The 143,672-nt window shown below is 45.8% G+C and overlaps 1 protein-coding gene across 1 annotated transcript; it reads right to left on the reverse strand.

Moving 5' to 3' along the window:
- Window positions 1-60,809: 60,809 nt before the first annotated feature.
- On the reverse strand, window positions 60,810-106,193 carry LOC137359388 (uncharacterized protein MAL13P1.336-like). The gene is made up of 15 exons (XM_068025371.1): window positions 105,980-106,193; window positions 105,388-105,556; window positions 80,428-80,541; window positions 77,870-78,032; window positions 77,301-77,598; window positions 75,465-75,558; window positions 73,322-73,484; window positions 72,765-73,050; window positions 71,280-71,540; window positions 69,444-69,537; window positions 67,301-67,463; window positions 66,813-67,029; window positions 66,447-66,707; window positions 61,417-61,532; window positions 60,810-60,908 (listed from the first exon to the last, which is right to left on the reverse strand). Exons 1-15 carry the CDS (start codon window positions 106,191-106,193, stop codon window positions 60,810-60,812), a joined length of 2,712 nt encoding a protein of 903 aa, XP_067881472.1.
- Window positions 106,194-143,672: the final 37,479 nt, after the last annotated feature.

Raw genomic sequence — 143,672 nt, forward strand, 5'->3', positions numbered from 1 at the left:
TTGGCTTTTCTCTCCTGACATTGTTATTGAATTTGCTGTTATTTATCTCTCCTGCAGAGGGAGTTGTTGAATTTGTTGCTGTTTTTCCCTTGCAGATGTTGAATTTTTTGGTGTTTTTCTCTCTCCAAGATTGTTGTTGAATTTGTTGGAGTTTTTCTGTTGCTGAAGTTGTTGTTGAATTTGTTGGTGCTTTTACTCTTGTAGAAGTTGTTGGATTTTTTGGAGTTCTTACTCTTGCTGAAGTTGTTCTTGAACTTATTGGTGTTTTTCTCTTGCTGAAGTTGTAGTTGGATTTGTCAGTGTTTTTCTCTTGCTGAAGTTGTAGTTGGATTTGTCAGTGTTTTTATGTTGCTGAAGTTGTTATTGAATTTGTCGGTGTATTTTTCTCCTGCAGAAGTTGTTGTTGAATTTGTTGGTGTTTTTCACTTGCTGAAGTTGTTGTTGGATTTGTTGGAGTTCTTACACTTTCTGAAGTTGTTGTTGGATTTGTTGGTGTATTTTTCTCCTGCAGAAGTTGTTGTTGGATTTTTTGGTGTTTCTTACTCCTGAGATTGTTGTTGAATTTGTTGGTGTTTTCCTACTGCTGAAGTTGTTGTTGAACTTATTGGTGTTTTTCTCTTGCTGAAGTTGTAGTTGGATTTGTTGGAGTATTTACTCTTGCTGTTTTTGTTGTTGGATTTGTTGGTGTTTTTCTACTGCTGAAGTTGTTTTTGAATTTGTTGGTGTTTCGCCCTTGTAGATGTTGTTGAATTTGTCAGTGTTTTTCTCTTGCTGAAGTTGCTGTTGAATTTGTTGGTGCTTTTCTCTTGAAGTTGTTGTTGAATTTGTTGGTGTTTGTTACCCTGCAGAGTTTGTTGTTGAATTTTCTGGTGTTTTTTTCTCCTGCAAAGGTTGTTGTTGCATTTTTTGGTGCTTTTCCCTGGCTGATGTTGTTGAATTTGTTGGTGCTTTTCTATTCCCAAGGTTGTTGTTGAATTTGTTGGTATTTTTCTCTTGAAGTTGGTGTTGAATTTGTCAGTATTTTTCTCTTGCTGAAGTTGTTGTTGAATTTGTCAGTGTTTTTCATTTGAAGTTGTTGTTGAATTTGTTGGTGTTTTTCTCTTGCTGAAGTTGCTGTTGAATTTGTTGGTGCTTTTCTCTTGAAGTTGTTGTTGAATTTGTTGGTGTTTGTTACCCTGCAGAGTTTGTTGTTGAATTTTCTCGTGTTTTTTTCTCCTGCAAAGGTTGTTGTTGCATTTTTTGGTGCTTTTCCCTGGCCGATGTTGTTGAATTTGTTGGTGCTTTTCTATCCCCAAGGTTGTTGTTGAATTTGTTGGTATTTTTCTCTTGAAGTTGGTGTTGAATTTGTCAGTGTTTTTCATTTGAAGTTGTTGTTTAATTTGTTGGTGTTTTTCTCTTGCTGAAGTTGTTGTTGAATTTGTCGGTGTTTTTCTCTGGCTGAAGTTGTTGAATTCGTCGGTGTTTCTTGCTCAAGTTGGTGAATATGTCAGTGTTTCTCTCTTGCTGAAGTTGTTGTTGAATTTTTTGGTGTCTTTTCTTGCTGAGGTTTTTGTTGAATTTGTCGGTTTTTCTCGCTGAAGTTGGTGAATTTGTCAGTGTTTCTCTCTTGCTGAATTTGTTGTTGAATTTGTTGGTGTTTTTCCCTTACTGAAGTTGTTGAATTTCTTGGTGCTTTTCTCTTGAAGTTGTTGTTGAATTTGTTGGTGTTTTTCCCTTGCTGAAGTTGTTGTTGAATTTGTTGGTGTATTTTTCTCCTGCAGAAGTTGCTGTTGAATTTGTCGGTGTTTCTTGCTGAAGTTGGTGAATTTGTCAGTGTTTCTCTCTTGCTGAATTTGTTGTTGAATTTGTTGGTGTTTTTCCCTTACTGAAGTTGTTGAATTTCTTGGTGCTTTTCTCTTGAAGTTGTTGTTGAATTTGTTGGTGTTTTTCCCTTGCTGAAGTTGTTGAATTTGTTGGTGTTTTTTTCTTGAAGTTGGTGTTGAATTTGTCGGTGTTTTTCTCTTGCTGAAGTTGGTGTTTAAATTGTCCGTGTTTTTCTCTTGCTGAAGTTGTTGTTGAATTTGTCAGTGTTTTCATTTGAAGTTGTTCTTGAATTTGTTGGTGTTTTTCTCTTGCTGAAGTTGTTGTTGAATTTGTTGGTGTTTTTCTCTGGCTGAAGTTGTTGAATTTGTCCGTGTTTCTTGCTGAAGCTGTTGAATTTGTCAGTGTTTCTCTCTTGAAGTTGTTGTTGAATTTGTTGGTGTCTTATCTTGCTGAGGTTTTTGTTGAATTTGTCGGTTTTTCTCTTGAAGTTGTTGTTGAATTTGTTGGTGTGTCTCCTGCTGAAGACTTTGTGGAATTTGTCAGTGTTTCTCTTGAAGTTGTTGTTGAATTTGTCAGTGTTTTCCTCTTGCTGAAGTTGTTGTTGAATTTGTTGGTGTTTTTTCTTGCTGAAGTTGTTGTTGAATTTGTTGGTGTATTTTTCTCCTGCAGAAGTTGCTGTTGAATTTGTCGGTGTTTCTTGCTGAAGTTGGTGAATTTGTCAGTGTTTCTCTCTTGCTGAATTTGTTGTTGAATTTGTTGGTGTTTTTCCCTTACTGAAGTTGTTGAATTTCTTGGTGCTTTTCTCTTGAAGTTGTTGTTGAATTTGTCGGTGTTTTTCCCTTGCTGAAGTTGTTGAATTTGTTGGTGTTTTTCTCTTGAAGTTGGTGTTGAATTTGTCGGTGTTTTTCTCTTGCTGAAGTTGGTGTTTAAATTGTCCGTGTTTTTCTCTTGCTGAAGTTGTTGTTGAATTTGTCAGTGTTTTCATTTGAAGTTGTTCTTGAACTTGTTGGTGTTTCTCTCTTGCTGAAGTTGTTGTTGAATTTGTCCGTGTTTCTTGCTGAAGCTGTTGAATTTGTCAGTGTTTCTCTCTTGAAGTTGTTGTTGAATTTGTTGGTGTCTTATCTTGCTGAGGTTTTTGTTGAATTTGTCGGTTTTTCTCTTGAAGTTGTTGTTGAATTTGTTGGTGTGTCTCCTGCTGAAGACTTTGTGGAATTTGTCAGTGTTTCTCTTGAAGTTGTTGTTGAATTTGTCAGTGTTTTCCTCTTGCTGAAGTTGTTGTTGAATTTGTTGGTGTATTTGTCTCCTGCAGAGGTTGTTGTTGAATTTGTTGGTATTTTTCTCCTGCTGAAGTTATTGTTGAATTTGTCAGTATTTTTCTCTTGAAGCTGTTGTTGAATTTGTTGGTGTTTTTCTCACTGAAGTTGTTGAGTTTGTAGGTGTTCCTCTTGCTGAAGTTGTTCTTGAATTTGTTGGGGTTTTGCTGAAGTTGTTGCATTTGTCGGTGTTTTTCTCTTGAAGTTGTTGTTGAATTTGTTGGTGTTTGTCTCTTGTTGAATTTGTTGGTGTTTTTCTCAGGCTGAAGTTGTTGTTGAATTGTCGGTGTTTCTTGCTGAAGTTATTGAATTTGTTGGTATTTATCTCTTGCTGAAGTTGTTGTTGAATTTGTTGGTGTTTTTTCTTGCTGAGATTTTTGTTGAATTTGTTGGTGTTTTTCTCTGGCTGAAGTTGTTGAATTTGGCAGTGTTTTTCTCTTGCTGAAGTTGATGTTGAATTTGTCAGTGTTTTTCTCTTGAAGTTGTTGTTGAATTTGTTGGTGTTTTTCCCTTACTGAAGTTGTTGTTGAACTTGTTGGTTTTTTTCTCTTGCTGAAGTTGTTGTTGAATTTGTTGGTGTTTTTCTCGCTGAAGTTGTTGTTGAATTTGTTGGTGTGTCTCCTGCTGAAGACTTTGTGGAATTTGTCAGTGTTTCTCTTGAAGTTGTTGTTGAATTTGTCAGTGTTTTCCTCTTGCTGAAGTTGTTGTTGAATTTGTTGGTGTATTTGTCTCCTGCAGAGGTTGTTGTTGAATTTGTTGGTATTTTTCTCCTGCTGAAGTTATTGTTGAATTTGTCAGTATTTTTCTCTTGAAGCTGTTGTTGAATTTGTTGGTGTTTTTCTCACTGAAGTTGTTGAGTTTGTAGGTGTTCCTCTTGCTGAAGTTGTTCTTGAATTTGTTGGGGTTTTGCTGAAGTTGTTGTTGAATTTGTTGGTGTTTTCCCCCTGAAGTTGTTGCATTTGTCGGTGTTTTTCTCTTGAAGTTGTTGTTGAATTTGTTGGTGTTTGTCTCTTGTTGAATTTGTTGGTGTTTTTCTCAGGCTGAAGTTGTTGTTGAATTGTCGGTGTTTCTTGCTGAAGTTATTGAATTTGTTGGTATTTATCTCTTGCTGAAGTTGTTGTTGAATTTGTTGGTGTTTTTTCTTGCTGAGATTTTTGTTGAATTTGTTGGTGTTTTTCTCTGGCTGAAGTTGTTGAATTTGGCAGTGTTTTTCTCTTGCTGAAGTTGATGTTGAATTTGTCAGTGTTTTTCTCTTGAAGTTGTTGTTGAATTTGTTGGTGTTTTTCCCTTACTGAAGTTGTTGTTGAACTTGTTGGTTTTTTTCTCTTGCTGAAGTTGTTGTTGAATTTGTTGGTGTTTTTCTCGCTGAAGTTGTTGTTGAATTGTTTGGTGTTTCTTACTCCTGAGATGGTTGTTGAATTTGTTGGTGTTTTTCTCTTGCTGAAGTTGTAGTTGAATTTGTCGGTGTTTGTCTCTTGCTGAAGTTGTTGTTGAATTTGTTGGTGTTTTTCTCTGGCTGAAGTTGTTGAAATTGGCAATGTTTTTCTCTTGCTGAAGTTGTTGCTGAATTTGTCAGTGTTTCTTGCTGAATTTGTTGAATTTGTTGGTGTTTCTTGCTGAAGTTGTTGAATTTGTCAGTGTTTCTCTCTTGCTGAAGTTGTTGTTGAATTTATTGGTGTTTTTTCTTGCTGAGGTTTTTGTTGAATTTATCTGTGTTTTTCTCTTGAAGTTGTTGTTGAATTTGTTGGTGTTTCTCTTGCTGAAGTTGTTGCTGAATTTGTCAGTGTTTCTTGCTGAATTTGTTGAATTTGTTGGTGTTTTGCTGAAGTTGTTGTTGAATTTGTCAGTGTTTTTCCCTTGAAGTTATTGTTTAATTTTTTGGTGCTTCTTACTCCTGAGATTGTTGTTGAATTTGTTGGTGTTTTTCTCTTGCTGAAGTCGTTGAACTTGTTGGTTTTTTTCTCTTGCTGAAGTTGTTGTTGAATTTGTTGGTGTTTTTCTCGCTGAAGTTGTTGTTGAATTGTTTGGTGTTTCTTACTCCTGAGATGGTTGTTGAATTTGTTGGTGTTTTTCTCTTGCTGAAGTCGTTGATGAATTTTTTGGTGTTTTTCTCTTGCTGAAGTTGTAGTTGAATTTGTCAGTGTTTTTCCCTTGAAGTTGTTGTTGAATTTTTTGGTTTTTCTTACTCCTGAGATTGTTGTTGAATTTGTTGGTGTTTTTCTCTTGCTGTAGTCGTTGTTGAATTTGTCGGTGTTTGTCTCTTGCTGAAGTTGTTGTTGAATTTGTTGGTGTTTTTCTCTGGCTGAAGTTGTTGAAATTGGCAGTGTTTTTCTCTTGCTGAAGTTGTTGCTGAATTTGTCAGTGTTTCTTGCTGAATTTGTTGAATTTGTTGGTGTTTCTCCCGCTGAAGTTGTTGTTGAATTTGTCGGTGTTTCTTGCTGAAGTTGTTGAATTTGTCAGTGTTTCTCTCTTGCTGAAGTTGTTGTTGAATTTATTGGTGTTTTTTCTTGCTGAGGTTTTTGTTGAATTTATCTGTGTTTTTCTCTTGAAGTTGTTGTTGAATTTGTTGGTGTTTCTCTTGCTGAAGTTGTTGCTGAATTTGTCAGTGTTTCTTGCTGAATTTGTTGGTGTTTTGCTGAAGTTGTTGTTGAATTTGTCAGTGTTTTTCCCTTGAAGTTGTTGTTGAATTTTTTGGTGTTTCTTACTCCTGAGATTGTTGTTGAATTTGTTGGTGTTTTTCTCTTGCTGAAGTCGTTGAATTTGTTGGTGTTTTTCTCTGGCTGAAGTTGTTGAATTTGGCAGTGTTTTTCTCTTGCTGAAGTTGATGTTGAATTTGTCAGTGTTTTTCTCTTGAAGTTGTTGTTGAATTTGTTGGTGTTTTTGCCTTACTGAAGTTGTTGTTGAACTTGTTGGGTTTTTTCTCTTGTTGAAGTTGTTGTTGAATTTGTTGGTGTTTTTCTCACTGAAGTTGTTGAGTTTGTTGGTGTTCCTCTTGCTGAAGTTGTTGTTGAATTTTTTGGTGTTTCTTACTCCTGAGATGGTTGTTGAATTTGTTGGTGTTTTTCTCTTGCTGAAGTTGTTGCTGAATTTGTCAGTGTTTCTTGCTGAAGTTGTTGAATTTGTTATGTTTCTCTCTTGCTGAAGTTGTTGTTGAATTTATTGGTGTTTTTTCTTGCTGAGGTTTTTGTTGAATTTATCTGTGTTTTTCTCTTGAAGTTGTTGTTGAATTTGTTGGTGTTTCTCTTGCTGAAGTTGTTGTGGAATTTGTTGGTGTATTTTTCTCCTGCAGAAGTTGCTGTTGAATTTGTTGATGCTTTTCTCTTGAAGTTGTTGAATTTTTTGTTGTTTTTTTCTACTGCAGAGGTTGTTGTTGAATTTGTTGGTGTTTTTCTCCTGCTGAAGTTGTTGCTGAATTTGTTGGTGTTTTTCTTTTGCTGAAGTTGTTGAATTCGGCAGTGTTTTTCTCTTGCTGAAATTGTTGTTGCATTTGTCGTTGTTTCTTGCTGAAGTTGTTGAATTTGGCACTGTTTTTCTCTTGCTGAAGTTGTTGTTGAATTTGTTGGTGTGTCTCCTGCTGAAGTTGTTGTTAAATTTGTTGGTGTTTTTCTCCTGCTGAAGTTGTTGTTGAATTTGTTGCAAATGCCTGCTCGGGTCTGCAATCCCTTCCATTTTTTCCCGCGCCCGACCCAACCACCAGAAGATTCAGTTAACCTGGCTTCCGTTTTTCACTTTGTTGCTGATCTGCACTAGCTTATAATAACTGTAACAAAACCACCTTTCTTGTCCAAAAATTAAATGAACATTGGAGCCACTTGCCTGTGATGGAGCCTGCCTGACCCGGCCCAACACAAGCCCGAATGCCGGACCCGGAACTGCAACCCGACCCGACCCGACCCAAAGCTAACACAATTCGTCGGGTCCCATCGGGTTCGGGTCGGGTAACTGGCCTTTATTTGTAGGTGTTTATTTCTCCTGCTGAGGTTGTTGTTGTATTTGTTTGGTAAACACCATCAAATTCAACAACAACTTCAGCAGGAGAGAAGCAGCAACAAATCCAACAACAACCTCAGCAGGAGAAAACCCACCAACATATTCAACAACAACCTCAGGAGATAAACCACCAACAAATTCAACAACAACTTTAGCAGGAGAAAACCACCAACAAATTCAACAACAACTTTAACAGGAGCATGGCTCCAACAAATTCAACAACTTCAACAGGAGAAAAACACTAACAATTTCAACAACTTCAGCAACAGATTGACAAGGACCAGACCAGAACTGAGAGGGTTTATAACGATGGGGAAAAATTAAACAGACTGGGGCTCTTTTCTCCAGAATAGAGGAAGCTGAGGGTTGACCTGACAGAGGGCTTGAAGATTACCAAAGGGGGTTTCGATCAGGTAGACGTAGATATGTTTCCACTCGCGGGTGTGACCAGAACTAGGGGGACTAGTCAATATAAGACAGTCGCTGATAAATCCGATCGGGAATTCTGGAGAAACATCTTTACGTGGAGAGTGGGGTGAATGTGGAACTCACTAGCACGGGGAGTGGGATGAGGCGAATCGTGGAGATGTATTTAATGGGGGAGGGGGAGGGAAGCTGGATAAAGACATGAGGGAGAGAGGAACAGGAGGAGATGTGGATGGGGTGAGATGAAGAGAGGGGTGGGAGGAGGCTCGTTTGGAGCACAAACACCAGCATGAATGCATCGGGTCGAATGGCCTGTTCCTGCACTGTAAATTCTCTGCAGTTCGAGCGAGGGGCAGGAACACCAACACTGTGGGAATAATCAGTGGAGTTGGGGGACTGACTCCTGGGTGAGGGAGGGAACCGGGATCAATGAACAGGTTACAGAAATAGGGAGGGTTGAGGTCCTGGATGTTTTTGTGGTCTTTCGATGCAGGGAATCGATGACTCGGTACCAATAACTATTTATTATTCTTTACAACTAACAGGACTTCATTACTCCTCTCCCATTACCCCATTTCCCCCTCCCCCATTCCTGTAATGTGCTGACCAGAACTGTACACAGTTATTTACTCTAACTGTGGCCTCATTAGTGTTTCAAACAGCTCGAGAAAAACCTCCCTGCTCTTCTATTCTATACATCGGACAATAAAGGTAAGTGTCCTGCAAGCCGCCTCACACACCATATCCATCTGTCCTGCCAGCCTCAGGAATCCGTGGACTCTCACTCCAAGGTCACTCTGTTCACGGACCGAGAGATAATGTTGGAGAGAGAGAGATTGTTAGGTTACATTGAATGAGCAAATGTAAAAATGTAATCATTGGACATTTCTGTATACATAGACATACGAGAGAGAGGCATGGAGTGTGAAACATCAGGGCAGAGGGAGAAATATAGATGGAGAGAGCATGACAGAGAGAAAGGGAGTGATAGGCGTGGGTAGAGAGATCATCTCTACCTTTGGGCGGCACAGTGGCGCAGTGGTTAGCACTGCAGCCTCACAGCTCCAGGGACCCGGGTTCGATTCTGGGTACTGCCTGTGTGGAGTTTGCAAGTTCTCCCTGTGTCTGCGTGGGTTTTCTCCGGGTGCTCCGGTTTCCTCCCACAAGCCAAAAGACTTGCAGGTTGATAGGTAAATTGGCCATTATAAATTATCACTAGTATCGGTAGGTGGTCGGGAAATATAGGGACAGGTGGGGATGTTTGGTAGGAATATGGGATTAGTGTAGGATTAGTATAAATGGGTGGTTGATGGTCGGCACAGACTCGGTGGGCCGAAGGGCCTGTTTCAGTGCTGTATCTCTAATCTAATCTCCAGCAATCTCTCCCTGGTAATCTCTCTCCATCTCTATCTATCTATCTCTTCCCCTCTGTTCTACTCTCTCCATCCCTTTTTCCCCTTGTCTATCTCTCCCCTTCCCTCTTAATCTCGAACTCCCTGTGTACACTCTCGAGAGCAGAGTTGTCCAACCTTTTCAAATGGTGGTGGGACGAGCCTCATTACAATTTTTGTCTTACATGGGGAGCAGGTGAGACAATTTCAGAGAGATAAAGGTATTAACATTGTATCTTGCTATTAATCAAAGCAACAACTAATGGGGATTTTTGTGAAGAAGCTCCAAATGAGAAGATTAATTTATTGACGTACTTTCTCGTCACTATGTGGACACTGATTTAGTGAGATGCCTGGCAATTTGTTGCTTGCACAAGATGTCAATGTTTGTGTGCACGCTTTTTGCAGTGATGCAGAGTATTCCAGATAGATGCCCATCTGTCAGGAGTGATGTTGATCACTCTCTATCCCTTTCTCTGTGTTCCCCCCTCCCTATGTTGTTCTCCTCCCCTCTGTGTTTTCCTCACTGTCTGTGTACCCCCTTTCTCTTTCAGTCCCCCCTCTCTGCTGTGCAATCTCTCTTCCCCATTTTCTTCTCGCACTTTTCTCCCCCTTCTCTCTCTCTCCTCTCTCTGTTCTTCCGTCTACCCCTCTCTTTCTCCCCTCCCCTCTCTCATTCTGTTCCACCCTCTTTCTCTCTCCCCCCCTCACCTCTCTCTCCCCACCCACCCACCCTCCGCTGTTTCTCTCTCTGCCCCTTTCTCTCTCTCTCCCCATCCCCCCACCCATCAGGCAAACTCCCCACCTGCCAAGACTGAGGCCACATGAACATTAAACCTATACAGCTCCATCATAACCTCCCTGCTCTTAGATTCTATGCCTCAGCTAATAAAGGCAAGTATCCCATCTGCCTTCCTAACCACCTTATCTACCTGTGCTGTTGCCTTCAGTGATCAATGGACAAGTACACCAAGGTCCCTCTGACCCTCTGTACATCCAACGGTCCAACCACCCATTGTATATTCCCTTGCCTTGTCAGTCCTCCCAAAATGCATCACCTCACACTTCTCAGGATTAAATTCCATTTGCCACTGCTCCGCCCATCTTACCAGCCCATCTATATCGTCCTGTAATCTAAGGCTTTCCTCCTCACTATTTACGACACCACCAATTTTCGTGTCATCTGCAAACTTACTGATCATACCTCCTCGGTTCACATCTAAATCGTTAATGTACACTACAAACAGCAAGGGGCCCAGCACCGATCCCTGTGGTACACCACTGGTCACAGGCTTCCACTCGCAAAAACAACCCTCGACCATCACCCTCTGCCTCCTGCCACTAAGCCAATTTTGGATCTAATTTGCCAAATTGCCCTGGATCCCGTGGGCTCTTACCACCTTAACCAATCTCCCAAATGGGACCTTATCAAAAGCCTTACTGAAGTCCATGTAGACTACATCAACTGCTTTACCCTCATCTACACAACTAGTCACCTCCTCGAAAAATTCAATCAAGTTAGTTAGACACGATCCCCCCCTGACAAAGCCATGCTGACTATCCCTGATTAATCCCTGCCTCTCCAAGTGGAGATTAATCCTGTCTCAGAATTTTTCCCAATGATTTCCCTACCACTGATGTTAGACTCACCGGCCTACAATTACCTGGTTTATCCCTGCTACCCTTCTTGAATTATGGTACCACATTCACTGTCGTCTAGTCCTCTGGTACCTCTCCTGTGGCCAGAGAGGATTTGAAAATTTGTGTCAGAGCCCCTGCAATTTCCTCCCTTGCCTCACATAACAGCCTGGGATACATCTCATCTGGGCCTGGGGATTTATCCACTTTTAAGCCCGCTAAGACCACTAATACCTCCTCCCTTTCAATGCTAATATGTTCAAGTATATCACAATCCCCCTCCTTGAACCCCACACCGACATCGTCCTTCTCCATAGTAAACACAGTCACATGACTGGCTGTCTACGGAGATTTGAATTTCCAACAAAGGATTCAAACTAACAAAAGCTCCTGGTTTGATAAGACCTCTCTCCTGTCTGTCCTCATCTCACTCTCACCTGCATCGGAAACCACTGAAAACACGTAAACTCAAAGAGAGAAAAAGTCTCCTACGTGAACAAGGTTTAAGAAGAATAGTGGGCCCCAATGAAACGCAAGACCATATCTTCAATCAAGGACTACAGAGAGCTCGAGAAACAGTAACAAGATATTGCCTCAAACTGTTCTATTTATATTTTCTTCTCTTTTCTGTCCCTATTTGCATGTGTGTATTGCATGTGCATGCTAGCGTGGGGCGCTTCATATATCCGTAGGCGTTAACCGTATTAGAGTTTATGTTTAAGGTTTAGCAAATTTCATCTTTCTTCTTTAAAGCAAAGGCTTTGCTTTGCCTTATAATTGGAAAGCTGTGAACAAGGATTCACAAAGGGGGAGCTCAAACCACAGTGTGTTAAAAATAGAACCCTGTTACAGTCAGACCAGGTAAAGATAGTAACAGACCCCAAGACACATTTCTCACCTGGTTGTAACACCCCTGCTCTCTTCCCCCTGCTTTCTCTCCCCCCCCATCTCTCTCTCTCTCTGCCCCCTCTCTCTCTCCTGCCATCCCTTATCTCTCTTTCTTCCTTCTGTTCACCTCTCTCTCTCAACCTATCTCTCTCTCTTACCCCCTCTTTCTTCCCCCCACTCTCTCCCCTCCACTCTCTTACCCACTCCCCGTGCTCTGTCCTCCTCCCCTCAGTCTGCCCCCTGCCCGCTCTCTCCCCACCACCCCCAGCTCCCTCTCTCTCTGCCCCCTCTCTCCCTCTCCTCCCCTCCCCCTCCCTTATCTCTCTTTCTTCCTTCTGTCCGCCCCTCTATCTCCCTCTCTCTCAATCTATCTCTCTCTCTTACCCCTTCTCTCTAACCCCCCACACTCTCTCACCCACTCCCCGAACTCTCTCCTCCTCCCCTCTGTCTCTCCCCCTCTGTCTGTCCCCCTGCCCGCTCTCTCTCTGACAGTTACAGAGAGCGGGAGGGCTCAGCACAGAAGCCTAAGATTCCAACTGGAACCATAGTTGGGGTTTCTGCTTGGTCAGTTACGTGTGAATTAGCAGCAGGGGGAGGCCATTTTCCGGCGGGCTTTTTAAAGAATCCGCCGGAAAACCCCGAAATTGTACGAAGTTCGGAAGCCGCTAATCCCGATGTCAGCAGCTGTCAGCTGTGAAACTGACAGCGTGATTTTTTTTTTATGTCGGTCCAGGAGAAGCCGCCAGTGGGAAATTTCTCATCTCTGATATACATCTGCGGACCGGAACCTGGTGGAGAGTGTACATAGAGAGACCTCCCGCTCACTGAAATAACCTTTCTGCAGTTTTGTTTCCAGGTAAGATCATTAAAAAGAAGTGACTATCACAGCAAAAGAATATTGTCCGTTATCCCTCAAGGGGGCTGGAATAGAAAGCGATGGATGTTGTGTTACTGTTGTATGAAGCCCTGATTAGACCCCGTCTGGAGTAACTGTGTTCAGTTCTGTGCACCAAACCTCAGGAAGGATATCTCAGCTTCGGAGGAGGGTTCAATTCGGTTCACAGTGAGAGAGTTCCCTCCCAGGAATAAAAACCCCGGATTTCCATGATCAGATAGGAAAACAATTCCGGCAAAATCAATAAACGTCTTGAGACAGTCAATCTCAGGATTCATCAATGTATTGAGCAGACAGAACACGCAATAAAACGTTAAACGCGCACTTTACAATCGGATTTACAAGCACGCCGGATTTTCGGGAGTCGGACCTGTTAAAGCCCCTCGGCGATCCCTTTCCAAGCAGCGACTCTCCTTGTCTGAATGTCTGTCAATGGAAGCTGCACAGCCAAGCTCACTCCTTGCTGATGTTTTTCCATTGTTACACTCCAGAGCTGTCACCAATGGGACTTTCCATGACACTTCAACTGATTGACCCTGAGCGAAGGTGCAAACATTCCCTCTTCCCTGCCTCAGGAGTACAATTCCGTGTAAGGAGAGGCGGAGAGATTGAGGGAGGAAATTGCCGAGCTCAACACCAAGGCAGCTTTGAAGTCTGGCCACCAATGGAGGAGTGATTAAAATTGGGGGGGTGGGGGATACACAAGAGGGCGGAATTGGACGCATGCAGAAGATCGCAGAGTCTTGTAGGGGCTGGAGGAGGCGACAGAGATAGGGAGGGTGGGGCGAGGACACGGAGGGATTTGAGAACAAGTCTGAGGATGTTAATAATGGGAAATTGGAGGAGCAGGGAGTCTGTGAATGGCAGCACGTCCAGGGGTGATGGGTAAACAAGGCTGGGCGTGAGTTAAGATACCAGCAGCAAACGTTTGCATGAGTATGACATCAGGAAGTGTGAAAGATGTGAGGTCGGCCAGGAGAGCATTGGAATCGTCCAGTCCGGAGGTAACAAAGGCAGGGATGAGGGTTTCAGCAGCCGATGAGCTGAGGCAGGGGCGGAGTCGAGTGATGTTACGGAGGTGGAAAGGGACAGTCTTGGCGATGGAGCGGATATGTGGTCGGAAACTCATCTCGGGGCTCAAACACAACAGCAAAGGCTGCAAAGTGTCTGGATCAGTTGTAAACAGGTACCGGAGATGGTGTCGGTGGTCTGAGAATGGTGTTTGTGTCGGGGACCACTGACGATGGCTTCAGTCATCCCAGTATTTAGTGGGAGGAAATATCTGCTGATCCAGTACTGGATGTTGGACACGCAGTGTGACAGAGCAGAGACAGAGGTTCTCCTTCGACAAGGACTAACTGTTGTCAGTGCCCCTGTTCTCAGTGCTGACAGCTCCCTGAAGCTTAGGGACCTGTACTCAATGGTAGATCTTTAATGAAACTCCCTCATTCAACATGAGATCGCTTCATCCTGGAAGGGACCAGAGCTGTCGGGTCAGTCTGGGCTCAGCTGACCAATGGTCACTATATAAAGAATGGGATTTCACTTCTCTATTTAACAAAGCGATTGCTTAAAGCTCCCACACCCCAGCGGTAGAAAGACACACCAATAGCAGTATAACATTAGCAGACTTCTAGTCGGAGATTAACCCTTTGCTGACAGTTTGCGTGGGTTAAACAAGGTGAAGGGAAGATGGTGCGGTTGTCGAGCGAGGCTGTCAAACACACAGAGACTGAATCACGCGTGTCGGGGACTCGCTGACCGACCGATCTCCTTCACACTTCCACAGGCTCACTAGCCGAGCACTCAACATCTTCCGGATCCAATTCGATCTTCGTGTTTGGGCACTGGTCCCGGAACATCTGGTTCATCTACATCAGACAGGAGAAAGGAGAGTGTTACTGCAAGAGGGAGGAGTAAATGGAGAGAGAGAGAGAGAGAGAGACAGAGAGAGAGAGAGAGAGAGAGAGAGACAGAGAGAGACAGAGAGAGAGACAGAGAGAGAGAGATACACAGAGAGACAGAGAGAGAGAGACAGAGACAAAGAGAGAGAGAGACAGAGACAAAGAGAGAGAGAGACAGAGAGAGAGAGAGACAGAGAGAGACAGACAGAGAGACAAAGAGAGAGACAGAGAGACTGAGAGAGAGAGACAGAGAGAGAGAGACAGAGAGAGAGAGACAGAGAGAGAGAGAAATAATGAGAGAGAAATAGAGAGAAAGAGTGAGAGAAAGACAGAGAGAGAGAAGGGGAGAAAGAGAGAGACAGAGACAGATAGAGAGAGACACAGAGAGAGAGATACACAGAGAGACAGAGAGAGACAGGGAGAGAGAGAGACTGAGAGAGACAGACAGAGAGAGACAGAGAGATAGAAAGAGACAGAGTGACAGAGACAAAAAAAGAGACAGAGAGAGAGAGAGAGACAGGGCGAGATAGAGACAGACAGAGAGACATAGAGAGGGACAGAGAGCGAGAGAGGAGAGAGGGAGAGACAGACAAAGTGAGAAAGTCAGAGAGAGACAGAAACAGAGAGAGGGAGACAGTGAGAAAGACAGTGAGGGGGAGACAGAGAGTGAAACAGAGAGATAAACAGAGAGAGAGAGAGAGACAGAGAGAGATAGAGAGGGAGATGGAGAGAGAGACTGAGACAGAGAGAGCAGAGAGAGAGACAGTGAGAAAGACACAGAGAGACAAACAGAGAGACAGACAGAGACAGAGAGAGGGAGAGAGAGAGAATGAGAGGAAGAGAAAGAGGAAGGATAGACAAGGGAGAGAGAGAGGCAGAGAGACCGATGGAGACATAGAGCAACAGAGAAGGAGTGTGGTGGAGAGACAGAGACAGAAGCAGAGAAAGAGAGAGAGAGAGAGTGGGAGAGAGAGCAAGAGTGTATCAGAGTGAGGGAGAGACAGAGAGGCAGACAGAGAGATAAAGAGAGGGACAGAGAGTGAGAGAGACAGACAGAGTGAGAAAGTCTGAGAGAGACAGACAGTGAGAAAGACAGAGAGAGGTGGAGACAGAGAGAGAAACAGAGAGAGAGAGAGAGACAGAGTGAGAAAGACAGACAGAGAGAGAAAGAGAATGAAAGAGGAAGACAGAGAGAGAGAAAGGGAGAGAGAGGCAGAGACAGAGAGAGACAGAGAGAGACAGAGGGAGAGTGGTGGAGAGAGAGAGACACGGAGGCAGAGAAAGAGAGAGAGACAGTGGGAGAGAGAGCAAGAGGTCATCAGAGTGAGGGAGAGACAAAGAGGCAGACAGAAAAAGAGACAAAGAAAGAGAGAGACAGAGTGGGTGAGAGAGGCAGAGAAGGAAATAGAGTTAGAGTGACGGACTGAGAGAGATAGAGAATGGGGAGAGTGAGAGAGATCAGACAGTGGCAACTGTACCATCAGGAGGCCATTCAGCCCCTCTCACCCCTGTTACACAGTAACAGGAAGAGGCCCATTCAGCCCCTCTCACCCCTGTTACACAGTAACAGGAGGAGGCCCATTCAGCCCCTCTCACCCTTGTTACACAGGAACAGGAGGAGCCCCATTCAGCCCCTCTCGAGCCTGTTACACAGGAACAGGAGGAGCCCCATTCAGCCCCTCTCACCCCTGTTACACAGTAACAGGAGGAGGCCCATGCAGCCCCTATCGAGCCTGTTACACAGGAACAGGAGGAGGCCCATTCAGCCTCTCTCACCCCTGTTACACAGGAACAGGAGGACGCCCATTCAGCCCCTCTCACCCCTGTTACACAGGAACAGGAGGAGCCCCATTCAGCCTCTCTCGAGCCTGTTACACAGGAACAGGAGGAGGTCCATTCAGCCCCTCTCGAGCCTGTTACACAGGAACAGGAGGAGGCCCATGCAGCCCCTATCGAGCCTGTTACACAGGAACAGGAGGAGGCCCATTCAGCCCCTCTCGAGCCTGTTACACAGGAACAGGAGGAGGCCCATTCAGCTCCTCTCACCCCAGTCATACAGGAACAGGAGGAGGCCCATTCAGCCCCTCTCCAGCCTGTTACACAGGAACAGGAGGAGGCCCATTCAGCCTCTCTCGAGCCTGTTACACAGGAACAGGAGGAGGCCCATTCAGCCCCTATCGAGCCTGTTACACAGGAATAGGAGGAGGCCCATTCAGACCCTATCGAGCCTGTTACACAGGAATAGGAGGAGGCCCATTCAGCCCCTCTCACCCCTGTCACACAGGAACAGGAGGAGGCCCATTCAGCCCCTCTCGAGCAGTTCTATCTCTCTGCTCCATGAATGGGTTGATCTGGGTGACAGGAAGTTAAGCAGAGGGGGAATTAGAGCTGTTTAAATCTCTGAGCTGGAACTCCCATTCAGTGAATACAGACAGTGAGAGGGAGGATCTGTTGTCTCCCGTGTTTCTCCTCAGTACAATACAGTCTCTCACCCTCTCCACAACGATTCTCTTTGCAGTTTCATCATCCAGATCAGTCATTGAAGTGATCTTCACATTAATCCTCTTGTATTGAGTCTCTAAACACAACAGTCACAACATCAACAGGTTAAATACACCCAGAGTTCAGCACAGGGCACGGGACGTGTTTCAAACTATCTCTCCTCTCTAATTCAAACTCTCTTTCCTCCACTTTATCATCCACTCATTTGTTCATCTGTCTCTGTTATTCTCTCTCTATCTCAACCTGTCTTGTCTCTAATCTCCCCTCCCTGTGTTATCATCCTCTATCCTGTACTCTCTTCTCTGCTGCCCCCTTGTACCATCTCCCCAGATCATTTGCATTCAGTGTTTACTCCGGTCTCACTCCCCTTTTCCCTGTCTCTGTCTATCTCTCTCTCTCTCTGATGCTCTCTGTCTGTCTGACAAAGACAAAGACAGAGAGACAGACAGAAAGACATGGAATGTCTGAGAGAGAGACAGACAGACAGAGAGCGATGGACAGATAGACAGAGACAGATAGAGAGACAGAGAGAGTCAAAGACAAAGACATAGAGAGATAGACAGAGAGAGAACATCACAGAGAGAGTGAGATGAAAGAGGGAGCTGGAGAAACGGAGAGCCACAGAGAAGGAGAGAGGCAGTTACAGAAATGAAATATATTTATATATGAGGGTGAAAGACAGATAAAGGAGAAACAGAGAGAGACAGAGATAAAACTGAGTTTCTGAGAGGGATGTGAGATAGAAGCTCAAAGATATTTCTGACGGAGGAGGATTTACATCCCTGTGTTTTCCCAATGATTCCACTCACACTGAACACAAGTGACTGCAACTCCTGTCCGACAGCACAGACAAGACAGAGAGAGGGAGAGAGAGTGAGAACGATGGGTTTTCCTACACAGAACGATCACACAGCTGTTTGGAGACACTCTGTCCTGATATATTTGTGCCAAACTGAGACAGGAGGAGGGATTTAATATTCCTGAAATGTTCTCACCGTCATCAGAAACAGGCTGGGAGTCGGGATGTTCCTCAGGAGTAGACGGAGACCCCGAGTCTGAGAGGATCAAATGAAGACAAGAGGAATTTCACTGGGATTCGGAATGCTGGATGAGTGGACGGAACTGTTTTCACACAGAACCTCCTCTCGTATGTAATCTCACTCCCTCTACACACTGAATCAATGTGTACCAGCCTTTACCGAGGGGAGACACCAGACATCATCGGCTGCAGAATCAGTTACTACTCCGAAAGGAAAAATAAAAACTAACAGAGAAAACTCGGCAGATTATCAAAGTGATCGGCAAAAGGAGAGGGGGAAAGCGGAGTGAGAGAACAAGAGAGAACAGGAGGGAGATAGAAAAGGAGGGAGGGCGACAGGAGTGAGAGGGAAATGAGTGAGGGAGATCTGGAGTGAGTGAGAGCAAGAGAGAGAAAAGAAAACAGCACTGTAATGTTCCCCTTAATCAATCCTGATACCCCTCCTCCTTTCCTTCCTTCCCTCTCTTTCCTGAAAACCTTGTAGTCAGGAACATTCACTACCCAGTCCTGCCCCTCTTAGAGCCAGGACTCTGTTATTGCCACAACATCATATTTCCACATGGCTATCTGCACCTGCAGCTCAACAAACTCATTCACCACTCTCTGCACATTCATATACACACATTAAACTGAATTTACAGCTTCTCACCTTCCCTCTTACACTGTCCCTTTCTAGAACGTTACTCTTTTCTACTCCAGTGTTATCTCTCCCTCCTAATTCTCTGTGCGTCTGTGTTTTACTCTGTAATATTGCTCGGTCCCCTATTTTTCCTGATGTATATTAATGACAGAGACTTGGGCGGACAGGGCACAATTTCAAAATTTGCAGATGACACAAAACCTGGAAGTGTTGTGAACAGTGAGGAGGATAGTGATAGATGTCAGGAGGTCATAGACAGGCTGGTGGGATGGGCAGACAAGTGGCAGATGAAATTTAACGCAGGGAATTGTGAAGTGATTCATTTTGGTCGGACGAACGAGGAGAGGCAATATAAAAAAAAAGGATGCAATTCTGGAGAAGGTGCAGGGGCAGAGGGACCTGGGGGTAAATGTGCACAAATATTAAGAGGAGATTTGATCGAGGTGTTCAAAATCACGAGGGATATGGACAGAGTAGACAGGGAGAAACTGTTCCCATTGGTGGGAGGATCCAGAACCAGAGGACACCGGTTTTAGGTGAGTGGTAAAATTAGCAACAGAGACAGGAAAACCTTTCCACACAGCGAGTGGTTAGGATCTGGAATGCACTGTCTGAGAGTGTGCTGGAGGCAGGTTCAATTGAGGCTTTCAAAAGGGAATTGGATAATTATCATCGGAGAAATAATCTGCAAGGATACGGGGAAATGGCAGGAGTGGGAGTAGGTGAGTTGCCTTTGCAGAGAGCTGGGATGCAGATGATGGGTTCAATGGCCTCTTTCTGTGCTGTAACCAGTCTCTGATTCTATGATTCTGCAATGATAACCCCACAAGGCAGATACCTGAGCTTCCAGAGCCCGCTGGGATAGAGGATGGACCCTCAGTGGATTCTCCAGTCGATTGTTCCTCGGATTCCTGAGTTTGGGAAGTCACGGGTTCTGTAATAAAGGGAGTGAGACATTGCAGAGTGAGACATGGAGAAAACCACACCAGTTCAACAGGATGGTACCAGTGTCAGGAGAATGTCAGATAGCAGTCTTTATAAAACCATAATCTTCCATCCTGTTCACGACATGACTGTATCACACTCCCCTCAGTCCCTGCACCACACTCCCCTCAGTCCCTGCACCACACTCCCCTCAGTCCCTGCATGCCACTCCCCTCAGTCGCTGCATCCCTCAGCCCCTGCGTCCCACTCCCCTCAGCCCCTGCGTCCCACTCCCCTCAGCCGCTGCGTCCCACTCCCCTCAGCCGCTGCGTCCCACTCCCCTCAGCCGCTGCGTCCCACTCCCCTCAGTCTCTGCGTCCCACTCCCCTCAGTCTCTGCGTCCCACTCCCCTCAGTCTCTGCGTCCCACTCCCCTCAGTCTCTGCATCAGACTCCCCTCAGTCTCTGCATCAGACTCCCCTCAGTCTCTGCATCAGACTCCCCTCAGTCGCTGTATCACACTCCCCTCAGTCGCCAGATCCCACTCCCCTCAGTCGCCATATCCCACTGCCCTCAGTCGCCATATCCCACTGCCCTCAGTCGCCATATCCCACTGCCCTCAGTCGCTCTATCCCACTGCCCTCAGTCGCTCTATCCCACTGCCCTCAGTCACTCTATCCCACTGCCCTCAGTCACTCTATCCCACTGCCCTCTGTCACTATATCCCACTGCCCTCTGTCACTATATCCCACTGCCCTCTGTCACTGTCTCCCACTGCCCTCTGTCACTGTCTCCCACTGCCCTCAGTCACTACATCCCACTGCCCTCAGTCACTGTAACCCACTGCCCTCAGTCACTATATCCCACTGCCCTCAGTCACTATATCCCACTGCCCTCTGTCACTGTATCCCACTGCCCTCAGTCACTGTATCCCACTGCCCTCAGTCACTGTATCCCGCAGCCCTCAGTCACTGTATCCCGCAGCCCTCAGTCACTCTATCCCGCAGCCCTCAGTCACTCTATCCCGCAGCCCTCAGTCACTCTATCCCGCAGCCCTCAGTCACTCTATCCCGCAGCCCTCAGTCACTCTATCCCGCAGCCCTCAGTCACTCTATCCCGCAGCCCTCAGTCACTCTATCCCGCAGCCCTCAGTCACTCTATCCCGCAGCCCTCAGTCACTCTATCCCGCAGCCCTCAGTCACTCTATCCCGCAGCCCTCAGTCACTCTATCCCGCAGCCCTCTGTCACTATATCCCACTGCCCTCAGTCACTCTACCCCACTGCCCTCAGTCACTCTACCCCACTGCCCTCTATCATTGCCCCACATTCCATCAGTAAGAGACTGATGGGTCTCTGGGACTGAGCACTTCATGCATCACAGTCTGTGTGTATATAATATGATTCCAGTTTATTTGGGTCAGATCTGTTCTCACTCTATTGAGATTGGTTCTCCCTCAATGAATTTTCTTTCCTCCGGATTTCTCTTTGTCCGTTTCCATTACCAACCTAAACCACATGATACAATGGTCACTGTCCCCTAAATGTTCCCCGAATGACCCTTAATTCACTTGTCCAACCGCATTCCCCAGAACCAGATCCAGCAATGCCTCCTTCCTCGTTGGACTGGAAACAAACTGACGAAGGAAATTCTCCTGAACACACTCGAGAAACTCTTGTCCCTCTCTGCCCTTCACACTATTACTATCCCAGTCTATATTCGGATAATTAAATCCCACCCTTATATCTGCTCTAACTCTTGTACCTCTCAGTTAGCTCCTTGCAAATCTGTTCCTCTATATCTTTCCCACTAGTTGTTGGCCTATCGAACACACCCAGCAATGTCATGGTATTTCTTTATTTGTTTCACTCTAATCTGATGGATTCTCTCCTTGGTTCCTCTCCGACATCATCCCTTTCCAGCACTCCAATGTTCCCCTTAATCAATACTGATACCCCTCCTCCTTTCCTTCCTCCCCTCTCTTTCCTGAACACCTTGTAGTCAGGAATATTCACTACCCAGTCCTGCCCCTCTTCGAGCCAGGACTCTGTTATTGACACAACATCATATCTCCACATGGTTATCTGCACCTGCAGCTCAACAACCTTATTTACCACTCTCCGTGCATTCATATCTTCACACATTAAACTGAATTTACAGCTTATCACCTTCCCTCTTACACTGACACCATCTAATACATTACTCTTTTCTACTCTGGTGCTATCAGTTCCTCGTAATTCTCTGTATATTTATGTTTTACTCTGTAATATTGCTCGGACCCCTGTTTTTCTTGATGTATATTCATGATCTTCAATTGGATATACAGGGGAGAATTTCAAAATTTGCAGATGACACAAAACCTGGAAGTACTGTGAACTGTGAGGAGGTTAGTGATAGACATCAGGAGGACATAGAGAGGCTGGTGGGATTGTTGGACAGGCGGAAGATGAAATTTAATGCTGAAAAGGGTGAAGTGACTCATTTTGGTAGAAAGAGCGAGGAGATGTAACATAAATTAAAGGGTACAATTATAAAGTGGGTGCAGGAGCAGAGGGAGCTGGGGGTAGATGTGCACAAATCACTGATAGTTGCCGGGAAGGTGAGAAAGTGGTTAATATAACATACGGGATCCTGGGAATTATAAACTGGGGCACAGTCAGTGCGTCACACTCCCCTCAGTCAGTGCATCACACTCCCCTCAGTCAGTGCACCACACTCCCCTCAGTCAGTGCATCACACTCCCCTCAGTAAGTGCATCACACTCCTCTCAGTCAGTGCATCACACTCCCCTCAGTCAGTGTATCACACTCCCCTCAGTCAGTGCATCACACTCCCCTCAGTCAGTGCATCACACTCCTCTCAGTCAGTGCATCACACTCCCCTCAGTCACTGCATCACACTCCCCTCAGTCAGTGCATCACACTCCCCTCAGTCACTGCATCACACTCCCCTCAGTCAGTGCATCACACTCCCCTCAGTCAGTGCATCACACTCCCCTCAGTCAGTGCATCACACTCCCCTCAGTCACTGCATCACACTCCCCTCAGTCACTGCATCACACTCCCCTCAGTCAGTGTATCACACTCCCCTCAGTCAGTGCATCACACTCCTCTCAGTCAATGTATCACACTCCCCTCAGTCAGAGCATCACACTCCTCTCATTCAGTGCATCACACTCCCCTCAGTCACTGCATCACACTCCCCTCAGTCACTGCATCACACTCCTCTCAGTCAGTGCATCACACTCCCCTCAGTCACTGCATCACACTCCCCTCAGTCAGTGCATCACACTCCCCTCAGTCAGTGCATCACACTCCCCTCAGTCAGTGCATCACACTCCTCTCAGTCACTGTATCCAGGACTCTTCAATATTGCTCGGACCATTGACATAGATTTGGATGTGGAGGGCACATTTTCAAAATTTGCAGCTGACTCAAAACTTGTGAATTATGAGAATAGTGAAAAGGATGTAGACAGACAGGTGGAAATGTTCCGACAGGTGGAAACTGAATCCGAATGCAGAAAAGTGAGGAGAGACTCAACTTGACAGAAAGAAACTGTTCCCATTGACGGGAGGATCCAGAACCAGAAGACACTGATTTAAGGTGGTTGGGAACAGAAAAAAGGCAACACGAGGGAAAATCTATTCACACAGCGAGAGGTTAGTGTCTGGAATGCTCTGTCTGAGAGTGTGCTGGAGGCAGGTTCAATTGAAGATTTCCACAAAGAACTGGATAATTCTGTGCTGTAACCAGTCTCTGATTCTGCGATGATAACCCCACAAGGCAGATACCTGAGCTTCCAGAGCCCGCTGGGATAGAGGATGGACCCTCAGTGGATTCTCCAGTCGGTTGTTCGTCGGATTCCTGAGTTTGGGAAGTCACAGGTTCTGTAATAAAGGGAGGGAGACATTGCAGAGTGAGACAGGGAGAAAAACACAACAGGTCAACAGGATGGTACTAGTGTCAGGAGAATGTCACAGAGCAGTCTTTATAAAACCATAATCTTCCATCCTGTTCACTACATTACTGTCTTCCGCTCCCCTCAGTCGCTGAATCCCGCTCCCCTCCGTCGCTGAATCCCGCTCCCCTCTGTCGCTGCATCCTGCTCCCCTCCGTCGCTGCATCCCGCTACACAAGGGAATGTGAGAAAGTGGTAAATATAACATTGGGAATTTCAGGAATTATAAACTGGGGCACAGGGGACAAGAATCAAGGAAGATATGTTAAACTGTATTAAACACCAGTTCAGCGTCAACTAGAGTATTGTGTCAAGTTCCAGGCACCTCACGGTAGGAAAGGATGTTAAGGGATTCGAGAAAGTACAGAAAGGATTTCCGAGAATGATTCTCGGGATGAGGGATTTCAGATACGTGGGTAGATTGGAGAAGCTGGGGTTGTTCTCCCTAGAGAAGAGAAGATTAAGAGGAGATTTGATCGAGGTGTTTAAAATCACGAGGGATCTGGACAGAGTAGACAGGGAGAAACTGTTCCCATTGGTGGGAGGATCCAGAACCAGAGGACACCAGTTTTAGGTGAGTGGTAAAAGTAGCAAAAGAGACAGGAAAACTTTTTCACACAACGAGAGGTTAGGATCCGGAATGCACTGTCTCAGAGTGTGCAGGAGGCAGATTCAATTGAGGCTTTCAAAAGGGAATTGGAATATTATCCTGAAAGAAAGCAACTACAGGGTGATGGGGAAATAGCTGGGCAGTGGGAGTAGGTGAGTAGCTCTTATCGGTAGCCAGTACAGGTACAATGGGCTGAATGGCCCCCTTCTGTGCTGTAACCAGTCTCTGATTCTATGATGCAATGATAACCCCACAAGGCAGATACCTGAGCTTCCAGAGCCCGCTGGGATAGAGGATGGACCCTCAGTGGATTCTCCAGTAGATTGTTCCTCGTATTCCTGAGTTTGTGAAGTCACAGGTTCTGTAATAAAGGGACGGAGACATTGCAGAGTGAGACAGGGAGATAAACACAACAGGTCAACAGGATGGTACTAGTGTCAGGAGAATGTCAGATAGCAGTCTTTATAAAACCATAAACTTCCATCCTTTTCACTACATTACTGTCTCCCGCTCCCCTCGGTCACCGAATGACACCCCCCTCGGTCTCCGCCCCGCAACCCCCTCGGTGTCTGCCCCGCAAGCCCCTCGGTCTGCGCCCCGCCACCCCAATGGTCTCCTCCCCGCAACCCCCTCGGTCTCTGCCACCCACTCCTCTCGGTCACAGTATCACACTCCCCTCAGTCTCTGTATCACACCTCCCTCAGTCTCCGTATCACACCTCCCTCAGTCTCCGTATCCCAGTCACCGTGTCACACTCCACCCCCCAGCCTCTGCGCCACACTCCCCTCAGGCTCTGCGTTTCACTCCCCTCAGTCACTGCATCATACTCCCCTCAGTCACTGCATCACACCTCCCTCAGTCTCTGTATCACACCTCCCTCAGTCTCCGTATCACACCTCCCTCAGTCACCGTGTCACACCTCCCTCAGTCACCGTATCACACTCCACGCCCCAGCCTCTGCGTCACACTCCCCTCAGTTTCTACTTCTCACTCCCCTCAGTCACTGCATCGCACTCCCCTCAGTCACTGTATCCCACTCCCCTCAAACACTGTATCCCACTCCCCTCAAACACTGTATCCCACTCCCCTCAAACACTGTCTACCAGACTCTTCAATATTGCTTGGACCATTGTTTTCTTGATATGCCTTCATGACATAGATTTGGATGTGTCGGGCACATTTTCAAAATTTGCAGATGACTCAAAAGTTGTGAATTATGAGGAGAATAGTGATAGACGTCAAAAGGATGTAGACAGACAGGTGGAAATGTTCCGACAGGTGGAAACTGAATCCGAATGCAGAAAAGAGAGGAGAGACTCAACTTGACAGTAAGAAACTGTTCCCATTGGCGGGAGGTTCCAGAACCAGAAGACACTGATTTAAGGTGGTTGGGAACAGAAGAAAGGCAACACGAGGGAAGACCTATTCACACAGCGAGAGGTTAGGGTCTGGAATGCACTGTCTGAGAGTGTGCTGGAGGCAGGTTCAATTGAAGATTTCCACAAAGAACTGGTTAATTGTCTGAACAGGAATATCTGCAGGATTATGGGGAAATGGTTGGGGAATGGGAGTAGGTGAATGGCTCATGCAGAGAGCCAGTACAAATATAGAGGGCTGAATGGTCTCCTTCTGTGCTGTAACCAATTCGATGATTCTGTAATGATAACCCTACAAGGCAGATACCTGAGCTTCCAGAGCCCGCTGGGATAGAGGATGGACCCTCAGTGGATTCTCCAGTCGATTGTTCCTCGGATTCCTGAGTTTGGGAAGTCACGGGTTCTGTAATAAAGGGAGGGAGATATTGCAGAGTGAGACATGGAGAAAAACACAACAGGTCAACAGGATGGTACTAGTGTCAGGAGAATGTCAGATAGCAGTCTTTAGAAAACCATAATCTTCCATCCTGTTCACTACATTACTGTATCACACTCCCCTCAGTCGCTGTATCACGCTCCCCTCAGTCGCTGTATCACACTCCCCTCAGTCGCTGTATCACACTCCCCTCAGTCGCTGAGTCACACTCCCCTCAGTCACTGTATCACACTCCCCTCAGTCGCTGTATCACACTCCCCTCAGTCGCTGTATCACGCTCCCCTCAGTCACTGTATCACGCTCCCCTCAGTCACTGTATCACACTCCCCTCAGTCGCTGAGTCACACTCCCCTCAGTCACTGTATCACACTCCCCTCAGTCGCTGTATCATATTCCCCTCAGTCGCTGTATCACACTCCCCTCAGTCGCTGAGTCACACTCCCCTCAGTCGCTGTGTCACACTCCCCTCAGTCGCTGTGTCACACTCCCCTCAGTCGCTGTGTCACACTCCCCTCAGTCTCTGTATCACACTCCCCTCAGTCTCTGTATCACACTCCCCTCAGTCTCTGTATCGCACTCCCCTCAGTCTCTGTATCGCACTCCCCTCAGTCTCTGTATCGCACTCCCCTCAGTCTCTGTATCGCACTCCCCTCAGTCTCTGTATCGCACTCCCCTCAGTCTCTGTATCGCACTCCCCTCAGTCTCTGTATCGCACTCCCCTCAGTCTCTGTATCGCACTCCCTCAGTCTCTGTATCGCACTCCCTCAGTCTCTGTATCGCACTCCCTCAGTCTCTGTATCGCACTCCCTCAGTCACTGTATCAAACACCCCTCAGTCACTGTATCACACTCCCCTCAGTCACTGTATCGCACTCCCCTCAGTCACTGTATCGCACTCCCTCAGTCACTGTATCACACTCCCCTCAGTCACTGTATCACATTCCCCTCAGTCACTGTATCACACTCCCTCAGTCACTGTATCCCACTCCCCTCAGTCACTACATCCCACTCCCCTCAGTCACAACACCCCACTCTCCTCAGTCACTACATCCCACACCCTCAATAAGAGACTGGATGATCTCTCGGACTGATCTTTTATGGTATCACATTGTGTAGAGTATATCTGTTTATAATGGACCCCACAAGGGTGACACCTGATGTTCCAGACACCACTGGGGGAGACGATGATCCGCCGGTGGATTCTCGAGTTGATTCTTCCTCGGGTTCCTCAGTTGCAGCTGTCTCTGGATCTGTAATAAAGGAAGAAGGCAGAGTGGAGAAAACCCGAAGAGATCGTACGTTTTGTACTGGAGTCCAGTGTCAGACTCTCATCTTTATCAAACTCTCGAGCATCCAATCCTACTCCTCGTGACACAGAACATCCCAGAATCACCCTCCTGGGTCATAGAGAAACAGCAATGTACCTGTACAATACGCAGCACAATAGTGTAATGGTTTCAACTCATAAACGAAATAACTGTTGCAGTTTTTGATCTTTATCTCATGGACCCAGTGACAGGGTTTTCCATCCCAGTGTAAACAAACTGTCCTGGTTACTTCCCCCTGTCCCACGGTGGGATGGGAACCTGAAATTAGAGTTTATAAATATTGAAGACTGTAACCCATGTGAACAGTGCTGGACAGTGAATGTAAATCTGATATTATAAAGGCTGAAATTACCCTGTAACCAGCCAGTGACACGTGTGGAGCAGTGATAATCTCCGATATCAGTCTCCGGAATCTTCCATCCACCAGAACTGAAACAACAATCACAGAGTCATCCCCTGAATTGCAACCATCCGTACCAGCACTTCCAATCTGTCTTCCTTTTCCCCTAATCGACTTTTCTCCTACCCCACACCCCGCTCAGTGCTGATAGGGCCCTCGACCCTGCCGGTTTCATTTCCCCTACTTCAGCCTTCACACCCTCCCCTCCCACTCAGATACCGCTTGTCTTATTTTGGATCTAGTATTATTCAGCGAGAAAGGGCTAATTAATTGTCACATTATAAAGGCGCCTCCAGGGAAGAGTGATCATAATAAGTGGGAACTTTACATTATGCTTGAAAGTGATGTCCGTCAATCCGAGATCAGGGTCTTACATATAAGCGAAGGAAACTATAAAGGCATGTGGGGCAAATTGGTTGTGGTAGATTGGGAAACCTAATTAAAAGTCATGATGGTAGACAGGCAATGGATTGCATTTAAAGAATTAACATCTCGTTTACAACACATCTGCATGCGTCTGAGTTTCACAAAACACAGCAGGAAAGCTTATCCAATCATGGCTAAGAGGAGAAGTTAAAGATTGCATTAATCATAAAATCACAGAATTGTTACAGCACAGAAGGAGGCCATTTGGCCCATCATTTCCCCACCAGTTCTCCGAAAGAGTAATTCCCTCAGTTCCATTGTCCTGCCTTCTTCCCATAACCCTGAGTATTATTCCTTTTCATATAACTGTCTAATTCCCATGTGAACGTTTCAATTGAACCTGCCTCCACCACGTTCTCGGGCAGCACATTCCGGACCTCACCCTCTCGCTGCGTGAAAAAATTTTTCCTCATTGCACTTTTGCTTCTCTTACCAAACACTTTAAATCTGTGCCCTCTCCTTCTCCATCCTTTCCCGAGTGGGAACAGTTTCTCCCTATCTACTCTGTCCAGACCCCTCATGATTTTGAACGCCTCGATCAAATCACCTCCCAGCCTTCTCTTCTCCAAGGATAACATTCCTAACTTCTCCAATCTACCTCCAGAACTAAAATTCCTCATCACTGGAACCAGCCTCGTGAATATTTTCTGTACTCTCTCCAAAGTCCTCACATCTTTCCTCAAGTGGGGCTCCCAGAATTGGACGCAATACTCCAACTGAGGCCGAACTAATGTCTTCTTTAAGTTCAACTTGATCAAAGGAAGATGCGTATAAAGTTGCCCAAAAGAAGGAACAATCCTGAGGATTGGGAGCATTTTAGAATTCAGCAAAGGAGGACCAAGAAACTGATAAAGAAAGGGAAAATTTAATCTGAATGTGAACTACCGAGGAACATAAAATCAGACTGTAAAGCCTTCTAGAGATATGTAAAAAGGAAAAGATTAGCAAAGACAAATGTGGGTCCATTACAGGCAGAGACAGGAGAATTTAGAATGGGGAATAAGGAAGTGGCAGAGATAATAATCAAATAATCTGTGTCGATCTTCACGGACGAAGATACAAAGAACCTCCAAGGAACGCTAGAGAAGCAAGGGACAAGCGAGAATGAAGAACTGGAAGAAATTGATATTATAAAGAAAAGTACTGCTGGAGAAATTAATGGGACTGAAAGTTGGTAGATTTCCTGGACCTGATGATCTACATCCCAGAGTGTTGAAAGAGGTGGCTGTAGAGATAGTTGATGGATTGCTGATCAACTTCCAACGTTCCATAGATTCTAGAATGCTTCCTGCAGATTGGAAGGTAGCAAATGTAATCCCACTATTTAAGGAAGGAGGGAGAAAGAAGACAGGAATCTTCAGACCTGTTAACCTGACATCAATACCAGGGAGAATGCTGGAATCTATTATAAAGGGTGTGATAAGTGGACACTTAGAAAATAAGGGTAGGTTTGAGAAGAGACAACATGGATTGAGGAAAGGGAAATCATGTTTGACAAACCGATTCGAGATTTTTGAGGATACAACTAGCAGAATCGACATTCCCCACTATCCCGGGTATCTCCCTTTACTCTCTGTCCCTGTTCTATATTCCCTTCTATCCCGGGTATCTCCCTTCACTCTTTGTCCTTGTTCTATATTACACTCTATCCCGGGTATCTCCCTTCACTCTTTGTCCTTGTTCTATATTCCCCTCTATCCTGGGTGTCTCCCTTTACTGTCTGTCCTCGTTCAATATTCCCCTCTATCCTGGGTGTCTCCCTTTACTCTCTGCCCCTGTCCTAGATTCCACTCTATCCCATGTATCTCCCTTTACTCTTTGTCCTTGTTCTATATTCCCCTCTATCCCGGGAGTCTCCCTTTACTCTCTGTCCTCTTTCAATATTCCACTCTATCCCGGGTATCTCCCTTCACTCTCTGTCCCTGTTCTATATTCCCCTCTAACCCATAAATCTCCCTTTATTCTCCCGATATCGCTCTGCAGATTCCAGTTTGTCCCCTTTCCCTGTATCCACTCCCTGTCCCGTTGCTTGGACAGATGCTCCCAGTCTCCCTGTTGTTCCTGTTCCTACAGTCACACTTTGTCCCCTTTTGTACATTTATTCCTCCCTCACTGTGTAGCTGGCCTGAAATTTTCCCTTTACATTACCTGTTAAATCTGTACCATCCATAGTGAAGATGGTCATCACAGTTCACCTGATTGGACTGCTGATCCTGTATACATTCTTTGTTTCTCCAGGGCTGGTCCAGGACTGTGTGATTTACACACGGGTCAGTGAGTGCAGAGTCAGTGACTGAGTGACAGAAAGATGTTTAATGTTAATATAAAGTACAGTTAATGTTCCACTGCGGCTTGTACCCACCCCACATAACAATAACCTCAGTTTCAGTGACTTTCACTTTGTGTTTCACATCCTTTATTCACTGTGTCCCTCACAATTAGGAGGGGAGCGAGTAAACTGTCTCATTTCTGTGGGTGACACGGGACATCCCAGAATCACCCATCTGCACCATATACAAACAGCAATCTACCTGTACAATAAGTAGCGTTACAGACAGGTGGAGGCTTCAACTCATAAACAAAATAACTGCTGCAGTTTTTGATCTTTATTTCCTGGGTCCAGCGGCAGCGATTTCCAATCCAGTTAAAACAAACTGTCCTCGTTACTTCCCCCTGTCCCACACTGGGATGGGAACCTGAAATGAGAGTTTATAAATATTGAAGAATGTAACTGATGTGAACAGTGCTGGACAGTGAATGTAAATCTGATATTATAAAGGCTGAAATTACCCTGTAACCAGCCTGGAAACTGTGTGGAGCAGTGATACGGTGGGACAGCAGTCTCCGGAATCTTCCATCCACCAGAACTGAAACAACAATCACAGAGTCAGTCCTTGAACTGACGGTATCTATTAACTGTTAGACAGACTGGTACCAGCAGGAAGTACCAGAAACTAGGGAAATCCCTAACTCACCTGGTCTCCATTCTATATTCCCCTCTATCCCGGGTATCTCCCTTTACTCTCTGTCCCATTCTATATTCCCCTCTATCCTGGATATCTCCCTTTTCTCTCTGTCCCCATTCTATTCTCCCTCTATCCCGGGTATCCCCCTTTACTCTCTGTCCCCATTCTATATTCCCCTCTACCCCGGTTATCTCCCTTTATTCTCCCTTTACCTCTCTGTAGATGCCTGTTCTTGCCCTTTCCCTGCATCCACTCTCTGTCCCATTGTTCTGACTGATAGTCCCAGTCTCCCAAAACTTCCTCTTCCTACTGCTGTGACGGAGGTGGGAGGAGTGCACTGTTCATTCAGTCCCACTTCTCCAGAGGTTACAACATATATTTAAACTTTCCGCAATCTCCAGAGGAAGCCTTGACGAGAATTCATGGAAGACCTGTCAGTTTTTAAAATATAGATTCTCAAGTTATAACAAGCAATGGAAACCCAGGTAATACTACACTCACACTTTGTTCTGTTTTGTACATCCACTCCTCCCTCATTTATTTGTTTATCTGAAATTGCCCATTTACATTACCTTTTAAATCTGTACCATCCTTGAACAAGATTCCTATCGCACTTCACCTGACCGGAGCACTCAGTCTCAGTACAATCGATGCTCCTCCAGGGCTGGTCCAGGACTGTGTGAGTTACACACGGGTCAGTGAGTGCAGAGTATGTGACTGAGTGACAGAAAGATGTTTAATGTTAAGATAAAATACGGTTAATGTTACACAGCGGCTTGCAGCCTCCTGAAATACCAATGATCTCAGTTTCACTCTCCGCCCTGGAAGAAAATCCCCTGGATTAAAGCTGGAAATTTTCCTCCTTCTCCAAAGCAGGTTTCCATTAGTCTCCCAGCTCATCCTCCCCCTCTAACCCACTGCTCACAGACAGTCCTCCCTATTCTTGATTAACAATAGCTCTCAGGAAACAGAACGCAGTAAATATCTCAGCTTCACTTTGTCCCAATAGAAAAGCTGCAAATGTTCAGTGAGAGATATCACGGGGTTTCTCAATCCACGAGTGAACACTGAGTACAGACAGTGAGAGACTCTCGATGGTCAGTGTGAGATATCATGGGGTATCTCAGTCCCCAGGTGAACATTGAGTACAGACAGTGAGAGACACTCGATGGTCACTGAGAGATATCATGGGGTATCTCAGTCCCCAGGTGAACACTGAGTACAGACAGTGAGAGACACTCGATGGTCAGTGAGAGATATCATGGGGTATCTCAGTCCCCAGGTGAACACTGAGCACAGACAGTGAGAGACACTCGATGGTCAGTGTGAGATATCATGGGGTATCTCAGTCCCCAGGTGAACACTGAGTACAGACAGTGAGAGACACTCGATGGTCAGTGAGAGATATCAGGGGGTATCTCAGTCCCCAGGTGAACACTGAGTACAGACAGTGAGAGACACTCGATGGTCAGTGTGAGATATCATGGGGTATCTCAGTCCCCAGGTGAACACTGAGTACAGACAGTGAGAGACACTCGATGGTCAGTGTGAGATATCATGGGGTATCTCAGTCCCCAGGTGGAGTTCGATGCGGAATAACATTCTGTTACTGCACAGTCATTGACAGAGCAATAAATTAAATATTGAATATAACAACTTGACTGCTTAATAAATATTAAAGATTACACAACACATTATGTAAATTGAGTGATAAATTCACCAATGTATTCGTTGTGTATACGGTTGGAAATATTACACTGGAGATATTATACAGGAACTGAATGGAAACTTGGTTTTCTGGCAGTGGGAAATATAAACTAACACATGACTGTAAATCATAATTTAACAATACAAATCTCTAAATATCGGGATCACATTAGAAACTTAAATATAGCTCTATAATGGAGGCAAACTTTAAATGTACCAGTATTTACAGAACCAGTCAATTTGTATAAATAAAAGCAATGATTTCACAGTATCTGGGAGAGAGATCAGTAATATTAATCAATAATACAAGTAGTTAATACATGCAGGATTCACAGCAGAGAAATAGGCCATTCGGCCCCTCTGCTCCCTGCCTCCTCCCACCCTATCAGCAATACCTCGATCAGATTTCCCCCCTCAGTCTGAACTTTCATGGAGAAATGAGCCCCAACTTGTTCAATATTTTCAGCTAAGTTAAAACCACTGAGATCTTCAATCTTGCTTGTGATACCTTCTGCACAGTCTCCAGTGTCTCTGTATCTTTTTTGTAATATAGAGACCAGAACTCTGCTCAGTATTCACACAATAACCATCACAGACACATACATTGTTCACTCTGATTAGTAATGATCAGTATAAATAATAGGAAAGTAATTATTTAAATATAAATTCCATGTGTGAACCTCTCCAACCGGTTTTCAACCCTGAAACAGCCCTGATCGAAGTCACAAATATCAAGAAACTGTGGGAGGTTTTTGTCCCCAAAGACTTTAGGTAAACGCGGTGAAGTTTGTCCAGAATGTAAATGACTCACTCAGGGAACACAGGATCAGCAGCAGAGTCCTCATCTCACTGGGTGATATTCTGGAAAGGGAAATGCAGAGTTAGTGTTAGAGAGAGTTAAGGGAATGGAGAATCAGAGGGAAATTTAAATAGTGAGTGGGGGAGAGGGATCAGAGGGTTTATCTGTTTATACTCAGTCAACTCTCACTCTCTCCCCCACACACAGACTCTTACAGACAGAGGTGAGCTCTCCCTCCCTCCCTCACTGGGATTCTACAGACAGAGGTGAGCTCGAACTCTCTCCCTCAGAGACCCCTCCAGAGAGAGGTGAGCTCTCCCTCCCTCCCTCACTGGGATACTACAGAGAGAGGTGAGCTCTCCCTCCCTCCCTCACTGGGATACTACAGAGAGAGGTGAGCTCTCCCTCCCTCCCTCACTGGGATACTACAGACAGAGGTGAGCTCCACCTCTCTCCCTCAGAGACTCCTCCAGACAGAGGTGAGCTCTCCCTCCTTAAATGTCCTTGAGAGAAACCAATTCCTTGACTCCAGTCCTTCCCTGCTTCTCTGTCCCAATCCCCCCAGTGATTAAACCATGTGTGTTTTACAGACCTGCCGTCTCTCTCCTCCAGGTCCCTCTCCAGTCTCCCTGTATAGACACCCTTCTAATAATCAGGTCCATTACTGAGCCCTGTATGGGGTCAGGACAGGCAGGACCCACACCCCCTGAGTCAACACCTAGCTAGTGACAATCTCCTGAGTTAATTCTAACAGTCTGCCCGTACCCAACTGCTTACCAGAGTCTCCAAAGGAGGTGTCACTGGGTGGGAGATGCAGTGTGTTCAGTTCCAGTTGCTTCCTCCTCAGTCTCGGCTCCAATCTGCTGTGAACAGTGTCAGTCTCAGTGACAGCTCCAACTCCTACATCCACCACAGCGGATTGACGTGTGACCGACGGCAGTGCTGGTTGGCTGAAACACTTATCATTTCATCAATGATGTGCAATGTGGTGTAAGCCATGCAAATGAAAGGTGTTCAATGACAGGACTAGTGAGGAACAAACAAGAAAACATCTCTCCTGGGTGCTTGGTAACCAGCTGGGTGTTGGTGCTGTAACATGACCTGTATTCAGCTGCCCAGTATGAAGGGTGTAGGGGAGACTGGAACTGGGGGAGGGTCTGAGCATGTTCTGGACAGTATTGGACAATGGGTTGTAATATGTGTGAAATTGATCAGTGTTGATGCTCAGAGGGGTCCGGGTGCTCCTTGTACACAGAAAGCCAGCACACAGGTACAGTGGGCAATTAGGAAGGCCAATGGCCTGTTGGCCTTCATTGCAATGGGGCTGACGTTCAAGAGATAGAAGCCTTGGAACAATTGCACAGGAGTTTGGTGAGACCGCACCTTGCCCAGTTTCAGTCTCCTTATGGTTGGCCTGGGGATTTATGCAGCCAAGATTCCCACCATTGGTTCCGGGGGATGAGAGAGGCATCTAGGATAAGAGATTGTGTGGATCGGGCCTGTACTCTGTGGAGGTTGGAAGAGTGAGAGATGATCTCAGTAAAAGCTCTCAGATTCGATGGGGGTTGGACAGGGTCAAAGCTGTTTGTCCTGGCTGAAACATCCAGAACCGGGAGGGCGGGAGGGGTGGATATTCTCTGGATAATCCCCAATAATTTCAGGCTGAATTGAGGAGCTGTTTCTTCACTCAGAGGGCAGTGAGTCTTTGGAATTCTCTAGCCCAGACGGCTGTGGATGCCCAATCGCTGAGTATACTCAAGGCTGAGACCAATAGATCTTTGGTGAGTCCATAGTGTGGGAGAGTGGAACTGAAGCCAAAGATCAGCCATGATCTTGTTGAATGGCGGAGCAGGCTTGAGGTGCCCTCTGGCCTACTCCTGCTTGCATTTCGGTCTCAAATTGCCGATTCTAACACTGGGATACAAGGAAGTTCTTCCAACCCACTGCGCATCCATCGTTCATTCTGAGGCTGCCTGATGTGGGCGTGTCCCTGTGACCAACAGATTTGAAAGTTGCACGCTGTGCTCAGAGGCCAGACAATGAGAGCCTTGACAAAGTCTGAGGTTGTCGTGTTTTGCAGTGACTGAGGACATTGCACTGCCCATATCGGAGGCACAGATCTCCCAAAGACTGCAAACCGAGCAAGTTATGCAAACAAGACCTAGGAGACAGAGAGTTTGTGTAACATAGGGACAGGAGCAGGAAATTCAGTCCCTCAAACCTGCTCCACCATTCAGCTCCACCCTGGCTCATCTGTACCTAAACTCCATTGAGCTGCCTTTGTATTGTAACACGCTTGTACATTTCAATCATACACAGTTAAACTGGTAGCTTTAGTCCCAGCCTGATGTATAATCACCCTCTTTATTTCCCATCCTCAAAGTTAACTTAGTGACCATTGTGATCCTGTCTCGGGGAAAGTGCGGTCTCTCCAAATGTGTCACTGACTACCTGGTGACCATGGCAGCGGTGGATCTACTGGTCATTGTCATCGATCTGATACTGAGGCACATTCCGATTCACTATATAATGGAGTTTCTTACCTTGCTTTTGATCCCCGTGTGTAATATTCACACCGTCCTGCTTTACGCAGCCACAGGCTGTTCTGTCTGGTTCACCGTCACTTTCACCTTCAATCGATTTGCGGCCATTTGTTGCCAGAAGTTGAAAATAAAATATCACACTGACAAAACGGCGGCTGTGGTTCTCAGAACAGTGACTGTACTGAGTTTTCTAAAGAACATTTTCTGGTATTTTATACACACGGATTATTATTAGGTTCAGAATTTCTCCTGGTTTTGTCTTGTAACAGTCGATGCTCAGAAGTCACCGCTATGGGTGACAATCGAATTCCTTCATTATATTCTAACCCCAGGGGTCCCATTTGTTCTGTGGTTACAAGGGCAGGTGAGAGGCTGGGAATCCTGAGGTGAGTAACTCACCTCCTGACTCCACAAAGGCTGTTCACCATCTGCAAGGCACAAGTCAGGAGTGTGATGGAATACTCTCCACTTGCCTGGATGGGTGCAGCTCCAACAACACTCAAGAAGCTCGATACCATCCAGGACAAAGCAGCCCGCTTGATTGGCACCCCATCTACAAACATTCACTCCCTCCACCACCGACACACAGTGGCAGCAGTGTGTACCATCTACAAGATGCACTGCAGCAACACACCAAGGCTCCTTTGACAGCACCTTCCAAACCGTGACCTCTACCACCTAGAAGGTCAAGGGCAGCAGACACAATGGGAACACCACCACCTGCAAATTCCCCTCCAGATTTTCACACTGCATAGTGAGATGTGGGGTCAGTTGTACACCCAGAGTGAGGAGTGAGGGACTGGAGTCAGGTGTACACCCAGGGCGAGTCGAGAGGGACTGGAGTAAGGTGTACACCCAGGGCGAATAGTGAGGGACTGGAGTCAGGTGTACAACCAGGTCGAGTAGTGAGGGACTAGAGTCAGGTGTACACCCAGGTCGAATAGTGAGGGACAGGAATCAGGTGTACACCCAGGGCGAATAGTGAGGGACTGGAGTCAGGTGTCCAACCAGGTCGAGTAGTGAGGGACTGGAGTCAGGTGTACATCCAGGTCGAGTAGTGAGGGACTGGAGTCAGGTGTACACGCAGGGCGAGTAGAGAGGGACAGGAGTCAGGTGTACACCCAGGTCGAGTAGTGAGGGACTGGAGTCAGGTGTACACCCAGTTCGAGGAGTGAGGGACTGGATTCAGGTTTCCACCCAGATTGAGCAGTGAGGGACTGGAGTCAGGTGTACACCCAGGTCGAGTAGACAGGGACTGGAGTCAGGCGTACACCCAGTTCGAGTAGTGAGGGACTGGATTCAGATGTCGGACCGTGCTCAAGGATGTGTAAATATTTTGTATTCTCACCGGTAATTTATTCCTCAAATCAATGGGAGTCACAACACTGAATGTCAGATGTCAGACATTTATTAAACAATCATTCATTAAACAAACAGAAAATCCAAAGTTTCCAGCAAAACCCACTGAGTTTTAACCTGAGAATTAAAACGTGTTACAGCCAGCAGATCAGTATACAGATTGGACAGATCTTAACCAGGTTCCAGTCTGTCTGTCCCAACTCCCACTTTTTATATCTTTTCCTTCCCCCTCTACATCACAATTTGTCTCTGTATCCTCCTCCGTCCCCGACAACCCTCCCTATCTCTGTAACCTCCTCCGTCCCCGACAACCCTCCCTATCTCTGTAACCTCCTCCGTCCCCGAGAAGCCTCCCTATCTCTGTAACCTCCTCCGTCCCCGAAAACCCTCCCTATCTCTGTAAGGTCCACCGTCCCCGAATACCCTCCCTATCTCTGTAACCTCCTCCAGCCCCTACAACACTCCCTATCTCTGTAACCTCCTCCGTCCCCGACAACCCTCCCTATCTCTGTGACCTCCTCCAGCCCCTACAACCCTCCCTATCTCTGTAACCTCCTCCGTCCCCGACAACCCTCCCTATCTCTGTGACCTCCTCCGTCCCCGACAACCCTCTCTATCTCTGTAACCTCCTCCGTCCCCTGCAACCCTCCCTATCTCTGTAACCTCCTCCATCCCTACAACCCTCCCTAACTCTGTAACTTCCTCCGTCCCCGACAACCCTCCCTATCTCTGTAAACTCCTCCGTCCCCAACAACCCTCCCTATCTCTGTAACCTCCCCCGTTCCCGACAACCCTCCCTATCTCTGTAACCTCCTCCAGCCCCTACAACTCTCCCTATCTCGATAACCTCCTCCGTCCCCCACAAGCCTCCCTAACTCTGTCACCTCCTCCGTCCCCCACAACCCTCCCTATCTCTGTAAGCTCCTCCGTCCCCTACAACCCTCCCTAACTCTGTAACCTCCTCCATCCCCTACAACTCTCCCTATCTCTGTAACCTCCTCCGTCCCCTACAACCGTCCCTATCTCTGTAACCTCCTCCGTCCCCTACAACCCTCCCTATCTATGTAACCTCCTCCGTCCCCAACAACCCTCCCTGTCTCTGTAACCTCCTTCGTCCTGTACAACTCTCCCTATGTCTGTAACCGATTCCGTCCCCTACAACCCTCCCTATCTCTGTAACCTCCTCCGTACCGTACAACCCTCCCTATCCCTGTAACCTACTCCATCCCCTACAACTCTCCCTATCTCTGTAACCTCCTCCGTCCTGTACAACCCTCCCTATCTCTGTAACCTCTTCCATCCCCTGCAACTCTCCCTATCTCTGTAACCTCCTCCGTCCTGTACAACTCTCCCTAAATCTGTAACCTCCTCCATCCCCTACAACCCTCCCTAACTCTGTAACCTCCTCCGTCCCCTACAACCCTCCCTAACTCTGTAACCTCCTCCATCCCCGACAACTCTGCCTACCTCTGAATCCTCCTCCAGCGCCTTCAACCCTCCCTATCTCTGTACCCTCATCACGCCTTGCAACTCTCCGATAACTCTGTACTCCTCTAATTTAAAAAAAAGCTCTTTTTAAACCCCTATTTAAATCCCCCTTTACAACCCCTTACAAATAAAATCTCTGCAGTAAATCAATACACCCTGTTAAAACAGTTACTAAACACCTCAAACAGCTTTTAATAAACCGAGTTTGAAACCCTTTTAAACACATTTAAAACCCGCTTATATGTCCTTCTAAAACCCTTAAAAATCCCTAAATAAAGCACTTTAAACTATTTCAAAACAACATCATAAACCATTTCAACAGCTTTAAGACAATAAAATAAATGATTTTAAACTTCTTCAGAACTCGATTCCAAACCTTTTCTGAACAGCTGTGAAACCCTTTATAATCCCATTTAAAAATATCTTTAAAAGCACGATAGAAACTACTTTTAAACACCTTTAATATCCCTTTAGAAACCCATTTCAATAACTTTTGAAGCCCTTTATAAACCCCTTTTAAAACATTTTACAAAACTCATTGTGAACACACACACAGACACACACACACAAACACAGACACATACAGACAAACACACACAAACAAACACAGACAAACACACACACAAACACAGACGCATACAGATAAACACAGACAAACACACACACAAACACAGACGCATACAGATAAACACAGACAAACACACACACAAACACAGACACATACAGATGAACACATACGAACACACACAGACACAAACACACAGACACAAACTGACAGAAACACATCAGCCCAGATCGGGTTGTAATCCACCCGCTGACAATCCCGGATCGTCCGGCTCATTTCCTTTTCTTCTTCCCAACGTTATCCAGCTCCCCACCTCCAGGCGTCAGCCGCACTTTCTTTCACGGGAGATGGTCTCTTTGCATGTCCTCGACCTGGGAATGGATGGGAATCACCTGGTGAGGAGTCAGCTACGAAAGGGAGGGATCGCAGTTATACCGCAACTCACCGCGGGCTCTCAGGAAACATCAGCGAGACCCTAACAGCAGCGGGGAATCTCCTTCACACCAAGGGGAGTCTCCTCCCCTTAACACCAGGTTACTGACTGCTCATTGAACATCTGAGGAATCCCTTTCCCAGCAGTTCAATCAAACATTTTCCATCGATTGAGGAAGGGAATGCCCATCACTAACCACTTCTCAATGCCAACTGCCAATGGGCAGTTAATGCCAACCAGAAATGGGTAAGCAATGGGAATTAGGAATCCTGACTGGGGAGGATTTCTGAATGCTAACTAGCGATGGTTATTCAATGCTAACTAGGAGTGGTTAATCAGTATTAACCAGGGATGATCTATTAAGGCTGACCAGGCCTGGTTACTCAATGCCAGCCTTGCCCAGCGATCCCGGCGCTCGGAGAATGACTGGGGAATAAATCCCTCACCTGCCGGAAATAGGCTTCCTTTTCCTCGGGAGTCTCCGGTTTCCTTTCCCCGACGTACATCACCTGGAAATCGACACTGAGCTTCTCACAGTCCTCCTCCGACAAGTCCAGCATCACTGCAACATGGAGAGGGGCAAAGTTTTCAGACGCCAGCCGACCCCAAACACACCATCACCACCCCCCGCCCCGAGTAGAGTTAGAGGCCAGAATGCCAACAGGGTATGGTTTGGTGGGTAGGGAGAGGTGAGAGGAGGGGGCAAGCTCTGGGGTAGCAGAGCAATCGACGGGTTCTTCGACACTGGGAGCTGCACAATCCGAGGCAGACAGCCCATGACCAATCGCTGTCACTGAATGCCCTCCCGCAGCTCCTCGCTGAGTGTCGAGGAGGCTGCCCCACACCTCCAGCCTCACAGTGCAATGGGGAGGGGGCAAGAAATTGGGTCACACCCCATGGCGAAGGCATCCAAACACCGGGAGCCAATGGAAAGATAGTTTAAGGGGAGTGGGTTTCCCAGTTCATATTGGGGAGAGATTTGCCCTGTTAACTTGCTCTGAGAAAGCCAATTAAAAAGCAGGATATTTGGGAGGTTCCAAGCAGGAAATGATCCCGGATTATATCAGGGACTGAGGGTTCCGGGGCTCGGACCCTGGATGATTCTGATTGGATGTTTCCTACCACCAGCTGATGGATACCTGGCCTGGAATGTCCCGCCTCTGAGGGTTTGCAGTCAGCGCCTGGTGCTGGTCCAGGACTTGTCCTCCTCCCGGGACCTGCAATGAAAAATCAGTCTCATGGGAACTGGAGGTTGGAGGAACAGCCCTGGGGAATGAGTGGTTCCTCCTGCTCTGTCTGGGCTCCTCACAGCACCGGGTCGGGCATTTAACTGCTGGGCACAGATGCAAGAGACAATGCAGGACTGAAGAAGTGAGAGACAGAGAGAGTGAGAGAGAGAAAGGGGAGAGGGAGAGAGACAGATGGAAACACAGAGACGGAGAGACACTGACAGTGTGAGAGATAGGGAATCAGAGGGAGAATCATGGAGGAAACAGAGAGAGAGGAAGAGGGAGAGAGATAGATGGAAATGCAGAGACGGAGAGACACTGACAGTGTGAGAGACAGAGAGTGAGAGAGAGAGAGAGAGAAACACAGAAAGAGAGGGAGAGAGCAAAAACAGAGAGAAGCACAGAGAGATAAATTGACAGAGACATGGAGAGAGGTAGGGAGAGAAAGTGATAGAGAGAGAGACAGGCAGAGAGAAATAAACCGAGTCAGAGTTCAGTTCAATTTCTCAATATTGATATCAAAGACAGTTTCCATCAGAATTCCAGGCTCACACTCTGTCTGGAGTCAGTCATTGTGAAACTATCCCATCAGAAAGTAAGAACATCCCAAACTTTTGATGTAGGTTTACTGGAACTTAGCTCAATGTAAATATCTTTTGTGTAATTTCAGGTGCTGTAAATCTCAATTCAAACAGAGCAATGGGCTTCATTTCGAGTGGAATTGAATTCAAAGGCGGAGACATTACATTAAACATCACTAGAATCTCGGTTCGAGCACACTCGGAGCACTGCACACAGTTCCGGTCTCCATACCCCTCAGTTAGACCACACTCGGAGCACTGTGCACAGTTCCGGTCTCCATACCCCTCAGTTAGACCACACTCGGAGCACTGCACACAGTTCCAGTCTCCATATCCCTCAGTTAGACCACACTCGGTGCACTGCATACAGTTCCAGTCTCCATATCCCTCAGTTAGACCACACTCGGAGCACTGTGCACAGTTCCGGTCTCCATACCCCTCAGTTAGACCACACTCGGAGCACTGCACACAGTTCCAGTCTCCATATCCCTCAGTTAGACCACACTCGGAGCACTGCACACAGTTCCAGTCTCCATATCCCTCAGTTAGACCACACTCGGAGAACTGCACACAGTTCCAGTCTCCATACCCCTCAGTTAGACCACACTCGGAGCACTGCACACAGTTCCGGTCTCCATATCCCTCAGATAGACCACACTCGGAGCACTTCACACAGTTCCAGTCTCCATATCCCTCAGTTAGACCACACTCGGAGCACTGCACACAGTTCCAATCTCCATATCCCTCAGTTAGACCCCACTGGGAGCACTGCACACAGTTCCAGTCTCCATATCCCTCAGTTAGACCACACTCGGAGCACTTCACACAGTTCCAGTCTCCATATCCCTCAGTTAGACCACACTCGGAGCACTGCACACAGTTCCAATCTCCATGTCCCTCAGTTAGACCACACTCGGAGCACTGCACACAGTTCCAGTCTCCATATCCCTCAGTTAGACCACACTCGGAGCACTGCACACAGTTCCAGTCTCCATATCCCTCAGTTAGACCACACTGGGAGCACTGCACACAGTTCCAATCTCCATATCCCTCAGTTAGACCACACTGGGAGCACTGCACACAGTTCCAGTCTCCATATCCCTCAGTTAGACCACACTCGGAGCACTTCACACAGTTCCAGTCTCCATATCCCTCAGTTAGACCACACTCGGAGCACTGCACACAGTTCCAGTCTCCATATCCCTCAGTTAGACCACACTCGGAGCACTGCACACAGTTCCAGTCTCCATATCCCTCTGTTAGACCACACTGGGAGCACTGTACACAGTTCCGCTCTCCATATCCCTCAGTTAGACCACATTCGGAGCATTGCACACAGTTCCGCTCTCCATATCCCTCAGTTAGACCACACTTGGGGAGGTGAGTCAGGGTAGGAGGATGATTGTGTGGAATATAAACACCAGTGTGGACAAGTTGGGCTCATTCTCCTGCTCCTGTTCTGTAAATTCCACATCCACAATTCAGCTCCACAGTGTTAGACTCAGATCCTCCTGGTATCACAGACTCTCTCCCCCTCCAACACCCCGCCTGTGTTATGCCCCCTTACTAGAAGGACACAGAGTTCCCCACTGCTGACAGCTCGATCACAAGCCCTGACTGCCCAGGCTGTTCTGAACTGGTAAATCAGAGGAAGATTGGAGAGGGTCGGAGGCAGCCTGTCCTCGGAGGAAGATCACAGTTGAGACTGAGCGAGTCTCAGGGAGTGAGTGTGTTTCAGGAGTCACATTGGGTGAAAGGTCTGATTGACACTGGTTCAGCCCCAGCTGGAGTATTGTGGTGGAGGCAGATTCAATCGAGGATTCAGAATGAAATTCGATGAATTTCTGGAGGGTAAACACGTTTTCAGGGCTGTGGGGAAAGGGCGGGGAAGTGCAACTACTGACATTGGTCTTTCAGAGTGCTGGTATTAACTCAATGGGCCGAATGGTCTCCGTCTGTGCTCTAACTGTCCTATAATTCTATGATCGAACCCCACAAGACGGATACTTGAGTAGGACGATACTCCTGGGGTAGAGGAAGATTTCCCCACGGATTCTGCAACTGATTGTTTCTCGGTTCCCCGAGTTGTGGAAATCTCCAGATCGGGAAGAAAGGAGATGAAACACGGGTGAGTGCAGGAGTGAGAGAAAATTTCAACTGGTCACACAGTACAGGAATAATGGGCTGAAGGGCCTCATTCCATGCTGTAACCAGTCTCTGATTCTATGATTCCATGATGATAACCCCACAAGGCAGATACCTGATGCTCCAGACACCACTGGGGTAGACGATGATCCGCCGGTGGATTCTCGAGTTGATTCTTCCTCGGGTTCCTCAGTTACAGCTGTCTCTGGATCTGCAATAAAGGAAGAGGGCAGAGTGGAGAAAACCCGAAGAGATTGTACATTTTGTACTGGAGTCCAGTCAGTGTCAGACTCTCATCTTTATCAAACCCTCGAGCATCCAATCCTACTCCCCGTGACACAGAACATCCCAGAATCACCCTCCTGGGTCATAGAGAAACAGCAATGTACCTGTACAATACGCAGCACAAAAGGGTAATGGCTTCAACTCATAAACGAAATAACTGTTGCAGTTTTTGATCTTTATCTCATGGACCCTGTGACAGCGATTTCCTCTCCAGTTAAAACAAACTGTCCTCGTTACTTCCCCCTGTCCCACGCTGGGATGGGAACCTGAAATGAGAGTTTATAAATATTGAAGACTGTAACCCATGTGAACAGTGCTGGACAGTGAATGTAAATCTGATATTATAAAGGCTGAAATTACCCTGTAACCAGCCTGTGGCAACTGTGGAGCAGTGATACGGTGGGACAACAGTCTCCGGAATCTTCCATCCACCAGAACTGAAACAACAAACACAGAGTCAGTCCCTGAATTGTAACCATCCATGGTAAATCCCCTGGACCTGATGATCTACATCCCAGAGTGTTGAAAGAGGTGGCTGTAGAGATAGTTGATGCATTGGTGATCATCTTTCAAAATTCGACAGATTCTGGAATGCTTCCTGCAGTTTGGAAGGCAGCAAATGTGATCGCACTATTTAAGGAAGGAGGGAGAGAGGAACCAGGGAATTACAGACCCGTTCGCCTGACATCAGTACCAGGGAAAATGCTGGAATCGATTATAAAGGATGTGATAAGTAGACACTGAGAAAATAATGATAGGTTTGGGAAGATTCAACATGGATTTATGAAAGAGAAATCATGTCTGACAAACTTGTAGAGATTTTGGAGGATGTAACTAACAGAATAGATGAGGGGGAACTGGTGGATGTGGTATATTTAGATTTACAGAAGGCTTTCGATCATGTCCCACACAAGAGGCTAACAACCAAAATTAGAGCACATGGGACTGGGGTAATGTACTGGCGTGGATTGAGAATTGGTTAACGGACAGAAAACGTTAAAATAAACGGTTCATTTTCAGGTTGGCAGGCGGTGACAAGTGGGGAACCGCAAGGATCCGTGCTTGGGCCACAGCCCTTAGCAATGTATATCAAAGATTTATAATCACCTCTAACCCTGGTATCTCCCTTTCCTCTCTGTCCCCGTTCTCTATTCTCTGCTATACTGACCATATCCCTCATTCTCCCTGTTTCTCTCTGCAGTCTCTGGTTCGTCTCCTTTCTCAGTCTCCCTGCAGTTCCTGTTCCTGCACTCACACATTGTTCTCTTTTTTGCACTTACTCCTCCTTCACTGAGAGGTTTATCTGAAATTGTCCCTTTGTGTTACCTTTTAAATCTGTACCATCCATAGTGAAGGTTCCTGTCACACTTCCACTGGCCGGAGCACTCAGTCCCAGTACAATCGATGCTCCTCCAGGGCTGGTCCAGGACTGTGTGATTTACACACGGGTCAGTGAGTGTCGAGTCTGTGACTGAGTGACAGAAAGATTTTTCGTGTTAATATAAAGTATGGTTAATGTTGAACAGCATCTTGATCCCTCCCGAAATACCAATAATCCCAGTTTCACTCTCCTCCATGGTAAAAAATCCCCCGGATTAAAGACGGAACATTTCCTCCTTCTCTAAACCAGGTTTCCATCTGTCACCCAGCTCAGCCACCCCATCTAACTCACTGCTCACTGACAGTCCTCCCTATTCTAGATTAACCATCAGCTCTCAGGTAGCAGAAAACAGTAAAGATCGCAACTTCACTTCATCTCAATAGAAAAGCTGCACATGTTCAGTGTAAGATATCATGGGGAATCTCAGTCCCCGGGTGAACACTGAGTACAGACAGTGAGAGACACTCGATGGTCAGTGTGAGAAATCATGGGGTATCTCAGTCCCTAGGTGAACACTGAGTACAGACAGTGAGAGACACTCGATGGTCAATGTGAGATATCATGGCGTATCTCAGTCCCCGGGTGAACACTGAGTACAGATAGTGAGGAACACTCGATGGTCAGTGTGAGATATCATGGGGTATCTCAGTCCCCAGGTGAACACTGAGTACAGACAGTGAGGGACACTCGATGGTCAGTGTGAGATATCATGGGGTATCTCAATCCCCTGGTGAACACTGAGTACAGACAGTGAGAGACACTCGATGGTTAGTGAGAGATATCATGGGGTATCTCAGTCCCCAGGTGAACACTGAGTACAGACAGTGAGAGACACTCGATGGTCAGTGTGTGATATTATGGGGTATCTCAGTCCCCAGGTGAACACTGAGTACAGACAGTGAGAGACACTCAATGGTCAGTGTGTGATATCATGGGGTATCTCAGACCCCAGGTGAACACTGAGTACAGACAGTGAGAAACACTCGATGGTCAGTGTGAGATATCATGGGGTATTTCAGTCCCCAGGTGAACACTGAGTACAGACAATGAGAGACACTCGATGGTCAGTGTGATATATCATGGGGTATCTCAGTCCCCAGGTGAACACTGAGTACAGACCGTGAGAGACACGCGATGGTCAGTGTGAGATATCATGGGGTATCTCAGTCCCCAGGTGAACACTGAGTACAGACAGTGAGAGACACTCGTTGGTCAGTGAGATATATCATGGGGTATCTCAGTCCCCAGGTGAACACTGAGTACAGACAATGAGAGACACTCGATGGTCAGTGTGATATATCATGGGGTATCTCAGTCCCCAGGTGAACACTGAGTACAGACAGTGAGAGACACTCGATGGTCAGTGTGATATATCATGGGGTATCTCAGTCCCCAGGTGAACACTGAGTACAGACAGTGAGAGACACTCGATGGTCAGTGAGATATATCATGGGGTATCTCAGTCCCCAGGTGAACACTGAGTACAGACAGTGAGAGACACTCGATGGTCAGTGAGAGATATCATGGGGTATCTTTGTCCCACAAAACATACTGGCCCCTGGGGAGAGAGCCTGTTGTGCCCAGGTCTACACTTGGGGTCTAACACCATCCATGGGCACTGCCAGGAAGGGAGTGACTGGTCAACACGGACAGCAGAGTCTGGTTCAGTTCCCTGGAGTTTCAGTGACGTTCACTTTGTGTTTCACATCCTTTATTCACTGTGTCCCTGACAATAAGGAGGGAAGCGAGTAAACTGTCTCATTTCTGTGGGTGACCACGGGACATCCCAGAATCACCCATCTGCACCATATACAAACAGCAATCTACCTGTACAATAAACAGCATTAGGGACGGGTGGAGGCTTCAACTCATAAACAAAATAACTGTTGCAGTTTTTGATCTTTATTTCCTGGGTCCAGTGGCAGCGATTTCCAATCCAGTTAAAACAAACTGTCCTCGTTACTTCCCCCTGTCCCACACTGGGATGGGAACCTGAAATGAGAGTTTATAAATATTGAAGAATGTAACTGATGTGAACAGTGCTGGACAGTGAATGTAAATCTGATATTATAAAGGCTGAAATTACCCTGTAACCAGCCTGGAAACAGTGTGGAGCAGTGATACTGTGGGACAGCAGTCTCCGGAATCTTCCATCCACCAGAACTGAAACAATAATCACAGAGTCAGTCCCTGAACTGATGGTAAATATTAACCGTTAGAGAAACTGTTAGCGCCAGAGATTACCAGAACTAGGGGAAATCCCTTACTCACCCTGTCCCCGTTCTATATTCCCTCTATCCTCACTATCTCCCTTTACTCTCTGTCCCTATTCTATACTCCCTCAATCCTGAGTGTCCCTCTTTGGTCTCTGACCCTATTCTCCATCCCCTCTTTCCCAGTTATTTCCCTTTATTCTCCCTATGCCTCTCTGTAGATGTCTGTTATTACCCTTTCCCTGTATCCACTCTCTGTCCCATTGCCCTGACTGATAATCCCAGTCTCCCAAAACTTCCTCTTCCTACTGTTGTGACCCAGGTGGGAGAAGTGCACTGTTAATTCAGTCCCATTTCTCCACAGGTCACAACTTATATTTAAACTTTCCCACTTATGAAACAACCAATCAGATACTCTTTTTGTCCCCAGGATAAAACACAGCTTCCAGTTTTCTTTCATAAAGAACTAAATGATCCATTTATCATTGACCAATAATGAACCAGATACGCAAATTGAAATATTAAAGGTCCTTATTTTTTTCCTTGCCTTCACACATACACTCACATACACAACTGGTTAACCGGTGGGGAAAAGGTTTTTGTTTACAGCTGTTACAAAGAAACAGCAAGAGTTAAGTAACTGCATTTCAGCTTAAACGTAGGTGTGGAAAGAAGTGATCTGTTTTTGGTGATGTCTCCCAAAGGCGAATAGCTGGCTGCCACTAGCAATCCTCCTTGAACAGTACTTTTCAGGTGTTGTTGATGAACAGTCTGGGTAGGCTTTCAAAGATATTCAGCGGAGAAGGCCTCACACCGGTCTTACATCAGATGTACAGCGGCAAAGGTTACAATTCAAACACATTCGATGCAAAGTTCCTTCAAAGATGCAAGGTTTCTGCAAACATTCAGGATTTCTTCAAATGCAGGAGACAACAGTAAAACATGATATAGGATTTACTTTTCAAGAGAGAAAGGTGGGCTGGCTCGATGTTCTGCTCCCCTGGCAGGATAATAATAGACACCAACTGCCCTTGGCAAAACATACACTGGCTTTTTAACAGTTAAAACGAAACAAAATACATTTCCAGAGGCAAGTCTAATGAAAGCCATAAATCCTGACTTGTTAAATACCTCTTCAGGAAAAGGCCCTGCTGTGTTTACTTGAAATCATGTGCCTTCCAATATAAACTTGTTTACTGCTCAACCTTCTGTTGGCTTTCCTTTTACAAAAACACCCGAGTTCATCAATCTCCAGATGAGAGCATGACCAGAATTCATAGAAGCCTTGTCAGCTTTTAAAATACAGATTCTCAAGTTTTAACAAACAATGGAAATCCATGTAACACTGCACTCACACTTGGTTCTGTTTTGTACATCCACTCCTCCCTCATTTATTCGTTTTTCAGAAATTGCCCCTTTACATTACCTGTGAAATCTGTACCATCCTTGAAGAAGATTCCAATCACTCATCACCTGGCTGGAGCACTCATTCGCAGTACAATCGATGCTCCTCCAGGGCTGGTCCAGGACTTTGTGATTCACACACGGGTCAGTGAGTGCCGAGTCTGTGACTGTGTGACACAAAGATGTTTAGTGTTAACATAAAGGACAGCTGATGTTACACAGTGGCCTGTACCCTCCCGCAGTAACAATAACCACAGTTTCACTCTCCGCCCTGGAGGAAAATCCCCCGGATTAAAGCTGGAAAATTTACTCCTTCTCTAAACCAGGTTTCCATCTGTCTCCCAGCTCAGCCTCCCCCTCTTACTCACTGCTCACAGACAGTCCTCCCTATTCTAGATTAACCATCAGCTCTCATGTTACAGAAAGCAGTAAATATATCAGCTTCACTTCATCCCAATAGAAAAGCTGCACATGTTCAGTGAGAGAGATCATGGGGCATCTCAGTCCCTGTGTCAACACGGAGTACAGACAGTGAGGGACACTCGATGGTCAGTGTGAGATATCATGAGATATCATGGGTTATCTCAGTCCCCAGGTGAACACTGATTCCAGACAGTGAGAGACACTCGATGGTCAGTGTGTGATATCATGGGGTATCTCAGTCTCCAGGTGAACACTGAGTACAGACAGTGAGAGACACTCGATGGTCAGTGTGAGATATCATGGGGTATCTCAGTCTCCAGGTGAACACTGAGTACAGACAATGAGAGACGCACTCGATGGTCAGTGTGAGATGTCATGGGGTATCTCAGTCCCCAGGTGAACACTGAGTACAGACAGTTAGAGACACTCAATGGTCAGTGTGTGATATCATGGGGTATCTCAGTCTCCAGGTGAACACTGAGTACAGACAGTTAGAGACACTCGATAGTCAGTGTGTGATATCATGGGGTATCTCAGTCCCCAGGTGAACACTTAGCACAGACAGTGAGAGACACTCGATTTTCAGTGTGTGATATCATGGGGTATCTCAGTCCCCAGGTGAACAGTGAGTACAGACAGCGAGAGACACTCGATGCTCTGTGTGTGATATCATGGTGTGTCTCAGTCCCCAGGTGAACACTGAGTACAGACAGTGAGAGACACGCGATGGTCAGTGTGAGATATCATGGGGTATCTCAGTCCCCAGGTGAACACTGAGTACAGACAGTGAGAGACACTCGATGGTCAGTGTGTGATATCATGGGGTATCTCAGTCCACAGGTGAACACTGAGTAAAGACGGTGAGAGACACTTGATGGTCAGTGTGATATATCATGGGGTATCTCAGTTCCCGGGTGAACATTGAGTACAGACAGTGAGGGACACTCGATGGTCAGTGTGAGATATCCTGGGGTATCTCAGTCCTCTGGTGAACATTAAGTACAGACAGTGAGGGACACACGATGGTCAGTGGGAGATATCATGGGGTATCTCAGTCCCCAGGTGAACACTGAGTACAGACAGTGAGAGACACTCGATGGTCAGTGTGAGATATCATGGGGTACCTCAGTCCCCAGGCGAACACTGAGTAAAGACGGTGAGAGACACTCGATGGTCAGTGTGATATATCATGGGGTATCTCAGTCCCCGGGTGAACATTGAGTACAGACAGTGAGGGACACTCGATGGTCAGTGTGAGATATCCTGGGGTATCTCAGTCCCCAGGTGAACACTGAGTACAGACGTGAGAGACACTCGATGGTCAGTGTGTTAAATCATGGGGTATCTCTGTTCCCTGGTGAACACTGAGTACAGACAGCGAGAGACACTCGATGGTCAGTGTGTTATATCACGGGGTATCTCAGGCCTCAGGTGAACACTGAATACGGACAGTGAGAGACACTCGATGGTCAGTGTGAAATATCATGTGGTATCTCAGTCTCTGGGTGAACACTGAGGACAGACAGTGAGGGACATTCGAAGGTCAGTGTGAGATATCATGGGGTATCTCAGTCTCCGGGTGAACATTGAGTGCAGACAGTGAGGGACATTCGAAGGTCAGTGTGAGATATCATGGGGTATCTCAGTCCCCAGGTGAACACTGAGTACAGACAGTGAGGGGCACTTGATGTTCAGTGTGTGATATCATGGGGTATCTCAGTCCCCAGGTGAACACTGAGTACAGACAGTGAGAGACACTCGATGGTCAATGTGAGATATCATGGGGTATCTCAGTCTCCAGGCGAACACTTACAGACAGTGAGAGACACTCGATGGTCAGTGTGAGATATCATGGGGTATCTCAGTCTCCGGGTGAACACTAAGGACAGACAGTGAGAGACACTCGATGGTCAATGTGAGATATCATGGGGTATCTCAGTCTCCAGGCGAACACTGAGTACAGACAGTGAGAGACACTCGATGGTTAGTGTGAGATATCATGGGGTATCTCAGTCCCCAGGTGAACATTGAGTACAGACAGTGAGAGACACTCGATGGTCAGTGTGAGATATCATGTGGTATCTCAGTCCCCGGGTGAACATTGAGTACAGACAGTGAGAGACACTCGATGGTCAGTGTGAGATATCATGTGGTATCTCAGTCCCCAGGTGAACCCTGATGCAGACAGTGAGAGACACTCGATGGTCAGTGTGAGATTTCATGGGGTATCTCAGTCTCCGGGTGAACACTGAGTACAGACAGTGAGAGGCACTCGATGGTCAGTGTGAGATATCATGTGGTATCTCAGTCCCCAGGTGAACCCTGATGCAGACAGTGAGAGACACTCGATGGTCAGTGTGAGATTTCATGGGGTATCTCAGTCTCCGGGTGAACACTGAGTACAGACAGTGAGAGGCACTCGATGGTCAGTGTGAGATATCATGGGGTATCTCAATCTCCAGGTGAACACTGAGTACAGACTTTTTTTTAATTTCCAAAGTATACTTTGTTCATAAAAATCTGTAAAAATTACATTGCCAGACAGTTTCAAAACAGCACCAAAAAATACAAACATTGCAAGGGAGATCAGTTTCCTTCAATACTGTCATGAGTTTCTTCCAACCCTTCTGTTTCACAATTGTCAGGTCAATTACAGTTTTACATTTACAGCAATTGAGAATATTAACAATACGGTTCGAGGGGTTTCCCATGGATCCAGCCCCTCAGTTCAGCTTAGTGGGGGGAACCTTACACTGTGGGTTTCCCCATTGAGCCTTTGCTGCAGCAGCCCCAAGCTTTAGTGCGTCCCTCAGCGCGTAGTCCTGGGGAGCTTGGAATGTGCCATGCTGCAACATTCGGTGGTGGACAAATGTTTGCACTGGAAGACCAGCAAGTTTTGGGCAGAGACAGTGAAAGACACTTGATGGTCAGTGTGAGATATCACGGGGTATTTTTGTCCCCATGTGAACACTGAGTACAGACAGTGAGGGACACTTGATGGTCAGTGTGAGATATCATGGGGTATCTCAGTCTCCGGGTGAACATTGAGTACAGACAGTGAGAGACACTCGATGGTCAGTGTGAGATATCATGGGGTATCTCAGTCACTGGTGGAGTTCGATACGGAATAACAATCTGTTACTGCACAGTCATTGACAGAGCAATAAATTAAATATTAAATATAATAAATTGGATGCTTAATAAAGAAACTCATTTTAAGAATGTATTATGCAAACTGAGTGATTCATTCACTAATGTATTCGTTGTGTATACGGTTGGAAATATTACACTGGAGATATTATACAGGAACTGAATGGAAACTTGGTTTTCAGGCAATGGGAAATATAAACTAACACATGACTATAAATCATAATTTAACTGTACAAATCTCTAAATATCGGGATCACATTAGAAACTTAAATATAGCTCTATAATGGAGGAAAACTTTAAATGTACCATTATTTACAGAACCAGTGAATTTGTATAAATAAACGCAATGATTTTACAGTATCTGGGAGAGAGATCAGTAAAATTAATCAATAATACAAGTAGTTAATACATGTTGGATTCACAGCAGAGAAACAGGCCATTCGGCCCCTCTGCTCCCTGCCTCCTCCCACCCTATCAGCAATACCTCGATCAGATTTCCCCCCTCAGTCTGAACTTTCATGGAGGAATGAGCCCCAACTTGTTCAATATTTTCAGCTAAGTTAAAACCACTGAGATCTTCAATCTTGCTTGCGATACCTTCTGCACAGTCTCCAGTGTCTCTGTATCTTTTTTGTAATATAGAGACCAGAACTCTGCTCAGTATTCACACAATAACCATCACAGACACATATATTGTTCACTCTGATTAGTAATGATCAGTATAAATAATAGGAAAGTAATTATTTAAATATAAACTCCATGTGTGAACCTCTCCAACCGGTTTTCAACCCTGAAACCGCCCTGATCGAAGTCACAAATAACAAGAAACTGTGGGAGGTTTTTGTCCCCAAAGACTTTAGGTAAACGAGGTGGAATTTGTCCAGAATGTAAATGACTCACTCAGGGAACACAGAATCAGCAGCAGAGTCCTCATCTCACTGGGTGATATTCTGGAAAGGGAAATGCAGAGTTAGTGTTAGAGAGAGTTAATGGAATGGGGAATCAGAGGGAAATTTAAATCGTGAGTGGGGGGAGAGGGATCAGAGGGTTTATCTGTTTATACTCAGTCAACTCACCCTCTCTCCCTCATTGAGACTGTTGCAGACAGAGGTGAGCTCTCCCTCTCTCCCTCACTGAGTCAGCAACAGACAGAGGTGAGCTCTCCCTCTCTCCCTCAGTGAGTCCCGACAGACAGAGGTGAGCTCTCCCTCTCTCCCTCACTGAGTCAGCTACAGACAGAGGTGAGCTCTCTCTCTCCTTGCATGTCCTTTATAAACACCAATTCCTTGACTCCAATCCTTCCCTGTTTCTCTGTTCCATTTCCAATCCCCCCTCCCCCAGTGATGAAACCGTGTGTGTTTTACAGACCTGCCATCTCTCCCCTCCACGTCCCTCTCCAGTCTCCCTGTATAGACACCCTTCTAATAATCAGGTCCATTACTGAGCCCTGTATGGGGTCAGGACAGGCAGGACCCACACCCCCTGAGTCAACACCTAGCAAGTGACAATCTCCTGAGTTAATTCTAACAGTCTGCCCATACCCGACTGCTTACCAGAGTCTCCAAAGGAGGTGTCACTGGGTGGGAGATGCAGTCTGTTCAGTTCCAGCTGCTTCCTCCTCAGTCTCGGCTCCAATCTGCTGTGAACAGTGTCAGTCTCAGTGACAGCTCCAACTCCTACATCCACCACAGCGGATTGACGTGTGACCGACGGCAGTGCTGGTTGGCTGCAACACTTATTATCTCATCAATGATGTGCAATCTGGCATAATCCATGCAAATGAAAGGTGTTCAATGACAGGACCAGTGAGGAACAAACAAGGAAACATCTCTCCTGGGTGCTTGGTAACCAGCTGGGTGTTGGTGCTGTAACATGACCTGTATTCAGCTGCCCAGTATGAAGGGTGTAGGGGAGACTGGAACTGAGGGAGGGTCTGAGCATGTTCTGGTCAGTATTGGACAGTGGGTTGTAATATGTGTGAAATTGCTCAGTGTTGATGCTCAGAGAGGTTCGGATGCTCCTTGTACACAGAAAGCCAGCACACAGGTACAGTGGGCAATTCGGAAGGCCAATGGCCTGTTGGCCTTTATTGCAATGGGGCTGAAGTTCAAGAGATAGAAGCCTTGGAACAATTGCACAGGACTTTGGTGAGACCGCACCTTGCCCAGTTTCAGTCTCCTTCTGGTTATCTTGGGGATTTATACAGCCAAGATTCCCAACATTGGTTCCAGGGCATGAGAGAGGCATCTTGGATAAGAGATTGAGTGGATCGGGCCTGTACTCTGTGGAGGTTGGAAGAGTGAGAGATGATCTCAGTAAAAGCTCTCAGATTCGAAGTGGGTTGATGAGGGTCAAAGCTGTTTTTCCCGACTGAAAAATCTGGAACACAGCAGGGAAATATTCTCCCGATAATCCCCGAAAATTTCAGGCCGAGTTGAGGAGCAGTTTCTTCAATCCGCGAGCTGTGAGTCTTTAGAATTCTCTCGCCCAGAGAGCTGTGGATGCCCAATCGCTGAGTTTACCCAAGGCTGAGACCGATAGATTTTTGGTGAGTCCATAATGTGGGAGAGTGGAACTGAAGCCAAAGACCAGCCATGATCTTGTTGAATGGCGGAGCAGGCTTGAGGGGCCCTCTGGCCGACTCCTGATTGCATTTCGCTCTCAAATTGCTGATTCTAACACTGGGATACAAGGAAGTTCTTCCAACCCACTGTGCATCCATCGGCCATTCTGAGGCTGCCTGATGTGGGCGCGGTCCCTGTGACCAACAGATTTGAAAGTTGCACCCTGTACATCAGAGGCGAGACAATGAGAGCCTTGACAAAGTCTGAGGTTGTCGTGTTTTGCAGTGACTGAGGACATTGCACTGCCCATATCGGAGGCAAAGATCTCCCAAAGACCGCAACTGAGCAAATTATGCAAACAAGACCTAAGAGACAGAGAGTTTGTGTAACATAGGGACAGGAGCAGGAAATTCAGTCCCTCAAACCTGCTCCACCATTCAGCTCCACCCTGGCTCATCTGTACCTGAACTCCATTGAGCTGCCTTTGTATTGTAACACGCTTGTACATTTCAATCATACACAGTTAAACTGGTAGCTTTAGTCCCAGCCTGATGTATAATCACCCTCTTTATTTCCCATCCTCACAGTTAACTTAGTGACCATTGTGATCCTGTCTCGGGGAAAGTGCGGTCCCTGCAAATGTGTGACTGACTACCTGGTGACCATGGCAGCGGTGGATCTACTGGTCATTGTCATCGATCTGATACTGAGGCACATTCCGATTCACTATATGATGGAGTTTCTTAACTTGCTTTTGATCCCCGTGTGTAATATTCACACCGTCCTGCTTTACACAGACACAGGCTGTTCTATCTGGTTCACCGTCACTTTCACCTTCGATCGATTTGCGGCCATTTGTTACCAGAAGTTGAAAATAAAATATCACACTGACAAAACGGCGGCTGTGGTTCTCAGAACAGTGACTGTATTGAGTTTTCTGAAGAACATTTTCTGGTATTTTATGTGCACGGATCATTATTGGTTTCAGAATTTCCTCTGGTTTTGTCTTGTAACAGTCGATGCTCAGAAGTCACCGCTATGGGTGACAATCGAATTCCTTCATTATATTCTAACCCCAGGGGTCCCATTTGTTCTGTGGTTACAAGGGCAGGTGAGAGGCTGGGAATCCTGAGGTGAGTAACTCACCTCCTGACTCCACAAAGGCTGTCCACCATCTGCAAGGCACAAGTCAGGAGTGTGATGGAATAATCTCCACTTGCCTGGATGGGTGCAGCTCCAACAACCCTCAAGAAGCTCGACACCATCCAGGACAAAGCAGCCCGCTTGATTGGCACCCCATCCACAAACATTCACTCCCTCCACCACCGACACACAGTGGCAGCAGTGTGTACCATCTACAAGATGCACTGCAGCAACACACCAAGGCTCCTTTGACAGCACCTTCCAAACCCGTGACCTCTACCACCTAGAAGGTCAAGGGCAGCAGACACAATGGGAACACCACCACCTGCAAATTCCCCTTCAGATTGTAACATTGCATAGTGAGATGTGGGATCAGGTGTACACTCAGATTGAGTAGTGAGGGACTGGAGTCAGGTGTACACCCAGATTGAGTAGTGAAGGACTGGAGCCAGGTGTACACCCAGGTCGAGCAGTGAGGGACTGGATTCAGGTGTACACCCAGGTCGAGTAGAGAGGGACTGGAGTCAGGTGTACACCCAGGTCGAGTAGTGAGGGACTGGATTCAGGTGTACACCCAGGTGGAGTAGTGAGGGACTGGAGTCAGGTGTACACCCAGGTCGAGTAGTGAGAGACTGGAGTCAGGTGTACACCCAGGTCGAGTAGAGAGGGACTGGATTCAGGTGTACACCCAGGTCGAGTAGTGAGGGACTGGATTCAGGTGTACGCCCAGGTCGAGCAGTGAGGGACTGGATTCAGGTGTACACCCAGTTCGAGTAGTGAGGGACTGGAGTCTGGTGTACACCCATTTCGAGTAGTGAGGGACTGGATTCAGGTGTACACCCAGGCCGTGTAGTGAGGGACTGGAGTCAGGTGTACACCCAGGTCGAGTAGAGAGGGACTGGAGTCAGGTGTGCACCCAGGTCGAGTGGTGAGGGATTGCAGTCAGGTGTACATCCAGTTTGAGTAGTGAGGGACTGGAGTCAGGTGTACACCCAGGCCGATTAGTGAGGGACTGGAGTCAGGTGTACACCCAAGTCGAGTAGAGAGGGACTGGAGTCAGGTGTGCACCCAAGTCGAGTAGTGAGGGACTGGATTCAGGTGTACACTCAGGTCGAGTAGTGAGGGACTGGAGTCAGGTGCACACCCAGGTCGAGTAGTGAGCGACTGGAGTCAGGTGTGCACCCAGGTCGAGTAGTGAGAGACTGGAGTCAGGTGTACACCCAGGTCGAGTAATGAGGGACTGGAGTCAGGTTTGCACCCAGGTCGGGTAGTGAGAGACTGGAGTCAGGTGTACACCCAGTTCGAGTAGAGCGGGACTGGAGTCAGGTGTACAACCAGTTCGAGTAGTGAGGGACTGGAGTCAGGTGTACACCCAGTTCGGGTCGTGAGGGACTGAAGTCAGGTGTACACCCAGTTCGAGTAGCGAGGGACTGGAGTCAGGTGTACACCCAGTTCGAGTCGTGAGGGACTGGTGTCAGGTGCACATCCAGTTCGAGTAGTGAGGGACTGGAGTCAGGTGTGCACCCAAGCCGAGTAGTGAGGGACTAGATTCAGGTGTGCACCCAGGTCGAGTAGTGAGGGACTGAAGTCAGGTGCACACCCAGTTTGAGTAGTGAGGGGCTGAAGTCTGGTGTACACCCAGTTCGAGTAGTGAGGGACTGGAATCAGGTGTACACCCAGTTCGAGTAGTGAGGGACTGGATTCAGGTGTCCACCCAGTTCGAGTAGTGAGGGAGTGGAGTCAGGTGTACATCCAGTTCGAGTAGTGATGGACTGGAGTCAGGTGTCCACCCAGTTCGAGTAGTGAGGGAGTGGAGTCAGGCGTGCACACAGGTCGATTAGTGAGGGACTGGAGTCAGGTGTACACCCAGTTCGAGTAGTGAGGGACTGGTGTCAGGTGTACACCCAGTTCGAGTAGTGAGAGACTGGAGTCAGGTGTACACCCAGTTCGAGTAGTGAGGGACTGGATTCAGGTGTACACCCAGGTCGAGTGTTGAGGGACTGGAGTCAGGTGTACACCCAGTTCGAGTGTTGAGGGACTGGAGTCAGGTGTACACCCAGGTCGAGTAGTGAGGGACTGGAGTCAGGTGTACACCCAGTTCGAGTAGTGAGGGACTGGATTCAGATGTCGGACCGTGCTCAAGGATGTGTAAATATTTTGTATTCTCACCGGTAATTTATTCCTCAAATCAATGGGAGTCACAACACTGAATGTCAGATGTCAGACATTTATTAAACAATCATTCATTAAACAAACAGAAAATCCAAAGTTACCAGCAAAACCCACTGAGTTTTAACCTGAGAATTAAAACGTGTTACAGCCAGCAGATCAGTATACAGATTGGACAGATCTTAACCAGGTTCCAGTCTGTCTGTCCCAACTCCCACTTTTTATATCTTTTCCTTCCCCCTCTACATCACAATTTGTCTCTGTGACCTCCTCCGTCCCCGACAACCCTCCCTATCTCTGTAACCTCCTCCGTCCCCTACAACCCTCCCTAACTCTGTAACCTCCTCCGTCACCGACAACCCTCCCTATCTCTGTAACCTCCTCCGTCACCGACAACCCTCCCTATCTCTGTAACCTCCTCCGTCCCAGACAACCCTCCCTATCTCTGTAACCTCCTCCGTCCCCTAGAACCCTCCCGATCTCTGTAACCTCCTCCGTCCCCGACAACCCTCCCTATCTCTGTAACCTCCTCCGTCACCGACAACCCTCCCTATCTCTGTAACCTCCTCCGTCCCGGACAACCCTCCCTATCTCTGTAACCTCCTCCGTCCCCCAGAACCCTCCCTATCTCTGTAACCTCCTCCAGCCCCTACAACACTCTCTATCTCTGTAACCTCCTCCAGCCCCTACAACCCTCCCTATCTCTGTAACCTCCTCCAGCCCCTACAACACTCTCTATCTCTGTCACCTCCTCCAGCCCCTACAACCCTCCCTATCTCTGTAACCTCCTCCGTCCCCGACAACCCTCCCTATCTCTGTAGCCTCCTCCGTCCCCTAGAACCCTCCCGATCTCTGTAACCTCCTCCGTCCCCGACAACCCTCCCTATCTCTGTAGCCTCCTCCGTCCCCGACAACCCTCCCTATCTCTGTAACCTCCTCCGTCCCCGACAACTCTCCCTATCTCTGTAACCTCTTCCAGCCCCTACAACCCTCCCTATTTCTGAAACCTCCTCCGTCCCTTACAACCCTCCCTATGTCTGTAACCTCCTCCGTCCCCTCCAACCCTCCCTATCTCTGTAACCTCCTCCGTCCCCTCCGATCCTCCCTATCTCTGTAACCTCCTCCGTCCCCTCCGATCCTCCCTATCTCTGCAACCTCCTCCAGCCCCCTACAACCCTCCCGATCTCTGTAACCTCCTCCAGCCCCGACAACCCTCCCTATCTCTGTTACCTCCTCCGTCCCCGACAACCCTCCCTATCTCTGTAACATCCCCCGTTCCCGACAACCCTCCCTATCTCTGTAACCTCCTCCAGCCCCGACAACTCTCTGTATCTCGATAACCTCCTCCGTCCCCCACAACCCTCCCTAACTCTGTCACCTCCTCCGTCCCCCACAATCCTCCCTATCTCTGTAAGCTCCTCCGTCCGCTACAACCCTCCCTAACTCTGTAACCTCCTCCATCCCCTACAACTCTCCCTATCTCTGTAACCTCCTCCGTCCCCTACAACCGTCCCTATCTCTGTAACCTCCTCCGTCCTCTACAACCGTCCCTATCTCTGTAAACTCCTCCGTCCCCGACAACCCTCCCTAACTCTGTAACCTCCTCCATCCCCTACAACTCTGCCTAACTCTGAATCCGCCTCCAGCCCCTTCAACCCTCCCTATCTCTGTACCCTCATCACGCCTTGCAACTCTCCGATAACTCTGTACTCCTCCAATTTAAAAAAAAAGCTCTTTTTAAACCCCTATTTAAATCCCCCTTTACAACCCCTTACAAATAAAATCTCTGCAGTAAATCAATACACCCTGTTAAAACAGTTACTAAACACCTCAAACAGCTTTTAATAAACCGTGTTTGAAACCCTTTTAAACACATTTAAAACCCGCTTATATGTCCTTCTAAAAGCCTTAAAAATCCCTAAATAAAGCAGTTTAAACTATTTCAAAACAACATCAAAAACCATTTAAACAGCTTGAAGACAATAAAATAAACGATTTTAAACTTCTTCAGAACTCGATTGCAAACCTTTTCTGAACAGCTGTGAAACCCTTTATAAACCCATTTAAAATTATCTTTAAAAGCACGATAGAAACTACTTTTAAACACCTTTAATATCCCTTTAGAAACACTTTTGAAGCCCTTCATAAATCCCCTTTAAAACATCTTACAAAACTCATTTTGAACACACACACAGACACATACAGATAAACACACACAAACACACACACACGAACACACACAGACAAACACACCAAACACAGACACGTACAGATAAACACACACGAACACACACAGACACAAACACACAGACACAAACAGACACATCAGCCCAGATCGGGTTGTAATCCACCCGCAGACAATCCCGGATCGTCCGGCTCATTTCCTTCTCTTCTTCCCAACGTTATCCGGCTCCCCACCTCCAGACGTCAGCCGCACTTTCTTGCACGGGAGATGGTCTCTTCGCATGTCCTCTCCCTGGGAATGGATGGGAATCACCCGGTGAGGAGTCAGCTACGATAGGGAGGGATCGCAGTTATACCGCAACTCACCGCGGGCTCTCAGGAAACATCAGCGAGACCCTAACACCAGGGGGGAATCTCCTTCACACCAAGGGGAGTCTCCTCCCCTTAACACCAGGTTACTGGCTGTTCATTGAACATCTGAGGAATCCCTTTCCCAGCAGTTCAATCAAACATTTTCCATCGATTGAGGAAGGGAATGCCCATCACTGACCACTTCTCAAAGCCAACTGCCGATGGGCAGTTAATGCCACCCAGAAATGGGTAAGCACTGGGAATTAGGAATCCTGACTGGGGATGATTTCTGAATGCTAACTAGCGATGGTTATTCAATGCTAACTAGGAGTGGTTAATCAGTATTAACCAGGGATGATCTATTAAGGCTGACCAGGCCTGGTTACTCAATGCCAGCCTTGCCCAGCGATCCCGGCGCTCTGAGAATGACTGGGGAATAAATCCCCCACCTGCCGGAAATAGGCTTCCTTTTCCTCGGGAGTCTCCGGTTTCCTTTCCCCGACGTACATCACCTGGAAATCGACACTGAGCTTCTCACAGTCCTCCTCCGACAAGTCCAGCATCACTGCAACATGGAGAGGGGCAAATTTTTCAGATGCCAACCGAACCCAAACACACATTCACCCCCCCGCCCCGAGCAGAGTTAGAGGCCAGAATGCCAACCAGGTATGGTTTGGTGTGTTGGGAGAGGGGAGAGGAGGGGGCAAGCTCGGGGGTGGCAGAGCAATCGAGGGGCTCTTCGACACTGGAAGCTGCACAATCTGAGGCAGACAGCCCATGGCCAATCGCTGTCACTGAATGCCCTCCCCCAGCAAACCACCCCCACCCCCTCACCCCGCCGCTGAGGTTCCAGGTGGCTGCTCCACTCCTTCAGCCTCACAGGGCAATGGGGAGGGGACAAGAAATGGGTCATACCCTATGGGTATGGCACTCAAACACCGAGAGCCAATAGAAAGGCAGTTTAAGGGGAGTGGGTTTTCCAGTTCATGTTGGGGAGAGATTTTCAGGATTATAAAGCAGGATATTTGGGAGGTTCCCAACAGGAAATTTTCCCAGAATAAGTCAGGGACTGAGGGTTCCGGGGCTGGGGCCCGAGAAGATTCCGATTGGATGTTTCCTGCCACCAGTTGATGGATACCTGGCCTGGAATGTCCCGTCTCTGAGAGTTTACAGTCAGCGCCTGGTGCTGGTCCAGGACTTGTCCTCCTCCCGGGACCTGCAATGAAAAATCAGTCTCATGGGAATAGGAGGATGGAGGAACAGCCCTGGGGAATGAGTGGCTCCTCCTGCTCTGTCTGGGCTCCTTACAGCACAGGGTCGGGCATTTAACTGCTGGGAACAGATGCAAGAGACAATGCAGGATTGAAGAAGTGAGAGAGAGAGAGTGAGAGAGAGTGCGAGAGAGAAAGGGGAGAGGGAGAGAGATAGATGGAAACACTGAGACGGAAAGACGCTGACAGTGTGAGAGATAGGGAATCAGAGAGAGAGAGAAAGAGAGAGAGAAAGAGAGAGAGAGGAAGAGGGAGAGAGAGAAAACAGAGCAAAACATCGAGATAAATTTAAAGAGAAATGGAGATAGATTGGGAGAAAAAGTGAGAGAGAGAGAGAGAGAGAGAGAGGGATAGAGAGAGAGAGTGAGACAGAGACAGATAGACCAAGAGAGAGACAGAGACAGCGTTCAGTACAATCCATGAATCTTGTGATCAAAGACAGTTTTCATCAGACTCACAGTCTGGCTGGAGTCAGTCGTTGTGAAACTGTCCCGTCAGATAGTAAAAGCATCCCGAAATTTTGATGTAGGTTTCCTGGAACTTAGCTTAATGTAAATATCTTTTGTGTAATTTAAGGTGCTGTAAATCTCATTCCAAACAGAGCAATGGGCTTCATTTCGAGTGGAATTGAATTCTAAGGCGGAGACATTACATTAAACATCACTAGAATCTCGGTTCGAGCACACTCGGAGCACTGCACATAGTTCCAGTCTCCATATCCCTCAGTTAGACCACACTCGGAGCACTGCACACAGTTCCAGTCTCCATATCCCTCAGTTAGACCACACTCGGAGCACTGCACACAGTTCCAGTCTCCATATCCCTCAGTTAGACCACACTCGGAGCACTGCACACAGTTCCAGTCTCCATATCCCTCAGTTAGACCACACTCGGAGCACTGCACACAGTTCCAGTCTCCATATCCCTCAGTTAGACCACACTTGGGGAGGTGAATCAGGGTAGGAGGATGATTGTGTGGAATATAAACACCAATGTTGACAAGTTGGGCTGATTCTCTAGCTCCTGTTGTGTAAATTCCACATCCACAATTCAGCTCCACAGTGTCAGAATCAAACCCTCCTGGTATCACAGACTCTCTCCCCCTCCAACAACCCCGCCTGTGTTATGTCCCCTTACTAGAAGGACACAGAGTTCCCCACTGCTGACAGCTCTATCACAAGCCCTGAGTGCCCAGGCTGTTCTGAACTGGTAAATCAGAGGAAGATTGGAGAGGGTCGGAGGCAGTCTGTCCTCGGAGGAAGATCACAGTTGAGACTGAGCGAGTCTCAGGGAGTGAGTGTGTTTCAGGAGTCACATTGGGTGAAAGGTCTGATTGACACTGGTTCAGCCCCAACTGGAGTATTGTGGTGGAGGCAGATTCAATCGAATTTCATGGAGGGTAAACACATTTGCAGGACTGCAGCGAATGGGCGGTTGTTGTTGAATTTGTTGGCTTTTCTCTATTGAGATTGTTGTCGAATTTGTTGGTGTTTTTTCTCCTGAAGTTGTTGTTGAATTTATTGGTGTTTTTCTCTTGTCGAAGTTGTTGACTTTTTTGATGTTTTTCTCTTGCTGAAGTTGTTGAATTTGTTGGTGTTTCTCTACTGCTGAATTTGTTGTTGAACTTGTTGGTGCTTTTCCCTTGCTGAAGTTGTTGTTGAACTTGTCGGTGTATTTTTCTCATGCAGTTGTTGAATTTGCTGGCTTTTCTCTATTGAGATTGTTGTTGGATTTGTTGGTGCTTTTTCTCCTGAAGGTGTTGTTGAATTTATTGGTGTTTTTCTCTCGTTAAAGTTGTTGAATTTTTTGGTGTTTTTCTATTGTTTAAGTTGTTGTTGAATTTTTGGTGTTTTTCTACTGCTGAATTTGTTGTTGAACTGTGTATTTTTCTCCTGCAGAAGTTGCTGTTGAAGTTGTCACAGCTTTTCTCTTGAAGTTGTTGTTGAATTTGTTGGTATTTTTTATCCTGCAGAGGTTGTTGTTGAATTTGTTGGTGTTTCTTTTCTACTGCAGAGGTTGTTGTTGAATTTGTTGATGTATTTCTCTTGCTGAAGTTGTTCAATTTGTCAGTGTTTTTTCTTGCCGAAGTTCTTGCTGAATTTGTTGGTGTTTTGCTCATGCTGAAGTTGTTGTGGAAGTTGTTGGTGTTTTTCTTGCTGAAGTTCTTGTTGAATTTGCTGATGTTTTGCAGAAGTTGTTGTTGAATTTGTCGGTTTTTTTCTCCTGCTGAAGCTGTTGAACTTGATGGTGTTTTCCTCTTGCTGAAGTTGTTGTTCAATATGTTGGAGTTTTTCCTCTTGCTGAAGTTCTTGTTGAATTTGTTGGTGCATTTTTCTCCTGCGGAGATTGTTGTTGAATTTGTTGGTGTTTTTTCTCCTGTGGACGTTGTTGTTGAATTTATTGATGTTTTTTCTTGCTAAAGTTCTTGCTGAAGTTGTTGGTGTTTTGCTGAAGTTGTTGTTGGATTGGTCGGTGTTTCCCTTCCTGAAGTTGTTGTTGAATTTGTGTGCTTTTCTCTTGCTGAAGTTGTTGTTGGATTTGTTGGAGCTTTTACTCTTGCTGAAGCTGTTGTTGAATTTATTGGTGTATTTCTCTACTGCAGAAGTTGTTGTTAAATTTGTTGGTATTTTATCCTGCAGAGGTTGTTGTTGAATTTTGCGATTTTTTTCGACTGAAGAGGTTGTTCTTGAATTTGTTGGTGTTTTTCTCTTGCTGAAGTTGTTGAATTTGATGGTGGTTTTCTCTTGAAGTTGGTGTTGAATTTGTCGGTGTTTTTCTCTGGCTGAAGTTGTTGTTGAATTTGTTGGTGTTTTCTTTTGCTGAGGTTTTTGTTGAATTTGTCCATTTTTTTCTTGATGTTGTTGTTGAATTTGTTGGTGTGTCTCCTGCTGACGTTTTTGCGGAATTTGTCAGTGTTTCTCTTGAAGTTGTTGTTGAATTTGTCAGTGTTTTTCTCTTGCTGAAGTTGTTGTTGAATTCGTCAGTGCTTTTCTCTTGAAGTTGTTCTTGAACTTATTGGTGTTTTTCTCTTGCTGAAGTTGTTGTTGGATTTGTTGGAGTTTTTACTCTTGCTGAAGTTGCTGTTGAATTTGTTGGTGCTTTTCTCTTGAAGTTGTTATTAAATTTGTTGGTATTTTATCCTGCAGAGGTTGTTGCTGAATTTTGTGATTTTTTTCGACTGAAGAGGTTGTTCTTGAATTTGTCGGTGTTTTTCTCTTGCTGAAAATGTTGAATTTTCAGTGTTTTTCTCTTGCTGAAGTTGTTGTTGAATTTGTTGGTTTTTTTATCCTGCTGAAGTTGTTGAACTTGTTGGTGTTTCCCTCTTGCTGTTTTAGTTGTTGGATTTGTTGGTGTATTTTTCTCCTGCTGAAGTTGTTGTTGAACTTGTTGGTGTTTGTCCCATGCTGAAGTTGTTTTTGAATTTGTTGGTGTTTCGCCCTTGCAGATGTTGTTGAATTTGTTGGTGCTTTTCTATCCCCAAGGTTGTTGTTGAATTTGTTGGTGTTTTTCTCTTGCTGAAGTTGTTGAATTTGTTGGTGGTTTTCTCTTGAAGTTGGTGTTGAATTTGTCGGTGTTTTTCTCTGGCTGAAGTTGTTGTTGAATTTGTTGGTGTTTTCTTTTGCTGACGTTTTTGTTGAATTTGTCCATTTTTTTCTTGATGTTGTTGTTGAATTTGTTGGTGTGTCTCCTGCTGACGTTTTTGTGGAATTTGTCAGTGTTTCTCTTGAAGTTGTTGTTGAATTTGTCAGTGTTTTTCTCTTGCTGAAGTTGTTGTTGAATTCGTCAGTGCTTTTCTCTTGAAGTTGTTCTTGAACTTATTGGTGTTTTTCTCTTGCTGAAGTTGCTGTTGAATTTGTTGGTGCTTTTCTCTTGAAGTTGTTATTAAATTTGTTGGTATTTTATCCTGCAGAAGTTGTTGCTGAATTTTGTGATTTTTTTACGACTGCAGAGGTTGTTGTTGAATTTGTTGGTGTTTTTTCTTGCTGAGGTGTTTGTTGAATTTGTTGGTGTTTTTCTCTTGAAGTGTTGTGGTATTTGTCGGTGTTTCTCCTGCAGAGGTTGCTGTTGAATTTGTCAGTGTTTTTCCCTTACTGAAGTTATTGTTGAACTTGTTGGTTTTTTTCTCTTGCTGAAGTTGCTGTTGAATTTTTTGGTGTTTTTTTCTACTGCAGAGGTTGTTGTTGAATTTGTTGGTGTTTTTCTCTTGCTGAAGTTGTTGTTGAATTTGTCAGTGTTTTTCTCTTGAAGTTGTTGTTGAATCTGTCGGTGTTTTTTCCGCTGAAGTTGTTGTTGAATTTTTTGGTGTTTCTTGCTCCTGAGATTGTTGTTGAACTTGTTGGTTTTTTTCTCTTGCTGAAGTTGCTGTTGAATTTTTTCGTGTTTTTTGCTACTGCAGAGGGTGTTGTTGAATTTGTTGGTGTTTTTCTCTTGCTGAAGTTGCTGTTGGACTTGTTGGTGTTTTTCCCTTACTGAAGTTGTTGTTGAACTTGGTTTTTTTCTCTTGCTGAAGTTGTTGTTGAATTTGTTGGTGTTTTTCTCGCTGAAGTTGTTGAGTTTGTTGATGTTCCTCTTGCCGATGTTGTTGTTGAATTTGTTGGAGATTTTTCCTTGAAGTTGTTGTTGAATTTTTTGGTGTTTGTTGCTCCTGAGATTGTTGTTGAATTTGTTGGTGTTTTTCCCTTGAAGTTGTTGTGGTAATTGTCGGTGTTTCTCCCGCAGAAGTTGCTGCTGAATTCGTTGGTGTTTTTCCCTTACTGATGTTGTTGTTGAACTTGTTGGTTTTTTCTCTTGCTGAAGTTGTTGTTGAATTTGTTGGTGTTTTTCTCGCTGAAGTTGTTCAGTTTGTTGGTGTTCCTCTTGCTGAAGTTGTTCTTGAATTTGTTGGTGTTTTGCTGAAGTTGTTGTTGAATTTGTCGGTGTTTTTTCCTTGAAGTTGTTGTTGAATTTTTTGGTGTTTCTTGCTCCTGAGATTGTTGTTGAATTTGTTGGTGTTTTTCTCTTGCTGAAGTTGTTGTTGAATTTGTTGGTTTTTTTCTCTGGCTGATGTTGTTGAATTTGGCACTGTTTTTCTCTTGCTGAAGTTGTTGTTGGATTTGTTGGAGTTTTTACTCTTTCTGAAGATGTTGTTGGATTGTTGGTATATTTTTCTCCTGCAGAAGTTGTTGTTGAATTTGTCGCTGTTTTTCCCATGCTGAAGTTGTTGAATTTCTTGGCGCTTTTCTAACCTGCAGAGGATGTTGTTGAATTTGTTGGTGTTTTTCCCTTCCTGAAGTTGTTGTTGAATTTGTCAGTGTTTTTCTCTTGAAGTTGTTGTTGAATTTGTTGGTGATTTTCCCTTACTGAAGTTGTTGTTGAATTTGTTGGTGTTTCTTACTCCTGAGATTGTTGTTGAATTTGTTGGTGTTTTTCCCTTGCTGAAGTCGTTGTTGAATTTGTTGGTGTTTGTCTCTTGCTGAAGTCGTTGTTGAATTTTTTGGTGTTTTTCTCTTGCTGAAGTTGTTGTTGAATTTGTTGGTGTTTTTCCCTTACTGAAGTTGTTGTTGAACTTGTTGGTTTTTTTCTCTTGCTGAAGTTGCTGTTGAATTTTTTGGTATTTTTTTCTACTGCAGAGGTTGTTGTTGAATTTGTTGGTGTTTTTCTGTTGCTGACGTTGTTGTTGAATTTGTCAGTGTTTATCTCTTTAAGTTGTTGTTGAATTTGTTGGTGTTTTTCCCTTACTGAAGTTGTTGTTGAACTTGTTGGTTTTTTCGTCGCTGAAGTTGTTGTTGAATTTGTTGGTGTGTCTCCTGCTGAAGTTGTTGTGGAATTTGTTGGTGTATTTTTCTCCTGCAGAAGTTGCTGTTGAATTTGTTGATGCTTTTCTCTTGAAGTTGTTGAATTTTTTGTTGTTTTTTTCTACTGCAGAGGTTGTTGTTTAATTTGTTGGTGTTTATCTCCTGCTGAAGTTGTTGTTGAATTTGTTGGTGTTTGTCTCTTGCTGCAGTTGTTGTTGTTTTCTCTTGCTGAAGTTGTTGTTGAATTTGTCAGTGTTTTTCTCTTGAATTTGTTGTTGAACTTGTTGGTTTTTTTCTCTTGCTGAAGTTGCTGTTGAATTTTTTGGTGTTTTTTTCTACTGCAGAGGTTGTTGTTGAATTTGTTGGTGTTTTGCTCTTGCTGAAGTTGTTGAATTTGTCAGTGTTTCTCTCTTGAAGTTGTTGTTGAATGTATTGGTGTTTTTTCTTGCTGAGGTTTTTGTTGAATTAGCTGTGTTTTTCTCTTGAAGTTGTTGTTGAATTTGTTGGTGTGTCTCCTGCTGAAGTTGTTGTGGAATTTGTCGGTGTTTCTCTTGCTGAAGTTGTTGTGGAAGTTGTTGGTGTATTTTTCTCCTGCAGAAGTTGCTGTTGAATTTGTTGATGCTTTTCTCTTGAAGTTGTTGAATTTTTTGTTGTTTTTTTCTACTGCAGAGGTTGTTGTTTAATTTGTTGGTGCTTTTACTCTTGCTGAAGTTGCTGTTGAATTTGTCGGTGCTTTTCCCTTGCTGAAGTTGTTGTTGAATTTTTTGGTGCTTTTCTCCTGGTGAGGTTGTTGTTGTAGTATTGGTGTTGTTTCCTGTTAAAGTTGTTGGTTTCTTTCCCCTGAAGTTGTTGTTGAATTTGTTAGTGTTTTTCTCCTGCTGAAGTTCTTGTTCAATACATTCGAGTTTTTTCCTCTTGCTGAAGTTGTTGTTGAATTTGTTGGTGTTTTTTCTCCTGCTTGAGTTGTTGTTGAATTTGTTGGAGCTTTTACTCTTGCTGAAGTTGTTGTTGGATTTGTCGGCATTTTTCTCGCTGAAGTTGTTGTTGGATTTGTCGGTGTTTTTCTCGCTGAAGTTGTTGTTGAATTTCTGGGTGTATTTCTCTCCTGCAGAAGTTGCTGTTGAATTGGTTGGTGCTTTTCTCTTGAAGTGTTGTGGTATTTGTCGGTGTTTCTCCTGCAGAAGTTGCTGGTGAATTTGTTGGTGTTTTTCCCTTACTGATGTTGTTGTTGAACTTGTTGGTTTTTTTCTCTTGCTGAAGCTGTTGTTGAATTTGTCAGTGTTTTTCTCTTGAAGTTGTTGTTGAATTTGTTGGTGCTTTTCTCTTGAAGTTGTTGATTTTTTTGGTGTTTTTTTCTACTGCAGAGGTTGCTGTTGAATTTGTTGGTGCTTTTCTCTTGAAGTTGTTGTTGAATTTGTTGGTATTTGATACCCTGCAGAGTTTGTTGTTGAATCTTTTGGTGTTTTTTTACTACTGCAGAGGTTGTTGTTGAATTTGTTGGTGTATTTCTCTCCTGCAGAAGTTGCTGTTGAATTTGTTGGTGCTTTTCTCTTGAAGTAATTGTTAATTTTGTTGTTATTTTATCCTGCAGAAGTTGTTGCTGAATTTTGTGATTTTTTTACGACTGCAGATGTTATTGTTGAATTTGTTGGTGTTTTTCCCTTGCTGAAAATGTTGAATTTTCAGTGTTTTTCTCTTGCTGAAGTTGTTGTTGAATTTGTTGGTGTTTTCCTCTTGCTGAAATTTTGTTGAATAGGTTGGAGTTTTTCCTCTTGCTGAAGTTGTTGTTGAATTTGCTGGTGTATTTTTCTCATGCAGTTGTTGTTGAATTTGTTGGCTTTTCTCTCCTGACATTGTTATTGAATTTGTCGGTAGTTATTTCTCCTGCAGAGGGAGTTGTTGAATTTGTTGCTGTTTTTCCCTTGCAGATGTTGAATTTTTTGGTGCTTTTCTATCCCCAAGGTTGTTGTTGAATTTGTTGGAGTTTTTCTGTTGCTGAAGTTGTTGTTGAATTTGTTGGTGCTTTTACTCTTGCGGAAGTTGTTGGATTTGTTGGAGTTCTTACTCTTGCTGAAGTTGTTCTTGAACTTATTGGTGTTTTTCTCTTGCTGAAGTTGGAGTTGGATTTGTTGGAGTTTGTTACCCCGCAGAGATTGTTGTTGAATTTTCTGGTGTTTTTTCCTGCTGCAAAGGTTGTTGCTGCATTTTTTGGTGCCTTTCCCTGGCCGATGTTGTTGAATTTGTTGGTGCTTTTCTATCCCCAAGGTTGTTGTTGAATTTGTTGGTATTTTTCTCTTGAAGTTGTTGTTGAATTTGTCGCTGTTTTTCTCTTGCTGAAGTTGTTGTTGAATTTGTTGGTGTTTTGCTCTGGCTGAAGTTGTTGAATTTGTTGGTGCTTCTCCTGCTGAAGTTGCTGTTGAATTTGCCGGTGTTTCTTGCTGAAGTTGGTGAATTTGTCAGTGTTTATCTCCTGCTGAAGTTGTTGTTGAATTTGTTGGTGTCTTTTCTTGCTGAGGTTTTTGTGGAATTTATCGGATTTTCTCTTGAAGTTGTAGTTGAATTTGTTGGTGTGTCTCCTGCTGAAGATTTTGTGGAATTTGTCAGTGTTTCTCTTGAAGTTGTTGTTGAATTTGTCAGTGTTTTCCTCTTGCTGAAGTTGTTGTTGAATTTGTTGGTGTATTTTTCTCCTGCAGAGGTTGTTGTTGAATTTGTTGGTGTTTTTCTCTTGAAGTTGTTGTTGAATTTGTTGGTGTTTTTCTCACTGAAGTTGTTGAGTTTGTAGGTGTTCCTCTTGCTGAAGTTGTTCTTGAATTTGTTGGGGTTTTGCTGAAGTTGTTGTTGAATTTGTCAGTGTTTTTCTCTTGAAGTTGTTGTTGAATTGTCGCTGTTTCTTGCTGAAGTTATTGAATTTGTTGGTGTTTATCTCTTGCTGCAGTTGTTGTTGAATTTGTTGGTGTTTTTTCTTGCTGAGGTTTTTGCTGAATTTGTTGGTGTTTTTCTCTTGAAGTGTTGTGGTATTTGTCGGTGTTTCTCCTGCAGAGGTTGCTGTTGAATTTGTTGGTGTTTTTCCCTTACTGATGTTGTTGTTGAACTTGTTGGTTTTTTTCTCTTGCTGAAGTTGTTGTTGAATTTGTCAGTGTTTTTCCCTTACTGAAGTTATTGTTGAACTTGTTGGTTTTTTTCTCTTGCTGAAGTTGCTGTTGAATTTTTTGGTGTTTTTTTCTACTGCAGAGGTTGTTGTTGAATTTGTTGGTGTTTTTCTCTTGCTGAAGTTGTTGTTGAATTTGTCAGTGTTTTTCTCTTGAAGTTGTTGTTGAATCTGTCGGTGTTTTTTCCGCTGAAGTTGTTGTTGAATTTTTTGGTGTTTCTTGCTCCTGAGATTGTTGTTGAACTTGTTGGTTTTTTTCTCTTGCTGAAGTTGCTGTTGAATTTTTTCGTGTTTTTTGCTACTGCAGAGGGTGTTGTTGAATTTGTTGGTGTTTTTCTCTTGCTGAAGTTGCTGTTGGATTTGTTGGTGTTTTTCCCTTACTGAAGTTGTTGTTGAACTTGGTTTTTTTCTCTTGCTGAAGTTGTTGTTGAATTTGTTGGTGTTTTTCTCGCTGAAGTTGTTGAGTTTGTTGGTGCTTCTCCTGCTGAAGTTGCTGTTGAATTTGCCGGTGTTTCTTGCTGAAGTTGGTGAATTTGTCAGTGTTTATCTCCTGCTGAAGTTGTTGTTGAATTTGTTGGTGTCTTTTCTTGCTGAGGTTTTTGTGGAATTTATCGGATTTTCTCTTGAAGTTGTAGTTGAATTTGTTGGTGTGTCTCCTGCTGAAGATTTTGTGGAATTTGTCAGTGTTTCTCTTGAAGTTGTTGTTGAATTTGTCAGTGTTTTCCTCTTGCTGAAGTTGTTGTTGAATTTGTTGGTGTATTTTTCTCCTGCAGAGGTTGTTGTTGAATTTGTTGGTGTTTTTCTCTTGAAGTTGTTGTTGAATTTGATGGTGTTTTTCTCACTGAAGTTGTTGAGTTTGTAGGTGTTCCTCTTGCTGAAGTTGTTCTTGAATTTGTTGGGGTTTTGCTGAAGTTGTTGTTGAATTTGTCAGTGTTTTTCTCTTGAAGTTGTTGTTGAATTGTCGCTGTTTCTTGCTGAAGTTATTGAATTTGTTGGTGTTTATCTCTTGCTGCAGTTGTTGTTGAATTTGTTGGTGTTTTTTCTTGCTGAGGTTTTTGTTGAATTTGTTGGTGTTTTTCTCTTGAAGTGTTGTGGTATTTGTCGGTGTTTCTCCTGCAGAGGTTGCTGTTGAATTTGTTGGTGTTTTTCCCTTACTGATGTTGTTGTTGAACTTGTTGGTTTTTTTCTCTTGCTGAAGTTGTTGTTGAATTTGTCAGTGTTTTTCCCTTACTGAAGTTATTGTTGAACTTGTTGGTTTTTTTCTCTTGCTGAAGTTGCTGTTGAATTTTTTGGTGTTTTTTTCTTGCTGAAGTTGTTGTTGAATTTGTCAGTGTTTTTCTCTTGAAGTTGTTGTTGAATCTGTCGGTGTTTTTTCCGCTGAAGTTGTTGTTGAATTTTTTGGTGTTTCTTGCTCCTGAGATTGTTGTTGAACTTGTTGGTTTTTTTCTCTTGCTGAAGTTGCTGATGAATTTTTTTGTGTTTTTTGCTACTGCAGAGGGTGTTGTTGAATTTGTTGGTGTTTTTCTCTTGCTGAAGTTGCTGTTGGATTTGTTGGTGTTTTTCCCTTACTGAAGTTGTTGTTGAACTTGGTTTTTTTCTCTTGCTGAAGTTGTTGTTGAATTTGTTGGTGTTTTTCTCGCTGAAGTTGTTGAGTTTGTTGATGTTCCTCTTGCCGATGTTGTTGTTGAATTTGTTGGAGATTTTTCCTTGAAGTTGTTGTTGAATTTTTTGGTGTTTGTTGCTCCTGAGATTGTTGTTGAATTTGTTGGTGTTTTTCCCTTGAAGTTGTTGTGGTAATTGTCGGTGTTTCTCCCGCAGAAGTTGCTGCTGAATTCGTTGGTGTTTTTCCCTTACTGATGTTGTTGTTGAACTTGTTGGTTTTTTCTCTTGCTGAAGTTGTTGTTGAATTTGTTGGTGTTTTTCTCGCTGAAGTTGTTCAGTTTGTTGGTGTTCCTCTTGCTGAAGTTGTTCTTGAATTTGTTGGTGTTTTGCTGAAGTTGTTGTTGAATTTGTCGGTGTTTTTTCCTTGAAGTTGTTGTTGAATTTTTTGGTGTTTCTTGTTCCTGAGATTGTTGTTGAATTTGTTGGTGTTTTTCTCTTGCTGAAGTTGTTGTTGAATTTGTTGGTTTTTTTCTCTGGCTGATGTTGTTGAATTTGGCACTGTTTTTCTCTTGCTGAAGTTGTTGTTGGATTTGTTGGAGTTTTTACTCTTTCTGAAGATGTTGTTGGATTGTTGGTGTATTTTTCTCCTGCAGAAGTTGTTGTTGAATTTGTCGCTGTTTTTCCCATGCTGAAGTTGTTGAATTTCTTGGCGCTTTTCTAACCTGCAGAGGATGTTGTTGAATTTGTTGGTGTTTTTCCCTTCCTGAAGTTGTTGTTGAATTTGTCAGTGTTTTTCTCTTGAAGTTGTTGTTGAATTTGTTGGTGATTTTCCCTTACTGAAGTTGTTGTTGAATTTGTTGGTGTTTCTTACTCCTGAGATTGTTGTTGAATTTGTTGGTGTTTTTCCCTTGCTGAAGTCGTTGTTGAATTTGTTGGTGTTTGTCTCTTGCTGAAGTCGTTGTTGAATTTTTTGGTGTTTTTCTCTTGCTGAAGTTGTTATTGAATTTGTTGGTGTTTTTCCCTTACTGAAGTTGTTGTTGAACTTGTTGGTTTTTTTCTCTTGCTGAAGTTGCTGTTGAATTTTTTGGTGTTTTTTTCTACTGCAGAGGTTGTTGTTGAATTTGTTGGTGTTTTTCTGTTGCTGACGTTGTTGTTGAATTTGTCAGTGTTTATCTCTTTAAGTTGTTGTTGAATTTGTTGGTGTTTTTCTCTTACTGAAGTTGTTGTTGAACTTGTTGGTTTTTTCGTCGCTGAAGTTGTTGTTGAATTTGTTGGTGTGTCTCCTGCTGAAGTTGTTGTGGAATTTGTTGGTGTATTTTTCTCCTGCAGAAGTTGCTGTTGAATTTGTTGATGCTTTTCTCTTGAAGTTGTTGAATTTTTTGTTGTTTTTTTCTACTGCAGAGGTTGTTGTTTAATTTGTTGGTGTTTAACTCCTGCTGAAGTTGTTGTTGAATTTGTTGGTGTTTGTCTCTTGCTGCAGTTGTTGTTGTTTTCTCTTGCTGAAGTTGTTGTTGAATTTGTCAGTGTTTTTCTCTTGAATTTGTTGTTGAACTTGTTGGTTTTTTTCTCTTGCTGAAGTTGCTGTTGAATTTTTTGGTGTTTTTTTCTACTGCAGAGGTTGTTGTTGAATTTGTTGGTGTTTTGCTCTTGCTGAAGTTGTTGAATTTGTCAGTGTTTCTCTCTTGAAGTTGTTGTTGAATGTATTGGTGTTTTTTCTTGCTGAGGTTTTTGTTGAATTAGCTGTGTTTTTCTCTTGAAGTTGTTGTTGAATTTGTTGGTGTGTCTCCTGCTGAAGTTGTTGTGGAATTTGTCGGTGTTTCTCTTGCTGAAGTTGTTGTGGAAGTTGTTGGTGTATTTTTCTCCTGCAGAAGTTGCTGTTGAATTTGTTGATGCTTTTCTCTTGAAGTTGTTGAATTTTTTGTTGTTTTTTTCTACTGCAGAGGTTGTTGTTTAATTTGTTGGTGCTTTTACTCTTGCTGAAGTTGCTGTTGAATTTGTCGGTGCTTTTCCCTTGCTGAAGTTGTTGTTGAATTTTTTGGTGCTTTTCTCCTGGTGAGGTTGTTGTTGTAGTATTGGTGTTGTTTCCTGTTAAAGTTGTTGGTTTCTTTCCCCTGAAGTTGTTGTTGAATTTGTTAGTGTTTTTCTCCTGCTGAAGTTCTTGTTCAATACATTCGAGTTTTTTCCTCTTGCTGAAGTTGTTGTTGAATTTGTTGGTGTTTTTTCTCCTGCTTGAGTTGTTGTTGAATTTGTTGGAGCTTTTACTCTTGCTGAAGTTGTTGTTGGATTTGTCGGCATTTTTCTCGCTGAAGTTGTTGTTGGATTTGTCGGTGTTTTTCTCGCTGAAGTTGTTGTTGAATTTCTGGGTGTATTTCTCTCCTGCAGAAGTTGCTGTTGAATTGGTTGGTGCTTTTCTCTTGAAGTGTTGTGGTATTTGTCGGTGTTTCTCCTGCAGAAGTTGCTGGTGAATTTGTTGGTGTTTTTCCCTTACTGATGTTGTTGTTGAACTTGTTGGTTTTTTTCTCTTGCTGAAGCTGTTGTTGAATTTGTCAGTGTTTTTCTCTTGAAGTTGTTGTTGAATTTGTTGGTGCTTTTCTCTTGAAGTTGTTGATTTTTTTGGTGTTTTTTTCTACTGCAGAGGTTGCTGTTGAATTTGTTGGTGCTTTTCTCTTGAAGTTGTTGTTGAATTTGTTGGTATTTGATACCCTGCAGAGTTTGTTGTTGAATCTTTTGGTGTTTTTTTACTACTGCAGAGGTTGTTGTTGAATTTGTTGGTGTATTTCTCTCCTGCAGAAGTTGCTGTTGAATTTGTTGGTGCTTTTCTCTTGAAGTAATTGTTAATTTTGTTGTTATTTTATCCTGCAGAAGTTGTTGCTGAATTTTGTGATTTTTTTACGACTGCAGATGTTATTGTTGAATTTGTTGGTGTTTTTCCCTTGCTGAAAATGTTGAATTTTCAGTGTTTTTCTCTTGCTGAAGTTGTTGTTGAATTTGTTGGTGTTTTCCTCTTGCTGAAATTTTGTTGAATAGGTTGGAGTTTTTCCTCTTGCTGAAGTTGTTGTTGAATTTGCTGGTGTATTTTTCTCATGCAGTTGTTGTTGAATTTGTTGGCTTTTCTCTCCTGACATTGTTGTTGAATTTGTCGGTAGTTATTTCTCCTGCAGAGGGAGTTGTTGAATTTGTTGCTGTTTTTCCCTTGCAGATGTTGAATTTTTTGGTGCTTTTCTATCCCCAAGGTTGTTGTTGAATTTGTTGGAGTTTTTCTGTTGCTGAAGTTGTTGTTGAATTTGTTGGTGCTTTTACTCTTGCGGAAGTTGTTGGATTTGTTGGAGTTCTTACTCTTGCTGAAGTTGTTCTTGAACTTATTGGTGTTTTTCTCTTGCTGAAGTTGGAGTTGGATTTGTTGGAGTTTGTTACCCCGCAGAGATTGTTGTTGAATTTTCTGGTGTTTTTTCCTGCTGCAAAGGTTGTTGCTGCATTTTTTGGTGCCTTTCCCTGGCCGATGTTGTTGAATTTGTTGGTGCTTTTCTATCCCCAAGGTTGTTGTTGAATTTGCTGGTATTTTTCTCTTGAAGTTGTTGTTGAATTTGTCGCTGTTTTTCTCTTGCTGAAGTTGTTGTTGAATTTGTTGGTGTTTTGCTCTGGCTGAAGTTGTTGAATTTGTTGGTGCTTCTCCTGCTGAAGTTGCTGTTGAATTTGCCGGTGTTTCTTGCTGAAGTTGGTGAATTTGTCAGTGTTTATCTCCTGCTGAAGTTGTTGTTGAATTTGTTGGTGTCTTTTCTTGCTGAGGTTTTTGTGGAATTTATCGGATTTTCTCTTGAAGTTGTAGTTGAATTTGTTGGTGTGTCTCCTGCAGAAGATTTTGTGGAATTTGTCAGTGTTTCTCTTGAAGTTGTTGTTGAATTTGTCAGTGTTTTCCTCTTGCTGAAGTTGTTGTTGAATTTGTTGGTGTATTTTTCTCCTGCAGAGGTTGTTGTTGAATTTGTTGGTGTTTTTCTCTTGAAGTTGTTGTTGAATTTGTTGGTGTTTTTCTCACTGAAGTTGTTGAGTTTGTAGGTGTTCCTCTTGCTGAAGTTGTTCTTGAATTTGTTGGGGTTTTGCTGAAGTTGTTGTTGAATTTGTCAGTGTTTTTCTCTTGAAGTTGTTGTTGAATTGTCGCTGTTTCTTGCTGAAGTTATTGAATTTGTTGGTGTTTATCTCTTGCTGCAGTTGTTGTTGAATTTGTTGGTGTTTTTTCTTGCTGAGGTTTTTGCTGAATTTGTTGGTGTTTTTCTCTTGAAGTATTGTGGTATTTGTCGGTGTTTCTCCTGCAGAGGTTGCTGTTGAATTTGTTGGTGTTTTTCCCTTACTGATGTTGTTGTTGAACTTGTTGGTTTTTTTCTCTTGCTGAAGTTGTTGTTGAATTTGTCAGTGTTTTTCCCTTACTGAAGTTATTGTTGAACTTGTTGGTTTTTTTCTCTTGCTGAAGTTGCTGTTGAATTTTTTGGTGTTTTTTTCTACTGCAGAGGTTGTTGTTGAATTTGTTGGTGTTTTTCTCTTGCTGAAGTTGTTGTTGAATTTGTCAGTGTTTTTCTCTTGAAGTTGTTGTTGAATCTGTCGGTGTTTTTTCCGCTGAAGTTGTTGTTGAATTTTTTGGTGTTTCTTGCTCCTGAGATTGTTGTTGAACTTGTTGGTTTTTTTCTCTTGCTGAAGTTGCTGTTGAATTTTTTCGTGTTTTTTGCTACTGCAGAGGGTGTTGTTGAATTTGTTGGTGTTTTTCTCCCGCAGAAGTTGCTGCTGAATTCGTTGGTGTTTTTCCCTTACTGATGTTGTTGTTGAACTTGTTGGTTTTTTCTCTTGCTGAAGTTGTTGTTGAATTTGTTGGTGTTTTTCTCGCTGAAGTTGTTCAGTTTGTTGGTGTTCCTCTTGCTGAAGTTGTTCTTGAATTTGTTGGTGTTTTGCTGAAGTTGTTGTTGAATTTGTCGGTGTTTTTTCCTTGAAGTTGTTGTTGAATTTTTTGGTGTTTCTTGCTCCTGAGATTGTTGTTGAATTTGTTGGTGTTTTTCTCTTGCTGAAGTTGTTGTTGAATTTGTTGGTTTTTTTCTCTGGCTGATGTTGTTGAATTTGGCACTGTTTTTCTCTTGCTGAAGTTGTTGTTGGATTTGTTGGAGTTTTTACTCTTTCTGAAGATGTTGTTGGATTGTTGGTGTATTTTTCTCCTGCAGAGGTTGTCGTTGAATTTGTCGCTGTTTTTCCCATGCTGAAGTTGTTGAATTTCTTGGCGCTTTTCTAACCTGCAGAGGATGTTGTTGAATTTGTTGGTGTTTTTCCCTTCCTGAAGTTGTTGTTGAATTTGTCAGTGTTTTTCTCTTGAAGTTGTTGTTGAATTTGTTGGTGATTTTCCCTTACTGAAGTTGTTGTTGAATTTGTTGGTGTTTCTTACTCCTGAGATTGTTGTTGAATTTGTTGGTGTTTTTCCCTTGCTGAAGTCGTTGTTGAATTTGTTGGTGTTTGTCTCTTGCTGAAGTCGTTGTTGAATTTTTTGGTGTTTTTCTCTTGCTGAAGTTGTTATTGAATTTGTTGGTGTTTTTCCCTTACTGAAGTTGTTGTTGAACTTGTTGGTTTTTTTCTCTTGCTGAAGTTGCTGTTGAATTTTTTGGTGTTATTTTCTACTGCAGAGGTTGTTGTTGAATTTGTTGGTGTTTTTCTGTTGCTGACGTTGTTGTTGAATTTGTCAGTGTTTATCTCTTTAAGTTGTTGTTGAATTTGTTGGTGTTTTTCCCTTACTGAAGTTGTTGTTGAACTTGTTGGTTTTTTCGTCGCTGAAGTTGTTGTTGAATTTGTTGGTGTGTCTCCTGCTGAAGTTGTTGTGGAATTTGTTGGTGTATTTTTCTCCTGCAGAAGTTGCTGTTGAATTTGTTGATGCTTTTCTCTTGAAGTTGTTGAATTTTTTGTTGTTTTTTTCTACTGCAGAGGTTGTTGTTTAATTTGTTGGTGTTTAACTCCTGCTGAAGTTGTTGTTGAATTTGTTGGTGTTTGTCTCTTGCTGCAGTTGTTGTTGTTTTCTCTTGCTGAAGTTGTTGTTGAATTTGTCAGTGTTTTTCTCTTGAATTTGTTGTTGAACTTGTTGGTTTTTTTCTCTTGCTGAAGTTGCTGTTGAATTTTTTGGTGTTTTTTTCTACTGCAGAGGTTGTTGTTGAATTTGTTGGTGTTTTGCTCTTGCTGAAGTTGTTGAATTTGTCAGTGTTTCTCTCTTGAAGTTGTTGTTGAATGTATTGGTGTTTTTTCTTGCTGAGGTTTTTGTTGGATTAGCTGTGTTTTTCTCTTGAAGTTGTTGTTGAATTTGTTGGTGTGTCTCCTGCTGAAGTTGTTGTGGAATTTGTCGGTGTTTCTCTTGCTGAAGTTGTTGTGGAAGTTGTTGGTGTATTTTTCTCCTGCAGAAGTTGCTGTTGAATTTGTTGATGCTTTTCTCTTGAAGTTGTTGAATTTTTTGTTGTTTTTTTCTACTGCAGAGGTTGTTGTTTAATTTGTTGGTGCTTTTACTCTTGCTGAAGTTGCTGTTGAATTTGTCGGTGCTTTTCCCTTGCTGAAGTTGTTGTTGAATTTTTTGGTGCTTTTCTCCTGGTGAGGTTGTTGTTGTAGTATTGGTGTTGTTTCCTGTTAAAGTTGTTGGTTTCTTTCCCCTGAAGTTGTTGTTGAATTTGTTAGTGTTTTTCTCCTGCTGAAGTTCTTGTTCAATACATTCGAGTTTTTTCCTCTTGCTGAAGTTGTTGTTGAATTTGTTGGTGTTTTTTCTCCTGCTTGAGTTGTTGTTGAATTTGTTGGAGCTTTTACTCTTGCTGAAGTTGTTGTTGGATTTGTCGGCGTTTTTCTCGCTGAAGTTGTTGTTGGATTTGTCGGTGTTTTTCTCGCTGAAGTTGTTGTTGAATTTCTGGGTGTATTTCTCTCCTGCAGAAGTTGCTGTTGAATTGGTTGGTGCTTTTCTCTTGAAGTGTTGTGGTATTTGTCGGTGTTTCTCCTGCGGAAGAAGTTGCTGGTGAATTTGTTGGTGTTTTTCCCTTACTGATGTTGTTGTTGAACTTGTTGGTTTTTTTCTCTTGCTGAAGCTGTTGTTGAATTTGTCAGTGTTTTTCTCTTGAAGTTGTTGTTGAATTTGTTGGTGTTTTTCCCTTACTGAAGTTGTTGTTGAACTTGTTGGTTTTTTTCTCTTGCTGAAGTTGCTGTTGAATTTTTTGGTGTTTTTTTGCTACTGCAGAGGTTGTTGTTGAATTTGTTGGTGTTTTTCTCTTGCTGAAGTTGCTGTTGGATTTGTTGGTGTTTTTCCCTTACTGAAGTTGTTGTTGAACTTGTTGGTTTTTTTCTCTTGCTGAAATTGTTGTTGAATTTGTTGGTGTTTTTCTCGCTGAAGTTGTTCAGTTTGTTGGTGTTCCTCTTGCTGAAGTTGTTCTTGAATTTGTTGGTGTTTCTTGCTCCTGAGATTGTTGTTGAATTTGTTGGTGTTTGTCTCTTGCTGAAGTTGTTGTTGAATTTGTTGTTTTTTTTCTCTGGCTGATGTTGTTGAATTTGGCACTGTTATTCTCTTGCTGAAGTTGTTCTTGAATTTGTCAGTGTTTTTCTCTTGAAGTTGTTGTTGAATTTGTTGGTGTTATTTCTTGCTGAAGTTGTTGTTGAACTTGTCAGTGTTTTTACATTGCTGAAGTTGTTGTTGAATTTGTTGGTGTTTTCCTACTGCTGAAGTTGTTGTTGAATTTGTTGGTGTTTTTCCCATGCTGAAGTTGTTGAAGTTCTTGGCGCTTTTCTAACCTGCAGAGGATGTTGTTGAATTTGTTGGTGTTTTTCTACTGCTGAAGTTGTTGTTGAACTTGTTGGTGTTTTTCCCTTACTGAAGTTGTTGTTGAATTTGTCAGTGTTTTTCTCTTGAAGTTGTTGTTGAATTTGTTGTTGAATTTGTTGGTGTTTCTTACTCCTGAGATTGTTGTTGAATTTGTTGGTGTTTTTCCCTTGCTGAAGTCGTTGTTGAATTTGTTGGTGTTTGTCTCTTGCTGAAGTCGTTGTTGAATTTTTTGGTGTTTTTCTCTTGCTGAAGTTGTTGTTGAATTTTTCAGTGTTTTTCTCGAAGTTGTTGTTGAATTTGTTGGTGTTTTTCCCTTACTGAAGTTGTTGTTGAACTTGTTGATTTTTTTCTCTTGCTGAAGTTGCTGTTGAATTTTTTGGTGTTTTTTTCTACTGCAGAGGTTGTTGTTGAATTTGTTGGTGTTTTTCTCTTGCTGAAGTTGTTGTTGAATTTGTCAGTGTTTTTCTCTTTATGTTGTTGTTGAATTTGTTGGTGTTTTTCCCTTACTGATGTTGTTGTTGAACATGTTGGTTTTTTACTCTTGCTGAAGTTGCTGTTGAATTTTTTGGTGTATTTTTCTACTGCAGAGGTTGTTGTTGAATTTGTTGGTGTTTTTCCCTTACTGAAGTTGTTGTTGAACTTGTTGGTTTTTTTCTCTTGCTGAAGTTGTTGTTGAATTTGTTGGTGTTTTTCTCGCTGAAGTTGTTCAGTTTGTTGGTGTTCCTCTTGCTGAAGTTGTTCTTGAATTTGTTGGTGGTTTGCTGAAGTTGTTGTTGAATTTGTCGGTGTTTTTTCCTTGAAGTTGTTGTTGAATTTTTTGGTGTTTCTTGCTCCTGAGATTGTTGTTGAATTTGTTGGTGTTATTGGAGTTTTTACTCTTTCTGAAGATGTTGTTGGATTTGTTGGTGTATTTTTCTCCTGCAGAAGTTGTTGTTGAATTTTTTGGTGTTTCTTACTCCTGAGATTGTTGTTGAATTTGTTGGTGTTTTCCTACTGCTGAAGTTGTTGTTGAATTTGTGGGTGTTTTTCCCATGCTGAAGTTGTTGAATTTCTTGGTGCTTTTCTGACCTGCAGAGGATGTTGTTGAATTTGTTGGTGTTTTTCCCTTACTGAAGTTGTTGTTGAACTTGTTGGCTTTTTTCTCTTGCTGAAGTTGCTGTTGAATTTTTTGGTGTTTTTTTCTACTGCAGAGGTTGTTGTTGAATTTGTTGGTGTTTTTCTCTTGCTGAAGTTGTTGTTGAATTTGTCAGTGTTTTTCTCTTGAAGTTGTTGTTGTTTTTCCCTTACTGAAGTTGTTGTTGAACTTGTTGGTTTTTTCGTCGCTGTAGTTGTTGTTGAATTTGTTGGTGTTTCTCTCGCTGAAGTTCTTGAGTTTGTTGGTGTTCCTCTTGCTGAAGTTGTTGTTGAATTTTTTGGTGTTTCTTACTCCTGAGATTGGTGTTGAATTTTTTGGTGTTTTTCTCTTGCTGAAGTTGTTGTTGAATTTGTTGGTGTTTTGCTGAAGTTGTTGTTGAATTTGTCGGTGTTTTTCCCTTGAAGCTGTTGTTGAATTTTTTGGTATTTCTTACTCCTGAGATTGTTGTTGAATTTGTTGGTGTTTTTCTCTTGCTGAAGTCGTTGTTGAATTTGTTGGCGTGTGTCTCTTGCTGAAGTTGTTGTTGAATTTGTTGGTGTTTTTCTCTGGCTGAAGTTGTTGTTGAATTTGTCGGTGTTTCTTGCTGAAGTTGTTAAATTTATCAGTGTTTCTCTCTTGAAGTTGTTATTGAATGTATTGGTGTTTTTTCTTGCTGAGGTTTTTGTTGAATTAGCTGTGTTTTTCTCTTGAAGTTGTTGTTGAATTTGTTGGTGTGTCTCCTGCTGAAGTTGTTGTGGAATTTGTCGGTGTTTCTCTTGCTGAAGTTGTTGTGGAATTTGTTGGTGTATTTTTCTCCTGCAGAAGTTGCTGTTGAATTTGTTGATGCTTTTCTCTTGAAGTTGTTGAATTTTTTGTTGTTTTTTTCGACTGCAGAGGTTGTTGTTGAATTTGTTGGTGTTTTTCTCCTGCTGAAGTTGTTGTTGAATTTGTTGGTGTTTTTCTTTTGCTGAAGTTGTTGAATTCGGCAGTGTTTTTCTCTTGCTGAAATAGTTGTCGAATTTGTCGGTGTTTCTTGCTGAAGTTGTTGAATTTGGCACTGTTTTTCTCTTGCTGAAGTTGTTGTTGAATTTGTCGGTGTTTTTCTCTTGAAGTTGCTGTTGAATTTGTTGGTGTGTCTCCTGCTGAAGTTGTTGTTAAATTTGTTGGTGTTTTTCTCTTGCTGAAGTTGTTGTTGAATTTGTTGTAAATGCCGGCTAGGGTCTGCAATCCCTTCCATTTTTTCCCGCGCCCGACCCAACCACTGGAAGATTCAGTTAACCTGGCTTCCGTTTTTCACTTTGTTGCTGATCTGCACTAGCTTATAATAACTGTAACAAAACCACCTTTCTTGTCCAAAAATTAAATGAACATTGGAGCCACTTACCTGTGATAGAGCCTGCCTGACCCGGCCCAACACAAGCCCGAATGCCGGACCCGGAACTGCAACCCGACCCGACCCAAACCTAACACAATTCGTCGGGTCCCATCGGGTTCGGGTCGGGTAACTGGCCTTTATTTGCAGGTGTTTATTTCTCCTGCTGAGGTTGTTGTTATATTTGTTTGGTAAACACCATCAAATTCAACAACAACTTCAGCAGGAGAGAAGCAGCAACAAATCCAACAACAACCTCAGCAGGAGAAAACCCACCAACATATTCAACAACAACCTCAGGAGATAAACCACCAACAAATTCAACAACAACTTTAGCAGGAGAAAACCACCAACAAATTCAACAACAACTTTAGCAGGAGCATGGCTCCAACAAATTCAACAACAACTTCAACAGGAGAAAAACACCAACAATTTCAACAACTTCAGCAACAGATTCACAAGGACCAGACCAGAACTGAGAGGGTTTATAACTATGGGGAAAAATTAAACAGACTGGGGCTCATTTCTCCAGAATAGAGGAAGCTGAGGGTTGACCTGACAGAGGGCTTGGAGATTACCAAAGGGGGTTTCGATCAGGTAGACGTAGATATGTTTCCACTCGCGGGTGTGACCAGAACTAGGGGGACTAGTCAATATAAGACAGTCGCTGATAAATCCGATCGGGAATTCTGGAGAAACATCTTTACGTGGAGAGTGGGGTGAATGTGGAACTCACCAGCATGGGGAGTGGGATGAGGCGAATCGTGGAGATGTATTTAATGGGGGAGGGGGAGGGAAGCTGGATAAAGACATGAGGGAGAGAGGAACAGGAGGAGATGTGGATGGGGTGAGATGAAGAGAGGGGTGGGAGGAGGCTCGTTTGGAGCACAAACACCAGCATGAATGCATCGGGCCGAATGGCCTGTTCCTGCACTGTAAATTCTCTGCAGTTCAAGCGAGGGGCAGGAACACCAACACTGTGGGAATAATCAGTGGAGTTGGGGGACTGACTCCTGGGTGAGGGAGGGAACCGGGATCAATGAACAGGTTACAGAAATAGGGAGGGTTGAGGTCCTGGCTGTTTTCGTGGTCTTTCGATGCAGGGAAACGATGACTCGGTACCAATAACTATTTATTATTCTTTGCAACTAACAGGACTTCGTTACCCCTCTCCCATTACCCCATTTCCCCCTCCCCCATTCCTGTAATGTGCTGACCAGAACTGTACACAGTTATTTACTCGAACTGTGGCCTCATTAGTGTTTCAAACAGCTCGAGAAAAACCTCCCTGCTCTTCTATTCTATACATCGGACAATAAAGGCAAGTGTCCTGCAAGCCGCCTCACACACCATATCCATCTGTCCTGCCAGCCTCAGGAATCCGTGGACTCTCACTCCAAGGTCACTCTGTTCACGGACCGAGAGATAATGTTGGAGAGAGAGAGATTGTTAGGTTACATTGAATGAGCAAATGTAAAAATGTAATCATTGGACATTTCTGTATACATAGACATAGGAGAGAGAGGCATGGAGTGTGAGACATCAGGGCAGAGGGAGAAATATAGATGGAGAGAGCATGACAGAGAGAAAGGGAGTGATAGGCGTGGGTAGAGAGATCATCTCTACCTTTGGGCGGCACAGTGGCGCAGTGGTTAGCACTGCAGCCTCACAGCTCCAGGGACCCGGGTTCGATTCTGGGTACTGCCTGTGTGGAATTTGCAAGTTCTCCCTGTGTCTGCGTGGGTTTTCTCCGGGTGCTCCGGTTTCCTCCCACAAGCCAAAAGACTTGCAGGCCAAAAGACTTGCAGGTTGATAATTTATAATGGCCAATTTACCTATCACTAGTATCGGTAGGTGGTCGGGAAATATAGGGACAGGTGGGGATGTTTGGTAGGAATATGGGATTAGTGTAGGATTAGTATAAATGGGTGGTTGATGGTCGGCACAGACTCGGTGGGCCGAAGGGCCTGTTTCAGTGCTGTATCTCTAATCTAATCTCCAGCAATCTCTCCCTGGTAATCTCTCTCCATCTCTATCTATCTATCTCTTCCCCTCTGTTCTACTCTCTCCATCCCTTTTTCCCATTGTCTATCTCTCCCCTTCCCTCTTAATCTCGAACTCCCTGTGTACACTCTCGAGAGCAGAGTTGTCCAACCTTTTCAAGTGGTGGGGGGACGAGCCTCATTACAATTTTTGTCTTACATGGGGAGCAGGTGAGACAATTTCAGAGAGATAAAGGTATTAACATTGTATCTTGCTATTAATCAAAGCAACAACTAATGGGGATTTTTGGGAAGAAGCTCCAAATGAGAAGATTAATTTATTGACGTACTTTCTCGTCACTATGTGGACACTGATTTAGTGAGATGCCTGGCAATTTGTTGCTTGCACAAGATGTCAATGTTTGTGTGCACGCTTTTTGCAGTGATGCAGAGTATTCCAGATAGATGCCCATCTGTCAGGAGTGATGTTGATCACTCTCTATCCCTCTCTCTGTGTTCCCACCTCTCTGTGTTGTTCTGCTCCCCTCTGTGTCATCCTCACTGTCTGTGTACCCCCTTTCTCTTTCAGTCCCCCCTCTCTGCTGTGCACTCTCTCTTCCCCATTTTATTCTCGCACTTTTCTCCCCCTTCTCTCTCTCTCCGTTCCCCCATTTACCACTCTCTCTCTCCCCTCCCCTCTCTCATTCTGTACCACCCTCTTTCTCTCTCCCCCCTCACCTCTCTCTCTCTCTCTGCCCCTTTCTCTCTCTCTCCCCATCCGCCCACCAGTCAGGCAAACCCCCCGCCTGCCAAGACTGAGGCCACATGAACATTAAACCTATACAGCTCCATCATAACCTCCCTGCTCTTCTATTCTATGCCTCGGCTAATAAAGGCAAGTATCCCATATGCCTTCCTAACCACCTTATCTACCTGTGCTGTTACCTTCAGTGATCAATGGACAAGTACACCAAGGTCCCTCTGACCCTCTGTACATCCTACAGTCCTACCATCCATTGTATATTCCCTTGCCTTGTCAGTCCTCCCAAAATACATCACCTCACACTTCTCAGGATTAAATTCCATTTGCCACTGCTCTGCCCATCTTACCAGCCCATCTATATTGCCCTGTAATCTCAGGCTTTCCTCCTCACTATTTACGACACCACCAATTTTCGTGTCATCTGCGAACTTTCTGATCATCCCTCCTATATTCACCTCGCAATCGTTAATGTACACTACAAACAGCAAGGGGCCCAGCACCGATCCCTGCGGTACACCACTGGTCACAGGCTTCCACTCGCAAAAACAACCCTCGACCATCACCCTCTGCCTCCTGCCACTAAGCCAATTTTGGATCTAATTTGCCAAATTGCCCTGGATCCCATGGGCTCTTACCTTCTTAACCAATCTCCCATATGGGACCTTATCAAAAGCCTTACTGAAGTCCATGTAGACTACATCAACTGCTTTCCCCTCATCTACACAACTAGTCACCTCCTCGAAAAATTCAATCAAGTTAGTTAGACACGATCTCCCCCTGACAAAGCCATGTTGACTATCCCTGATTAATCCCTGCCTCTCCAAGTGGAGATTAATCCTGTCTCAGAATTTTTCCAATGGTCTCCCTACCACGGATGTTAGACTCACCGGCCTGTAATGACCTGGTTTATCCCTGCTACCCTTCTTGAATAATGGTACCACATTCACTGTCCTCCAGTCCTCTGGTACCTCTCCTGTGGCCAGAGAAGATTTGAAAATTTGTGTCAGAGCCCCTGCAATTTCCTCCCTTGCTTCACATAACAGCCTGGGATACATCTCATCTGGGCCTGGGGATTTATCCACTTTTAAGCCCGTTAAGACCACTAATACCTCCTCCCTTTCAATGCTAATATGTTCAAGTATATCACAATCCCCCTCCTTGAACCCTACACCGACATCGTCCTTCTCCATAGTGAACACAGTCACATGACTGGCTGTCTACGGAGATTTGAATTTCCAACAAAGGATTCAAACTAACAAAAGCCCCTGGTTTGATAAGACCTCTCTCCTGTCTGTCCTCATCTCACTCTCACCTGCATCGGAAACCACTGAAAACACGTAAACTCAAAGAGAGAAAAAGTCTCCTACGTGAACAAGGTTTAAGAAGAATAGTGGGCCCCAATGAAACACAAGACCATATCTTCAAGCAAGGACTACAGAGAGCTCGAGAAACAGTAACAAGATATTGAATTTGTCAGTGTTTTCCTCTTGCTGAAGTTGTTGTTGAATTTGTTGGTGCATTTTTCTCCTGCAGAGGTTGTTGTTGAATTTGTTGGTGTTTTTCTCACTGAAGTTGTTGAGTTTGTAAGTGTTCCTCTTGCTGAAGTTGTTCTTGAATTTGTCAGTGTTTTTTTCTTGAAGTTGTTGTTGCATTTGTTGGTGTTTGTCTCTTGTTGAATTTGTTGGTGTTTTTCTCAGGCTGAAGTTGTTGAATTGTCGGTGTTTCTTGCTGAAGTTATTGAATTTGTTGGTGTTTATCTCTTGCTGAAGTTGTTGTTGAATATGTTGGTGTTTTTTCTTGCTGAGATTTTTGTTGAATTTGTTGGTGTTTTCTCTTGCTGAAGTTGTTGTTGAATTTGTTGGTGTTTTTCTCGCTGAAGTTGTTGAGTTTGTTGGTGTTCCTCTTGCTGAAGTTGTTGTTGAATTTTTTGGTGTTTCTTACTCCTGAGATTGTTGTTGAATTTGTTGGTGTTTTTCCCTTGCTGAAGTCGTTGTTGAATTTGTTGGTGTTTGTCTCTTGCTGAAGTCGTTGTTGAATTTTTTGGTGTTTTTCTCTTGCTGAAGTTGTTGTTGAATTTGTCGGTGTTTTTCTCTTGAAGTTGTTGTTGAATTTGTTGGTTTTTTTCTCTTGCTGAAGTTGCTGTTGAATTTTTTGGTGTTTTTTTCTACTGCAGAGGTTGTTGAATTTGTTGGTGTTTTTCTCTTGCTGAAGTTGTTGTTGAATTTGTCAGTGTTTTTCTCCTGAAGTTGTTGTTGAATTTGTTGGTGTTTTTCCCTTACTGAAGTTGTTGTTGAACTTGTTGGTTTTTTTGTCGCTAAAGTTGTTGTTGAATTTTTTGGTGTTTCTCTCGCTGAAGTTCTTGAGTTTGTTGGTGTTCCTCTTGCTGAAGTTGTTGTTGAATTTTTTGGTGTTTCTTACTCCTGAGATTGGTGTTGAATTTGTTGATGTTTTTCTCTTGCTGAAGTCGTTGTTGAATTTGTTGGTGTTTGTCTCTTGCTGAAGTCGTTGTTGAATTTTTTGGTGTTTTTCTCTTGCTGTAGTTGTTGTTGAATTTGTTGGTGTTTTGCTGAAGTTGTTGAATTTGTCGGTGTTTTTCCCTTGAAGCTGTTGTTGAATTTTTTGGTGTTTCTTACTCCTGAGATTGTTGTTGAATTTGTTGGCGTTTTTCTCTTGCTGAAGTCGTTGTTGGATTTGTTGGTGTTTGTCTCTTGCTGAAGTCGTTGTTGAATTTTTTGGTGTTTTTCTCTTGCTGTAGTTGTTGTTGAATTTGTTGGTGTTTTGCTGAAGTTGTTGAATTTGTCGGTGTTTTTCCCTTGAAGCTGTTGTTGAATTTTTTGGTGTTTCTTACTCCTGAGATTGTTGTTGAATTTGTTGGCGTTTTTCTCTTGCTGAAGTCGTTGTTGGATTTGTTGGTGTTTGTCTCTTGCTGAAGTTGTTGCTGAATTTGTCAGTGTTTCTTGCTGAATTTGTTGAATTTGTTGGTGTTTCTCCTGCTGAAGTTGTTGTTGAATTTGTCGGTGTTTCTTGCTGAAGTTGTTGAATTTGTCAGTGTTTCTCACTTGAAGTTGTTGTTGAATTTGTTGGTGTTTTTCCCTTACTGAAGTTGCTGTTGAATTTTTTGGTGTTTTTTTCTACTGCAGAGGTTGTTGTTGAATTTGTTGGTGTTTTTCTCTTGCTGAAGTTGCTGTTGGATTTGTTGGTGTTTTTCCCTTACTGAAGTTGTTGTTGAACTTGTTGGTTTTTTTCTCTTGCTGAAGTTGTTGTTGAAGTTGTTGGTGTTTTTCTCGCTGAAGTTGTTGAGTTTGTTGGTGTTCCTCTTGCTGAAGTTGTTGTTGAATTTGTCGGAGATTTTTCCTTGAAGTTGTTGTTGAATTTTTTGGTGTTTCTTGCTCCTGAGATTGTTGTTGAATTTGTTGGTGTTTTTCCCTTGAAGTTGTTGTGGTAATTGTCGGTGTTTCTCCTGCAGAAGTTGCTGCTAAATTCGTTGGTGTTTTTCCCTTACTGATGTTGTTGAACTTGTTAGTTTTTTCTCTTGCTGAAGTTGTTGTTGAATTTGTCATTGTTTTTCTCTTGAAGTTGTTGTGGTATTTGTCGGTGTTTCTCCTGCAGAAGTTGCTGTTGAATTTGTTGGTGTTTTTCCCATACTGAAGTTGTTGTTGAACTTGTTGGTTTTTTACTCTTGCTGAAGTTGCTGTTGAATTTTTTGGTGTATTTTTCTACTGCAGAGGTTGTTGTTGAATTTGTTGGTGTTTTTCCCTTACTGAAGTTGTTGTTGAACTTGTTGGTTTTTTTCTCTTGCTGAAGTTGTTGTTGAATTTGTTGGTGTTTTTCTCGCTGAAGTTGTTCAGTTTGTTGGTGTTCCTCTTGCTGAAGTTGTTCTTGAATTTGTTGGTGTTTTGCTGAAGTTGTTGTTGAATTTGTCAGTGTTTTTTCCTTGAAGTTGTTGTTGAATTTATTGGTGTTTCTTGCTCCTGAGATTGTTGTTGAATTTGTTGGTGTTTTTCTCTTGCTGAAGTCGTTGTTGAATTTGTTGGTGTTTGTCTCTTGCTGAAGTTGTTGTTGAATTTGTTGGTTTTTTTCTCTGGCTGATGTTGTTGAATTTGGCACTGTTTTTCTCTTGCTGAAGTTGTTGTTAGTTTAGTTTAGAGATGCAGCACTGAAACAGGCCCTTCGGCCCACCGAGTCTGTGCCGAACATCAACCACCCATTTATACTAATCCTACACTAATCCCATATTCCTACCAAACATCCCCACCTGTCCCTATAATGCCCTACCACCTACCTATACCGGTGACAATTTATAATGGCCAATTTACCTATCAACCTGCAAGTCTTTTGGCTTGTGGGAGGAAACCGGAGCACCCGGAGAAAACCCACGCAGACACAGGGAGAACTTGCAAACTCCACACAGACAGTACCCGGAATCGAACCCGGGTCCCTGGAGCTGTGAGGCTGCGGTGCTAACCACTGCGCCACTGTGCCGCCCGTTGAATTTGTTGGTGTTTTTTCTTGCTGAGGTTGTTGTTGAATTTGTCAGTGTTTTTATGTTGCTGAAGTTGCTGTTGAATTTGTTGATGCTTTTCTCTTGAAGTTGTTGAATTTTTTGTTGTTTTTTTCGACTGCAGAGGTTGTTGTTGAATTTGTTGGTGTTTTTCTCCTGCTGAAGTTGTTGTTGAATTTGTTGGTGTTTTTCTTTTGCTGAAGTTGTTGAATTCAGCAGTGTTTTTCTCTTGCTGAAATAGTTGTCGAATTTGTCGGTGTTTCTTGCTGAAGTTGTTGAATTTGGCACTGTTTTTCTCTTGCTGAAGTTGCTGTTGAATTTGTCGGTGTTTTTCTCTTGAAGTTGTTGTTGAATTTGTTGGTGTGTCTCCTGCTGAAGTTGTTGTTAAATTTGTTGGTGTTTTTCTCTTGCTGAAGTTGTTGTTGAATTTGTTGTAAATGCCGGCTAGGGTCTGCAATCCCTTCCATTTTTTCCCGCGCCCGACCCAACCACTGGAAGATTCAGTTAACCTGGCTTCCGTTTTTCACTTTGTTGCTGATCTGCACTAGCTTATAATAACTGTAACAAAACCACCTTTCTTGTCCAAAAATTAAATGAACATTGGAGCCACTTACCTGTGATAGAGCCTGCCTGACCCGGCCCAACACAAGCCCGAATGCCGGACCCGGAACTGCAACCCGACCCGACCCAAACCTAACACAATTCGTCGGGTCCCATCGGGTTCGGGTCGGGTAACTGGCCTTTATTTGCAGGTGTTTATTTCTCCTGCTGAGGTTGTTGTTATATTTGTTTGGTAAACACCATCAAATTCAACAACAACTTCAGCAGGAGAGAAGCAGCAACAAATCCAACAACAACCTCAGCAGGAGAAAACCCACCAACATATTCAACAACAACCTCAGGAGATAAACCACCAACAAATTCAACAACAACTTTAGCAGGAGAAAACCACCAACAAATTCAACAACAACTTTAGCAGGAGCATGGCTCCAACAAATTCAACAACAACTTCAACAGGAGAAAAACACCAACAATTTCAACAACTTCAGCAACAGATTCACAAGGACCAGACCAGAACTGAGAGGGTTTATAACTATGGGGAAAAATTAAACAGACTGGGGCTCATTTCTCCAGAATAGAGGAAGCTGAGGGTTGACCTGACAGAGGGCTTGGAGATTACCAAAGGGGGTTTCGATCAGGTAGACGTAGATATGTTTCCACTCGCGGGTGTGACCAGAACTAGGGGGACTAGTCAATATAAGACAGTCGCTGATAAATCCGATCGGGAATTCTGGAGAAACATCTTTACGTGGAGAGTGGGGTGAATGTGGAACTCACCAGCATGGGGAGTGGGATGAGGCGAATCGTGGAGATGTATTTAATGGGGGAGGGGGAGGGAAGCTGGATAAAGACATGAGGGAGAGAGGAACAGGAGGAGATGTGGATGGGGTGAGATGAAGAGAGGGGTGGGAGGAGGCTCGTTTGGAGCACAAACACCAGCATGAATGCATCGGGCCGAATGGCCTGTTCCTGCACTGTAAATTCTCTGCAGTTCAAGCGAGGGGCAGGAACACCAACACTGTGGGAATAATCAGTGGAGTTGGGGGACTGACTCCTGGGTGAGGGAGGGAACCGGGATCAATGAACAGGTTACAGAAATAGGGAGGGTTGAGGTCCTGGCTGTTTTCGTGGTCTTTCGATGCAGGGAAACGATGACTCGGTACCAATAACTATTTATTATTCTTTGCAACTAACAGGACTTCGTTACCCCTCTCCCATTACCCCATTTCCCCCTCCCCCATTCCTGTAATGTGCTGACCAGAACTGTACACAGTTATTTACTCGAACTGTGGCCTCATTAGTGTTTCAAACAGCTCGAGAAAAACCTCCCTGCTCTTCTATTCTATACATCGGACAATAAAGGCAAGTGTCCTGCAAGCCGCCTCACACACCATATCCATCTGTCCTGCCAGCCTCAGGAATCCGTGGACTCTCACTCCAAGGTCACTCTGTTCACGGACCGAGAGATAATGTTGGAGAGAGAGAGATTGTTAGGTTACATTGAATGAGCAAATGTAAAAATGTAATCATTGGACATTTCTGTATACATAGACATAGGAGAGAGAGGCATGGAGTGTGAGACATCAGGGCAGAGGGAGAAATATAGATGGAGAGAGCATGACAGAGAGAAAGGGAGTGATAGGCGTGGGTAGAGAGATCATCTCTACCTTTGGGCGGCACAGTGGCGCAGTGGTTAGCACTGCAGCCTCACAGCTCCAGGGACCCGGGTTCGATTCTGGGTACTGCCTGTGTGGAATTTGCAAGTTCTCCCTGTGTCTGCGTGGGTTTTCTCCGGGTGCTCCGGTTTCCTCCCACAAGCCAAAAGACTTGCAGGCCAAAAGACTTGCAGGTTGATAGGTAAATTGGCCATTATAAATTATCACTAGTATCGGTAGGTGGTCGGGAAATATAGGGACAGGTGGGGATGTTTGGTAGGAAAATGGGATTAGTGTAGGATTAGTATAAATGGGTGGTTGATGGTCGGCACAGACTCGGTGGGCCGAAGGGCCTGTTTCAGTGCTGTATCTCTAATCTAATCTCCAGCAATCTCTCCCTGGTAATCTCTCTCCATCTCTATCTATCTATCTCTTCCCCTCTGTTCTACTCTCTCCATCCCTTTTTCCCATTGTCTATCTCTCCCCTTCCCTCTTAATCTCGAACTCCCTGTGTACACTCTCGAGAGCAGAGTTGTCCAACCTTTTCGAGTGGTGGGGGGACGAGCCTCATTACAATTTTTGTCTTACATGGGGAGCAGGTGAGACAATTTCAGAGAGATAAAGGTATTAACATTGTATCTTGCTATTAATCAAAGCAACAACTAATGGGGATTTTTGGGAAGAAGCTCCAAATGAGAAGATTAATTTATTGACGTACTTTCTCGTCACTATGTGGACACTGATTTAGTGAGATGCCTGGCAATTTGTTGCTTGCACAAGATGTCAATGTTTGTGTGCACGCTTTTTGCAGTGATGCAGAGTATTCCAGATAGATGCCCATCTGTCAGGAGTGATGTTGATCACTCTCTATCCCTCTCTCTGTGTTCCCACCTCTCTGTGTTGTTCTGCTCCCCTCTGTGTCATCCTCACTGTCTGTGTACCCCCTTTCTCTTTCAGTCCCCCTCTCTGCTGTGCACTCTCTCTTCCCCATTTTATTCTCGCACTTTTCTCCCCCTTCTCTCTCTCTCCGTTCCCCCATTTACCACTCTCTCTCTCCCCTCCCCTCTCTCATTCTGTACCACCCTCTTTCTCTCTCCCCCCTCACCTCTCTCTCTCTCTGCCCCTTTCTCTCTCTCTCCCCATCCGCCCACCAGTCAGGCAAACCCCCCGCCTGCCAAGACTGAGGCCACATGAACATTAAACCTATACAGCTCCATCATAACCTCCCTGCTCTTCTATTCTATGCCTCGGCTAATAAAGGCAAGTATCCCATATGCCTTCCTAACCACCTTATCTACCTGTGCTGTTGCCTTCAGTGATCAATGGACAAGTACACCAAGGTCCCTCTGACCCTCTGTACATCCTACAGTCCTACCATCCATTGTATATTCCCTTGCCTTGTCAGTCCTCCCAAAATACATCACCTCACACTTCTCAGGATTAAATTCCATTTGCCACTGCTCTGCCCATCTTACCAGCCCATCTATATTGCCCTGTAATCTCAGGCTTTCCTCCTCACTATTTACGACACCACCAATTTTCGTGTCATCTGCGAACTTTCTGATCATCCCTCCTATATTCACGTCGCAATCGTTAATGTACACTACAAACAGCAAGGGGCCCAGCACCGATCCCTGCGGTACACCACTGGTCACAGGCTTCCACTCGCAAAAACAACCCTCGACCATCACCCTCTGCCTCCTGCCACTAAGCCAATTTTGGATCTAATTTGCCAAATTGCCCTGGATCCCATGGGCTCTTACCTTCTTAACCAATCTCCCATATGGGACCTTATCAAAAGCCTTACTGAAGTCCATGTAGACTACATCAACTGCTTTCCCCTCATCTACACAACTAGTCACCTCCTCGAAAAATTCAATCAAGTTAGTTAGACACGATCTCCCCCTGACAAAGCCATGTTGACTATCCCTGATTAATCCCTGCCTCTCCAAGTGGAGATTAATCCTGTCTCAGAATTTTTCCAATGGTCTCCCTACCACGGATGTTAGACTCACCGGCCTGTAATGACCTGGTTTATCCCTGCTACCCTTCTTGAATAATGGTACCACATTCACTGTCCTCCAGTCCTCTGGTACCTCTCCTGTGGCCAGAGAAGATTTGAAAATTTGTGTCAGAGCCCCTGCAATTTCCTCCCTTGCTTCACATAACAGCCTGGGATACATCTCATCTGGGCCTGGGGATTTATCCACTTTTAAGCCCGTTAAGACCACTAATACCTCCTCCCTTTCAATGCTAATATGTTCAAGTATATCACAATCCCCCTCCTTGAACCCTACACCGACATCGTCCTTCTCCATAGTGAACACAGTCACATGACTGGCTGTCTACGGAGATTTGAATTTCCAACAAAGGATTCAAACTAACAAAAGCCCCTGGTTTGATAAGACCTCTCTCCTGTCTGTCCTCATCTCACTCTCACCTGCATCGGAAACCACTGAAAACACGTAAACTCAAAGAGAGAAAAAGTCTCCTACGTGAACAAGGTTTAAGAAGAATAGTGGGCCCCAATGAAACACAAGACCATATCTTCAAGCAAGGACTACAGAGAGCTCGAGAAACAGTAACAAGATATTGAATTTGTCAGTGTTTTCCTCTTGCTGAAGTTGTTGTTGAATTTGTTGGTGCATTTTTCTCCTGCAGAGGTTGTTGTTGAATTTGTTGGTGTTTTTCTCACTGAAGTTGTTGAGTTTGTAAGTGTTCCTCTTGCTGAAGTTGTTCTTGAATTTGTCAGTGCTTTTTTCTTGAAGTTGTTGTTGCATTTGTTGGTGTTTGTCTCTTGTTGAATTTGTTGGTGTTTTTCTCAGGCTGAAGTTGTTGAATTGTCGGTGTTTCTTGCTGAAGTTATTGAATTTATTGGTGTTTATCTCTTGCTGAAGTTGTTGTTGAATATGTTGGTGTTTTTTCTTGCTGAGATTTTTGTTGAATTTGTTGGTGTTTTCTCTTGCTGAAGTTGTTGTTGAATTTGTTGGTGTTTTTCTCGCTGAAGTTGTTGAGTTTGTTGGTGTTCCTCTTGCTGAAGTTGTTGTTGAATTTTTTGGTGTTTCTTACTCCTGAGATTGTTGTTGAATTTGTTGGTGTTTTTCCCTTGCTGAAGTCGTTGTTGAATTTGTTGGTGTTTGTCTCTTGCTGAAGTCGTTGTTGAATTTTTTGGTGTTTTTCTCTTGCTGAAGTTGTTGTTGAATTTGTCGGTGTTTTTCTCTTGAAGTTGTTGTTGAATTTGTTGGTTTTTTTCTCTTGCTGAAGTTGCTGTTGAATTTTTTGGTGTTTTTTTCTACTGCAGAGGTTGTTGAATTTGTTGGTGTTTTTCTCTTGCTGAAGTTGTTGTTGAATTTGTCAGTGTTTTTCTCCTGAAGTTGTTGTTGAAATTGTTGGTGTTTTTCCCTTACTGAAGTTGTTGTTGAACTTGTTGGTTTTTTTGTCGCTAAAGTTGTTGTTGAATTTTTTGGTGTTTCTCTCGCTGAAGTTCTTGAGTTTGTTGGTGTTCCTCTTGCTGAAGTTGTTGTTGAATTTTTTGGTGTTTCTTACTCCTGAGATTGGTGTTGAATTTGTTGATGTTTTTCTCTTGCTGAAGTCGTTGTTGAATTTGTTGGTGTTTGTCTCTTGCTGAAGTCGTTGTTGAATTTTTTGGTGTTTTTCTCTTGCTGTAGTTGTTGTTGAATTTGTTGGTGTTTTGCTGAAGTTGTTGAATTTGTCGGTGTTTTTCCCTTGAAGCTGTTGTTGAATTTTTTGGTGTTTCTTACTCCTGAGATTGTTGTTGAATTTGTTGGCGTTTTTCTCTTGCTGAAGTCGTTGTTGGATTTGTTGGTGTTTGTCTCTTGCTGAAGTTGTTGCTGAATTTGTCAGTGTTTCTTGCTGAATTTGTTGAATTTGTTGGTGTTTCTCCTGCTGAAGTTGTTGTTGAATTTGTCGGTGTTTCTTGCTGAAGTTGTTGAATTTGTCAGTGTTTCTCACTTGAAGTTGTTGTTGAATTTGTTGGTGTTTTTCCCTTACTGAAGTTGCTGTTGAATTTTTTGGTGTTTTTTTCTACTGCAGAGGTTGTTGTTGAATTTGTTGGTGTTTTTCTCTTGCTGAAGTTGCTGTTGGATTTGTTGGTGTTTTTCCCTTACTGAAGTTGTTGTTGAACTTGTTGGTTTTTTTCTCTTGCTGAAGTTGTTGTTGAAGTTGTTGGTGTTTTTCTCGCTGAAGTTGTTGAGTTTGTTGGTGTTCCTCTTGCTGAAGTTGTTGTTGAATTTGTCGGAGATTTTTCCTTGAAGTTGTTGTTGAATTTTTTGGTGTTTCTTGCTCCTGAGATTGTTGTTGAATTTGTTGGTGTTTTTCCCTTGAAGTTGTTGTGGTAATTGTCGGTGTTTCTCCTGCAGAAGTTGCTGCTAAATTCGTTGGTGTTTTTCCCTTACTGATGTTGTTGAACTTGTTAGTTTTTTCTCTTGCTGAAGTTGTTGTTGAATTTGTCATTGTTTTTCTCTTGAAGTTGTTGTGGTATTTGTCGGTGTTTCTCCTGCAGAAGTTGCTGTTGAATTTGTTGGTGTTTTTCCCATACTGAAGTTGTTGTTGAACTTGTTGGTTTTTTACTCTTGCTGAAGTTGCTGTTGAATTTTTTGGTGTATTTTTCTACTGCAGAGGTTGTTGTTGAATTTGTTGGTGTTTTTCCCTTACTGAAGTTGTTGTTGAACTTGTTGGTTTTTTTCTCTTGCTGAAGTTGTTGTTGAATTTGTTGGTGTTTTTCTCGCTGAAGTTGTTCAGTTTGTTGGTGTTCCTCTTGCTGAAGTTGTTCTTGAATTTGTTGGTGTTTTGCTGAAGTTGTTGTTGAATTTGTCAGTGTTTTTTCCTTGAAGTTGTTGTTGAATTTTTTGGTGTTTCTTGCTCCTGAGATTGTTGTTGAATTTGTTGGTGTTTTTCTCTTGCTGAAGTCGTTGTTGAATTTGTTGGTGTTTGTCTCTTGCTGAAGTTGTTGCTGAATTTGTCAGTGTTTCTTGCTGAATTTGTTGAATTTGTTGGTGTTTCTCCTGCTGAAGTTGTTGTTGAATTTGTCGGTGTTTCTTGCTGAAGTTGTTGAATTTGTCAGTGTTTCTCACTTGAAGTTGTTGTTGAATTTGTTGGTGTTTTTCCCTTACTGAAGTTGCTGTTGAATTTTTTGGTGTTTTTTTCTACTGCAGAGGTTGTTGTTGAATTTGTTGGTGTTTTTCTCTTGCTGAAGTTGCTGTTGGATTTGTTGGTGTTTTTCCCTTACTGAAGTTGTTGTTGAACTTGTTGGTTTTTTTCTCTTGCTGAAGTTGTTGTTGAAGTTGTTGGTGTTTTTCTCGCTGAAGTTGTTGAGTTTGTTGGTGTTCCTCTTGCTGAAGTTGTTGTTGAATTTGTCGGAGATTTTTCCTTGAAGTTGTTGTTGAATTTTTTGGTGTTTCTTGCTCCTGAGATTGTTGTTGAATTTGTTGGTGTTTTTCCCTTGAAGTTGTTGTGGTAATTGTCGGTGTTTCTCCTGCAGAAGTTGCTGCTAAATTCGTTGGTGTTTTTCCCTTACTGATGTTGTTGAACTTGTTAGTTTTTTCTCTTGCTGAAGTTGTTGTTGAATTTGTCATTGTTTTTCTCTTGAAGTTGTTGTGGTATTTGTCGGTGTTTCTCCTGCAGAAGTTGCTGTTGAATTTGTTGGTGTTTTTCCCATACTGAAGTTGTTGTTGAACTTGTTGGTTTTTTACTCTTGCTGAAGTTGCTGTTGAATTTTTTGGTGTATTTTTCTACTGCAGAGGTTGTTGTTGAATTTGTTGGTGTTTTTCCCTTACTGAAGTTGTTGTTGAACTTGTTGGTTTTTTTCTCTTGCTGAAGTTGTTGTTGAATTTGTTGGTGTTTTTCTCGCTGAAGTTGTTCAGTTTGTTGGTGTTCCTCTTGCTGAAGTTGTTCTTGAATTTGTTGGTGTTTTGCTGAAGTTGTTGTTGAATTTGTCAGTGTTTTTTCCTTGAAGTTGTTGTTGAATTTTTTGGTGTTTCTTGCTCCTGAGATTGTTGTTGAATTTGTTGGTGTTTTTCTCTTGCTGAAGTCGTTGTTGAATTTGTTGGTGTTTGTCTCTTGCTGAAGTTGTTGTTGAATTTGTTGGTTTTTTTCTCTGGCTGATGTTGTTGAATTTGGCACTGTTTTTCTCTTGCTGAAGTTGTTGTTAGTTTAGTTTAGAGATACAGCACTGAAACAGGCCCTTCGGCCCACCGAGTCTGTGCCGAACATCAACCACCCATTTATACTAATCCTACACTAATCCCATATTCCTACCAAACATCCCCACCTGTCCCTATAATGCCCTACCACCTACCTATACCGGTGACAATTTATAATGGCCAATTTACCTATCAACCTGCAAGTCTTTTGGCTTGTGGGAGGAAACCGGAGCACCCGGAGAAAACCCACGCAGACACAGGGAGAACTTGCAAACTCCACACAGACAGTACCCGGAATCGAACCCGGGTCCCTGGAGCTGTGAGGCTGCGGTGCTAACCACTGCGCCACTGTGCCGCCCGTTGAATTTGTTGGTGTTTTTTCTTGCTGAGGTTGTTGTTGAATTTGTCAGTGTTTTTATGTTGCTGAAGTTGCTGTTGAATTTGTTGATGCTTTTCTCTTGAAGTTGTTGAATTTTTTGTTGTTTTTTTCGACTGCAGAGGTTGTTGTTGAATTTGTTGGTGTTTTTCTCCTGCTGAAGTTGTTGTTGAATTTGTTGGTGTTTTTCTTTTGCTGAAGTTGTTGAATTCGGCAGTGTTTTTCTCTTGCTGAAATAGTTGTCGAATTTGTCGGTGTTTCTTGCTGAAGTTGTTGAATTTGGCACTGTTTTTCTCTTGCTGAAGTTGTTGTTGAATTTGTCGGTGTTTTTCTCTTGAAGTTGTTGTTGAATTTGTTGGTGTGTCTCCTGCTGAAGTTGTTGTTAAATTTGTTGGTGTTTTTCTCTTGCTGAAGTTGTTGTTGAATTTGTTGTAAATGCCGGCTAGGGTCTGCAATCCCTTCCATTTTTTCCCGCGCCCGACCCAACCACTGGAAGATTCAGTTAACCTGGCTTCCGTTTTTCACTTTGTTGCTGATCTGCACTAGCTTATAATAACTGTAACAAAACCACCTTTCTTGTCCAAAAATTAAATGAACATTGGAGCCACTTACCTGTGATAGAGCCTGCCTGACCCGGCCCAACACAAGCCCGAATGCCGGACCCGGAACTGCAACCCGACCCGACCCAAACCTAACACAATTCGTCGGGTCCCATCGGGTTCGGGTCGGGTAACTGGCCTTTATTTGCAGGTGTTTATTTCTCCTGCTGAGGTTGTTGTTATATTTGTTTGGTAAACACCATCAAATTCAACAACAACTTCAGCAGGAGAGAAGCAGCAACAAATCCAACAACAACCTCAGCAGGAGAAAACCCACCAACATATTCAACAACAACCTCAGGAGATAAACCACCAACAAATTCAACAACAACTTTAGCAGGAGAAAACCACCAACAAATTCAACAACAACTTTAGCAGGAGCATGGCTCCAACAAATTCAACAACAACTTCAACAGGAGAAAAACACCAACAATTTCAACAACTTCAGCAACAGATTCACAAGGACCAGACCAGAACTGAGAGGGTTTATAACTATGGGGAAAAATTAAACAGACTGGGGCTCATTTCTCCAGAATAGAGGAAGCTGAGGGTTGACCTGACAGAGGGCTTGGAGATTACCAAAGGGGGTTTCGATCAGGTAGACGTAGATATGTTTCCACTCGCGGGTGTGACCAGAACTAGGGGGACTAGTCAATATAAGACAGTCGCTGATAAATCCGATCGGGAATTCTGGAGAAACATCTTTACGTGGAGAGTGGGGTGAATGTGGAACTCACCAGCATGGGGAGTGGGATGAGGCGAATCGTGGAGATGTATTTAATGGGGGAGGGGGAGGGAAGCTGGATAAAGACATGAGGGAGAGAGGAACAGGAGGAGATGTGGATGGGGTGAGATGAAGAGAGGGGTGGGAGGAGGCTCGTTTGGAGCACAAACACCAGCATGAATGCATCGGGCCGAATGGCCTGTTCCTGCACTGTAAATTCTCTGCAGTTCAAGCGAGGGGCAGGAACACCAACACTGTGGGAATAATCAGTGGAGTTGGGGGACTGACTCCTGGGTGAGGGAGGGAACCGGGATCAATGAACAGGTTACAGAAATAGGGAGGGTTGAGGTCCTGGCTGTTTTCGTGGTCTTTCGATGCAGGGAAACGATGACTCGGTACCAATAACTATTTATTATTCTTTGCAACTAACAGGACTTCGTTACCCCTCTCCCATTACCCCATTTCCCCCTCCCCCATTCCTGTAATGTGCTGACCAGAACTGTACACAGTTATTTACTCGAACTGTGGCCTCATTAGTGTTTCAAACAGCTCGAGAAAAACCTCCCTGCTCTTCTATTCTATACATCGGACAATAAAGGCAAGTGTCCTGCAAGCCGCCTCACACACCATATCCATCTGTCCTGCCAGCCTCAGGAATCCGTGGACTCTCACTCCAAGGTCACTCTGTTCACGGACCGAGAGATAATGTTGGAGAGAGAGAGATTGTTAGGTTACATTGAATGAGCAAATGTAAAAATGTAATCATTGGACATTTCTGTATACATAGACATAGGAGAGAGAGGCATGGAGTGTGAGACATCAGGGCAGAGGGAGAAATATAGATGGAGAGAGCATGACAGAGAGAAAGGGAGTGATAGGCGTGGGTAGAGAGATCATCTCTACCTTTGGGCGGCACAGTGGCGCAGTGGTTAGCACTGCAGCCTCACAGCTCCAGGGACCCGGGTTCGATTCTGGGTACTGCCTGTGTGGAATTTGCAAGTTCTCCCTGTGTCTGCGTGGGTTTTCTCCGGGTGCTCCGGTTTCCTCCCACAAGCCAAAAGACTTGCAGGCCAAAAGACTTGCAGGTTGATAATTTATAATGGCCAATTTACCTATCACTAGTATCGGTAGGTGGTCGGGAAATATAGGGACAGGTGGGGATGTTTGGTAGGAATATGGGATTAGTGTAGGATTAGTATAAATGGGTGGTTGATGGTCGGCACAGACTCGGTGGGCCGAAGGGCCTGTTTCAGTGCTGTATCTCTAATCTAATCTCCAGCAATCTCTCCCTGGTAATCTCTCTCCATCTCTATCTATCTATCTCTTCCCCTCTGTTCTACTCTCTCCATCCCTTTTTCCCATTGTCTATCTCTCCCCTTCCCTCTTAATCTCGAACTCCCTGTGTACACTCTCGAGAGCAGAGTTGTCCAACCTTTTCGAGTGGTGGGGGGACGAGCCTCATTACAATTTTTGTCTTACGTGGGGAACAGGTGTGACAATTTCAGAGAGATAAAGGTATTAACATTGTATCTTGCTATTAATCAAAGCAACAACTAATGGGGATTTTTGGGAAGAAGCTCCAAATGAGAAGATTAATTTATTGACGTACTTTCTCGTCACTATGTGGACACTGATTTAGTGAGATGCCTGGCAATTTGTTGCTTGCACAAGATGTCAATGTTTGTGTGCACGCTTTTTGCAGTGATGCAGAGTATTCCAGATAGATGCCCATCTGTCAGGAGTGATGTTGATCACTCTCTATCCCTCTCTCTGTGTTCCCACCTCTCTGTGTTGTTCTGCTCCCCTCTGTGTCATCCTCACTGTCTGTGTACCCCCTTTCTCTTTCAGTCCCCCCTCTCTGCTGTGCACTCTCTCTTCCCCATTTTATTCTCGCACTTTTCTCCCCCTTCTCTCTCTCTCCGTTCCCCCATTTACCACTCTCTCTCTCCCCTCCCCTCTCTCATTCTGTACCACCCTCTTTCTCTCTCCCCCCTCACCTCTCTCTCTCTCTCTGCCCCTTTCTCTCTCTCTCCCCATCCGCCCACCAGTCAGGCAAACCCCCCGCCTGCCAAGACTGAGGCCACATGAACATTAAACCTATACAGCTCCATCATAACCTCCCTGCTCTTCTATTCTATGCCTCGGCTAATAAAGGCAAGTATCCCATCTGCCTTCCTAACCACCTTATCTACCTGTGCTGTTACCTTCAGTGATCAATGGACAAGTACACCAAGGTCCCTCTGACCCTCTGTACATCCTACAGTCCTACCATCCATTGTATATTCCCTTGCCTTGTCAGTCCTCCCAAAATACATCACCTCACACTTCTCAGGATTAAATTCCATTTGCCACTGCTCTGCCCATCTTACCAGCCCATCTATATCGTCCTGTAATCTCAGGCTTTCCTCCTCACTATTTACGACACCACCAATTTTCGTGTCATCTGCAAACTTACTGATCATACCTCCTAGGTTCACGTCTAAATCGTTAATGTACACTACAAACAGCAAGGGTCCCAGCACCGATCCCTGTGGTACACCACTGGTCACAGGCTTCCACTCGCAAAAACAACCCTCGACCATCACCCTCTGCCTCCTGCCACGAAGCCAATTTTGGATCTAATTTGCCAAATTGCCCTGGATCCCATGGGCTCTTACCTTCTTAACCAATCTCCCAAATGGGACCTTATCAAAAGCCTTACTGAAGTCCATGTAGACTACATCAACTGCTTTACCCTCATCTACACAACTAGTCACCTCCTCGAAAAATTCAATCAAGTTAGTTAGACATGATCTCCCCCTGACAAAGCCATGCTGACTATCCCTGATTAATCCCTGCCTCTCCAAGTGGAGATTAATCCTGTCTCAGAATTTTTCCAATGATCTCCCTACCACTGATGTTAGACTCACCGGCCTGTAATTACCTGGTTTATCCCTGCTACCCTTCTTGAATAATGGTACCACATTCACTGTCCTCCAGTCCTCTGGCACCTCTCCTGTGGCCAGAGAGGATTTGAAAATTTGTGTCAGAGCTCCTGCAATTTCCTCCCTTGCCTCACATAACAGCCTGGGATACATCTCATCTGGGCCTGGGGATTTATCCACTTTTAAGCCCGCTAAGACCACTAATACCTCCTCCCTTTCAATGCTAATATGTTCAAGGATATCACAATCCCCCTCCTTGAACTCTACACCGACATCGTCCTTCTCCATAGTAAACACAGTCACATGACTGGCTGTCTGCGGAGATTTGAATTTCCAACAAAGGATTCAAACTAACAAAAGCTCCTGGTTTGATAAGACCTCTCTCCTGTCTGTCCTCATCTCACTCTCACCTGCATCGGAAACCACTGAAAACACGTAAACTCAAAGAGAGAAAAAATCTCCTACGTGAACAAGGTTTAAGAAGAATAGTGGGCCTCAATGAAACGCACGACCATATCTTCAATCAAGGACTACAGAGAGCTCGAGAAACAGTAACAAGATATTGCCTCAAACTGTTCTATTTATCTTTTCTTCTCTTTTCTGTCCCTATTTGCATGTGTGTATTGCATGTGCATGCTAGCATTGGGCGCGTCATATATCCGTAGGCGTTAACCGTATTAGAGTTTATGTTTAAGGTTTAGCAAATTTCATCTTTCTTCTTTAAAGCAAAGAAAGGCTTTGCTTTGCCTTATAATTGGAAAGCTGTGAACAAGGATTCACAAAGGGGGAGCTCAAACCACAGTGTGTTTAAAATGAAACCCTGTTACAGTAAGACCAGGTAAAGATAGTAACAGACCCCAAGACACATTTCTCACCTGGTTGTAACACCCCCGCTCTCTTTCCCCTGCTTTCTCTCCCCCCCCAATCTCTCTCTCTCTGCCCCCTCTCTCTCTCCTGCCCTCCCTTATCTCTCTTTCTTCCTTCTGTTTGCCCCTCTCTCTCAACCTATCTCTCTCTCTTACCCCATCTTTCTTCCCCCCACTCTCTCCCCTCCACTCTCTCACCCACTCCCCGTGCTCTGTCCTCTTCCCCTCTGTCTGCCCCCCTGCCCACTCTCTCCCCACCACCCCCAGCTCTCTCTCTCTCTGCCCCCTCTCTCTCTCTCCTCCCCTCCCCCTCCCTTATCTCTCTTTCTTCCTTCTGTCCGCCCCTCTATCTCCCTCTCTCTCAACCTATCTCTCTCTCTTACCCACCACACTCTCCCCTCCACTCTCTCACCCACTCCCCGAGCTCTCTCCTCCTCCCCTCTGTCTCTCCCCCTCTGTCTGTCCCCCTGCCCGCTCTCTCTCTGACAGTTACAGAGAGCGGGAGGGCTCAGCACAGAAGCTTAAGATTACAACTGGAACCATAGTTGGGGTTTCTGCTTGGTCAGTTACGTGTGAATTAGCAGCAGGGGGAGGCCATTTTCCGGCGGGCTTTTCAAAGAATCCGCCGGAAAACCCCGAAATTGTACGAAGTTCGGAAGCCGCTAATCCCGATGTCAGCAGCTGTCAGCTGTGAAACTGACAGCGTGATTTTTTTTTAATGTCGGTCCAGGAGAAGCCGCCAGTGGGAAATTTCTCATCTCTGATATACATCTGCGGACCGGAACCTGGTGGAGAGTGTACATAGAGAGACCTCCCGCTCACTGAAATAACCTTTCTGCAGTTTTGTTTCCAGATAAGATGATTAAAAAGAAGTGACTATCACAGCAAAAGAATATTGTCCGTTATCCCTCAAGGGGGCTGGAATAGAAAGCGATGGATGTTGTGTTACTGTTGTATGAAGCCCTGATTGGACCCCGTCTGGAGTAACTGTGTTCAGTTCTGTGCACCAAACCTCAGGAAGGATATCTCAGCTTCGGAGGAGGGTTCAATTCGGTTCACAGTGAGAGAGTTCCCTCCCAGGAATAAAAACCCCGGATTTCCATGATCAGATAGGAAAACAATTCCGGCAAAATCAATAAACTTCTTGAGACAGTCAATCTCAGGATTCATCAATGTATTGAGCAGACAGAACACGCAATAAAACGTTAAACACGCACTTTACAATCGGATTTACAAGCACACTGGATTTTCGGGGAGTCGAACCTGTTAAAGCCCCTCGGCGATCCCTTTCCAAGCAGCGACTCTCCTTGTCTGAATGTCTGTCAATGGAGCCTGCACAGCCAAGCTCACTCCTTGCTGATGTTTTTCCATTGTTACACTCCAGAGCTGTCACCAATGGGACTTTCCATGACACTTCAACTGATTGACCCTGAGCGAAGGTGCAAACATTCCCTCTTCCCTGCCTCAGGAGTACAATTCCGTGTAAGGAGAGGCGGAGAGATTGAGGGAGGAAATTGCCGAGCTCAACACCAAGGCAGCTTTGAAGTCTGGCCACCAATGGAGGAGTGATTAAAATTGGGGGGGGTGGGGGATACACAAGAGGGCGGAATTGGACGCATGTAGAAGATCGCAGAGTCTTGTAGGGGCTGGAGGAGGCGACAGAGATAGGGAGGGTGGGGCGAGGACACGGAGGGATTTGAGAACAAGTCTGAGGATGTTAATAATGGGAAATTGGAGGAGCAGGGAGTCTGTGAATGGCAGCACGTCCAGGGGTGATGGGTAAACAAGGCTGGGCGTGAGTTAAGATACCAGCAGCAAACGTTTGCATGAGTATGACATCAGGAAGTGTGAAAGATGTGAGGTCGGCCAGGAGAGCATTGGAATCGTCCAGTCCGGAGGTAACAAAGGCAGGGATGAGGGTTTCAGCAGCCGATGAGCTGAGGCAGGGGCGGAGTCGAGTGATGTTACGGAGGTGGAAAGGGACAGTCTTGGCGATGGAGCGGGTATGTGGTCGGAAACTCATCTCGGGGCTCAAACACAACAGCAAAGGCTGCAAAGTGTCTGGATCAGTTGTAAACAGGTACCGGAGATGGTGTCGGTGGTCCGAGAATGGTGTTTGTGTCGGGGACCACAGACGATGGCTTCAGTCTTCCCAGTATTTAGTGGGAGGAAATATCTGCTGATCCAGTACTGGATGTTGGACACGCAGTGTGACAGAGCAGAGACAGAGGTTCTCCTTCGACAAGGACTAACTGTTGTCAGTGCCCCTGTTCTCAGTGCTGACAGCTCCCTGAAGCTTAGGGACCTGTACTCAATGGTAGATCTTTAATGAAACTCCCTCATTCAACATGAGATCGCTTCATCCTGGAAGGGACCAGAGCTGTCGGGTCAGTCTGGGCTCAGCTGACCAATGGTCACTATATAAAGAATGGGATTTCACTTCTCTATTTAACAAAGCGATTGCTTAAAGCTCCCACACCCCAGCGCTAGAAAGACACACCAATAGCAGTATAACATTAGCAGACTTCTAGTCGGAGATTAACCCTTTGCTGACAGTTTGCGTGGGTTAAACAAGGTGAAGGGAAGATGGTGCGGTTGTCGAGCGAGGCTGTCAAACACACAGAGACTGGATCACGCGTGTCGGGGACTCGCTGACCGACCGATCTCCTTCACACTTCCACAGGCTCACTAGCCGAGCACTCAACATCTTCCGGATCCAATTCGATCTTTGTGTTTGGGCACTGGTCCCGGAACATCTGGTTCATCTACAACACAGACAGGAGAAAGGAGAGTGTTACTGCAAGAGGGAGGAGTGAATAGAGAGAGAGAGAGAGACAGAGGCAGAGACAAAGAGAGAGAGAGGCAGAGAGAGAGAGAGAAATAATGAGAGAGAAATAGTGAGAGAAAGAGTGAGAGAAAGACAGAGAGAGAGAGGGGGAGAAAGAGAGAGACAGAGACAGATAGAGAGGGACAGAGAGAGAGAGACAGAGAGAGACAGACAGAGAGAGACAGACAGAGAGACAGAGACAAAGAGAGAGAGAGGCAGAAAGAGAGAGAGAGAAATAATGAGAGAGAAAGAGTGAGAGAAAGACAGAGAGAGAGGGGGAGAAAGAGAGAGACAGAGACAGATAGAGACAGAGAGAGAGATAGAGAGAGACAGAGTGACAGAGAGATAAAAAGAGACAGAGAGGGAGGGAGACAGAGAGAGAGAGAGACAGGGCGAGATAGAGACAGACAGAGAGACATAGAGAGGGAGAGAGGAGAGAGGGAGAGAGAGACAAAGTGAGAAAGTCAGAGAGAGACAGAAACAGAGAGAGAGGGAGACAGTGAGAAAGACAGTGAGAGGGGGAGACAGAGAGTGAAACAAAGAGAGAGAGAGCGAGAGAGCAAGAGTTCATCAGAGTGAGGGAGAGACAGAGAGGCAGACAGAGAGATAAAGAAAGGGACAGAGAGAGAGACAGAGTGAGAAAGTCAGAGAGAGACAGACAGTGAGCAAGACAGAGAGAGAGGGAGACAGAGAGAGAAACAGAGAGAGAGAGAGACAGACAGTGAGTAACAGAGAGAAATAGACAGAGAGAGAGATAGAGTGAGAAAGGCAGACAGAGAGAGAAAGAGAATGAAAGAGGAAGACAGAGAGAGAAAGGGAGAGAGAGGCAGAGACAGAGAGAGACAGAGGGAGAGTGGTGGAGAGAGAGAGACACAGAGGCAGAGAAAGAGAGAGAGAGAGACAGTGGGAGAGAGAGCAAGAGGGCATCAGAGTGAGGGAGAGACAAAGAGGCAGACAGAAAAAGAGACAAAGACAGAGAGAGACAGAGTGGGTGAGAGAGGCAGAGAACGAAATAGAGTTAGAGTGACAGACTGTGAGAGGTAGAGAATGGGGAGAGTGAGAGAGATCAGACAGTGGTAACTGTACCATCAGGAGACCATTCAGCCCCTCTGGAGCCTGTTACACAGGAACAGGAGGAGGCCCATTCATCCCCTCTCGAGCCTGTGACACAGGAACAAGAGGAGGCCCATTCAGCCCCTCTCACCCCTGTCACACAGGAACAGGAGGAGGCCCATTCAGCCCCTCTCGAGCCTGTTACACAGGAACAAGAGGAGGCCCATTCAGCCCCTCTCCAGCCTGTTTCACAGGAACAGGAGGAGGCCCATGCAGCCCCGATCGAGCCTGTTACACAGGAACAGGAGGAGGCCCATGCAGCCCCTCTCACCCCTGTCACACAGGAACAGGAGGAGGCCCATTCAGCCCCTCTCACCCCTGCTACACAGGAACAGGAGGAGCCCCATGCAGCCCCTCTCAAGCCTGCTACACAGGAACAGGAGGAGGCCCATTCAGCCCCTCTCAAGCCTGTTACACAGGAACAGGAGGAGGCCCATTCAGCCCCTCTCCAGCCTGTTACACAGGAACAGGAGGAGGCCCATTCAGCCCCGCTCCAGCCTGTTACACAGTAACAGGAGGAGGCTCATTCAGCCCCTCTCGAGCTTGTTACACAGGAACAGGAGGAGGCCCATTCAGCCCCTCTCAAGCCTGTTGCACAGGAACAGGAGGAGGCCCATTCAGCCCCTCTCGAGCCTGTCAAACAGGAACAGGAGGAGGCCCATTCAGCCTCTCTCGAGCCTGTTACACAGGAACAGGAGGAGGCCCATTCAGTCTCTCTCTCGAGCCTGTTACACAGGAACAGGAGGAGGCCCATTCAGCCCCTCTCACCCCTGTTACACAGGAACAGGAGGAGCCCCATGCAGCCCCTCTCGAGCCTGTTACACAGGAACAGGAGGAGGCCCATTCAGCCCCTCTCACCCCTGTCACACAGGAACAGGAGGAGGCCCATTCAGCCCCTCTCGAGCAGTTCTATCTCTCTGCTCCATGAATGGGTTGATCTGGTTAACAGGAAGTTAAGCAGAGGGGGAATTAGAGCTGTTCAAATCTCTGAGCTGGAACTCCCATTCAGTGAATACAGACAGTGAGAGGGAGGATCTGTTGTCTCCCGTGTTTCTCCTCAGTACAGTACAGTCTCTCACCCTCTCCACAACGATTCTCTTTGCAGTTTCATCATCCAGATCAGTCATTGAAGTGATCTTCACATTAATCCTCTTGTATTGAGTCTCTAAACACAACAGTCACAACATCAACAGGTTAAATACACCCAGAGTTCAGCACAGGGCACGGGACGTGTTTCAAACTATCTCTCCTCTCTAATTCAAACTCTCTTCCCTCCACTTTATCATCCACTCATTTGTTCATATGTCTCTGTTATTCTCTCTCTATCTCAACCTGTCTTGTCTCTAATCTCCCCTCCCTGTGTTATCATCCTCTATCCTGTACTCTCTTCTCTGCTGCCCCCTTGTTCCATCTCCCCAGATCATTTGCATTCAGTGTTTACTCCGGTCTCACTCCCCTTTTCCCTGTCTCTGTCTATCTCTCTCTCTCTCTGATGCTCTCTGTCTGTCTGACAAAGACAAAGACAGAGAGACAGACAGAAAGACATGGAATGTCTGAGAGAGAGACAGACAGACAGAGAGCGATGTACAGATAGAGAGAGACAGATAGAGAGACAGAGAGAGTCAAAGACAAAGACATAGAGAGATAGACAGAGAGAGAACATCACAGAGAGAGTGAGATGAAAGAGGGAGCTGGAGAAACGGAGAGCCACAGAGAAGGAGAGAGGCAGTTACAGAAATGAAATATATTTATATATGAGGGTGAAAGACAGATAAAGGAGAAACAGAGAGAGACAGAGATAAAACTGAGTTTCTGAGAGGGATGTGAGATAGAAGCTCAAAGATATTTCTGACGGAGGAGGATTTACATCCCTGTGTTTTCCCAATGATTCCACTCACACTGAACACAAGTGACTGCAACTCCTGTCCGACAGCACAGACAAGACAGAGAGAGAGAGAGAGAGAGTGAGAACGATGGGTTTTCCTACACAGAACGATCACACAGCTGTTTGGAGACACTCTGTCCTGATATATTTGTGCCAGACTGAGACAGGAGGAGGGATTTAATATTCCTGAAATGTTCTCACCGTCATCAGAAACAGGCTGGGAGTCGGGATGTTCCTCAGGAGTAGACGGAGACCCCGAGTCTGAGAGGATCAAATGAAGACAAGAGGAATTTCACTGGGATTCGGAATGCTGGATGAGTGGACGGAACTGTTTTCACACAGAACCTCCTCTCGTATGTAATCTCACTCCCTCTACACACTGAATCAATGTGTACCAGCCTTTACCGAGGGGAGACACCAGACATCATCGGCTGCAGAATCAGTTACTACTCCGAAAGGAAAAATAAAAACTAACAGAGAAAACTCGGCAGATTATCAAAGTGATCGGCAAAAGGAGAGGGGGAAAGCGGAGTGAGAGAACAAGAGACAGCAGGAGGGAGATAGAAAAGGAGGGAGGGCGACAGGAGTGAGAGGGAAATGAGTGAGGGAGATCTGGAGTGAGTGAGAGCAAGAGAGAGAAAAGAAAACAGCACTGTAATGTTCCCCTTAATCAATACTGATACCCCTCCTCCTTTCCTTCCTTCCCTCTCTTTCCTGAACACCTTGTAGTCAGGAACATTCACGACCCAGTCCTGCCCCTCTTAGAGCCAGGACTCTGTTATTGCCACAACATCATATTTCCACATGGCTATCTGCACCTGCAGCTCAACAAACTCATTCACCACTCTCTGCACATTCATCTCCACACATTAAACTGAATTTACAGCTTCTCACCTTCCCTCTTACACTGTCCCTTTCTAGAACGTTACTCTTTTCTACTCCAGTGTTATCTCTCCCTCCTAATTCTCTGTGCGTCTGTGTTTTACTCTGTAATATTGCTCGGACCCCTATTTTTCCTGATGTATATTAATGACAGAGACTTGGGCGGACAGGGCACAATTTCAAAATTTGCAGATGACACAAAAGCTGGAAGTGTTGTGAACAGTGAGGAGGATAGTGAGAGATGTCAGGAGGTCATAGACAGGCTGGTGGGATGGGCAGACAAGTGGCAGATGAAATTTAACGCTGAGAATTGTGAAGTGATTCATTTTGGTCGGACGAACGAGGAGAGGCAATATAAAAAAAAAGGATGCAATTCTGGAGAAGGTGCAGGGGCAGAGGGACCTGCGGGTAAATGTGCACAAATATTAAGAGGAGATTTGATCGAGGTGTTCAAAATCACGAGGGATCTGGACAGAATAGACAGGGAGAAACTGTTCCCATTGGTGGGAGGATCCAGAACCAGAGGACACCGGTTTTAGGTGAGTGGTAAAATTAGCAACAGAGACAAGAAAACATTTTCACACAGCGAGAGGTTAGGATCTGGAATGCACTGTCTGAGAGTGTGCTGGAGGCAGGTTCAATTGAGGCTTTCAAAAGGGAATTGGATAATTATCATCGGAGAAATAATCTGCAAGGATACGGGGAAATGGCAGGAGTGGGAGTAGGTGAGTTGCCTTTGCAGGGAGCTGGGACGCAGATGATGGGTTCAATGGCCTCTTTCTGTGCTGTAACCAGTCTATGATTCTATGATTCTGCAATGATAACCCCACAAGGCAGATACCTGAGCTTCCAGAGCCCGCTGGGATAGAGGATGGACCCTCAGTGGATTCTCCAGTCGATTGTTCCTCGTATTCCTGAGTTTGGGAAGTCACGGGTTCTGTAATAAAGGGAGGGAGACATTGCAGAGAGAGACATGGAGAAAACCACAACAGGTCAACAGGATGGTACTAGTGTCAGGAGAATGTCAGATAGCAGTCTTTATAAAACCATAATCTTCCATCCTGTTCACTACATTACTGTATCACACTCCCCTCAGCCTCCGCGTCACGCCCGCCTCAGCCTGTGCGTCACGCCCGCCTCAGCCTCCGCGTCACGCCCCCCCTCAGCCTCCGCGTCACGCCCCCCCTCAGCCTCTGCGTCACGCCCCCCTCAGCCTCCGCGTCACGCCCCACCTCAGCCTCCGCGTCACGCCCCCCTCAGCCTCCGCGTCACGCCCCACCTCAGCCTCCGCGTCACGCCCCCCTCAGCCTCCGCGTCACGCCCCCCTCAGCCTCCGCGTCACGCCCCCCTCAGCATCTGCGTCACGCCGCCCTCAGCCTCCGCGTCACGCCGCCCTCAGCCTCCGCGTCACGCCGCCCTCAGCCTCCGCGTCACGCCGCCCTCAGCCTCCGCGTCACGCCCCCCTCAGCCTCCGCATCACGCCCCCCTCAGCCTCCGCATCACGCCCCCCTCAGCCTCCGCATCACGCCGCCCTCAGCCTCCGCATCACGCCGCCCTCAGCCTCCGCATCACGCCCCCCTCAGCCTCCACATCACACTCCCCTCAGCCTCCGCATCACGCCCCCCCTCAGCCTCCGCGTCACGCTCCCCCTCAGTCTCCGCATCACACTCCCCTCAGTCACTGTACACAGGACTCTTCAATATTGCTCAGACCATTGACATAGATTTGGATGTGGAGGGCACATTTTCAAAATTTGCAGATGTCTCAAAACTTGTGAATTATGAGAATAGTGAAAAGGATGCAGACAGACAGGTGGAAATGTTCCGACAGGTGGAAACTGAATCCGAATGCAGAAAAGTGAGGAGAGACTCAACTTGACAGAAAGAAACTGTTCCCATTGACGGGAGGATCCGGAACCAGGAGACACTGATTTAAGGTGGTTGGGAACAGAAGAAAGGCAACACGAGGGAAAACCTATTCACACAGCGAGAGGTTAGTGTCTGTAATGCACTGTCTGAGAGTGTGCTGGAGGCAGGTTCAATTGAAGATTTCCACAAAGAACTGGATAATTCTGTGCTGTAACCAGTCTCTGATTCTATGATTCTGTGATGATAACCCCACAAGGCAGATACCTGAGCTTCCAGAGCCCGCTGGGATAGAGGATGGACCCTCAGTGGATTCTCCAGTCGATTGTTCCTCGGATTTCTGACTTTGGGAAGTCTCGGGTTCTGTAATAAAGGGAGGGAGATATTGCAGAGTGAGACAGGGAGAAAAACACAACAGGTCAACAGGATGGTACTAGTGTCAGGAGAATGTCAGATAGCAGTCTTTATAAAAGCATAATCTTCCATCCTGTTCATTACATTACTGTGTCACACTCCCCTCAGTTGGCGCCGCATCCCGCTCCCCTCAGCTGCCGCATCACGCTCCCCTCAGCCGCCGCATCACGCTCCCCTCAGACACGACATCCCGCTCCCCTCAGACACGACATCCCACTCCCCTCAATAAGATGATCTCCAGGACTGATGGGCGGCACAGTGGCGCAGTGGTTAGCACCGCAGCCTCACAGCTCCAGCGACCCGGGTTCAATTCTGGGTACTGCCTGTGCGGAGTTTGCAAGTTCTCCCTGTGTCTGCGTGGGTTGTCTCCGGGTGCTCTGGTTTCCTCCCACATGCCAAAGACTTGCAGGTTGGCAGGTAAATTGGCCATTATAAATTGCCCCGAGTATAGGTAGGTGGTAGGGAAATATTGGGACAGGTGGGGATGTGGGAGGAATATGGGATTAGTGTAGGATTAGTATAAATGGGTGGTTGATGGTCGGCACAGACTCGGTGGGCCGAAGGGCCTGTTTCAGTGCTGTATCTCTAAACTAAACTAAACTAAACTGATCTTCTATGGAGTCACATTGTGTAGAGTATCTGTTTATAATGGACCCCACAAGGGTGATACCTGATGTTCCAGACACCACTGGGGTAGACGATGAACCGCCGGTGGATTCTCGAGTTGATTCTTCCTCGGGTTCCTCAGTTCCAGCTGTCTCTGGATCTGTAATAAAGGAAGAGGGCAGAGTGGAGAAAACCCGAAGAGATTGTACGTTTTGTACTGGAGTCCAGACAGTGTCAGACTCTCATCTTTATCAAACCCTTGAGCATCCAATCCTACTCCCCGTGACACAGAACATCCCAGAAGCACCCTCCTGGGTCATAGAGAAACAGCAATGTACCTGTACAATACGCAGCATGACAGTGTAACGACTTCAACTCATAAACAAAATAACTGCTGCAGTTTTTGATCTTTATCCCATGGACCCAGTGGCAGGAATTCCATCCCAGTGTAAACAAACTCTACTCTGAACTTCCCCCCGTCCCACGCTGGGATGGGAACCAGAAATGAGAGTTTATAAATATTGAAGACTGTAACCCATGTGAACAGTGCATGGGGTATCTCAGTCCCCAGGTGAAGACTGAGTACAGACAGTGAAAGACACTCGATGGTCAGTGAGAGATATCATGGGGTATCTCAGTCCCCAGGTGAAGACTGAGTACAGACAGTGAGAGACACTCGATGGTCAGTGTAAGATATCATGGGGTATCTCATTCCCCAGGTGAAAACTAAGCACAGACAGTGAGAGACACTCGATGGTCAGAGTGAGATATAATGGGGTATCTCAGTCCCCAGGTGAACACTGAGTACAGACAGTGAGAGACACTCGATGGTCAGTGTAAGATATCATGGGGTATCTCATTCCCCAGGTGAAAACTAAGCACAGACAGTGAGGGACACTCGATGGTCAGTGTGAGATATCATGGGGTATCTCAGTCCCCGGGTGAACACTGAGTACAGACAGTGAGAGACACTCGATGGTCAGTGTGAGATATCATGGGGTATCTCAGTCCCCAGGTGAACACTGAGTACAGACAGTGAGAGACACTCGATGGTCAGTGTGAGATATCATGGGGTATCTCATTCCCCAGGTGAACACTGAGTACAGACAGTGAGAGACACTCGATGGTCAGTGTGAGATATCATGGGGTATCTCATTCCCCAGGTGAAGACTGAGTACAGACAGTGAGAGACACTCGATGGTCAGTGTGAGATATAATGGGGTATCTCAGTCCCCAGGTGAACACTGAGTACAGACAGTGAGAGACACTCGATGGTCAGTGTAAGATATAATGGGGTATCTCAGTCCCCAGGTGAACACTGAGTACAGACAGTGAGAGACACTCGATGGTCAGTGTAAGATATCATGGGGTATCTCATTCCCCAGGTGAACACTGAGTACAGACAGTGAGAGACACTCGATGGTCAGTGAGAGATATCATGGGGTATCTCAGTCCCCAGGTGCACACTGAGCACAGACAGTGAGAGACACTCGATGGACAGTGTGAGATATCATGGGGCATCTCAGTCCCCAGGTGAAGACTGAGTACAGACAGTGAGAGACACTCGATGGTCAGTGTGAGATATCATGGGGCATCTCAGTCCCCAGGTGAAGACTGAGTACAGACAGTGAGAGACACTCGATGGTCAGTGTGAGATATCATGGGGTATCTCAGTCCCCAGGTGCACACTGAGCACAGACAGTGAGAGACACTCGATGGACAGTGTGAGATATCATGGGGCATCTCAGTCCCCAGGTGAAGACTGAGTACAGACAGTGAGAGACACTCGATGGTCAGTGTGAGATATCATGGGGTATCTCAGTCCCCAGGTGAAGACTGAGTACAGACAGTGAGAGACACTCGATGGACAGTGTGAGATATCATGGGGCATCTCAGTCCCCAGGTGAAGACTGAGTACAGACAGTGAGAGACACTCGATGGTCAGTGTGAGATATCATGGGGTATCTCAGTCCCCAGGTGAAGACTGAGTACAGACAGTGAGAGACACTCGATGGACAGTGTGAGATATCATGGGGCATCTCAGTCCCCAGGTGAAGACTGAGTGCAGACAGTGAGAGACACTCGATGGTAAGTGTGTGATCTCATTAGGTATCTCAGTCCCCAGGTGAACACTGAGCACAGACAGTGAGAGACACTCGATGGACAGTGTGAGATATCATGGGGCATCTCAGTCCCCAGGTGAAGACTGAGTACAGACAGTGAGAGACACTCGATGGTCAGTGTGAGATATCATGGGGTATCTCAGTCCCCAGGTGAACACTGAGCACAGACAGTGAGAGACACTCGATGGTCAGTGTGAGATATCATGGGGTATCTCAGTCCCCAGGTGAACACTGAGTACAGACAGAGAGAGAGACACTCGATGGTCAGTATGAGATATCACGGGGTATCTCAGTCCCCGGGTTAACACTGAGTACAGACAGTGAGAGACACTCGATGGTCAGTGTGAGATATCATGGGGTATCTCAGTCCCCGGGTTAACACTGCGTACAGACACTGCGTTCCCCTTTGAAACCTACATCCTGGTGCAAGAGGTTTTCCACCTGTCCGACAATCACCTAATGTGATCCTGTATCAAATTATCTGTCTGTTTACGCTACGGTCAAGAGCTTGTGATATTATAGGAGGTTAAAGGCACTATATCAATGCACATTGTGGTTCTTGTTGACTCTGCATCCCAGTCCCCTCAGTCACTCTGTCCCACAACACATACTGGCCCCTGGAGAGAGAGTGTGTTGTGCCCAGGTCTACACTTGGGGTCTATCACCATCCATGGGCACTGCCAGGAAGGGAGTGACTGGTCAACACGGACAGCAGAGTCTGGTTCAGTTCCCTGGAGTTTCAGTGACGTTCACTTTGTGTTTCACATCCTTTATTCACTGTGTCCCTGACAATAAGGAGGGGAGCGAGTAAACTGTCTCATTTCTGTGGGTGACCACGGGACATCCCAGAATCACCCATCTGCACCATATACAAACAGCAATCTACCTGTACAATAAACAGCTTTCCAGTCGGGTGTTGGCTTCAACTCATAAACAAAATAACTGCCGCAGTTTTTGATCTTTATTTCCCGATTCTTGTGGCAGTGATTTCCTTCCGTGTTAAAACAAACTGTCCTCGTTACTTCCCCCTGTCCCACACTGGGATGGGAACCTGAAATGAGAGTTTATAAATATTGAAGATTGTAACTGATGTGAACAGTGCTGGACAGTGAATGTAAATCTGATATTATAAAGGCTGAAATTACCCTGTAACCAGCATGGACGCTGTTTGGAGGAGTGATACTGTGGGACAGCAGTCTCCGGAATCTTCCATCCACCAGATCTGAAACAATAATCACACAGTCAGTCCCTGAACTGATGGTAAATATTAACAGTCAGAGAGACTGGTACCAGCAGAGAGTACCAGAAACTAGGGAAATCCCTCACTCACTCTGTCTCCATTCTATATTACCCTCTATCCCGGGTATCTCCCTTTACTCACTGTCTCCATTCTACATTCCCCTCTATCCCGGATATCTCCCTTTACTCTCTGTCCCCACTCTATATTCCCCTCTATCCCGGGTATCTCCCTTTACTCTCTGTCCCCATTCTATATTCCCCTCTATCCCAGGTATCTCCCTTTACTCTCTGTCCCCATTCTATATTCCCCTCTATCCTGCGTACCTCCCTTTACTCTCTTTCCCCATTCTATATTCCCCTCTATCCCGGGTATCTCCCTTTACTCTCTGTCCCCATTCTATATTCCCCTCTATCCCGGGTATCTCCCTTTACTCTCTGTCCCCATTCTATATTCCCCTCTATCCCAGGTATCTCCCTTTACTCTCTGCCCCCATTCGATATTCCCCTCTATCCCGGGTATCTCCCTTTACTCTCTGTCCCCATTCTATATTCCCCTCTATCCCAGGTATCTCCCTTTACTCTCTGTCCCCATTCTATATTCCCCTCTATCCCGGGTATCTCCCTTTACTCTCTGTCCATATTCTCTATGCCCCTCTATCCCGGGTATCTCCAAATACTCTCGCTCCCCATTCTATATTCCCCTCTATCCCGGGTATCTCCAAATACTCTCGCTCCCCATTCTATATTCCCCTCTATCCCAGGTATCTCCCTTTACTCTCTGTCCCCATTCTATATTCCCCTCTATCCCGGGTATCCCCCTTTACTCTCTTTCCCCATTCTATATTCCCCTCTATCCCAGGTATCTCCCTTTACTCTCTTTCCCCATTCTATATTCCCCTCTATCCCGGGTATCTCCCTTTACTCTCTGTCTCCATTCTATATTCCCCTCTATCCCGGGTACCTCCCTTTACTCTCTTTCCCCATTCTATATTCCCCTCTATCCTGGGTATCTCCCTTTACTCTCTGTCTCCATTCTATATTACCCTCTATCCCGGGGATCTCTCTTTACTCTCTGTCGCCATTCTATATTCCCCTCTATCCCGGGTGTCTCCCTTTACTCTCTGTCCCCATTCTACATTCCCCTCTATCCTGGGTATCTCCCTTACTCTCTGTTCCTATTCTATATTCCCCTCTATCCCGGGTATCTCCCTTACTCTCTGTTCCTATTCTATATTCCTCTCTATCCCGGGTATCTCCCTTTTCTCTCTGTCCCCATTCTATATTCCCCTCTATCCCGGGTATCTCCCTTACTCTCTGTTCCTATTCTATATTCCTCTCTACCCCGGTTACCTCCCTTTATTCTCCCTTTACCTCTCTGTAGATGCCTGTTCTTGCCCTTTCCCTGCATCCACTCTCTGCCTCATTGCTCTTTCTGATAGTCCCAGTCTCCCAGAACTTCCTCTTCCTACTGCTGTGACGGAGGTGGGAGGAGTGCACTGTTCATTCAGTCCCACTTCTCCAGAGGTTACAACATATATTTAAACTTTCCTCAATCTCCAGATGAAGCCTTGACTAGAATTGATGTCAGATCTGACAGTTTTTAAAATATAGATTCTCAAGTTATAACAAGCAATGGAAACCCAGGTAAGACTACACTCACACTTTGTTCTGTTTTGTACATCCACTCCTCCCTCATTTATTCATTTATCTGAAATTGCCCCTTTACATTACCTTTTAAATCTGTACCATCCTTGAACAAGATTCTTATCACACATCCACTGACTGGAGCACTCAGTCTTAGTACAATCGATGCTCCTCCAGGGCTGGTCCAGGACTGTGTGATTTACACATGGGTCAGTGTGTGCAGAGACTGTGACTGAGTGACAGAAAGATGTTTAATGTTAATATAAAATACGGTTAATGTTATACAGCGTCTTGCACCCTCGCGAAATACCAATAATCTCAGTTTCACTCCACGCCCTGGAAGAAAATCCCCCGGATTAGAGCTGGAAAATTTCCTCCTGCTCTAAACCAAGTTTCCATCTGTCTCCCAGCTCAGCCTCCCCCTCTAACTCACTGCTCACAGACAGTGCTCACTATTCTAGATTTACCATCAGATCTCAGGCAACAGAAAACAGTAAATATCTCAGCCTCACTTTGTCCCAGTTGAAAAGCTGCAAATATTCAGTGAGAGATATCATGGGGTATCTCAGTCTCCGGGTGAACACTGAGTACAGACAGTGAGAGACACTCGATGGTCAGTGTGAGATATCATTGGGTATCTCAGTCCCCGGGTGAACATTGAGTACAGACAGTGAGAGACACTCGATGGTCAGTGTGAGATATCATGGGGTATCTCAGTCCCCAGGTGAACACTGAGTACAGACAGTGAGAGACACTCGATGGTCAGTGTGAGATATCATGGGGTATCTCAGTCCCCAGGTGAACACTGAGGACAGACAGTGAGAGACACTCGATGGTCAGTGTGTGATATCATGGGGTATCTCAGTCCCCAGGTGGACACTGAGTACAGACAGTGAGAGACACTCGATGGTCAGTGTGAGATATCATGGGGTATCTCAGTCCCCGGGTGAACATTGAGTACAGACAGTGAGAGACACTCGATGGTCAGTGTGTGATATCATGGGGTATCTCAGTCCCCGGGTGAACATTGAGTACAGACAGTGAGAGACACTCGATGGTCAGTGTGAGATATCATGGGGTATCTCAGTCCCCGGGTGAACATTGAGTACAGACAGTGAGAGACACTCGATGGTCAGTGTGTGATATCATGGGGTATCTCAGTCCCCGGGTGAACAGTGAGTATAGACAGTGAGAGACACTCGATGGTCAGTGTGAGATATCACAGGGTATCTCAGTCCCCGGGTGAACACTGAGTACAGACAGTGAGAGACACTCGATGGTCAGTGTGAGATATCATGGGGTATCTCAGTCCCCAGGTGAACATTGAGTACAGACAGTGAGAGACACTCGATGGTCAGTGTGAGATATCAGGGGGTATCTCAGTCCCCAGGTGAACACTGAGTACAGACAGTGAGAGACACTCGATGGTCAGTGTGTGATATCATGGGGTATCTCAGTCCCCGGGTGAACATTGAGTACAGAGAGTGAGAGACACTCGATGGTCAGTGTGAGATATCATGGGGTATCTCAGTCCCCTGGTGAACACTGAGTACAGATAGTGAGAGACACTCGATGGTCAGTGTGTGATATCATGGGGTATCTCAGTCCCCTGGTGAACACTGAGTACAGATAGTGAGAGACACTCGATGGTCAGTGTGAGATATCATGGGGTATCTCAGTCCCCTGGTGATAACTGAGTACAGACAGTGAGAGACACTCGATGGTCAGTGAGAGATATCATGGGGTATCTCAGTCCCCTGGTGAACACTGAGTACAGACATTGAGAGACACTCGATGGTCAGTGTGTGATATCATGGGGTATCTCAGTCCCCGGGTGAACAGTGAGTATAGACAGTGAGAGACACTCGATGGTCAGTGTGAGATATCATGGGGTATCTCAGTCCCCTGGTGAACACTGAGTACAGACAGTGAGGGACACTCGATGGTCAGTGTGTGATATCATGGGGTATCTCAGTCCCCAGGTGAACACTGAGTACAGACAGTGAGAGACACTCGATGGTCAGTGTGAGATATCATGGGGTATCTCAGTCCCCGGGTGAACACTGAGTACAGACAGTGAGAGACACTCGATGGTCAGTGTGAGATATCATGGGGTATCTCAGTCCCCTGGTGAACACTGAGTACAGACAGTGAGAGACACTCGATGGTCAGTGAGAGATATCATGGGGTATCTCAGTCCCCTGGTGAACACTGAGTACAGACAGTGAGAGACACTCGATGGTCAGTGTGAGATATCATGGGGTATCTCAGTCCCCTGGTGAACACTGAGTACAGACAGTGAGAGACACTCGATGGTCAGTGTGAGATATCATGGGGTATCTCAGTCACTGGTGGAGTTCGATTCGGAATAACATTTGTTACTGCACAATCAATCATTGACAGAGCAATAAATAAAATATTGAATATAATAAATTGAATGCTTAATAAAGATTAAAGATTACACAACACATTATGTAAATTGAGTGATAAATTCACCAATGTATTCGTTGTGTATACGGTTGGAAATATTACACTGGAGATATTATACAGGAACTGAATGGAAACTTGGTTTTCAGGCAATGGGAAATATAAACTAACACATGACTATAAATCATAATTTAACAATACAAATCTCTAAATATCGGGATCACATTAGAAACTTAAATATAGCTCGATAATGGAGGAAAATTTTAAATGTACCAATATTTACAGAACCAGTCAATTTGTATAAATAAAAGCAATGATTTCACAGTATCTGGGAGAGAGATCAGTAATATTAATCAATAATACAAGTAGTTAATACATGTAGGATTCACAGCAGAGAAACAGGCCATTCGGCCCCTCTGCTCCCTGCCTCCTCCCACCCTATCAGCAATACCTCGATCAGATTTCCCCCCCTCAGTCTGAACTTTCATGGAGAAATGGGCCCCAACTTGTTCAATATTTTCAGCTAAGTTAAAACCACTGAGATCTTCAATCTTGCTTGTGATACCTTCTGCACAGTCTCCAGTGTCTCTGTATCTTTTTTGTAATATAGAGACCAGAACTCTGCTCAGTATTCACACAATAACCATCACAGACACATACATTGTTCACTCTGATTAGTAATGATCAGTCTAAATAATAGGAAAGTAATTATTTAAATATAAATTCCATGTGTGAACCTCTCCAACCGGTTTTCAACCCTGAAACCGCCCTGATCGAAATTACAAATAACAAGAAAATGTGGGAGGTTTTTGTCCCCAAAGACTTTATGTAAACGCGGTGAAGTTTGTCCAGAATGTAAATGACTCACTCAGGGAACACAGGATCAGCAGCAGAGTCCTCATTTCACTGGGTGATATTCTGGAAAGGGAAATGCAGAGTTAGTGTTAGAGAGAGTTAAGGGAATGGGGAATCAGAGGGAAATTTAAATAGTGTGTGGGGGAGAGGGATCAGAGGGTTTATCTGTTTCTACTCAGTCAACTCTCCCTCTCTCCCCCACACACAGACTCTTACAGACAGAGGTGAGCTCTCCCTCCCTCCCTCACTGGGATTCTACAGACAGAGGTGAGCTCGAACTCTCTCCCTCAGAGACCCCTACAGAGAGAGGTGAGCTCTCCCTCCCTCCCTCACTGGGATATTACAGAGAGAGGTGAGCTCTCCCTCCCTCCCTCACTGGGATACTACAGAGAGAGGTGAGCTCTCCCTCCCTCCCTCACTGGGATACTACAGACAGAGGTGAGCTCCACCTCTCTCCCTCAGAGACTCCTCCAGACAGAGGTGAGCTCTCCCTCCTTAAATGTCCTTGAGAGAAACCAATTCCTTGACTGCAGTCCTTCCCTGCTTCTCTGTCCCAATCCCCCCAGTGATTAAACCATGTGTGTTTTACAGACCTGCCGTCTCTCTCCTCCAGGTCCCTCTCCAGTCTCCCTGTATAGACACCCTTCTAATAATCAGGTCCATTACTGAGCCCTGTATGGGGTCAGGACAGGCAGGACCCACACCCCCTGAGTCAACACCTAGCTAGTGACAATCTCCTGAGCTAATTCTAACAGTCTGCCCGTACCCAACAGCTTACCAGAGTCTCCAAAGGAGGTGTCACTGGGTGGGAGATGCAGTGGGTTCAGTTCCAGTTGCTTCCTCCTCAGTCTCGGCTCCAATCTGCTGTGAACAGTGTCAGTCTCAGTGACAGCTCCAACTCCTACATCCACCACAGCGGATTGACGTGTGACCGACGGCAGTGCTGGTTGGCTGAAACACTTATCATTTCATCAATGATGTGCAATGTGGTGTAAGCCATGCAAATGAAAGGTGTTCAATGACAGGACTAGTGAGGAACAAACAAGAAAACATCTCTCCTGGGTGCTTGGTAACCAGCTGGGTGTTGGTGCTGTAACATGACCTGTATTCAGCTGCCCAGTATGAAGGGTGTAGGGGAGACTGGAACTGGGGGAGGGTCTGAGCATGTTCTGGACAGTATTGGACAATGGGTTGTAATATGTGTGAAATTGATCAGTGTTGATGCTCAGAGGGGTCCGGGTGCTCCTTGTACACAGAAAGCCAGCACACAGGTACAGTGGGCAATTAGGAAGGCCAATGGCCTGTTGGCCTTCATTGCAATGGGGCTGACGTTCAAGAGATAGAAGCCTTGGAACAATTGCACAGGAGTTTGGTGAGACCGCACCTTGCCCAGTTTCAGTCTCCTTATGGTTGTCTTGGGGATTTATGCAGCCAAGATTCCCAACATTGGTTCCGGGGGGTGAGAGAGGCATCTAGGATAAGAGATTGAGTGGATCGGGCCTGTGCTCTGTGGAGGTTGGAAGAGTGAGAGATGATCTCAGTAAAAGCTCTCAGATTCGATGGAGGTTGGACAGGGTCAAAGCTGTTTGTCCTGGCTGAAACATCCAGAACCGGGAGGGCGGGAGGGGTGGATATTCTCTGGATAATACCCAATAATTTCAGGCTGAATTGATGAGTTGTTTCCTCACTCAGAGGGCAGTGAGTCTTTGGAATTCTCTAGCCCAGAGGGATACAAGGAAGTTCTTCCAACCCACTGTGCATCCATCGTCCATACTCAGGCTCCCTGATGTGGGCGTGTCCCTGTGACCAACAGATTTGAAAGTTGCACGCTGTACATCAGAGGCGAGACAATGAGAGCCTTGACAAAGTCTGAGGTTGTCGTGTTTTGCAATGACTGAGGACATTGCACTGCCCATATCGGAGGCACAGATCTCCCAAAGACTGCAAACCGAGCTAATTATGCCAACAAGACCTAGGAGACAGAGAGTTTGTGTAACATAGGGACAGGAGCAGGAAATTCAGTCCCTCAAACCTGCTCCACCATTCAGCTCCACCCTGGCTCATCTGTACCTGAACTCCATTGAGCTGCCTTTGTATTGTAACACGCTTGTACATTTCAATCATACACAGTTAAACTGGTAGCTTTAGTCCCAGCCTGATGTATAATCACCCTCTTTATTTCCCATCCTTACAGTTAACTTAGTGACCATTGTGATCCTGTCTCGGGGAAAGTGCGGTCTCTCCAAATGTGTCACTGACTACCTGGTGACCATGGCAGCGGTGGATCTACTGGTCATTGTCATCGATCTGATACTGAGGCACATTCCGATTCACTATATGATGGAGTTTCTTACCTTGCTTTTGATCCCCATGTGTAATATTCACACCGTCCTGCTTTACGCAGACACAGACTGTTCTGTCTGGTTCACTGTCACTTTCACCTTCGATCGATTTGCGGCCATTTGTTGCCAGAAGTTGAAAACAAAATATCACACTGACAAAACGGTGGCTGTGGTTCTCAGAACAGTGACTGTGCTGAGTTTTCTAAAGAACATTTTCTGGTATTTTATGTACACGGGTCATTATTGGGTTCAGAATTTCCCCTGGTTTTGTCTCGTAACAGTCGATGCTCAGAAGTCACCGCTATGGGTGACAATCGAATTCCTTCATTATATTCTAACCCCAGGGGTCCCATTTGTTCTGTGGTTACAAGGGCAGGTGAGAGGCTGGGAATCCTGAGGTGAGTAACTCACCTCCTGACTCCACAAAGGCTGTCCACCATCAGCAAGGCACAAGTCAGGAGTGTGATGGAATAATCTCCACTTGCCTGGATGGGTGCAGCTCCAACAACACTCAAGAAGCTCGACACCATCCAGGACAAAGCAGCTCGCTTGATTGGCACCCCATCTACAAACATTCACACCCTCCACCACCGACACACAGTGGCAGCAGTGTGTACCATCTACAAGATGCACTGCAGCAGCACACCAAGGCTCCTTTGACAGCACCTTCCAAACCAGTGACCTCGACCACCTAGAAGGTCAAGGGCAGCAGACACAATGGGAACACCACCACCTGTAAATTCCCCTTCAGATTGTAACATTGCATAGAGAGATGTATGGTCAGGTGTACACCTAGAGCAAGTAGTGAGGGACTGGAGTCAGGTGTACACCCAGAGCGAGTAGTGAGGGACTGGAGTCAGGTGTACACCCAGAGCGAGTAGTGAGGGACTGGAGTCAGGTGTACACCTAGAGCAAGTAGTGAGGGACTGGAGTCAGGTGTACACCCAGAGCGAGTAGTGAGGGACTGGAGTCAGGTGTACACCCAGAGCGAGTAGTGAGGGACTGGAGTCAGGTGTACACCCAGAGCGAGTAGTGAGGGACTGGATTCAGGTGTACACCCAGGTCGAGTAGTGAGGGACTGGATTCAGGTGTACACCCAGGTCGAGTAGAGAGGGACTGGATTCAGGTGTACACCCAGGTTGAGTAGTGAGGGACTGGAGTCAGGTGTACACCCAGGTCGAGTCATGAGGGACTGGAGTCAGGTGTACACCAAGGTCGAGTAGTGAGGGACTGGAGTCAGGTGTACACCCAGGTCGAGTAGTGAGGGACTGGAGTCAGGTGTACACCCAGTTCGAGTAGTGAGGGACTGGAGTCAGGTGTACACCCAGGTCGTGTGGTGAGGGACTGGAGTCAGGTGTACACCCAGGTCGCGTAGTGAGGGACTGGAGTCAGGTGTACACCCAGTTCGAGAAGTGAGGGACTGGAGTCAGGTGTACACCCAGGTCGAGTAGTGAGGGACTGGAGTCAGGTGTACACCCAGAGCGAGTGATGAGGGACTCGAGTCAGGTGTACACCCAGAGCGAGTAGTGAGGGACCGGAGTCAGGTGTACACCCAGTTCGAGTAGTGAGGGACTGGAGTCAGGTGTACACCCAGGTCGAGTAGTGAGGGACTGGAGTCAGGTGGACACCCAGAGCGAGTGGTGAGGGACTCGAGTCAGGTGTACACCCAGGCCGAGTAGTGAGGGACTGGAGTCAGGTTTACACCCAGTTCGAGTAGTGAGGGACTGGAGTCAGGTGTACACCCAGTTCGAGTAGTGAGGGATTGGATTCAGATGTCGGACCGTGCTCAAGGATGTGTAAATATTTTGTATCCTCACCGGTAATTTATTCCTCAAATCAATGGGAGTCACAACACTGAATGTCAGATGTCAGACACTTATTAAACAATCATTCATTAAACAAACAGAAAATCCAAAGTTTCCAGCAAAACCCACTGAGTTTTAACCTGAGAATTAAAACGTGTTACAGCCAGCAGATCAGTATACAGATTGGACAGATCTTAACCAGGTTCCAGTCTGTCTGTCCCAACTCCCACTTTTTATATCTTTTCCTTCACCCCTACATCACAATTTGTCTCTGTAACCTCCTCCGTCCCGGACAACCCTCCCTATCTCTGTAACCTCCTCCGTCCCCGACAACCCTCCCTATCTCTGTAACCTCCTCCGTCCCCGACAACCCTCCCTATCTCTGTAACCTCCTCCGTCCCCGACAAGCCTCCCTATCTCTGTAACCTCCTCCAGCCCCTACAACCCTCCCTATCTCTGTAACCTCCTCCGTCCCCTACAACCCTCCCTATCACTGTAACCTCCTCCGTCCCCGACAACCCTCCCTATCTCTGTAACCTCCTCCGTCCCCTACAACACTCCCTATCTCTGTAACCTCCCCGTCCCCGACAACCCTCCCTCTCTCTGTAACCTTCTCCAGCACCCTGCATCACTCCCCATCTCTGTCGCCTCCTCCGTCCCCTACAATACTCCCTATCTCTGTAACCTCCTCCAGCCACGACAACCCTCTTTTTCTCTGTAACCTCCTCCAGCCCCTACAACCCTCCCTATCTCTGTAACCTCCTCCATCCCATAGAACCCTCCCTATCTCTGTAACCTCCTCCAGCCCCTTCAACCCTCCCTATCTCTGTAACCTCCTCCAGCCCCAACAACCCTCCCTATCTCTGTAACCTCCTCCAGCCCCTTCAACCCTCCCTATCTCTGTAACCTCCTCCAGCCCCAACAACCCTCCCTATCTCTGTAACCTCCTCCGTCCCCTACAACTCTGCCCATCTCTGTAACCTCCTCCAGCCCCTTCAACCCTCCCTATCTCTGTAACCTCCTCCAGCCCCAACAACCCTCCCTATCTCTGTAACCTCCTCCGTCCCCTAGAACCCTCCCTATCTCTGTAACCTCCTCCAGCCCCTGCAACCCTCCCAATCTCTGTAACCTCCTCCGTCCCCTACAACTCTTCCTATCTCTGTCACCTCCTCCGTCCACAACAACCCTCTCTATCTCTGTAACCTCCCCCGTCCCCTACAACTCTCCCTATCTCTGTAACCTCCTCCGTCCCCGACAACCCTCCCTATCTCTGTAACCTCCTCCGTCCCCGACAACCCTCTCTATCTCTGTAACCTCCCCCGTCCCCGACAACCCTCCCTAACTCTGTAACCTCCTCCGTCCCCTAGAACCCTCCCTGTCTCTGTAACCTCCTCCGTCCCTTAGAACCCTCCCTATATCTGTAACCTCCTCCAGCCCCTACAACTCTCCCTATCTCTGTAACCTCCTCCAGCCCCTTCAACCTTCCCTATCTCTGTAACATCCTCCGTCCCTGACAACCCTCTCTATCTCTGTAACCTCCCCCGTCCCCTACAACTCTCCCTATCTCTGTAACCTCCTCCATCCCCGACAACCCTCCCTATCTCTGGAACCTCCTCCGTCCCCTACGACCCTCCCTATCTCTGGAACCTCCTCCGTCCCATACGACCCTCCCTACCTCAGCAACCCCCTCCGGCCTTACAACCCTCCAATAACTGTACTCCTTCAATTTGAAAAAAAGCTCTGTTTAAACCGCTATTTAAATCCCCCTTTACAACCCCTTACAAATAAAATCTGAGCAGTAAATCAATACACCCTGTTAAAACAGTTAATAAACACCTTCGAAATCTTTTAATAAACCGACTTTTATCGACCTTTAAAACCGGTTATCAGTCCTTCCAAAACTCTTAAAAATCCCTAAACAAAGCACTTTAAACTATTTCAAAACAACATCATAAACCATTTAAACAGCTTTAAGAGAAGAAAATAAACCATTTTAAACCTCTTCGGAACTCGATTACAAACCTTTTCTAATCAGCTGTGAAACCCCTTCATAAACTCATTTAAAAATATCTTTAAAAGCACGATATAAACTACTGTTAAACACCTTTAATACCCCTTTAGAAACCCATTTCAATAATTTTTGAAGCCCGTTATAAATGTCTTTAAAAACATCTTACAAAACTCATTTTGAACACACACACACACACAGACAAACACAGACACACACACAAACAGACAAACAGACAAACACAGACACACAAACACAGACACAGACACATAAACACACACGAACACACACACACACACAGACACAGACACAAACAGATAAACACACACGAACACACACAGACAAACACACACACACACAAACAGACAAACAGACAAACACAGACACAGACACAAACAGATAAACACACACGAACACACACAGACAAACACACACACACACAAACAGACAAACAGACAAACACAGACACAGACACAAACAGATAAACACACACGAACACACACACACACACACACAAACACAGACACAAACAGATAAACACACACGAACACACACAGACACAAACACACAGACACAAACAGACAGAAACACATCAGCCCAGATCGGGTTGTAATCCACCCGCTGACAATCCCGGATCGTCCGGCTCATTTCCTTTTCTTCTTCCCAACATTATCCAGCTCCCCACCTCCAGACGTCAGCCGCACTTTCTTGCACGGGAGATGGTCTCTCAGCATGTCCTCTACCTGGGAATGGATGGGAATCACCCGGTGAGGAGTCAGCTACAATAGGGAGGGATCGCAGTTATACCGCAACTCACCGCGGGCTCTCAGGAAACATCAGCAAGACCCTAACACCAGGGGGGAATCTCCTTCACACCAGGGGGAGTCTCCTCCCCTTAACACCAGGTTACTGGCTGCTCATTGAACATCTGAGCAATCCCTTTCCCAGCAGTTCAATCAAACCTTTTCCATTGATTGAGGAAGAGAATGCCCATCACTGACCACTTCTCAATGCCAACTGCCGATGGGCAGTTAATGCCAACCAGAAATGGGTAAGCAATGGGAATTAAGAATCCTGACTGGGGAGGATTTCTGAATGCTAACCAGCGATGGTTATTCAATGCTAACTAGGAGTGGTTAATCAGTATTAACCAGGGATGATCTATTAAGGCTGACCAGGCCTGGTTACTCAATGCCAGCCTTGCCCAGCGATCCCGGCGCTCGGAGAATGACTGGGGAATAAATCCCTCACCTGGCGGAAATAGGCTTCCTTTTCGTCGAGAGTCTCTGGTTTCCTTTCCCCGACGTACATCACCTGGAAATCGACACTGAGCTTCTCACAGTCCTCCTCCGACAAGTCCAGCATTACTGCAACATGGAGAGGGGCAAAGTTTTCAGACGCCAGCCGACCCCAAACACACCTTCACCACCCCCCCGCCCCGATTAGAGTTAGAGGCCAGAATGCTAACCAGGTATGGCGGGTGTGGTAGGGAGACGGGAGAGGAGGGGGCAAGCTCGGGGGTGGCAGAGCAATCGAGGGGCTCTTCGACACTGGGAGCTGCACAATCCAAGGCAGACAGCCCATGGCCAATCGCTGTCACTGAATGCCCTCCCGCAGCTCCCTGCTGAGTGTCGAGGAGGCTGCCCCACACCTCCAGCCTCACAGGGCAATGGTGAGGGGGCAATAAATGGTGTCATACCCTATGGTGATGGCATTCAAACACCGAGAGCCAATAGAAAGATAGTGCAAGGGGACTGGGTTTCCCAGTTCGTGTTGGCGAGAGATTTGCAGGATTATAAAGCAGGATATTTGGGAGGTTCCCAACAGCAAATAATCCCGGAATAAGCCAGGGACTGAGGGTTCCGGGGCTCGGACCCTGGATGATTGTGATTGGATCTTTCCTACCACCAGCTGATGGATACCTGGCCTGGAATGTCCCGCCTCTGAGGGTTTGCAGTCAGCGCCTGGTGCTGGTCCAGGACTTGTCGTCCTCCCGGGACCTGCAATGAAAAATCAGTCTTATGGGAACTGGAGGTTGGAGGAACAGCCCTGGGGAATGAGTGACTCCTCCTGCTCTGTCTGGGCTCATCACAGCACTGGGTCGGACATTTAAATGCTGGGAACAGATGCAAGAGACAATGCAGGAGTGAAGAAGTGAAGCGAGAAAGAGAGAGAAGGCGAGAAAGAGGTGAGGGAGAGAGATAAATGGAAACACAGAGACAGAGAGACACTTAGAGTGTGAGAGTTAGAGAGTGAGAGAGAGAGAGAGAGAAACAGGGAGAGAGGGAGTGAGAGAAAAGAGAGAGAAGCACAGGGAGATAAATTGACAGAGACATGGAGAGAGATAGGGAGAGATAATGATAGAGAGAGAGAGCGATAGAGAGAGAGAGAGACAGAGAGAAATAAACCGAGTCAGAGTTCAGTTCAATTTCTCAAAATTGATATCAAAGACAGTTCCCATCAGAATTCCAGGCTCACACTCTGTCTGGAGTCAGTCATTGTGAAACTGTCCTTCAGATAGTAAGAACATCCCGAAATTTTGATGTAGGTTTACTGGAACTTAGCTCAATGTAAATATCTTTCCTGTGATTTCAGGTGCTGTAAATCTCATTTCAAACAGAGCAATGGGCTTCATTTCTAGTGGAATTGAATTCTAAGGCAGAGGCATTAGATTAAATATCACTAGAACCTCGGTTAGATCACACTCGGATTACTGTGCACAGTTCCGCTCTCCATATCCCTCAGTTAGACCACACTCGGAGCACTGTGTACAGTTCTGTTCTCCATATCCCTCAGTTAGACCACACTCTGAGCACTGTGTACAGTTCTGTTCTCCATATCCCTCAGTTAGACCACACTCGGAGCACTGTGTACAGTTCCGCTCTCCATACCCCTCAGTTAGACCACACTCCGAGTGCTGTGTACAGTTCTGTTCTCCATATCCCTCAGTTAGACCACAGTCGGAGCACTGTGCACAGTTCCAGTCTCCATATCCCTCAGTTAGACCACACTCGGAGAATGGTACAGACTTCCGCTCTACATATCCCTCAGTTAGACCACACTCGGAGCACTGTACAACGTTCTGCTCTCCATATCCCTCAGTTAGAGCACACTCGGAGCACTGAGTACAGTTCTGTTCTCCATATCCCTCAGTTAGACCACACTCCGAGCACTGTGCACAGTTCCGCTCTCCATATCCCTCAGTTAGACCACACTCGGAGCACTGAGTACAGTTCTGTTCTCCATATCCGTTGGTTAGACCACACTCGGAGAATGGTACAGACTTCCGCTCTCCATATCCCTCAGTTAGACCACATTCGGAGCACTGTACACAGTTCCGCTCTCCATATCCCTCAGTTAGACCACACTCGGAGCACTGAGTACAGTTCTGTTCTCCATATCCCTTGGTTAGACCACACTCGGAGAATGGTACAGACTTCCGCTCTCCATATCCCTCAGTTAGACCACATTCGGAGCACTGTGCACAGTTCTGCTCCACATATCCCTCGGTTAGACCACACTCCGAGCACTGTGCACAGTTCCGCTCTCCATATCCCTCAGTTAGACCACACTTGGGGCGGTGAGTCAGGGTAGGAGGATGATTGTGTGGAATATAAACACCAGTGTGGACAAGTTGGGCTGATTCTCCTGCTCCTGTTCTGTAAATTCCACATCCACAATTCAGCTCCACAGTGTTAGACTCAGATCCTCCTGGTATCACAGACTCTCTCCCCCTCCAACACCCCGCCTGTGTTATGCCCCCTTACTAGAAGGACACAGAGTTCCCCACTGCTGACAGCTCTATCACAAGCCCTGAGTGCCCAGGCTGTTCTGAACTGGTAAATCAGAGGAAGATTGGAGAGGGTCGGAGGCAGCCTGTCCTCGGAGGAAGATCACAGTTGAGACTGAGCGAGTCTCAGGGAGTGAGTGTGTTTCAGGAGTCACATTGGGTGAAAGGTCTGATTGACACTGGTTCAGCTCCAGCTGGAGTATTGTGGTGGAGCCAGATTCAATCGAGGATTTAGAATCAAATTCGATGAATTTCTGGAGGGTAAACACGTTTGCAGGACTACAGGGAATGGGCGGGGAAGTGCAACTACTGACATTGGTCTTTCAGAGTGCTGGTATTAACTCGATGGGCCGAATGGTCTCCGCCTGTGCTCTAACTGTCCTATAATTCTAAGATCGAACCCCACAAGACGGATACCTGAGGAGGACGATACTCCTGGGGTAGAGGGTGATTTCCCCTTTGATTCTGCAAATGATTGTTTCTCGGTTCCCTGAGTTGTGGAAATCTCTGGATCGCGAAGAAAGGAGAAGAAACATGGGTGAGTGCAGGAGTGAGAGCAAATTCCAACTGGTCATACAGTACAGGTACAAAGGGCAGAAGGGCCTCCTTCTGTGCTGTAACCAGTCTCTGATTCTATGATTCTGTGATGATAACCCCACAAGGCAGATACCTGTGCTTCCAGAGCCCGCTGGGATAGAGGATGGACCCTCAGTGGATTCTCCAGTCGGTTGTTCCTCGGATTCCTGAGTTTGGGAAGTCACGGGTTCTGTAGGAAAGGGAGGGAGACATTGCAGAGTGAGACAGGGAGAAAAACACAACAGGTCTACAGGATGGTACTAGTGTCAGGAGAATGTTAGATAGCAGTCTTTATAAAACCATAATCTTCCATTCTGTTCACTACATTACAGTATCCCACCCCCCTCAGTCTCTGCGTCTCGGCGCCCTCGGTCTCTGCATCACACCCCCCTCGGTCTCTGCGTCACTTCCACCTCAGTCTCTGCATCACACCCCCCTCACACACTGTATCACACTCACCTCAGACACTGTACCCCACTCCCCTCCGACACTGTACCCCACTGCATCACACCCCCCTCGGTCTCTGCGTCACACCCCCCTCGGTCTCTGCGTCACTTCCACCTCGGTCTCTGCGTCACTTCCAGCTCGGTCTCTGCGTCACTTCCACCTCGGTCTCTGCGTCACACTCACCTCTGTCACTGTACCCCACTGCCCTCTGTCACTGTACCCCACTGCCCTCTGTCACTGTACCCCACTGCCCTCTGTCACTGTATCCCACTGCCCTCTGTCACTGTATCCCACTGCCCTCTGTCACTGTATCCCACTGCCCTCTGTCACTGTATCTCACTCCCCTCAGTCACTGTATCCTACTGCCCTCAGTCACTGTATCCCACTGCCCTCAGTCACTGTATCCAATGCCCTCAGTCACTGTAACCAATGCCCTCAGTCACTGTATCCAATGCCCTCAGTCACTCTATCCCACTGCCCTCAGTCAGTGTATCCCACTGCCCTCTGTCACTGTATCCCACTGCCCTCTGTCACTGTATCCCACTGCCCTCAGTCACTGTATCCCACTGCCCTCTGTCACTGTATCCCACTGCCCTCAGTCACTGTATCCCACTGCCCTCAGTCACTGTATCCCACTGCCCTCAGTCACTGTATCCCACTGCCCTCAGTCACTCTATCCCACTGCCCTCAGTCACTCTATCCCACTGCCCTCAGTCACTCTATCCCACTCCCCTCAGTCACTCTATCCCACTCCCCTCAGTCACTCTATCCCACTCCCCTCAGTCACTCTATCCCACTCCCCTCAGTCACTCTACCCCACTGCCCTCAGTCACTCTACCCCACTGCCCTCTATCATTGCCCCACATTCCATCAGTAAGAGACTGATGGGTCTCTGGGACTGAGCACTTCATGCATCACAGTCTGTGTGTATATAATATGATTCCAGTTTATTTGGGTCAGATCTGTTCTCACTCTATTGAGATTGGTTCACCCTCAATGAATTATCTTTCCTCTGGATTTCTCCTTGTCCTTTTCCATTACCAAACTAAACCTTATGATACGATGGACACTGTCCCCTAAATGTTCCCCGAATGACCCTTAATTCACTTGCCCCACCTCATTCCCCAGAACCAGATCCAGCAATGCCTCCTTCCTCGTTGGACTGGAAACATACCGACGTCGGAAATTCTCCTGAACACACTCTAGAAACTCTTGTCCCTCTCTGCCCTTCACACTATTACTATCCCAGTCTATATCTGGATAATTAAATCCCATCCTTATATCTGCTCTAACTCTTGCACCTCTCGGTCAGCTCCTTGCAGATCTGTTCCTCTATGTCTTTCCCACTAGTTGTTGGCCTATAGAACACACCCAGCAATGTCATGGTATTTCTTTAATTGTTTCACTCTAATCTGATGGATTCTATCCTTGGCTCCACTCCGACATCATCCCTTTCCAGAACTCTGATGTTCTCCTTAATCAATACTGATACCCATCCTCCTTTCCTTCCTTCCCTCTCTTTCCTGAACACCTTGTAGCCAGGAATATTCACTACCCAGTCCTGCCCCTCTTCGAGCCAGGACTCTGTTCTTGACACAACCTCATATTTCCACATGGTTATCTGCGCCTGCAGCTCAACAACCTTATTTACCACTCTCCGTGCATTCATATCTTCACACATTAAACTGAATTTACAGCTTATCACCATCCCTCTTACACTGACACCATCTAATACATTACTCTTTTCGACTCTGGTGCTATCAGTCCCTAGTAATTCTCTGTATATTTATGTTTTACTCTGTAATATTGCTCGGACCCCTGTATTTCTTGATGTATATTCATGATCTTCAATTGGATATACAGGGGAGAATTTCAAAATTTGCAGATGACACAAAACCTGGAAGTATTGTGAACTGTGAGGAGGTTAGTGACAGACATCAGGAGGACAGAGACAGGCTGGTGGGATTGTTGGACAGGCGGAAGATGAAATTTAATGCTGAAAAGGGTGAAGTGACTCATTTTGGTAGAAAGAGCGAGGAGATGTAACATAAATTAAAGGGTACAATTATAAAGTGGGTGCAGGAGCAGAGGGAGCTGGGGGTAGATGTACACAAATCACTGATAGTTGCCGGGAAGGTGAGAAAGTGGTTAATATAACATACGGGATCCTGGGAATTTTAAACTGGGGCACAGTCAGTGCATCACACTCCCCTCAGTCAGTGCACCACACTCCCCTCAGTCACTGCATCACACTCCTCTCAGTCAGTGCATCACACTCCCCTCAGTCAGTGCACCACACTCCCCTCAGTCAGTGCATCACACTCCCCTCAGTCAGTGCATCACACTCCCCTCAGTCACTGCATCACACTCCCCTCAGTCAGTGCATCACACTCCCCTCAGTCAGTGCACCACACTCCCCTCAGTCACTGCATCACACTCCCCTCAGTCACTGCATCACACTCCCCTCAGTCAGTGCATCACACTCCTCTCAGTCACTGTATCCAGGACTCTTCAATATTGCTCGGACCATTGACATAGATTTGGATGTGGAGGGCACATTTTCAAAATTTGCAGCTGACTCAAAACTTGTGAATTATGAGAATAGTGAAAAGGATGTAGACAGACAGGTGGAAATGTTCCGACAGGTGGAAACTGAATCCGAATGCAGAAAAGTGAGGAGAGACTCAACTTGACAGGAAGAAACTGTTCCCATTGGTGGGAGGATCCGGAATCAGAGGACACTGATTTAAAGTGGTTGGGAATCGAGGTAACGGCGACACGAGGGAGAATCTATTCACACAGCAAGAGGTTAGTGTCTGGAATGCACTGTCTGAGAGTGTGCTGGAGGCAGGTTCAATTGAAGATTTCCACAAAGAACTGGATAATTCTGTGCTGTAACCAGTCTCTGATTCTATGATTCTGTGATGATGACCCCACAAGGCAGATACCTGAGCTTCCAGAGCCCGCTGGGATAGAGGATGGACCCTCAGTGGATTCTCCAGTCGGTTGTTCCTCAGATTCCTGAGTTTGGGAAGTCACAGGTTCTGTAATAAAGGGAGGGAGACATTGCCGAGTGAGACATGGTGAAAAAAAACAACAGGTCAACAGGATGGTACTAGTGTCAGGAGAATGTCAGATAGCAGTCTTTATAAAACCATAATCTTCAATCCTGTTCACTGCATTACTGTATCACACTCCCCTCCGTCGCTGCATCCCACTCCCCTCCGTCGCTGCATCCCGCTACCCAAAGGAATGTGAGTAAGTGGTAAACATAACATTGGGAATTTCAGGAATTATAAACTGGGGCACAGGGGACAAGAATCAAGGAAGATATGTTAAACTGTATTAAACACCAGTTCAGTGTCAACTAGAGTATTGTGTCAAGTTCCAGGCACCTCACGGTAGGAAAGGATGTTAAGGGATTCGAGAAAGTACAGAAAGGATTTCCGAGAATGATTCTCGGGATGAGGGATTTCAGATACGTGGATAGATTGGAGAAGCTGGGGTTGTTCTCCCTGGAGAAGAGAAGATTAAGAGGAGATTTGATCGAGGTGTTTAAAATCACGAGGGATCTGGACAGAGTAGACAGGGAGAAACTGTTCCCATTGGTGGGAGGATCCAGAACCAGAGGACACCGGTTTTAGGTGAGTGGTAAAAGTAGCAAAAGAGACAGGAAAACCTTTTCACACAGCGAGAGGTTCGGATCTGGAATGCACTGTCTGAGAGTGAGCAGGAGGCAGGTTCAATTGAGGCTTTCAAAAGGGAATTGGAATATTATCCTGAAAGAAAGCAACTGCGGGGTGATGGGGAAATGGCTGGGGAGTGGGAGTAGGTGAGTAGCTCTTATCGGCAGCCAGTACAGGTACAATGGGCTGAATGGCCCCCTTCTGTGCTGTAACCAGTCTCTGATTCTATGATGCAATGATAACCCCACAAGGCAGATACCTGAACTTCCAGAGCCCGCTGGGATAGAGGATGAAACCTCAGTGGATTCTCCAGTTGATTGTTCCTCGTATTCCTGAGTTTGTGAAGTCACGGGTTCTGTAATAAAGGGACGGAGATATTGCAGAGTGAGACAGGGAGATAAACACAACAGGTCAACAGGATGGTACTAGTGTCAGGAGAATGTCAGATAGCAGTCTTTATAAAACCATAATCTTCCATCCTGTTCACCACATTACTGTCTCCCGCTCCCCTCGGTCTCCGAATGACACCCCCCTCTGTCTCCGCCCCGCAACCCCCTCGGTCTCCGCCTCGCAACCCCCTCGGTCTCCGCCTCGCACTCCCCCCGGTCTCCGCCTCCGACTCCCCTCGGTCACTGTATCACACTCCCCTCAGTCACAGTATCATACCCCCCTCAGTCTCTGTATCACATCTCCCTCAGTCTCGGTATCACACCTCCCTCAGTCTCGGTATCACACCTCCCTCAGTCTCCGTATCACACCTCCCTCAGTCTCCGTATCACACCTCCCTCAGTCTCCGTATCCCAGTCACCGTGTCACACTCCACCTCCCAGCCTCTGCGCCACACTCCCCTCAGTCTCTGCGTCTCACTCCCCTCAGTCACTGTATCACACTCCCCTCAGTCTCTGCATCGCAGTCCCCTCAGTCACTGTATCATACCCCCCTCAGTCTCTGTATCACACGTCCCTCAGTCTCCGTATCCCAGTCCCCTCAGTCACTGTATCGCACTCCCCTCAGTCACTGCATCGCACTCCCCTCAGTCACTGTATCCCACTCCCTCAAACACTGTATCCCACTCCCCTCAAACACTGTCTACCAGACTCTTCAATATTGCTTGGACCAATGTTTTCTTGATATGCCTTAATGACATAGATTTGGATGTGTCGGGCACATTTTCAAAATTTGCGGATGACTCACAAGTTGTGAATTATGAGGAGAATAGTGACAGACGTCAAAAGGATGTAGACAGACAGGTGGAAATGTTCCGACAGGTGGAAACTGAATCCGAATGCAGAAAAGAGAGGAGAGACACAACTTGACAGTAAGAAACTGTTCCCATTGGCGGGAGGTTCCAGAACCTTTCTTTTGGGCCTCCTTATCTCGAGAGACAATGGATACGCGCCTGGAGGTGGTCACTGGTTTGTGAAGCAGCGCCTGGAGTGGCTATAAAGGCCAATTCTGGAGTGACAGGCTCTTCCACAGGTGCTGCAGAGAAATTTGTTTGTTGGGGCTGTTGCACAGTTGGCTCTCCCCTTGCGCCTCTGTCTTTTTTCCTGCCAACTACTAAGTCTCTTCGACTCGCCACAATTTAGCCCTGTCTTTATGGCTGCCCGCCAGCTCTGGCGAATGCTGGCAACTGACTCCCACGACTTGTGATCAATGTCACACGATTTCATGTCGCGTTTGCAGACGTCTTTATAACGGAGACATGGACGGCCGGTGGGTCTGATACCAGTGGCGAGCTCGCTGTACAATGTGTCTTTGGGGATCCTGCCATCTTCCATGCGGCTCACATGGCCAAGCCATCTCAAGCGCCGCTGACTCAGTAGTGTGTATAAGCTGGGGGTGTTGGCCGCTTCAAGGACTTCTGTGTTGGAGATATAGTCCTGCCACCTGATGCCAAGTATTCTCCGAAGGCAGCGAAGATGGAATGAATTGAGACGTCGCTCTTGGCTGGCATACGTTGTCCAGGCCTCGCTGCCGTAGAGCAAGGTACTGAGGACACAGGCCTGATACACTCGGACTTTTGTGTTCCGTGTCAGTGCGCCATTTTCCCACACTCTCTTGGCCAGTCTGGACATAGCAGTGGAAGCCTTACCCATGCGCTTGTTGATTTCTGCATCTAGAGACAGGTTACTGGTGATAGTTGAGCCTAGGTAGGTGAACTCTTGAACCACTTCCAGAGCGTGGTCACCAATATTGATGGATGGAGCATTTCTGACATCCTGCCCCATGATGTTCGTTTTCTTGAGGCTGATGGTTAGGCCAAATTCATTGCAGGCAGACGCAAACCTGTCGATGAGACTCTGCAGGCATTCTTCAGTGTGAGATGTTAAAGCAGCATCGTCAGCAAAGAGGAGTTCTCTGATGAGGACTTTCCGTACTTTGGACTTCGCTCTTAGACGGGCAAGGTTGAACAACCTGCCCCCTGATCTTGTGTGGAGGAAAATTCCTTCTTCAGAGGATTTGAACGCATGTGAAAGCAGCAGGGAGAAGAAAATCCCAAAAAGTGTGGGTGCGAGAACACAGCCCTGTTTCACACCACTCAGGATAGGAAAGGGCTCTGATGAGGAGCCACCATGTTGAATTGTGCCTTTCATATTGTCATGGAATGAGGTGATGATACTTAGTAGCTTTGGTGGACATCCGATCTTTTCTAGTAGTCTGAAGAGACCACGTCTGCTGACGAGGTCAAAGGCTTTGGTGAGATCAATGAAAGCAATGTAGAGGGGCATCTGTTGTTCACGGCATTTCTCCTGTATCTGACGAAGGGAGAACAGCATGTCAATAGTCGATCTCTCTGCACGAAAGCCACACTGTGCCTCAGGGTAGACGCGCTCGGCCAGCTTCTGGAGCCTGTTCAGAGCGACTCGAGCAAAGACTTTCCCCACTATGCTGAGCAGGGAGATTCCACGGTAGTTGTTGCAGTCACCGCGGTCACCTTTGTTTTTATAGAGGGTGATGATGTTGGCATCGCGCATGTCCTGGGGTACTGCTCCCTCGTCCCAGCACAGGCATAGCAGTTCATGTAGTGCTGAGAGTATAGCAGGCTTGGCACTCTTGATTATTTCAGGGGTAATGCTGTCCTTCCCAGGGGCTTTTCCGCTGGCTAGGGAATCAATGGCATCACTGAGTTCCGATTTGGTTGGCTGTATGTCCAGCTCATCCATGACTGGTAGAGGCTGGGCTGCATTGAGGGCAGTCTCAGTGACAGCATTCTCCCTGGAGTACAGTTCTAGGTAGTGCTCAACCCAGCGGTCCATCTGTTTGCGTTGGTCAGTGATTATGTCCCCCGATTTAGATTTGAGGGGGGCGATCTTCTTGATGGTTGGCCCAAGAGCTCTCTTCATGCCATCATACATTCCTCTGATGTTTCCGGTGTCTGAGGCCAGCTGAATATGGCTGCATAGGTGTTGCCAGTAGTCGTTTGCGCAACGCCTAGCTGTTCTTTGTGCAGTACTTCTGGCTGCTTTAAGTGCTGCGGATGTTAAATCGCTGGGGGCTTTCTTGTAGTTCAAAAGTGCAATGCGCTTAGCGGCTATGACAGGTTCCAGCTCTTCATTATGAGATTGAAACCAGTCTGCATTTCTCTTCGCACTTTTGCCGTAGGTGGTCAAAGCTGACTCATAGATGGCGTCTCTGATGTGGGCCCACTTGGTCTCAGCATCCCCTGTGGGAGTGTTTTGAAGGGCTGTTACAAGTGAATTTAGAAATTTTTGTAACAGCTGTGGGTGAGAAATTCTGCTCGTGTTGATGCGCGGGTGGCCCTTCTGCTTGGAATGATGCAACTTCTTTGGTCTGAGTCTAACCTTGCTGCACACCAGGGAGTGGTCGGTGTCGCAGTCCGCACTGTGGAAGCTGCGTGTGATTTGAACACTGTTTAAGGCGGCTCGCATTGTGACAATGAGGTCTAGCTGGTGCCAACGACGTGATCTTGGGTGCCTCCATGAAACCTGGTGACAGGGTTTAGTGTGAAAGAACGAGTTGGTGATGCAGAGGTTATGATAGGTACACAACTCAAGCAGTCTCTGCCCGTTCTCATTCATCCTTCCAACGCCATAGCGCCCAAGGCAGGAGGGCCATGAGTCATGGTCGGCCCCAACCCTGGCATTAAAGTCCCCCAGCAGGAATAGGTGTTCGGTGTTGGGGATGCTGCTAATGATGTTATGGAGTTGTTCATAGAACTGGTCTTTAGCTTCAGGTGCGGAGCAGAGTGTTGGAGCATAGATGCTGAGTAGGTGTACTGGACCAGAGGTGGTGAGCAGTCGGATGGACAGTATGCGTTCCGAGCCATTTGAGGGAGGCTCTATCATGCTGAGCAAGGAGTTTCTGATGGCGAAGCCCACTCCATGCTGTCTTGGTTCTTCAGGATCCCTGCCCTGCCAGAAGAAGGTGTAGTCTTGCTCTGCTAGAGATCCACTCGCGGGGAGGCGAGTCTCCTGAAGTGCTGCAATGTCCACATTGAATCTACTGAGCTCGTTGTTAATGATGGCGGTCTTCCGAGAATCGTTGATTTGTGTAAGGTCTTCCGACAGGCCAGGACACATAGTTCTGACGTTCCAGCTTGCAAAGCGAAGGGCTGGTACCTTCTTTCCTTTTTTCATGTTGTTTGGTGCGGTGTATCAGTCCACCTTTCGGGCAATGACCCTGAGCTCCAAGCACCCATTGAAGCAGGCAGACTGTGGCGGGACAGAACCTTATTGACCGGGGGCTGCCCGGTTTGAGGCGGGCGGTAGCTGTCCAGTGAGGTGCAATGACCTCTCCCACCGACAAAGGCAACCCGTGGCGCCCAGTTTCTACGCCAATTTATCTGGACTTATAACCCGTAACTGCTGCCTTCCGTGCTGTGAGGCAACTATGGAGTGACCTCTCCATGGCGCATGCCTGGGCAAATTTATGGAGGTTGAGAGTTGCCCAGTCGTCAAAACCCCCCTCTCGGCCTTTCTGGTGGGGTCCAAAGGAGTGCAGGACACGACGTTTGGCACCAGCATGGCTGCAGGAACTGCCGGAAACATGCCAAAGGTGACACATGACCGCCTACGGGGCTCCGCTCCGGATTTTCTGTTAGGGTTTACTCCCTTAGCCTTGGTCTCTCCCGAGACGCCCACAAGGCAGTGGGGTTGTTGGGGCCCCTACACAGGTGTAGGATGGTGCCGGTGGGAGGAGGGGATGCAAGGGGGAGGGGTAGAGGGAGGGGGTGGGGGGGGGGTGCAGGGGAAGGGGGTGCGGGGTGAAGATGGTGCGAGGGGGGGGCGGGCTGGGACGGGGTTGTGAGGGGGTGAGCTGAGAGGGTGGAGCAGGGAAGGGGACGGGGGTGGGGGGGGTGGAAGGGGGGTAAAGTGGGGGGGAGGGGGGGTGGAATCTGGTGCAGGTAATAAGCCATTTCCTCAGTGCCCACCATCGACGTCCGGAAAGCTCATCCACCAGAAGACACTGATTTAAGGTGGTTGGGAACAGAAGAAAGGCAACACGAGGGAAAACCTATTCACACAGCGAGAGGTTAGTGTCTGGAATGCACTGTCTGAGAGTGTGCTGGAGGCAGGTTCAATTGAAGATTTCCACAAAGAACTGGTTAATTGTCTGAACAGGAATATCTGCAGGATTATGGGGAAATGGTTGGGGAATGGGAGTAGGTGAATGGCTCATGCAGAGAGCCAGTACAAATATAGAGGGCTGAATGGTCTCCTTCTGTGCTGTAACCAATTCGATGATTCTGTAATGATAACCTCACAAGACAGATACCTGAGCTTCCAGAGCCCGCTGGGATAGAGGATGGACCCTCAGTGGATTCTCCAGTCGATTGTTCCTCCGATTCCTGAGTTTGGGAAGTCACGGTTTCTGTAATCAAGGGAGGGAGACATTGCAGAGTGAGACAGGGAGAAAAACACAACAGGTCAACAGGATGGTACTAGTGTCAGGAGAATGTCAGATAGCATTCTTTATAAAACCATAATCTTCCATCCTTTTCACTACATTACTGCATCACACTCCCCTCAGTCGATGCGTCGCACTCCCCTCAGTCACTCTATCACACTACCCTCAGTCGCTATATCCCACTGCCCTCAGTCGCTATATCCCACTGCCCTCAGTCGCTATATCCCACTACCCTCAGTCACTATATCCCACTGCCCTCAGTCGCTATATCCCACTACCCTCAGTCGCTATATCCCACTGCCCTCAGTCGCTATATCCCACTACCCTCAGTCGCTATATCCCACTGCCCTCAGTCGCTATATCCCACTACCCTCAGTCGCTATATCCCACTGCCCTCAGTCGCTATATCCCACTACCCTCAGTCACTCTATCCCACTGCCCTCAGTCACTCTATCCCACTGCCCTCAGTCACTCTAACCCACTGCCCTCAGTCACTCTATCCAACTGCCCTCAGTCACTCTACCCCACTGCCCTCAGTCGCTCTACCACACTGCCCTCAGTCGCTCTATCCCACTCCCCTCAGTCGCTATATCCCACTCCCCTCAGTCGCTCTACCCCACTGCCCTCAGTCACTCTAACCCACTGCCCTCAGTCGCTCTACCACACTGCCCTCAGTCGCTCTACCACACTGCCCTCAGTCGCTCTACCCCACTGCCCTCAGTCACTCTAACCCACTGCCCTCAGTCGCTATATCCCACTGCCCTCAGTCACTCTATCCCACTCCCCTCAGTCTCTCTATCCCACTGCCCTCAGTCACTCTATCCCACTCCCCTCAGTCACTCTATCCCACTGCCATCAGTCACTCTATCCCACTCCCCTCAGTCACTCTATCCCACTGCCCTCAGTCACTCTATCCAACTGCCCTCAGTCACTCTATCCCACTGCCCTCTATCATTGCCGCACATCCATCAGTAAGAGACTGGATGTGTCTCCGTGTCGCAACCCCCTCGGTCTCCGCCTCGCACTCCCCCCGGTCTCCGCCTCCCACTCCCCTCGGTCACTGTATCACACTCCCCTCAGTCACAGTATCATACCCC

This window comes from Heterodontus francisci, unplaced genomic scaffold (assembly GCF_036365525.1).
Source record: "Heterodontus francisci isolate sHetFra1 unplaced genomic scaffold, sHetFra1.hap1 HAP1_SCAFFOLD_234, whole genome shotgun sequence".
Classification (NCBI taxonomy): domain Eukaryota; kingdom Metazoa; phylum Chordata; class Chondrichthyes; order Heterodontiformes; family Heterodontidae; genus Heterodontus; species Heterodontus francisci.

Excerpts from the sequence above, each read along its gene's own strand:
- LOC137359388 (XM_068025371.1), bottom strand. The coding sequence starts at position 106,193 with ATGAGTTTCCGACCACATACCCGCTCCATCGCCAAGACTGTCCCTTTC. Across the intron at positions 75,559-77,300 it reads CAAATTCAACAACAACTTCA|CAACTTCTGCAGGAGAGAAA; the intron begins GCAAGAGAAAAA and ends CAAATTCAACAG. Across the intron at positions 67,464-69,443 it reads TCAACAACAAACTCTGCAGG|GTTAGAAAAGCGCCAAGAAA; the intron begins GTATCAAATACC and ends CATCCTCTGCAG.